Consider the following 144179-nt stretch of genomic DNA (forward strand, 5'->3'; position numbering starts at 1 on the left):
GAAAATGGCAAAACAATTTGCCCTAAGGTTATGTTTTCATAAGCAAAGTAATTTTAGATAATTACACAATTCAAGTAGAGTGGGTTTGAAGTTACATTATACAGGTTGTATAATAGCTTAATGCTGTAGCAGAGCACTACCAAGGAGTCTGGACTTTTATTTCTAGTGTTAGCTCTTATTCTAATTACATGTGTGAACTTGAACTGGCCACATTGTCACTTGTTCTCAATTTCCTCATCTATAAAATGAAGCACTTGTCCTAAATTGTGTCAGTGCTTCTTCTATACTTTATATTTACCTCAGTTCCCAGTTCATAGCCTTCAAATTCCTAACCCTTTTATTATATTTGAAAGTGCTTACAGATTTATAGGACTCTAAGAGGTGTACCAAATCTATATTTTTTGAAATATAGTTTAAAGATATTATCTTTGGAAAAAATGTTCAATTAAAAGTATATATAAAATGTTAGAAAGTAATTTAAATATCCATTAAAATTGATTTACTGAAAGGACAGAATGCAGGCAATATTCCTGTGGTAGAATATAGCTTTGAGGATTAAATGTGAACTGAATTTTAAGTGGTGGAAATGAGAAAGCAATTTTTAAACAGAGGTACTCTATACATTTGGTGTTTCTGTTGTGAGAAGTTAATGCTTATTCTAATGCATTTAAGCAAGTAGTATTAATGATTAATGACATTTTTGATCCTGTAACTAGACGTACAACTTCTTGGATAATTAATAAAGTACTCAATACTGAACAGGATATCCATCTGCTAAGAATTTTTGTGTGTTTACAAGCTATTAATATTGAAAGCCTTACACAAAACCATGAGGAAGAGACTTTGGGATTGAAGCAATAATATCTATTAAAATATACAGGTTTTTAATTTCTCATTTTTAATGTTCTTGTTTAATGGTAAATGTTTAATGTTTAGTATAAAATGCTTATAAAGTGGTCATAAAAGAGGTAATTATTATAGCACAAATGACAATGATATTTGTTTTCTCAATTGATTGTTTCTTCTCCTATGACAATAATGTATAGCTATCAAGGAAGTACTACTAAATTGTAGTTATTGTGCTGGATTTTAAGAATAATATAAAGTAATATATATGGAATCTACTAAAAAAAAGTTCTGAAGAACCTAGGGGCGGGACAGGAATAAAGATTCAGACATAGAGAGTGGACTTGAGGACACGGGGAAGGGGAAGGGGAAGCTGGGATGAAGTGAGAGAGTTGAATGGACATATATACACTACCAAACATAAAATAGATAGCTAGTGGGAAGCAGCCACATAGCACAGGGAGATCAACTCGGTGCTTTGTGACCTCCAGAGGGGTGGAGTAAGGAGGGTGGGAGGGAGATACAAGATGGAGGAGATATGGGGATATATGTATATGTATAGCTGATTCACTTTGCTAAAAAGCAGAAACTAACACACCATTGTAAAGCAATTATACTCCAATAAAGATGTTTAGAAAAAGAATAATATGAAGTAGAACATATGTGAGATCAAAAGGTCATAACTCTTCATATTACTTAAAGTCTTTTAGGTTGAGAGAAAATTATTCAAAGGGCCATTTTTTAAGTCATTACTTGTGCATTCAGTAGAGACAACGTTTTTGAGACATACGTGAGAAAAAAATTTAAAAGTCATTACTATGTCATCCTAAGTGTTTAAAAGATAATCTCATTCTTCATATTTCATATCAATTCTAACCTTCAGGTTGACATCTTAAAAAAAAGAAAGCTATGATAAAATAGCAGAATTATAGAGACTTAGATTTGAATGAGATCTTTAAGAACATTTAGCTCAATTTCTTTATTTTAAAAATAACATAACTGAAGCCCAGACATGTTAAGATACTCAAGAATTCCCTCTGGGTCTGTGACATTCCATTCTGTCTCTCTTAGGTGAAACCATAGGTGTAAAGTTGCTCATGCAATGTGGCCGCTCTGTGGTCTAAGGTAGTTGCCGGGATTGCCTAGAAAAGTACCACTCCCTGTTGCCTTGGAAATGTAATAACATAGTTCTTTACATGGTGGAGAAGTGAAGGGAGGGTAAATATTTAAGTACCATTGAGTTCAGCTATAAATTATTCCCATTTCATTATTAAGTAAAAACTGATAACAATACACAAACTAGTGACAAAAATATTTTGAAAATACCAATATAATTATTTGCAATTTTGACACAATTTTCAATTTAGTCCAGGTAGCTCATATGTACATCAAATTATATTCATAAAGCCTACCTGTTTCATTAAGCTAATGCCATGATACACTATCACACACATACATTCAATATAGATAGATAATCATACAGATGTGTAGTCATATTACTATAAATGTTTCACTCCTCTGGGAATCAGAGACCTTTGAAGTTAAGTTGCAGGGCATTTATAGCAACCTCCTAATTTTTAAATAAAGAAACTTTTGCTAGCTCAAATATTTCAAGTTTATCTATAAAAATAGAACCTTGGGGATCTTATAATCTATTTTCATTTAAAAAAACATATGAGTCAGTCACTATGAATATGATGGTAAACAAAGTAAATATATCATTTGTCTTTTAAACGTGGAGGATAAAATAATTACAATGTAATACATTTTGATATGGAAAAATAGTGTGCCATAGTAGAAAATAAGTCAAGTATAAATTGAATTAATATACAATGGAATTGTGTTTTTAAATCACTTTATTGGGCTATAATTCACATATATTAAAATGTACCCAATTTAATGTATAGTTTGATGAGTTTTGAAAAACATATACATCTATGTAACCATCATCCCAAGCACTGTTTCTATCATCCAAAAGCTTTCCTCATGCCCTTTCTCAGATCATCCTCCCCCAGACCTCCCCAGAGGCAAAAATGGTTCTAATTTAAATCACTATTGATTCATTTTGCCTGTTATAAAACTTCATGTAATAGAATAATGCTTATATCTTTTGGTTGTCATTCCAAATCTTGAAGTTTAAATTGTTAGACTAAAATTTGTAAGAGGAAGAATACAGGTAAAACATCAAGCTAATAAGCAATAATGTTAAATTCAGTATTGGGCCTTGAAACATTGTTCATTACTCTACACCAGTATTTTTTTGCTTTTTTATACTGTATTTTTATATTACATTTTTATACTACATTTATGAACTTTACATACAGAATACTCTTACAGTGTTAAGAACATTAACTTTATTGTATCACTTCCAAAGTTTGTTTAATCAGAAATATCTGTATGTTTCCTAAACAACTGTTCTGCATTTATCTTAAGAATTTTGTAGGTTTTGTAAATAACTAAGTTTCTCCTCTCATGTTCACTGGTTAATGTCAAAATTCTGGCCCACTTCTGGCAAAAACAGAATTTATGGTATCAATTTTTATCATAACCTCATTGTTAATTCCCTTTTCTGTCCTTAACTTTGTTGAATTTCTTTAGTATATATATATATATTTTTTTTTAAGTTATCTTGTTCTCTACTATATATGTCATTATGAGCTCAATCAATTAAAAGTGTTAAGTTAAATATTTAAATTATTTTCAAATTTGTGTAAACTAATCATTTAGTAATTAGTTCAGGGGACTATCCATATTTATTTTCTTTACCTCAAATTTCATCTTCTTTTAAAAAATAAAATGTCCTTTGATATCTTTGGGGAAACAATCTGTTAGAACTCTGACCAGCAGGCTGGGATGTATTACAAATAAAGTGATTTTGATATATGCTGGATACATATAACCCTTTATTGTTAGTACTTATGTGAATCACACTTCCAAGAAGCAAAGTCAGAATCCTACCAGCTGTTACAGCAATTCAGTCTTAGCCCATTACTCTAATTAAACTAAGCTTAATATCAGTGCTTCCATTTTCCTGCAGAGAAAGTCAGAGAAGATGTAGAATCAATGAACTTTCTGAGATTAATTAGGAGGAAAAGAAGCCTCTAAACATTTCTGACATAGTAAAATTCTTTGATCTATGACAATACCATGTACATACCCAAACATACATTTGAAATAAAAACTTAAAGGCATAAAAATTATGCTTATAATAGTGATTATTGCTGAAGCTAGCCAGCTGCCTTTTCATTCAAAATAAATTGCTGTTATATCATACACATATGGCATTTTAGTTATCCAAATATTATTAAAATATAAAAATTGAAATTCCTTTATCTTGTTGAGAATGAAAATATTAATAATTGTTTTCACTATAAGGAGGAAATAAATTCCCGATATCCAAAACATAAATAATTTACACATGTAGTTTAATCACCTAAAGACAGGAAGAATGTGGCTGAGACAATTGAGTCAGGTCCTACTTCAGAGTGAACATTTTGCATTATAACATGAATACAAACCTCTATATTTAAATGAAACATGTAAAAGATCACAAAACTAAGTTGATGTTGTGCATTATTGTTAGTGATAATTATGCTTTTGGACATAAAATTCAAATTTCTAACAAATAAAGTAGGAACTTCTGAAATTCAAATAGGCTTGTATTTAAAGGTAAAAAAAAAAAGACCATTGTATATTTCCTGAAAGTTGTTTCTGACCCTCTAAGTGGAACATCATTTTCTAAGCCTAAATTAAATAAAATAAATCCTCTTTAATGCAGGTAACCCAGACTTATGATTCCTAAACCTCTATACCCCACCAAAGGTAAATTCCAGGGAGTTAAATTAAGGACAGGTTCCTCCTTGCTCTCAAGCACACAGAATCCTTTGTCATGCTCAAATGCTGGAAGCTTGCCAGAAGGAAATTTATGGAGAAACTCAGAGGTTCGGCTAGTTTAGCCAAAGTGGAAGTGGGGTGGTGTGGAAAACATGCAAACCTGAGTCCCACTGTACTAAGCTGCAATCAAGATCTTGCTGGTCCTCTGTTTTCAGGATAGATGTTCAGGGTCTCAGTTGCCAGGGTGATTTTGCAGAGAAAAGAACGATTGATTCTTCTTTAAAATCTTCAGTATTTATCCTTACATCTTTATTCCAATCATCAGTGCCGTTTCATTCCCTTATTTTCTCTTCACAGCATCATTGTAAATGATTCCTAATGGATCACTCACCTAACCCATCTTCAACTCTATCTCATTTATTGCCAGAATGCTCTTTCTAAAACATATATCTGATTATAGCACATACCTACACAAAACACTTCTAAGTTTCCATACAATAAATAAAATAAAATCCATAGACATGTCCATTGATATATAAGAATAAAATCCATAATCATGTCCATTGATATATAAGATCTCCATTATCTGGCCTAAACTATTACTACAAATGATTGCCAACAGATTTCCTATATTTACCTTCTCTCCACCAAACAAACTATGGTTTACCAAATATATAACAGTTTTCTATCTCTCTGCTTTGGCATACATTCTCTCATTTTGAAAAGTCCTTTCACCTGCTTAATGACCTGGGAAATGACCACTTAACTCTGACTCAAGTATATTTTCTGTATAATATTGTCTCTGATTCCCTATTTTTTTGTTGTTGTTGTTTATTTCCTCCTTGTGTTCCCATTATATGTTTTACATTATCTTATCATTAGTACTCTTTATAGTGTTCTGAAATTATTCCTTTGTACGAGACAAGTCGACTATTTCAAGTTTTTTTTTTTTTTTTTTTTTTTTTTACTGTTAAGTACTAAAGAAAAGTCTAAACAGTCACATTTTTAATCACTTGACTTCTGACTCCTTAAGCCAGAGAAAATTCAGATGATGGGTGAGCACCAAGTCCAAGGTTACCTGTTCAATAGACTGAACAGAAAACACAGATGAACTAGGTGTTTATATTTTACTTTTCAGCAGTTTGAACTAGAAAATGCGGAGTGATAAAGTAGTTTTTAGTAGGGAATAAAGTTAGAAAGATTCATTCAAGGAAACTTTGAAGTAGTTTATGACTGGTAAGGAAGAGCCAGGTTCATAAACATTCATGATATGCCAAAGTTATGAGGAAGCAAAAGTTATAAGTAAAAGGATCTACTTTGGAAAATCAAATATCTATGTGCAGTCGAGAGAAGAAAAAGTGAGAGTGTAGTAAAAGGGGAAAATAACAGAAATTTGGAGGGTCAAGAGTGGTATTACAGCAGAGCACCTAATTATTAATGATTCTGTACAATCTTTTACAGCTAATGTTCTGTGTTGCCCTAGATTCCTGAAGAAACTTAGGTTTCTAAATTTTCTCATTCATCTGTAACACTATGATTTTTATTTGCTTATGGCCTAACTATACAATAATTTTCCCTGAGTTGAACAGTTACTCTTAAAATAAGTTCTTCATTATTAGACATAAGTTGAGTGACTCTCTTCCTTTTAACCACAAGAGCCTAACTAGAACAACTTTTTCTACCATAATGTGAATTTCACACAGGCTGGGATACTCTCATCTTCCTCATTATATCTCTGATACACAGTAAGCACTTTCCCTTCCTCCAATGCTGGATACCATTGAAATGCCCCAGACTACCCTCCAGATCCTATTGCTTACCCTGTAAGATGCCAATTCAATACAACCAGAATTACAGTTTATAGTAAACTCTCATAGTAATTACCATGAGGGAATAGGGAGAGGGCAGCAGGACAAACTAAATTCTATCTGAAAAATATTAAAAGAACAAACTTCCTGGCTCACATATGAAAAGCTTTTCAAGGTCCATTATATCTTGCAGTGACCACAGTGGGGAACACTGAAGACAGTAAAAGCAACTGGTAACTGGGTCCAGAGAACAACAGAAGCCCAGAACCCCTAGAATGGCTACTGAGATGAGTACTCTCTCAAGGTCCATTTGCAAAACCTTCTCATTTTCCCGAAATTGCCCACTTCAAGGCTCTCTGTTAACACTGAAATTGTGAATTACAATTTGTTCAGGTGACCACCATTTCTTGTATCCAAAGTTTCAACCCTATACACCCTCATGTTCTCCACACTCTTCCCAGGTCTGGGAAGTTATCATTTTAGGTTCTCACAGGACAAAAAGTCTTATGTGATGGAAGAACCCTTCCATGACCCTAGGATCTTCTTCTCTCAGTACTCTAAGTCATCCTCTACAACACTCTCCACTCAAAAGCAAAGCTACCTTTGGTAACTTGAAGATGACTTATTTATTTATGGGTGATAAAGATGTCTCTTCTTTTAAAGGTGTCTTTAAAGCACCTATTTTTACTAGAGTCCTTGATAGAGCAGGAAAAAAAAAATATGCAAATTTAAATTTTTGGCAGAGTGTGTTAAAACTGTAATGAACAAGTACATCAATGTCTGATGACTACACTAGAAACAAGTGACTGAGACCATGGCCTTATAACTTTTTGAAATAGTACTGTTAACAAGGCTAAAACTGAAGTATTTGGTGATCACAGCAGAAACAATATAGGTACACTAATATTCCTAGGGCTCAGGGTCCATTATCATCAAACTCAGCACTCATGTAATCTGGCTTCACTGCTCCTCCTTCTCTATTAGGAAGAAGACTCTTAGCACCTTTGTTAGGTAGCATTTATATACCTAACATATCAAGAAAATCTTCATGCATTGTCTTACATCCACAAAATTAAACCAATTTTTTTCTGGAACAGTAAGTTCAGACATTTAAAAAGTCTAAATGTAGAATAGTTATAAATAATACATTTTAAATATATAGCATTTTATTATAAAATAGTAGGAATAGATTGATTATCATACAAAAACACTTTTTACAATCCAACATTTCATTAGATTAAAAACTACTAGTTCCTCTTATTCTAAAATAAGTTTTTCCTTATGCTTCCAAGTAAAATAATTTGACATAATAATGTGAATAGAGAAAAAAAATCCCTTGAGAATGATATCAGGGAATGGTAGGAGAATTATTTTTGCAGTTTATCAAGGTATAATTATTAGTGTATAATTATAAAAAAATGAAAACATAAATATATTCATATTATTTTTTATTGTACAAAGATTATTAACTAGTCAGTAAATTACCTAATTGTTTTCACCAATTTGGACAATTATTAGAATTACATCTCATTTGATGGTAAAAACTATGAACCTTAGTTATTCCCAAACTATTCTATTTTAGTGTGGCTGTAACTGCATTAATTGTGCTGTGTTAAAAAGCTTTCTGCATACACATACAGTTATGGTATCATAGAAAGTCTTTGTCTTCAGTTCCTCACCCAGAGCTGCTAAAACCCTTGGAATTTCCTAAGTGATAAGCGTTATAGGAATTTGTTTTTTTTTGTTCTAATGAGGAAACTGTTGGTGGGTTCTTAGATATCTTTAGGATGGGAGCTACTTTCCAGAAATACCAAACATTGAATGGAAGCTTGGAGCTTTCAATGCTGCCATCCCCAAACCTCCAGGGAGGGGAGAGGGACTGTAAGTTGATTTAATTACTAATGGCCAGTGAGTTAATCAACTATGCCTACATAATGAAACTTCATAAAAAAACCCCTAAATGGTGGCATTCAGAGAGCTTCTAAGTGAGTGAATCCATCAAGGTGCTGGGAAGATGATGCACCAGGGCAGGACCTCTAAATTCTGTACTCCTCTTGCCAAATCTTGTCTTATGAATCTCTTCCATTTGGCTGTTCCCTAGTTGTATCCTTTATAATAAACTAGTAATGGTAAGTAAAGTGCTTTCTTCATGTCTGAGAGTCTCTCTGGCGAAATATCAAATTTAAAGGGTAATTATGGGAACCCCTGATTTATTTTTAGGTAGTTGGCCAGAAATACTCATGACCCAGAATTGGTGAATAGCATCTGAAGTGGGAGCAGTCCTGTGGGATTGGGTCCTTTAACCTGTGGGATCTGATGTTAACTCCAGGTAGATAGTGTTAGAATTGAATTGAATTACTGCATACCCAGTTGGTGTCAGAGAGTTGGAGAAGTGATGGTGGAAAAGACACCATGTATTTGGTGCCAGGAAGGAAAAAAATAACCCTTAATTGGTGTCAGAATTGGTGTGAGAAAGAACAGTCAGGGTGAGTGTGTGTAATGCAGTCTTTGAAGAGAATGTGTTTTCTGCTAGTTCTCTAGACACCTCTAGCAATGAATGCGGTTGCTAGGCAAAAAGATCTATGGGAAGAAGAAGGCCACAGAGTACAAACCTAGATTCAACAACTTTAGTAGTTATGGAAAAAAATGTCTTAGTATTACCAGATATTCACAAGAGGATAAAGTATTTCAATAAGATGTAAAATCAGGAAATTTTATAGATAGATCTTTAGAGATCACTGAGAAGAAGACATACCTTGAATTTAAAACAAAAGAAAATTTAGTAATGGCTGTTTTACCTCTTTACCACAAATGTTGCTCCTACTTATTACATTCTTATTGAAATGGATAATATTTTTGGACAGATTTTAGAATTATCTTGAGATGTAGATTTTCAAAAGTGGCTTAATTGAGTGCATTCTCCAACTTTCTTTGTATAGAGTGTATTAGGATATACAGTGATCTACACCCAGTACCCAGCAGGTATCCTAGGATTTAGAGAATGATCTTCTTATTCAGAAAAATTATAAGGTCCTGGATAGTATACTTAGTGTATTTTCTGGGGAGAATATTTTTGTAATTCTTAAAGAATAAAGGATAATACAGTGTTCATTCTAATTCATAAAGGAATTTTGCCTAATTTGGTCACTGCTGTACTCTCAAAACCTAGAAAATTACCTGTAACACATTAAGTATCAAAAAAATACAAAATATTTATTGAGTGAATTAATGAATGAGTGTAAATAAATTTGAAGCTAAGGAGAAAGGAGCCACGACCTAGATGAACTTTCCTATATTGCAGATGATGAAACTGTCCTAGAAAGATGTCCCTCTCAAAACCTTTAATCTTGTGAATAGTAGAATTAAAACAAGAAGTCTTATTGCCAAGGACTGTATTAATTCCATCACACCAGCATTGCTACCATACTTCTAACCAAATTTCCCTAGTAGCTACTATTGGATCGGGCAATGAACTGCCTTTTCTGTTGGTCAAAAATAGTAAAATATCAGCAAATTTATATGATTAAACATATATGCATCTACAAAGGTAGGTATAGAGACAGATATGGATGCTAGATAGATAGATAGATAGACCTATTTAGATATATATATATATATAGAGAGAGAGATATAGATATATGTATAGATATATGTATGGCTGTATCTATGTAAATAGATATATCTCTATGTAACTATACATAATTATTCATACACATACAAATACACATATACACATACATGTACATATTTCAATAGAAACACACTTCCCATCTGAGTTAGGGATTAGAGAACAAATGAAAAGCACATTACTTTCTTTGTAATTCCTGCACCATTTGTTCTAATTGATTTTAAAAAATCGATTTCTTGAGTCAATCTGAGAAAGATCAAATTGTTGACACTGTTTTGTGTCTACCCACAAGAAACTCTCTCTCTTCTAGATGATGCCTTTTTTCTTCTTCCAAAATCCTTCTCCCATCCTAAGAAATTAGTTCCTTCCTTGGAAATTTTCTTCTTTTATTACAATATTCACATTTTCAATTTGTTTTTTAAGAAGACACATTTGAAAATATTAATCTACGTTGTTCATATAGGATAGTTTTTTTAACAATCTTCCAATCCTAGGGAAAAAGTTTGAGTTTAGTAGAAAAATTAAGAAATGATGTTAGTATATTTCTATTACCATTAAAATGGCAAATTAATTATGGTATCTATGTCTCGAGAGTTTTTCCATTGCTGTGAGAAATGGAGAAGGAGGGCCTCAGACAGCCATATAAAAGGACAGTTTGTGTTAACATAATTATTAAAATCAATATGAAAATTCCCCCTTGTTTTTATGCTACTTGAATCTTCTTGGAAACTCTACCTTGCTCTCCTTCTGTCACTTGACAGTTAGGTAAGGGTCACAGAAGCCTTTTAAACTTAAGGAGAATTTTTTGGCAAATAATTGTGATGCATTTCAAAGGCCATAAACAATATGACTTTTTGGAGTACATGGGCTTTGTTAGAAATGGAGCAGAGACACTAGAAGAGGTTAACAAATTGGAAATTGTTGGAGATTTCCTAAGGAATATTTAAAATAAATAACAACATTTGTACATTCTGTAATAAAATTGAGGCCTAGAGTCTGGATAAAAACATGATTTACAGAAATTTTTGTTCAGGATTTTTTTTTTTTTTTTTTTTTTTTTTTTTTTTTTTTTTGCGGTAGGCGGGCCTCTCACTGTTGTGGCCTCTCCCCTTACAGAGCACAGGCTCCGGATGCGCAGGCTCAGCAGCCATGGCTCACGGGCCTAGCCACTCTGCGGCATGTGGGATCTTCCCAGACCGGGGCACGAACCCGTGTCCCCTGCATCGGCAGGCGGACTCTCAACCACTGCGCCACCAGGGAAGCCCTGTTCAGGATTTTTAATCTGTGATTTCAAGAAGAATGGAAAAGTCTAAGCAAATTTATATGCAAGCTTTTCAGAACAGAGAGTATCCAAATGTTATAATATTAAATAAAATGGCACAAATGTCATGAATGTAATAAACATACTTTTTGACTTATTATCTGGTCTTACATATATATCAATCAAGAAGCTCAGAAATTCCACAGATTACTCACTTTTAATTTGGAATATATTCACTTGTAAGTGATAATTCCTTCAGGGTAGCAACCTGCATTATTTGTAACTTAATTTTCTCTAATCACCGTATTACCTTACAGGAGTGTTATGAACTATGACTAATTAATAATTATAGCATTTTGAAATACCAATGTGTTATATTAATGCTAAGTACCAATGATAACAATAATTTCAGATGTGCAGTACATCAATGAACTCTTACAAAAGATCAACAAATTAAATAAACATATATTTGTATCATTGACAAAATCATTATTTGTCCAAAATTGAAATGTTTATATACATATTTTACCAATCTAAAGACAGTGTTAAGTTACTATTTATTCCAGTTTTATCCTAGAGATCATACACTAGGAAACATTTCAAAATTTGGGCTATGAGAAAACTAAACATGAAAATGTAATTTTTGCTTTCAAAGCTTAAAATCCTTCAAGGAGAAAAAAAGTTACATACCTGGCTTCACAATCCACTCATGGAACCATGCATTTGCTTAATTCAGAGTAACTATATTACTGATGATAACAGAATCAAAATTTCTATGTTTTCAGTGTTCTGAGACGACCTTAAAATTTCCTAAAATAATTACATATCTAGTATATAAGATTTGATTTTGAAATCATGTGATCTATTAATCATTGAATTATAGTTAAGTACATGGATCATATTCATATTCTCTGGATAAGAAACAGAACATACACAGGAACTCGTAACTAACAACATATTAGTATAGGAAAAGAAAAATATGTTCCTAAATATGTCAGCATGTAGAACATTTGTTATCTTTGACCACTATATTTTCTTCTTCTGAACACTCACCATGCTTTTGTTTGGGTATTAATAGGCCCAGCATAGAGTCCTTGCATTTCAGAAACAAACAGACCAGCAAATGGAGTTGAGGAGGTAGATGTTGAGAGTTAGAGTGGTTTGGTAGAAAGGTCTGTTAAACCAACCAACAAATTTCATTCCCCTACTCAAAAGGATCAGTTCAATTGTGAGAGAATTGTAGTACTATCCTTTCAATAGCTAAGTAAGAAGTGTTTTTTTCCCCAACAATGGAAAAATGAAGCTGTTATTCCTCATTACCTTTAATCATGAGGATATCAGCCTAAGGACAAAGGAAGAGAACAAAAATGAAGAAATCTTAAAGAAAGAGAGATGAATCTCTTCTCAGACTAGGTCTCAAGCCTTCCTTACATCTACATTACTCAGATAAATGAGCCAGAATATTTCCTCTGTCGTTTGAGATGGATTTCATATTGGATATATTGTATTAATTTCCCTAGTTTGTGAGTAAACTTTATGATTATCTTTTACTATATTAGCTGGACATCTGCTCTACAATGATGTGAATTGATCAATGGTATGAATGGTGCAATCACATTTGTTCTACAATGGTATGGATTCATGATTATACACCAAAGTCCTTAGAATATATACATATTTATACATATTATATCTAATATGCAAGCATGTGTGTGTGTGTGTGTGTGTGCACATACATATAAAATTAAAGTACCAAGTGTGTTTTGGTTGTGAAAAATTCATCACATTTTTCTTTAAAAAATGTTTTCCTTGCTGGTTGATTCTAAATAACCCACAAGTTCCTTTTGTTTGTTTGCCTGCTATTATAATTATATACAGCTCCTAAGAAAGTTTCCCTTATAGTTCTTTTGATATAGATGTCTCCAATCCAGAGAATCTTTTCTGCTCTTGATCTCCTTCATGACTTTTCTTCTTTTTCCTTTTCATGGTGTTTTTCTTTTCAATCAATTCTACTGCTTCTGCAATATTGTTGACTTAACAATGTTTCACGGGATAGTTTGAAAACTCACAGTCTTGTAAAACCTTTCTATTTCTTTTTGGGTCTCTGGAGTTCATCCCTACCACTGAAATGTACACAATTTAGAAAATAATAGTTTTTAGATAAGCAGATAGATAGATATAGATAAAATGCATAAATAAATTGGGTAAATAATTGAGAATACATGTTATATGGCTATAGCAATACGTCTATACTATCATTATAACATTTTACTGTATCCCAAATCAGAATTCCATCCTGGTACCCACTAGTGTTAAAACTGTATATAGAACACTCCTCTCCTTAAGAGTGGAGTGAATAGTGGCTTGTTTCCAAAGGGTACACTTTGGAAAGAGAAAGAAAAGAAAAAGAATAACTTCATAGTAGAGAAACATGGCAAACACTCCCTCAGCCTGGTGATCATGATTAATATCAACAATGATAAGTCATGGTGATTTATAAACCCTTGATATGATGTAATGAGAACAGAACCTATCTCTTCAGTCCTCCAACCAAAACCTCATAACCTCTGTCCAATCAAAAGAAACACATCAGACAAATCCCAGTTGAGGGACATTCTACAAAACATTGATACCTGAGCAGTACTCCTCAAAACCGTCAAGGTCATTAAATACAAGGGAAGTCAGAGATTCTATGGTCAAAAGGAACCTAAAGAGACATGATGACTAATCACAATGTGGCATCCTGCATGGGATTCTGGAATAGATAAAAGGCATTAGGTAAAAACTGAGGAAATCTGGGAGGAAAAGTATGGGTTTTAGTTAATAACAAATTATCAATACCAGTTCATTAATTGTGACAGTACACTAATGTAAGATGTAATTAATATGGGAAAATGAGTATGGAGTATATGGGAACTCTCTGTTCTATAGTCACACTTTTCTGTGAATCAAAATGTATTCTGAAATAAAAAGGTTATTTAAAAAAAATAAGCTATATTTGGGATCCTCGAGCTGACCTACCTTGCATGTTTTCTACTTTTGACCTACTAACATAAGGCCTAAATTAAAAACAGGTGAAGTGACAACCCTGGGCCATTATTCCCATGTCCATACCATTGAGCTCTTTCATTTAGCTAGAGAAAAAGGTCACAAAAAGAAAAGAGAAACAAGGGAAAAGAAGTCCTGCTTCAGGCTTTGGATCAGGTTCTCAACTTCGTGGGCTTATCAAGAGCAGAATAGCGGTGCCGGTGTAAGGGGTCCAGGTGTAAGAAATTCTGAGAACAGAAGTCAAAGCCAAGAGAAGACTCACTCAAGCCCATTTCTTTTATGTTTCCTTAATTTTCTTCCCTACATTTTCCCCTATCCACCAAAGAATCATCAATGTCCTTTATCTGAATCATAACTTCTTTCCTTGTGGGTAGAGCAGAGAAATATTAAAAGACCAATACCACATTTATGTGTGCCACTAAAACAACAAATAAATAAATTTTAAGTAGAATAGATATTAAAATGACAATTTTTAATTATCCCATAGAGTGTGATCATGAAGTTGGTATATGTCAGTTACCTATGGCATAACCTTTAGCAATAGTTCTTATTTTTAACTGTAAGAGAAATTACAGTGCATACCATATGAGACATATTTGTTTTTGTTTATAACTGCATTGCCTTCCTATGTTGATATTTATGCAAGAAAGACCATATTATACTATTTTGTATTTAGAAGGTACATCTTGTGACAATACAGCAAGTGTTTTGTTATATTACTTAATACAAACTAATATATCCTGTTAATGATTTTTGTCTCCTATGTTAATTGACATTCATCTTCATTTTACACTTTCATCTCATCTCATTATTGTTCATTGGCAAGTCTTTCAGTATGAATATATATGTGTATAGTTATTTAGCTGGGTCCTCTGATTAGGGTCTCACAAGGCTGTAATGCTGGTGGTGTTTGACAAGCTGATTCTCATAAGATGGTCTGATTGGGGAAGATCTCACTTCTGGGTTGTTCCATATTTCCATCAGATTGTTGGTAGAATTTATTTTCTTGAGGCTGTAAGGCTGAGAGTCTGGCTTCTTGATGGCTGTTGGTTGGAGGATGTCCTCAATTCTGAGAAGTTGCCTGCAGATTCTTCCCATGTGAGCTTTCCTAATATAGCTACTTTCCTCATCAAACCAGCAAAGAAAGTCTCCAGAGCAGGTCAGCTAACAAGATGTATTCTTACATAGGTAACATAATCACAAGAGGGACAAGCTATTAACATTTCCCTATGCTATTAGTTAGAAGCAAATCACCATTCCCTCCTACACTCCAGGGAAGGGGATTACACATAGGTGTAAATATTAGGAGACTGGGAACATAGTGGGCCACATTAAAGTCTATCTATCACAATGACATTGTTGAAACAACATAGGTCAGAATTATGACTTTGTAGCACTTTTCAGAATATGCCAGAAGAGAGAGATTCATTTGTATGAGTTGTCTATTGAAAACTTTATTTGCAACTATAGTATTAATATAATAATATCAAAATTCAGAGCATGTTTTATATAATAGTGGCATTTATGCAAAGAATTGACTTTAGTTATTTCTTTTTATATGCTTATTAATTCCCAAAGTATTTATTTGGAAGGTTAACCATGGAAATAATATAGTATCAGTAGTTTCTTTTGAGGAAGGCAACTGAGTAAATTTTCATTTTATTTTATTTATATCTTTGAGTCATATTAATGATTACCTGTCCAACAATTTAATTAAGAATTTAAAAATTCCATATATGGCATTACAAATAGTCACAAATCTAAGCAATCTCCCAGAGTGTTAAAGCTGAGAACCATCCTTATTCTTTTTGTAATTATTAGTGATGATGTTTGTAATAGAAACTTCTAGCTGAAGAGCTAGTAAAAGCGGACATTAAGAAGATAACCTCTATTAAACACTCTGACATTTAAAACTATTTTAAACTTTCACATTCTTTAGTGTTTGTCCACAAGAGAGCTGAAGAAAAGGAAAGTGCAAAACACGTACATAGAACCCAGGGGTTGTTGGCAAGAGAAATTTACTGGCAGACTGCAGTGACAAATGTAATGATCTCCATAGCATCAACAAAAATTTTTGACATCATTTTAGGTATGTTAATATCTATTTTTTAAGACAGCCATATTAGCATTTAATGATTTTGGTTGCTAGATACCAAGGTAGGATTTGAGCTCTGTAATGATCACAAAAGCCAATATGTGCACTTCCGTTTTTCAATGTTGAAACTAACATTGTGGAACAGTAAAAGAAAGAAACAAGAAGAGCAGTGTTTATGAGCTTACAATTTTTAAGGTGAGTGCTTTTAAAAGTCTTCGGAATGAAGTCACTGAGCAATATTAAAACCATATTTTGAAAACCTTTTAAATGAACTGTTTGCAGTGATCTCATAAATGCTCTCTTCCTAGCTCAACCATTTCTGTTTTGTTTCTGCCCATGAGTTTGAATGTTGCCCTAGAGGCTAAGGGATATCAGCCATAAGTGCTGATAACTACAGTCAGACTGCAGCCAGAGTAGATACAGATGTACAGATCCATCTCTCTCCATTTGAACAGTCTGCTAAATTCTGCATGCAGCTGTTGGCCCTTAATGGTTCTTAACTCTTCCATAATATATCTTCTGTAAATATTAAGTATATATTACTTTTCACCCTATCTACTGTCCTTTATTTTCCCTATTCTCTCATTTGGATATAAAATTTAGTTATAATGAATCTGATGATTACATCAAATCCTTGTAAGGTGAGTGCCTCCAACAAGATTATGGTCCCAAGACATCTTTGTCTGTTTTTTGATTATACAAATAGTGTATAATGAAGCAGAGAGCATAGACCTGAATAAAGTTCTCTCAAAGCTGCAGCTTGAAAAAAGGTAAGAAACTGGACTGATGGAATGATATGGGTAATATTTTTCCCCCTCTCCTTCATTGCTTGAGTGGTTTAGTCACTTTCCATTGATGTCTCTTCACTCTTCTGTTCACTCTTAACTATTTCAGATGATTGGACTTAGCTGTTGTAGACGATCATATACAGCAGAGTCAGTTTTTAACTGAAAATTAAAATTGGGCAATTTTCCCACTCATATCCACCCACAAGTGTTAAGTAAATACATCAGCAAAGTAATCATGTGTAAACTCCCCCTTGCTGTAAATGAACATCTTCTAGAAATGTGTTGCCAAAGGCAGTTCAGTTCTACTTTTGAAGGAAGCCCATCCTACTTGTGAATGCAGACGTCTATTCTCGCTCATATCAGAATGCAGACCATTACCACTGGATAAGCTTAGAGGCACAGCCACACTCAGAAAATGAAAACAGTGAGAGTTTTTCTACTATGAAACCAGCTACACAATGCAGATTCATTTGTGTTATATGGTTCTGGCATCTGCCATCTGCAACACACAAGCAAATTCCCCTAATTACTGACCTCTCTCTAGGAAGGCCCATGTTTTCTCTGTGTATTTTGTACTTTCCTTTTCATCAGCTCCCTTGTGGACCAAAAACAACAATTCTACCAGGTAGCTTAACAGATGCAATTTTCTGACCCAGCCAGTAAAAGGTCTGTTGCTTTGTTTTTAGCTGGAAAGATTTCTTGTTGGATTGCACAAGGTTTGTGCTTTTCAAATTGAGCCACCAGCTTGCAGTTCATGTGCCAGCTTACAATCCTTATCAAAATTAGAACATTTATCCACAGTATATCTATGGTACATCAATCAAAGGCATGTAATGTGTGCCAAAAATCTAATCCACAAAAGCAGTGATGAGTGAGAAACATGATGGTGTCAGGTAAACAGAAATCAGGGCAAGCAGTTCTCACTCCTAGTGAGCACACAGGAGCCAGGATCTACAGACACATCCAAGGTCAAGGCCATCTGGCATGATGAAGAAAGCAAAGGATGTGAACTCAAAAGATACTAAAACTTTTCTATACAGTATGGTCATTTCTGAAAATTTTCTGTGAAAATTCTAGTCTCTGCACCTATATTTATGTCTCTTTTTTAAAGGTCCTAACATCTGAGGCCACTGTTTTTGTCATCTAGACTGTTTTTCACTATCTACTTCCACAAATCACCCTAACTCTTTGACTTCCAGCTGCCTTTTTACTGGCATCTCCTTCCTGTACTTCAGAATTGATTGATTTCCTTCATTTCTACATTACCATTGTGAGTATGATCTTTATCTTGCAAAGCTAAACTTTACTCAGTCATTCCACAAATATTTATAAAGTCTCCATCATGTCCCAGTTGTCCTTGACTTACATTTGCTTTTTTCTTTCTACTGAGATACAAGAACCCCAAGGATAAGTATTTGGTGATATAAATTTGTTTTTATATCCCCTATATCCTTCAGCATAGTATAGGATACAAAGTGAGAATTTAGTAAGAACTTTTTAAGCAAAAGATAAGATGGAATTATAAGCAGATAAAAGTGAGATAAGTATTACAATTTAAACCAAATAGGCAGTAAGTACATTTATTATGTATATTGGAAATCTATATATAACAGCAGTGATACATTTCTTGGTGGAGTTGCAAGGTAGGTTCTGAACTAACACCATAACATTTGGTATGCTAAGGAAGGAGGCAGAATTAGAGTCAAAGTAGAATTTCAGAATCATAACTGATTGGACAGAAAATATAAATTAGGAGAAGATTTTATAGAATGACTTCTACATTTAGAGATGGATGGCAGAACTAATGCTAGTATCATGAATCAAGATTTTATTTTTGTCATGCCCTATCTTTCAGATGCACAGATGAAACCTTCTTTCAGAATCACTGGCTGAGTTTTATTCCCTGTCAACTTCACTATCCGATGGATAAATTTTTCATTCAGCATTTATTTAGCAACTATTTATTGAATGAGTGATAAGAGAAGAAACCAAACAGGCACAAAGATGTATAAGACCTAGCTGGAAATTTAGTCAGACAGATAGTATTTAAACTAGGGATATTAACACACTGTACATATTCACAAAGTGCTATGGAAACACTTTTAAGGTTTCACAAAAGGAGGAGTGATATTTGAAATGACCTTTGAAGAACAAGTAGCATTGAATTGAGCAGTGGACGTTCTAGCTAAAGGAACCTGTCTCTGCAAGCTTATAGAGTCCAGAAAGAGCACGTTACATTTAGGCAACTTCCCAGGTTCCAGCCTTTCCTAGCTCTTCCGCCTTCTGTAAGCAAATGGACAATGCTCAGCTAACTCTTAAGATGTAGTATGCTTTGTACAGGAAGTAGATCTAAGAAATTCTGAGTTAAAAAAAAAAATCAACTCAAGGTATCAAACTTCCAAAGATAAAAAACATGTCATAATTTGAGCTTGAGTTTTGACTTCATTTCTCCATTTTACAGTGTGTGTAAATACTATTAAAATAATGATATAGAATTTTCACTTTTGTTTTTTGCAGTATGCGGGCCACTGTTCTGGCCTCTCCCGTTGCGGAGCACAGGCTCCGGATGCACAGGCTCAGCAGCCATGGCTCATGGGCCCAGCAACTCCACGGCATGTGGGATCTTCCAGGACCGGGTCATGAACCCGCGTCCCCTGCATTGGCAGGTAGGCTCTCAACCACTGCGCCAACAGGGAAGCCCCAGAACTTTCACTTTTTCAAAGTCCTTTTTCAAAGTCCTCACTTTTTCAAAGTCTTCTACTACCAAACCAGTTCAGAAAAGTTTGACAAAAATTATTTAGAATTTTAAAAAATATAGTTCACTTCCCCCCACGCAGTATTTAAACATATTTTTAAAATATTTGAATAGTTGTGTATCATCACAGGGACATTCTAATGGTGAAATAGCTGTTTTACATGACAGTTTCCCTCAAAACTATGAATTTACATGGACAATGAAGAAATTGATATACACACGAAGCAAGATCTCTATCTTACTGTTATATTGCATTATACTTTTAAGGATTTTGTTTAACATAAAAAATATTTCCTAAGACTAACTTTTAGCTTCTTGCTAGATTTCTATTTAACATTCTTCCCATGTGAAATGAAGGTAGGGAAGGGACTATATTAAATTTGAACTATAGTACCTTGAATTTTTCAAATTGTGAGAAGAGTCTTAAGATAAAAGAGATGGTTAATCACATTGGTTTTCCTGTTTCCACAGAGTGCAGAACTCCTTCTGGGAAAATTGAAAATTCAACAATCAAAGACATTATTCTCTTTCTTCTCGAAAACTCTCCAAAGGGTAGAATGTATAGGAAACTTTCTTAAGTTTTATGATTTTCTTTTCTTTTACTTTTTTCCATGACAACTCTCTACTGTCCTCGCAATAAGACTCTCAAAATAAGCGTGATCAAGCAAATCTCTACGGAGGCGGAAAGAAAGCAGAATAGCTGTGTTCTACTTCACATCCCCCACCAGAGTCCTGGCTTGTTATCCACCTTTGTTTTAATGCCTTAACCGCTGAGCAGGTAGGGGAAAGGTTGTACCTGAGGGTCATTGAACCCACTTAGCACAATGTAAAAATGTCTCTCTAACCTGCTACTGCAAGAATCGGTTATCTAGTAACAATCCCGACTCAGGCACGGCTTGTGCAACTAGAATGAATACTGTTGTCAGACCCAATTGAGAGAAGTTGTTTTCTACGCAGATTCCCTGTGTTCACATGGTTGGTTGTGTCCACTTGTGTTCACCTCTTTCCATTTTAACAATACTTTTGAACACGGTCCTTTCATAAATGAGTTAAGTGAGAGCCACCAAAATGATTACTGGAAAATTAAGCTATGTATTCTTTATGTTGATGATTTCAAAATGCACAGCAATTGTGATTTTTATTTAACAACTATTTCCAGATCAATGGGGTTCTAAATACTTTGAGGTTAGAGGAAATATTTCAGCACTGTCACTGACTGTTCGGGGTCATCCTATTCTCTTTCTTCTCCAGTTATCTTCCTATGAAGTACATAGAAGGACCTTCAAAATCTGGCTGACTGCAGGCCTTTGACACCTTCCACATACGCTTAAATCCAACACATATCCGCTAACAGCTAAGACTTCTTCTTCCCAATGGAGGCAACTAAAGATGGCCACATTTTCTGTGATTTTCTTTTTCCTTTGATTGATTGGGAAATGTCTCTGTCTCTCTCTTTGGGTTTGCATGTTTCACTGTGCTGCGCTATGCACTGATGCTACAGTCTCGTGGTCTCTTTTATTGTTGCATCATCCTTCTAAGCTTGCTCAGCAACCGGGTTACACTCTGTGGTCTGATGTCTTAATTATTCTCTCTGCTGATCACAGAGTCTCAATGATCCGTCTACTTTCTGCCCTGAGCACATCATACATAGATACTTGTCCTGCTGTCATCATTTTGAGTGCAAATTAGAATAATGGTTGTAATTTTTTTAGAGTTTCCTGCATGCCAGATACTGTGATAAGTACCTGACACACATTATCTAATGTAATCATCAAAAATAAGAATGTGTGAAGGAGGTACCAATATTAGCCTCTTTTAGAGGTGAGAAAACAAGATCAGAGAAAATGTGTTTTTTAAAATAAATTTATTTATTTTATATATTTATTTTTGGCTGCATTGGGTCTTTGTTGCTGTGCATGGGCTTTCTCTAGTTGCAGCGAGCGGGGGCTACTCTTCCTTGCGGTGCACAGACTTCTCATTGTGGTGGCTTCTCTTGTTGTGGAGCATGGGCTCTAGGCACGCAGGCTTCAGTAGTTGCAGCACGTGGGCTCAGTAGTCGTGTCTCGATGGCTCTAGAGCACAGGCTCAGTAATTGTGGCACAAGGGCTTAGTTGTTCTGCATCATGTGAGATCTTCCTGGGCCAGGGCTCAAACCCATGTCCCCTTCATTGGCAGGCAGATTCTTAATCACTGCATTGCCAGGGAAGCCCTGAAAATGTTTATATTAAATACAGTTACAGATCTAATAAATAACTCAAGCCTGTCTGATGCCAGAGTCTACACTCTTGTCTGTTAATCTCAACAGTGTGAGAAATAGTTCCCAGGCAAAGTGAGACTAGGAAAATATATCCTTTTCTCTGAACATGCTCTGATCTCTTTCAAAACTTTCCATCCTATTTCATATCTACAGTAATAATATGTGCTTAATAAGCAACAATGTGGTTCTTGGACTAATTATTAATATTGACAGGGAATTAAAAATTATAAAATATTTTACTTCTTCCTTCTCATCCATGGACTCATACTGCATTTGTAGTTAATTTTTTTTCAAACAAACAAGCAAAAAAAACTAATTGTTTTCTTTATGATTGAAATTGTAGAAGACCCATAACCAACCCCCTCCAGAGTTTGGACTGTTTCAAAGAGAAACAAATGAGTTACACAGATGGAGCTTAAAGTACCACCTCTATTACGGACAGTGTTACTGTAGGATTTGGCTGGGTTAATCAGAATTAGGCTGAGTCTTGCATTCAGTCTGGGACAGTAGTCCCTGTGAAGCCCCAAAGCAGTGGTTCTCCACTGAAGGTGATCTCCCTCTCAGACGACATTTCACAATACCTGGAGAAAGTTTTTGGTTGTAACAAGTGGGGGAGTGCTACTGGCATCTAGTGGGTAAAATAAGCCTGGGATGCTGCTAAACATCCTACAATGCACAAGACAATGGATACGACAAAGAATTATCTGTTTAAAATGTCAGTGTTTCTGGGATTGACAAACTCTGAGTGAAGTTTATGAATGGGACTGGCGTAGAATAGAATGCATTTTCTCTGGAAGGAGGCAGATCCGTAAGGGAAGGATGATACTGCCTACATTAACCCAGTTCCTGCTTCAAAATGTATCAATTAGACAATTCACACATCTTGCCCTGGTAAGGAAAAAAAAGGAAGAATCTAAGAGGGCCAAGCTGTGTCACACTAATTACCGTCCCTCCAAGAAGAAACACTAACTCTAACGCCTATTAAGATAATATGATTTGTTCACGTCTTCTAAATCGATTCTAATGTCTTAGAACCAAGATAATACGAAGGCAGTTTCACTTTGTATCATACATTTGTTTAATTCATGCTCAGAAGAATAGTGAACATTTTATTTGTATTTAGGCCTATCACACAGGAAAAGAGTGACGAATTGCAATGTGTACTTTTACCTCGGCAATCTTTTTAAGCTCTGCAGAAGTACATACATAACACTATTCTTAGGTGGAAGAAAAAAAGTGAAACTAACATAGTTTGCAGAACGCATATTTCTTTTATTGATTAAACAATTCAACTTGAATTTGACTAGTTACTACAATGTCCCAGAAGCACTTAATTAGCCCTACTGTTAAATTTAAATAAGGGGAGAGAGGCAGAAAAGGAGGGCAGATAGGCAGAGTCATTTAAATTACCACAAAAATTGAGTTTCAGATTGCTGGAGCAAAATTATACATTTCAACAGAGGCCTCTAAATTTACTTAATTCTTCCATTTTCTGATTCTTATTGCTACTTTTATACTCTGAAACATGTCAGCTTTTCCTTTTCTTATCGTCCTTCTTTGAGTCTGAAGAGAGGGCAATGCCCTGACAGTTTTAGTCTACGGTCAGATGCCAGGCATGTTTCCATTCTCCATTGTTTTGATTCTATACAAATCATCTAACAGATTAGCTAGAATTAGTAAGCATTAAAGTGGGAACCTGTCCTTGACCCCACAGTGTCACATCAGAAGCATATGCTGTTCTTGAAAGAAATAAGAATAATAGCATATTCATCACGTTAAAGCTATAACAAAGAGAAAAGACCAGATCCCAAAGCAGAAGCATGTTCTAAAAAAAAACAATAAGTTTTAACATTTATTAAACAGTTACCATGATCCAGACACCATGTAGATCATATTTTATGCATTATGTCATTTTATCCTCACATGATATCTCTGAATAATGTTTTGAATTGTCTCCATTTTACAGATAAAGAAACTTGTCCAATGTTAAACGGAGTCCCTTGAGATCCAGACTCAAGTTCGTTGGCTGCATATCCTATCATTTTAACAACCTGGTGAAAATAACTTCATTAAAGGATAATCATAACAACAAATATTTCTGGAGCTCATTGATCCCTAAATGTAAGAAAACCACAAATATCGTGGAAGGGTTTAAATACTTCAAAAATCTTCCTTGGGGTGTCATAAGCCTTAACTACACCTAAATAGTTTCCTTCAAAAGATTTCTAACTAAATATAAATTACTTTCCCTGAGTGAGAGGAAAGAGTCTTAGATAACTCCCAGATGATCTGTTTGGGCAACAGAAGAAAAAAACACAAAGGGGTCACTGATTAAGAAATAATGTAGAAAAGGAGAAAATGATTTTTAGAGAAATATGAGTTCAGTTTAGAAATATTGACTCTGAAGTACATTTTGTATAAATATTGTTTTTGAGGGTTTGGGAACACCATTCCTTCCTCTGAAAATAGAACCTGTTTTTCAAAGTGAACCTCATCTTACATAGTCTTAGAAGGGTCATCCTTTCCTCACCCCTTGCAGAAGGGTGGACACATGAATGAGGTCTCATCAAGCAGAGTACGATATCTCTCTGCTGACAGCAATTTGTTTGAGGATAATATGTAATGCAACAGGGCCAGGTGAAGTTCTCCCAGTAATTGGTAATTTCTGTTGGTACTGAGAAGAGTGAATGGTATAACTAAGTACTAAGTAGACCTCCAGCTGCCCAAATTGTCTTTGCTGTTATGTTATGTTTGTTATGTTATGTTTGCCTTCTGGTTATTTCACTTTCACAGAGCAAAGAAAAGGAAGGAAGACTAATTCATCACTTGAACACTGGTACTAAGAAATGCACAAAAGTAGATTTTCAATTATGAAAGCCAAAAACTTCCCTTTAAAAAAATAAATAAAGTTAATTTGAATTGTATACTTGTAACTTGCAATCAAAAGTGCTAACACATAAAGCTGGAATGGCACAAAAGTAGCAATATTACCACTCTCTCACTCTTCTCCACCCAGTTGAAGTTGAAGTTGTATTCATTTTGCCCATATACTGTGGTACAAACTCCGGAGTGTTGAACTGCTACCACCTCACACTGAAACATTAGCTCTCCTGCTTCCAACTGAGTTATCGTGGTTTCTTTGAGGTCATGCCATATCACTTTGCATCTCTCCATCTTCCTTGATGACTTCAACACCTGGCTCACTTGCTTCTTCCCTTAATGCTTAATCATTTATAGTTCCTTTAATAACAATGTCAACGACTTATTGAACTCCTCGATCTAGTCACCATTATCACTCAATTCTGTCCTTTTTAACCAACTTACTTTTAACTTTACGTCACTCCAGTTTCCTGGCAGGATTTTCACATTTGTCTTGGTCATCCCATAGCACAGTTCAAACCTCAAAAACCTAAAAAGGACTTACCCTTTATTATGACCTCTGAAAATTATATGTAATGTAATTTGTTTCTTTCAACTGTTACTATGAACTCCTTCTCATCAACTGTCTTCAAATTATACTTGACTTCATTTCTCAACTTCAGATTTCTATTAAAATATTTCAATATTACTAATATTACTCTTACCATAGCATGTATTCCTTTTTAGTTTTACCATTTCATTCACTTATTCATTCCTTTATTCTTTTTCCAGTCTTACTGGAAAATGGCCCAATATCCAACTCGAAACAGCTTTCTCCCTCCCCTGCAACATCCATCTCTCATTAATCATACTGATTTTACTTTTACTTCCTAATATTTATTTCACTGTCTCCATATGCATTATTCCTACCCTGGTCTGCTATGTCATCTTGTTTGGACTCTTAGTATTTATTATTGCCTCATTATATTCTGTGCCTCACACTTAGGTTGTTTTTTCAATGAAATTTCATGATGTCATTTCCTGTTTAAGACTTATTACATTTTTTCTCACTGCTTCTAGAAAAAAAAATGGAAATCCTTACTGTTGCCACCAGGCCTCCTTGGTATAACCTCTACCTTTATACCTCTTTCCTCTAATCTTATACCACATATTCATTTGCTCTTTAAGATTCAAACATACTGTCATTCTTTTCATTCCTTCTTACTACTGCTTCTTTGTCTAGTCTTATTCTTCCGTTTGGAATGCCCTCCCCTCTGCCCACCTTCACCTAGTTAACTCCAATTCAACATTTCTAATTTTCACCCACTTAAATGCTCAGGACAACCTTACCTGGTGCCCAAGCTTTTAGGTCAGGTTTCTGTCTTACATAACCCCTGTAACTGTATTCTTTACTTTTCCTTGCTTATCTCAGTTTGTACTATTGCAAACACTGTTGATGGTTGTGTAATATTTATCTGCCCTACTCAATAGAAGTTCCTAAACATGTAGTTGCTAAATAAATAGTTAGATGAATGGAAAAATTATTTCTAAAATATTATGTCCCAGGCACTGTACTATATACTGGATATGCAAAAAAACTACATGGAAACTGTGGGCACATAAACACATCAGTGTGATAGTTCAGGTCCAGCCCAGTTAAGCCCAGGTTAATATGTATCCAAAAGAGGATCTCAACACAATCTGAGGACAAATTTAATGGGGAAAATACTGGAAGTGGAGATATCACTTAGGTAATGCAGAGGTATTGCTACACTAATCCCAACAACTTATACATTTTCATTCTTGTCTCCCTGAGATGAATTGTTTTGATGGAAAAAGACAAAAAACACTTCAGTGCTGCTACACAATCAGTAATTATTTAATTCATTTAGCAGATTTTCATTGACTGCCTACTATGTGCTGACAGTATGCTAAACTGGAAATGTAGAAATGAATGAAACTGTCTTTGTCTTCAAATATTTCTCAGTTCAGTTTGGCAGGGAGGCTTTTATGGTACAATATGGTAAAAATATTCAAAGGAAAGTGCCAGATAATATGGAAGTACCATAGAGGACCATTTAAGCAGGCTGATGGATTTTGGAAGGTTTTCCTCATTTTGTGAAACCCTGAGTCTAAAGATATGCATAAGAGTAAACAAGTTAGATAAAGGTATTTCAAGCAGAAGAATGATTAAAAGATGAGTTTGGGGAAATGTAAATCACATTGTTTCACTTTATGGTGTACAATATCTTAAGGAATATTTAGAGATGAGTCTGTAACTGTGAGCAAGGGAAAATCATAAAGTCTTATGAGTCATGAAAGAAGTTTGGATTTTACCAGGGAAGCATTAGGAAGAATTTTAATTTGAAAAATAACATGAGATTCATTTTTAGGGAAAAAAAATTGACCAATGTGAGAAAAATATATTGGAAGACTGAGAGACTCAAGAGGAGGGTGTTAGTCTTGCTAATCATGCAGAAGTCCACTCAGGATGTTTCCCAGACTGAGGGTTCCTTACATTTGCTTCCATGGTATGCTGTGCTCACCTCCATCATGGAATGTACTGCAAAGTAACAAGCTCATTTTTTTACAAGTAGGTGGTATCTAGCACAATACTGGGTGTATGATAGACCCGATGTATACTTCTAGATCAGTGAGAGAATGAGATAAAAAGTCAATCGGTCTGCGAGAGAGCTGTGAGATTCCTATCAGTGATTAATATGGTTTACATATTTACCCTTCATATGTTGCTAAATCACACTGAAATTGATTTTTTTCTATAGAAATACTTAATATTTCCCTGGAAAACCTTTATATCATCCCACTGGAACAAAGCCAGCTATCTGAAGAAGATAAAAATGGTAAGAAATGTTGTTGTCAGTCTTCTTTCTTCCAAATTAACTTTGTGTATATCAGATATCAGAGCAACTATTTGTTCCAGTGAGGTGAGCATATATTAAGTGAATGCAGCTTTTGGTAAAAAAAAAAAAAAAAAAAAAAAAAAAAAAAGATTAATGTATTAAGTTAAATTAGTCATAGAAGTCAAAGGATTTTTCAATGGTTGTGTTGGAGAAAAAGTAATGAATATATCTTTATTTATGTAATGTTATTTTCAAATATATAAAACAAAATGTAGAGATACTGTTTGTTTTTTTTTTTTTTTTTTTTTTTTTTTTTTTTTTTTTTTTTTTTGTGGTAGGCGGGCCTCTCACTGTTGTGGCCTCTCCCCTTGCAGAGCACAGGCTCCGGATGCGCAGGCTCAGCAGCCATGGCTCACGGGCCCAGCCGCTCTGCGGCATGTGGGATCTTCCCAGACCGGGGCACGAACCCGTGTCCCCTGCATCGGCAGGCGGACTCTCAACCACTGCGCCACCAGGGAAGCCCCTGTTTGTTTTTTAAAATCCTTATTTTTGTTATTCTAGCTTAATAAAATTTTTCCTACTAATTTATTCAATCTATCATAGTTAATTTAAATAGCACATGAAATTTTAGACAGATGTTATGTCATAAATATCCAGAAGATAAATATTAAAATTATGCTTACAAGCATAGAATGATCTATTTTTATTTTAAGTAATTAGCACATCTTAGGAGTGTTTTCACAAATACTTCTCAACTATGAGAGAGCAGCAGCGTGGATTATCCAAAACTATGAATAAGCCAGAAGGCATTTGTCTACAATTTGGGGATGTACTTTTTTGGTAACAGAACCACGTTATAAATTTGTGTTACTTAAGCAAAAACTCAAATTAGTTTATATTTCCTGTGTGCATGGGGAAAGGTTTACCAGCTGAGCTGCAAGGTTAGTTGTTGAGAAATATGTTGGGCTTTGGGAGAAAGAAAAAGCAGATCCACGGGTAATAGATATGTCACAATAATTTTATTACCTCATTTTATTAGATGCATTCCTGTTTCCTTGATTTTGACCAGATTTTCTTTTCATAGACATTTAGATAATTCCTCTTATTCTATATTATTTTTATTTGAACTAAGAATATTTAAAGTGATCAAAGGTAGCAATTAGTGGATGTACAATATATTTTCAGCATTAAATAAAAATTTTACATTTCCTGTGGTGAAGCTGAATGTGTGCCTATAAGCAGCAATGTTGAATGATAAATAAATAGCAAATTATGCTCAATACATACTGTCAATAATAATTATCACTGAGTGAAGATAAATTCATTAACTCCTTTTGCTTAATTTTTAAAAATTATTAAATGTGTGTTAACTCATATAAAATATTTCATTGAGATCTGGGTGTATAGTAATTGCTAAAATAGAATATCTATCTCTATGGAGCTTACCTTCTAGAAGTAAGCTTCTTTGTCTAAATGAAATAAAGTACAAAATAAAATAACCTTGTGGAAAGAATTTTGGGTGTTATAAATATTTCATAGCTTGGTTATTTACATATTGATATTTTTATTTCATTTTAGAACAAAATATATACCCACTTATTGCAACAGAAGAAGATGAAATAGTAGATGAAGATGGAGGGGGAGACACAGACACTGAGACACAGATGTAGACAAAGACTATTTCAGGGAGGAAGCTGAGAATTTCATATTAGGGTACAGAGAAGGGGGTATGGCTGTGTCATTCCTAATTAGCTCTGTAAATAGTTGTTTCCAGTGCTTATGCATAATTAGGGGACAGGGATGGTTTTCACGATACCTATTCAGAGTGTGGCACTAGAGAAACCATGAAGAGAATGATAGAAGACTGACAGGAAGCAGTAGTATTAGGCTGTACAAATGTTGGGGATTCCAGTTAATTAAATGAGTAATGTAAGGGAAAGAGCCCTCCAAAGGAAATAGAACTGGCCAAGTTTGGCAGGTAAATAGGGTCTTTGGTACTTGAGCTAAGATTCTAATCCTTGAATGAAACTATCACTAGAAACAGGGAGAAGAGGGAGAACAAAAAAAGGACAACTCTGAATTTTGTTTTACTCTGTAGAGTGATTCAATTTACCTCTGGAAGAACAAATTTCAAGTGTGGTTGACACTGAGATGAAGAAGTGGGCCCCACTGGTCTGCAGTGAGCTGGAGATAGGGTGAGAGTTTACTAGCAGTGCTAGATTACTAATAAGCATATCAGCATTTCTTTAAGACATTAGCCAGCAGGAACCTCAAAATTTTGATGTAAGTAATATTTAATATGTCACTCTTCAATAAAACATGAAAGTAGTCATTATGGGAAAGTCAGAAAAGTTTTGGATTATTAACAATTAGAATTTTCAAATTATACATGAAGAAGAGACTCATTGTCTTACAAGCTTTGTATGCTTCTAAGGATGTTATACTAGCTCTGGCTGTGTCTGAGTGTGTTTTGGGGACACAATCAGAAAGACAGAGTACCTATTGTATGAAATACACTTCCGCTGTTATCTGACCTGAACCTATAAATGCGGTAAGGAGTAGAATACTGGTAGAGTAATTATTTTTGTTGCTTCCAAGTTACATCTCTAATCCAGGCAATTCAAACACGTAAAAGTGACAAGGACATTTACCAGTGTATTATAGGTGATGAATAATCAATAATAAGTTTCATTTTCTCCCCCTTCTCTTCTTTTCAACCTCCTTCCTTTTTACATTTTTTTCCTCCTTCATTCCTTATCATCTGTAGCACTGTAGTTAAATCTTTAAGCCTTCCATCTCGCACTCAAAGTTCAGTTCAGAAAATAGAAACCCTTCTACTTATTTCAATCAGAAATGAATTTAATACAGAGAATTAAGAGTTAATCAAAACGTGAGAAAGCATGAATGTGCCGCAGCCAGGAGGCCATCATTCTATTAATGATTTGAAGTACCACCATCTAGCTCCAATCCAGAATGCAAGAAGATGCTGTTGACACCGCAACCACCAAGACTGGCCAACAGTGTTTTCAATGCCCAAGAAGCTGGATACTAAAGTATGGTGAGTCTGCATGTCCTGTTACCATACTTTTTCATCTCTCATGATCTTGCTTGCAAGAGAAAACAGCTGCAGGAGATAGCTTATGCCTTACTTTCACCTTCCAAGCATTGTTTGTGTGCAACTATTAGGATACCTTACTTGCATCCAGACCCTACCTGTAAGAGAGTGTGGGAAAGGTTGTTTTCATCTATCAATCATCATGAAATTGAGTGAAGCTGGACAGGAGTTTGGGGGAGCCAAATCAAATGTCTGTGACAAGCTGGTATAGTGATGCATGTTGACCTCCCAGCTGTTTCCTATACTTGTTCTTTTATATCATTCATGGTTTTTATTAAATTTGTGTCTTATATTCTGTTTACCTCTCCCCAACCTTGTTAAATCTCATATGTGTCCTTTTCTGTAAGTACGTTAGCCAATTCTGTGTTTCTATAACATTGCTATTACCTGGAATATTTGCTGTATCACTAACCTAACTTATGGAATACTCTTCTGCAATTTTGGGAAGAAATACACTATAAGGTTAAGTCAAAACTTATGTACCTAAACGATTACTTATTTAGTAAGGGCCTAGAGATAACTGTCATATTACTTCATCAGAATATTTATTTTGAGCAAGTGTTATTTCTATAATATAATACATATGCTAATCAAAATGTAAAATTATTGAATGATTAATATTTTCAAAGGTGGATTATAAAGAAAAGTGTCTTCCAAGGGGGGGAAAAGGGGGATAGGATGAATTGGGAGATTGGGATTGACATATATATACTAACATGTATAAAATAGATAACTAATGAGAACCTGCTGTATTACACAGGGAATTCCACTTCACTGTACAGTAGAAACTAACACAGCATTGTAAAGCAACTATACCCCAATAAAAATAAATACACTAATTGAAACATAAAGAAAGGAAGAAAGAAAGAAAGAAAGAAAGAAAGAAAGAAAGAAAGAAAGAAAGAAAGAAAAAGTCTTGAATTTTTAGTTGCTCCTAAGTTGACTTTTTAAATTAAGAGATAAGACCTTTATTACTCAGACAAATTTTTTCTCATATATTTAGCATCATGAATTTTAAGTTTGCCACACAAGCTAGCAAAAATGGTAACAAAAATCAACAGATACCATTTGCATTGTAAAACCAGCATAACTCATTTTTCTATTCTTTTTTACTAGAATTTTATTTCCTTTGCATATGCTTTAACTGTACATAGGCTGATATTGTCCTATCTTACTATAAAGTGTTAAACTTGATTTCAAAATAAGAAATGAAATTATGCCCATTCTAACAATAATTCTAAAACCACTTTCTCTTAATCTTTTAAGGTAAAAGTGAGGTTACTACTCTGTCAACTATTACCATATTTTCCCATTTGCTATCCCTGCCTCTAAAATAAAGTGGGCTTGTAAAACTAGTTTTCAATTAGATAACCTACTAAAATCCCTGTTTTCCTTTTTGGACAAACATTTTTGCTCTGTTCAAAGCATGTCCTGTTATCAGAGACTGTGAAGTTGTGTTGTCCGTTGGTTCAGAATGCTTGACCCAAGAGTCTAATGTTGTATTTACTGCATGAACAACAACTTAATTAAGTGTTGCTTTAGAAGCATCACCAAAGCTTTGTTTCTGGTATTGCACTCAAGCATGTACCACATTGTTCTGACCCAGGCAATGGGAGATTTGCTTTGTAGTTAGTCATGTTTTAGGAGCACTATTAATAAAGACAGGAGAAAAGAATAATTCTATTAGTACAGCAGGGAAAATGCTCTCAGATCCAAAAAATGACTATAAAAGACAAGATCAGGAGAAAAATTTTCTTCTGAGAACACTCTCAGTAAAACCAAATTTCTTCTTTTGACATTTAACTGCTTAAAAGTAAATGTTTTTAATGTTTTTGTAAAGATTAATAAAATCAAATATACAAAGATTTCTTCCTTTCATATGTCCATATTTATCTCCCTAAGGACCATACTTTATATACATAAATAAATGTGATATTTTAATTTTAGATTGTCATTTACCATGATAAAAGATCTTTTAAACAGTATTTTTCTGCTATAAACCAGGAAGGGTTTGGGAAATGATGATAAAGCATAAATGTATTTTCACTCTCTCTTCTGCAAAGAAATAAAGAAACTTTTCCTTCTTAGTGTATTCTGAAAATGCACCTGAATCTAAGAGGAATTAAATGCACCTGCCTCAAAACACAAGAATGTTTAACTCTACTATCTTTGGCTTCATATTTGAGGTTGTAAAATTAATATAGTTGTTTGACAAAGAACTGAAAACTTGAAATAAAGGAAGCTGCCAACTAACAAGAAAGGAGCAAGTTCTTCAAAGGGAGTGTGGCCTGGAATCTCTAGATAAGATGGCCCAAAAGATCAATGAAGGAAAGTACCCCAGAGGGACACAGAGCATTAAAGATCTACAAGATAAAGAAAGGAAAGTAATTATTTTCAAAAGTTTTCCCATGTTCCTTTTATCTCAGTACTAGTCCCTATTCTAGTCCAATGATAGATAAATGGTCCTAACTAATGAAAGTCTAACCAGAGTTTGTTTACCTAGAAGGTAGTTTAATATTGAATTTCAAATCATAAGGTACCCAAATTAAGCAAGTTTTTTAAGCACTTGCTAGAGTAAGATCTATAGGGCTACTATATTTAAAATGTTGTCTATGATTTAGTAATCAATCAAATCCATTCTACACTTCCATATATATTTGAAAAAGTGTTAAGATTTTATTATGCAAAATTTGATTATTTGTGTGAATTTATAAGTATGCTGGCATGTGTGATTAAGCCTCTTTCTGTACGTATTTGTTATTGCATTGTAAAACATCCCTATGTTCTAAATTATCACTTTATTTCATAATTTCAAAGATCAAGATCAATACTCATTATACATATTGTGACAGTGTTTTGCCAAAGCATAGTGAGTGCAACTGAGAGCAGCAACAGAAAGCTTTTCCAGAATGTGTCAGAAAGTAGCCAAAGAATTAACCAAAGACAGAGACATAGACATGCTAGTAACCATGGTGAAAATTAAATAAATTGTCCAAAATTTCCTCCAAAATGGCCATGATCCCAGAGAGTTCATTCAAATTGCTTTGACACTTTCCATGGGCAGAAAATCCTCATATTATAGATGATTTCAGTGCAAAGAAGACATGAAAAGTTTAATTTTTGATTCCACAAACCTGGTGTATCTCTAATACCACACTAATAATATTTAAAATAGAGATCAGAAGCCAGATTCACTCGGATCACTTACTAAGCTATTGCCTCTCAGCTATGAAGCTACCTTTCTATACATTTTCCCTTTGTTGGAGCTGGGCCTCTGAAAAGTGCATTCTTCTTTGACAGCTCACTGCTGTTCATCCATCACTGGTACAGAAGGGCAGCTGGCAGGGAGAACGAGTACGCTTCCCTCTGTTTGCTTCTTGTACCTGCCAGCAGCATCTAAGTGTTCGTTTTTCAGCAGAAACAGATACTCCAAATTCCATGTTTTCTGGGTTGGTGAACACCTGTATATTGGGAGAGTGACACACTGGGAGAGGGCATGAGAGCCCCGAGCCCTTTCCCCACATCTTACCCTATGCATCTTTTCCATCTGGCTGTTCTTGAGTTACATACTCTTACAATAAACCAGTAATCCTGTAAGTAAAATGTTTCTCGAGCAAATTAATTTGAAGTAGTGGGTGATGGGGGACAGTCTTGTAAGACTGAACCCTTAGCCTGTGGAATCTGATGCTACCTCTTGGTAGACAGTGTCAGAATTGCTTGGTTTTATGTGGGAAACCCCCTCCACATTCACATAATTGGATCCAGGAACCCAAAATAACTAGGATGGGTAAATAATAAGATGTTTATTTATATTATAATCACAACAAAAATGAAAAAAAAACTTTATTGGATTCTCATAATAGAAGCCAAAAAGCTTTTGGTAAAATCAGTATGCATTTCCCAATGAAAATTCCTAGTAAAGTAAGAAAAATAATCGTGATTAAACTAATATTTTCTCATTCTGACAGCCAACATCATACAAAACTGAAAACCTATATACCATTCCAATAAACTCAAGAACAAGGCAATGATACACACTTTTGTCACTATTATTTATTATTATTCTGAATATAATCACTGCAAGTAGCCTATGACTTGCATTGGCCAATGAAATGAGAGCAAGCCACATGGCTACTTACATGTTTTTCTATAAGCCTGTTCTTAATAAATAGAGTAATATTTGGACATGGCTCCACATTTTTTTTTTACACAGATTTGATCAGAATCAAGTCAGTTTCAGAAAGAGGTAAAGCAGTTACATTTTTCCTTTCATTTTGGTCAATTTAATTATACAAGTAGATACAGGTGGACAGAAAAGGAAGATAGCTTATGATCATTCAAAGTAGATAAAAATAATTTAACTGACATAAATAATAATTTAATAAATTTTAATATTTTATTTAATATTTAATATTCAGGAATATTAAGAGGTCATATGGAACAGAAAGTTAAGTGGCAAAGTAGGGTATGGAAACTTTTTACATATTGGATTTGTTAAAACTTGAATTTGCAAATTAATGCTTTCATGTTCCTTTAGAAATAGTATATAATCTATTTATAAAACCATAAACATTAAGTAGAAAAAATACTTTACTTGATGACAAATGAGATTAGTTTTAACAAACTGCTCTGAAAGTTTAGTCACAAATGATTACATTACTTATAAAATAATGTGTCATTAAAGATTTTTTACCTGATTAAAAGAACATGAGTGTGTATCTTTTGAATTCTCTCCCTGAAACATGGAAACATTTGGGGAATAACTATTACCTGTTAAAGCTCTCTATCTTCGGGCTTCCCTGGTGGAGCAGTGGTTGAAAGTCCGCCTGCCGATGCAGGGGACACGGGTTCGTGCCCCGGTCCGGGAGGATCCCACATGCCGTTGAGCGGATGGGCCTGTGAACCTTGACCGCTGAGCCTGCACTTCCGGAGCCTGTGCTCCGCAACGGGAGAGGCCACAACAGTGAGAGGTCCGCGTACTGCAAAAATAACCAAAAAAACAAAAGCTGTCTATCTTCAACATCTAGAAAATGTAATAGCTCATTTATGTCTGTGCCAGGGTAGATTAGATTACGTTATGGTAGCAAACAAACTGAAACTCACAGTGGCTGAAAACAACAAAGTTTCCTTTCCTGTTTGTGCAGCCTGCTACTTTCCATTGCAACTGTCAAGTACAGCTGTTTTTCATATGCTGGATTGTACCTAGATGTCAACATGTATCTCCATGTCCATGCAGCAGAAGAAAAAAAACAAATTGAAGAGTAGATCTTTGATAATTAAATATATTCATCTAGAATTAATATATGTAATTTCAGCTCAAATGTCACTGTCACAGAAAATCCTATAACTTCATCTCTCTTCAAGAAGATGAGTGCAATTTACCTATTTGTCCAGAAGATAAAGAAAATCAGATATCATTGAATAGTAGGAGGGTCTAATACAAGAATGCTTTGAAAATATTTTTATTATAAGTAATCCAAATTAGAAAATCATTAATATTACTTCTCATAACACTCAACATACCACACCCAAACACATACACCACATATACTCACTCCATGCCCAAATTACATAAATTACCCAAGAAGATGGCAAGATAGGGCCTCAGTTAACTAAATTACTTCAGTACAAAATAAAAACCAACAGAATGACCAGGTTTTTTTTGGATGGGATTATATAACAATGCACAGAAAATATACCCAATTTAAAGTAAGAATCATCTAATGAAAGGGAGCTCAGAATAAAAGGAAGGTGGATTATATACCTTCAGTGATGGGTCTTTCAGTTGCATCTGAAAGCATATATAGGCTTCTTATTTTAATCTCCAAAATTATTAATGCATCAAATTGAGAAGAAAAATCTTCATGTAAGACACCCATATGTAAATTGGTTTCATCAGTTGCCTTCAATCACAGAACTCCATTATACACTACATCTTTCACTTATCTGCCCCCAAACCCAGAGCTATCTCAGACCTATTCTATCAGCAGCAGGTGTATGGAGAACTTTATTTTGGACATGCTACTCCTCTCTTTCTGTGTTTTTATAATCCCTGCTGCTATGCACAAACTCTAGCAACCTCAAATTTTAATGTGTCTTTTGATTTCTTATTTTCCATCACTTCTGATTTCTGTTTACTTATGAATTCTGCAGACTTACAGCCTCCTCTAACTCACCACCTTCTCTAACTCACCATCTCTACTATCTCAAGGTCTCTGTGTGTCTCCTCGGGTGGTATTGCCATGATCAAATGCTGGTGTTTTTATGTGTTGCACAGTTTAATTTCTCAGAAAAGATCTAATTTAACCATCTAACTTCATTATACTTATTCAGGTAGAACCTTAATTTTAAGCTTCTTCATACAAAACTTATTGACCTAAATATTGGTTTTCTTTGAATCAGTTTCTTATATAGAACCCATCAGATGTTTCTCAGAAGATCAGTCACATAAAAACAAACATGATCCTCTATACTTAAGGAATTCTTTAGGTTCACTACTGAGAGCAGAGATCACAATCAGCGACCACATGTTAGAGGAAAACAGCAGTCATAGCTCTTGGCAATTATAGTCTTATAAGACTTAATATTACCTGACTTCCCTGGTAGTCTAGTGGTTAAGACTCCACATTCCCACTGCAGGGGGCCTGGGTTCTGTCCCTCGTCAGAGAACTAAGATCTCGGGTGGCATGTCAAAAGACAATATTACCAAGGTAATATCTGTGAGGCCTTAGAGTAGAATATATATATTGGAAACAAAGAGATGTAAGGGAATTTTCAAGAGCTAAACATACAATAAAGGTATCATATGACATATAATATTTTTAGAAAAAATAACCCTGAATAGTTAATGCCCTAGAATTCTGTATGATCTTGTTATATCTACATTTCTTTCTAACCTATCTTAAATTTATCATTTATTTGTCTAATCCACTACCTCACCTTGAATATGTACTCATACTTTTCAATTGACAACCACTTTTCTCTTGCTCTTATAACCTAAAGAGATCCTTGGAGGCCATAAATTATGTTGGATCCAGGAATAAAATCCCACTGGGTGACTCATGTTTATAAGTTCTAAAGTATACTTTATTAGAATATAAAATGAAAATAACAACTTTGATCAGGCTGTTTAATAAAAAACCCCTCCTAGTACAAGTGAAAAACTATTTCCTTAATCCAGTTTGCTTAAAAAACAACAACAAAAACCACGTATGTGATTACTGCAAAAAGTGACAGGGGACAGGAAATCAAAGTGATGGCTGAACCAATAAACCTTTATGAAAAATCTTATGTTAATTCTGGCTGGATGCACGTGTAGACAGAAACCTTTCCAATAATGTTCTTAATATCAAGGTCTCTTGGGCAATAAAGACTTCCCTGTGATGAAGTCCATTAGGCAGCAGCCTTATTAAACACGGCACACACAATTAGCTCTGGGTGACTACCTCCAGGCTTCTCTCCTATGACAATATAATGAATCTTCATTTTTTTCAATAAAAGGTGATATGGCTTTGACCAAACCTAACTTCAATTTCCCTGAGTTGAAAATATTCCTAGAAAGCCTTTTTTTGAGGCCCAACATCACATCAAATTTCTTTTATTTTTCTTCTTATATGTGACATTTTCAGTCTATATGCAAACACCATAATTAAAGACAAATATTATGTCAAATTTCAGAAGAAAGTATTCAATGAATTCATATTGCTATTTATATTTTTATTCATTCATTTTGAGAGTATACATTAACTTAAACAATAAATCTCAATTTAATTGAAAAGGACATCTTGCTGTTATTGGCAACTGGATGACCAAGAAGAGAATACACACGTTACTGCATGTGAAAAGATAGGGAAGCAAAGGGCATTGTATTCTACAGCAGCAACATAAAAATCTACCAGACAAATGAAGTAATACTATATAAAAATCTAAAGAAGTTTTGTGACTAAAAAAAATGTACTGTTTGAGAGAAAAATATGTACAATCATTTAAACACTAAAAAATAAAAAAAACAAAAAGTGTGCCAAGTAGTAATAATGGGAGATAACAGTTTTCCATGAACAGATAGTAATAATACTGTCAGTATAGCAGTATAGAAAATGACAGTTTCTTTTACAAATTTTATTTAGAAATCCAAATGAAAGGAAAACATTATACCAGAGGTTCTTAAAAATGCTGTACTGCTCTCCTATTGTGGTTTTAACAAATTAGAACAAATTTTGTGGCTTAAAACAACATAAATTTATTATCTTACAGTTCTGGTAGTCAGAAGTCCTCCAGAAATATGTCACACTGGCTAAAACTAAGACTTTAGCAGGGCTGTATGCACTTGTAGAGACTCTGGGGTAGAATCCATTTCCTTACCTTTTCCAGTTTGTAAAATCTGACTGAATTCTGTGGCTTGTGGCCCCTTTCCAATGCACTACAACACCTACCTGAAAAATGTTCAGACTCTTTGCCATAGCCAATGATGTGGAATTTATTTTTTGTTGTTGTTTTTTGTGTTTTTTTTTAAGGATTGTTTTTTGTTGTTGGTTTTTTGCCACGTTGCACAGCATGGCAGATCTTAGTTCCCTGACCAGGGATCCAATCCGAGCCCTGGCAGTGAAAGCACCAAGTCCTAACCATTGGACCACCAGGGAATTCCCTGGAATGGTTTCTATATCAACCTTACTTTTATTCAATTCATAGATCATATTCCAGTATTTCTTCTTAAGGAGGTTCTTGTTAGAAGGACAAAAATTACCACCTATTTTCTTGTAAAGAATAGAACATATTTTCTTACATATTCAGTTAATGATATTGGTTAAGATCTTCACTGTTCACAGTAAAAATTTTCTCCTAATTACTATTTGACTTGTTTCCTTATGTCTCCTCTTTTATAATAGTACAAGGCACCTTTACTTTAAGTCCATGATAGAGAGCATACTTTTTTTTTTTTTTGCCGTACGTGGACCTCTCACTGTTGTGGCCTCTCCCGTTGCGGAGCACAGGCTCCGGACACGCAGGCTCAGTGGCCATGGCTCACGGGCCCAGCCGCTGTGCGGCATGTGGGATTCTCCCGGACTGGGGCACAAACCTGTGTCCCCTGAATCGGCAGGCAGACTCCCAATGACTGTGCCACCAGGGAAGCCCCCAAAAGCATAACTTTTAATTAACTATATTGTAGGTTCTATCAAAAACCCAGTGGAGAAAAACAATATTTAAGATATACTTTAAAATAATGTTCACAAAGTTGGGTTTTAATCTTAGCCTTTGAACTTTGACTAAGAGTCACTAAATTAAAAAACGTGACTTCTTTATTTGTCCTGAAATCATTGTTGGGGGTACCATTTATTTCAAGGAATAGCAAATTTTAAGCCTTAAGCCTGCAAATGTGTTTGGTATATATAAAAACATATTACTCTAACATTTGAATTCTTTTAGGTGGGACACTGTCCCTGTCTAAACAGAGCCATGACACACAGCTATCTCAAAACAAGCCACTTTAAGCATCTGTGTTACCTGGCTGACTCTTGAAGGAATTTGTGTTTTCTTGCCCTTGTCTATCATATTGCTAAATGTTACTTCTCACATTGTATTGCTCCCAGCACTTGAGACTGCTATAACTTAGTCTTTGCTAAAGACTGGTATTTTTTTGTTTTCTTACATCAGTGTGTTCCAAATGTTTATAGTATCATTAAATTTTTTTGACCAATCATGCCTAGACTATATTTATTTATGCTTTATTAACACTTTATTTCTTATTTTTATTAACAGTGTATTAATATGTTATGCATATCATAGAGCATGCACAAAATGGACATTAAAATATGGATGAGTTAAAAAATATAAGTAGAAATTTTAATATTTTATAGTATCGCACTGTGAAGATCATTATTCTAGATATTATCTTTTCATTTCTTATATCTAGTGGCTGATGAGAAGCCTGGAGAGGGTCGTGATGCCCAATGAAAGAAATTTTATTGACTTGATGTTGGCAATGTTGGTCTTTTGCTTGAATACTCATTTTCTCAAGTCTTGTTTTTAATTTGTTAAAATGTTCCTTTTTGTATGTATTTTTATATTCTTTTTGAAAAGGAATGAAGTATTATAAAATAATTATTCAGTACACTGGACAGAGTATTCACATATCTCAGAATATTGGAGCTCATAGAACAATTAGATAAACACTGTAATTGTACTGGGATGTAAAATAAGACATAAATTTAAAATTGTGTTCTCAATGTCACATTCCTCTCTATTTATGTCACATCAAATTTAGTATAATATCTTTGATTTTCTTTAGATTTCCAATTGGATCTTTATTCTTCAAATTGGCTGATACCTTAGGAATAATTTTTAAATGCACTAAAATTTGAAAAGACTGCATCTTTTTCAAAATCTAATGGAAGTTTTGAAAGCATTCCATTGAGGAAATACAGATCTGCCTTTCTCATCATCTTCTAGGCCAAAATGTAATTTATTATAGCCAAAAATTTAGTGGTTCTTCATTAGGCTTACATATCAGACCATCATCGCAGGAGATTTTTTCAAACTCAAAATGCCAAGTCTTCTTCTAAGATGAGAATCAGTTTTAGGCTCTTGACGTGTGAAAAGAAAAAGAATGGGAAGGTACAGAAATGAAACTTTCTCAGAGCTATACGTAGACATTTCTACTTAAGAACAAATTGAATACAGAAACCTGAGGTAATGACTAAAAGGAAAAAATTTAAATTAGTGAAATTTAAAACCTCACCCTTAATTAAAGCAACTATAAAAATTGACAGGATTAGGTGTGCCATTCGATGTCACCAGAAGGTCAGAATGTGTGGTCTTTTATACATAAAGAGCCCTCTATTTTCATTCAGTAATTTCTGAGCACTTAAATGGCTTTGATTTGATTTTACCATATAAAATCCTTATTTGAATAATAAATTAGAAGTCAAATATATCTACAATAATCATTTTAAATGGGCCAAGATCTTATGAAATCTAAAATGCTACAGTAATACTGGTGTAAGACATAGTAAAACATTAAATATGTGTAACCATAATTGGTCATTACTGCATTTATAAACCTAGGTGATATGTTTGTTTTTCTAGAGACTTGGAACTTGGGCTAGACAACTAGGCCAATAAGTCCTTAATGCCTAAAAAACATAATTGGTGATTCACAAAATGAGATATGGAAATGAAAATGAATAACAATAATATTTTGAATTTTGTACTGTTCTTTTCATTTTCTAATCACTGTCAAAACAATGAAATATGATTGCACTGCTCTTACATGGATAAATAAATAGGAAATAGATAACAATGAATTTGGATTATTATGCCATTGCAAAAATACTAAAATGATAAAAATTCATTTTCTTTATTTGGACAAATCTGGTAGTTATGTTAAATATTCACTAGGGAATATTTTCAAAGTTTATGGTGTCTTTTATGCTGCTACACATTCTGGTTTTGAGAGAAAGAATTGCCCTGGAGGAGAAAGCCTTCAGAAAGACCAAGAGAGGGAACACAAGGACTCAGGAAAAAAAAAAAAATTACCACTGCCGAGAATGATTAGCACAAGGGAAAGGAGGAGGAGACATCTGTTGGTGAAAAAAATTTTGAGAGATAATTAAGTGCATTCACCCAAAAATAACACATATTATACATCGTTTGCAAGCACACATGGCTTCACTAAAAACACAACAGACTTTGAAAGGCCCGCAAAAATAATCAGCGGTTTTGATCTGATGTCACCAGAATGTCAGTCTTCCCCGTGCGCCCCACCTCAGCCTTACTAAACCCCTCTCATGCTCCATAATAGTTTTCATTGCAGGTTATGTTTACTATTTACACAGGTAAGCTTTTTTGGGGAGTATTGTCAGAAAAGTGTAGCTTGATCCTTGTGTTTCTTAAGTAGCTTAGATTAATATCCCATTTCAATCTCCTGAAATTTAATTGGATTTCTGGGCATCTCAAAGGTCCATATATAAAAAATATTAATGTTCCAAATAAATGGATGCAGATTTCTTTTAAGCACAGAATAAAGCAATTGACCTGACAGTAATGATTATTTTAAAGACAATAAAAATTAACCTCAGAAATAAAGTTTAGATGTTGCTTGACTTTTTTGCTTATTTAATCCTCTTACATAGTAAAATGTATGCTTCAGATCTCTGTATGTGAATCCTTCTTGTGCAGTTTTAGATATGTTCTATAAAGGGCTAAATGATAGGTGTTGAAATGTAGTTAAAGAAATATGAAAGAACAAGGTAAAATACATTTTTATTAGAGTTTACATATATCATTCACCATAAAAGAACACAAAAGATCATGCTTGGCTTTTAAATCTAAAAGAATTTGAAAGTTTTAGATCAAAAAGTATATATGTAAATAAAAATGGAAGATAGTGATTTATTCTCATTAACTGAGATTAACCATAACAGTAAAGTGAAGAGTATTTCCACATAAGTCATTTGGAATTAGAAGGTTTTCTAATGTAAGGCTCAGATGGAATTTTTGCTTCCCTATCTCAGCTTTGCTGCCATTCTATATCTCCTGTCACTTGAGCATTTTTGAAAATTTCAGCGTTTCTTTAAGAACTAGCCATAATGCCATCTATTTTGAATTTCATCTTAGTTAGATTGCTTTCAAGTCCACATCATTCCTCCTCCACAAAATAGAATGTTTGTAAATAACAAAAATATAATATTGCACGTAATGGAAAATCCCAAGGTAGGATGCTTCCATGATTGATAAATTTATCAGCCCAAATCAAGAATCCAATTTATCTGGATTCATCTTTTCAGTCTGTTATCATTACAGTGTTAGTGAACCTCATGATTCTAAGGTTTGTTTGTTCCAGGTATAGAAGGAAGATGACACCTTTGAAAAACCAGAAAGATGAGAGGAGGCATGCCACTTCCTTACATTTATTTTTATGAGTGAGGACATTTTTCCCAGATGTGTCTATCATGGTCATATCTTGTAGGCTAGGATCATGTCACATGGCCATTCACAAGCCTGTCTCTGGAAAGACAGAACAGAATTACCATGATTGCTTGGCCTTAGACAAATCAAAATCAACTAGCATATGGCTTTCTGCTACCTAAGTAATATGGGAGTTCGAATGGCAAAGACAAAGGGGATTTAGGTGATGCCACTGGATTAGCATCACAGTGTCTGATACATACTTTATTTATCCCACATCTATTGAAATAATCACTCTTCTCTTTGAACTACACTTATTTTTTAAGTCTTATATTCATTTTTAGAATATAAGTAACTTTAAAGAAGAGACCACATCAGAAAGTTTTTTTTTTATTCCACATTTTGCTTGATGCAGTGGTTTAATTATAATAGGTAATCAATAAAACTCTTTTGAGTGAATGAATACATTTATAAAGTTTTGTTTGTCTGGTTTGTGGTTTTCATTTGCACAAGTTTATTCTTAGCTATGACTAAACAGATTTTTTTCTTGACTTGATAAAATGTTTCCGAAATATATTTTAGAATGCTTTTTCCTGGGAAGAAAACCTTTTATTTGTAGGAAAGGAAGTAGAAATACAATTTCCTTCTTATAAAAATCAAAGACATATTTTTAAACTATTACTTTTATAAAATGAAGTACAGCAATATAAGCAAAGATGGAACTTGATTCATTTTAATAATGTGTTCTCTAAATAAAGTAAATCTGAAATAATTTTAAATTAACTGCTTGATGCAATTTGGTGCAAAACTTTTCATAGATAATATAATCACCAAATGTTGGGGGATGACTTTTGAGTTCTGTCATTTATCATTAAACATAAAGGAAAATATGCTTGGAATAAATGAATCTTATACTTTATATGTATTCTATTATAAGGAAATTCAAACACAGATGAAAAAAAATCTGGTACCTCCTTTTCATTCTCATTTCTACCGTTCAGGCCCAGCTGTCATTTCTTTAACCTGGGACTTTTACTCCAGCTGTCTGGCCTCTATACCAGTCTAACAAAGAAAATTCCACTTCTTTGAAGTTTAATGCACAGATCCAGTCACAACAACTTCTGACTTGACATGTGCTGACTGACTATATGTTGTCTAGAAAATTGACTACAAACTCATCGCCCCGATAAACAAGCCTCTTCTTAAAATAGACTCAATTCAGTTTTTTATTCTTTTACTTTTTGACATTCATATACAACTCATTCTCTAGTCTAATTGTATATTCACAGTTTCCCAAACACAATCTCTACTTCCTCCAACTGTCAATGTTCTCTCTTTTTTCAAGATTTATCTAAACTGTTTTACTTATTTGGGAAGTCTTTCATTATATCTCTACTGTCATGTAATCTTTCCACCTGATTAATAAACTTTTGTTAATATTTCTTATAAGCTACAGTTATTATTGAATTGTGCCCCCCCCAAAAAACCGATATGTTGAAATCCTTACTCCCAGTGTCTCAGAATGTGACCTTATTTGGAAATAGTGTCTTTATATATACAATTAAATTAAGATGAGATCATACTGGAGTAAGGTAGACCCCTAATTCAGTATGGCTGACATCCTTAGAAGGGAAGACACAGAAACACACATGAAGACCAATGCAGAGACAGGAGCTATGTAACTGCAAGCAAAGGAACACAAAAGACTGCCATCAGAAGGGCAAGGAAGGATTCCCTTACAGGTTTCAGAGGAAATGTGGCCATGCTAGTGCCTTGATTTTAGACATCTCACCTCTAGAAATTTGAGAAAACAAAAGTCTGTTGTTTTAAGCCACCAGGTGTGTGGTATTTCATTAAGGAAGCCTCAGGAAGATTATACAGCCACTATATGAATTCCCTGTTTTGATATAGGTATTATACTGTAAAAATTATATGGATATCCCTTTCCTCCTTCTCTTACCTCTATCTATCCTCTTATTTCAACACACTACTCTAAACTTTACCCTTCTTTCATCATAAATCATATAAAGGCAAGCATTTTCTTTTATCTTAAAATGTGTTCATTATTTTTGAAACACTTTCAGTGACTTAATAATTGTTGCCTAATAAAAAATAAATTAAAACATTCTAAGACAATTTTATGATTTAACTCTCCTCTTTAGTGAATGGAAATGCTCAGGCAAACACTAAAAATATTTACAAAGTAATCCTTTGTACATTTCCTTCTTAAACTATCTGGCACACAAAAGCATGTGCTCACAAATAATGTTTCAAATACTGCCTAATTTAAAACATACAGATACATTGAAAAATACTCAGTCAGTTGTATAGATATAAGTAAACAGCAACCTTAAAGCATGTTCTATCTTAACATTTAGAATGTACGAGTGATTAGAGCAAGTAGAAAACTGAGAATCAGTTAACTGCATGTGTGTGTGTGTATGTACATATATGTATATATATGGAGGAAAAAAAATATTAAACTTTCATATGTCTATCACTCAAATTCAGGAATTGTCATTTCACGACCAACTTTTTCAGTATATGTCCCCACAATTTCCCCTCACAACCTAGTGGATTATAAAAATATATGTTTTTTATTTCCTATCATCTATCTCTCATCCTGTATCTAGCATTTTCTCTTACCTTCTAGATACCAAAATAACACTTCTGATGTTATCTTAGAATATATGTATGAGAATATTTTCCTTTTTTATCAGTATGAGAATATTTCAGATCTAATCTTCTAGAACATCTGTATGAGAATATTCAGAAGTAAGACTTGAAAGGCAGGAATTAGGAAAAATTTGAATTTCAGCTGGATTTAGTATGTTCTAGTTTGGGGAGGGCACAGTGAGGAAAGAGTTGTGTTTTTATTTAGTTACAAATATACAAAAACACTAAAAATGTGTAAAATTAAAAAAAAATTATAAATCTTTCAAATATTCCTCTGTCATCAGTGGCAGAGAAAAAGTTTAGGAAATCAGGCATGGCACAGGTTTGAACAGGTGAGTGGTGCAGGATTTAATAGGCAAGAATAAATGTTGAAAGATAGTATTTTGGGCATCTGCCTTCTCATAGTCAATAAAGTGCCATTAAATAAGGAAAACTAATGCAGAACAGAAAAAGGGTCTCAAGGTTTAGGCAATTCAGGCATTGTGAAAGTGGTGACTAATATTTTGGGAATGGGGTACTATGGAACATTTTTCCTTTCCAATTCATTCATTTAAAAATATATTATTTTCTTAACATATAGGTACTGTTCTAAACTCAGTTTACAGCAATTATTTTGAAGTTAAATAAAATGCTAGTTAAAAAATTAAAATTAATTTGATTTTTTTTTTTTAAGTTTGACTCATGGGGCTTCCCTGGTGGTGCAGCGGTTGAGAGTCCGCCTGCCGATGCAGAGGGTGCAAGTTCGTGCCCTGGTCTGGGAAGATCCCACATGTCACGGAGCGGCTGGGCCCATGAGCCATGGCCGCTGAGCCTGTGCGTCCGAAGCCTGTGCTCCGCAACGGGAGAGGCCACAACAGTGAGAGGCCCACGTACCAAAAAAAGAAAAAACAAAAGTCTGACTCATGGTTCATATTCTCATGAGGGAAACATTTTAAACAAGTAATCAAGGAAACATAATTTTAGGTAATGCAAAGAATAATAAAGCCAAATGAGCAAAATAAAGAGTTAATAGTGACTTCAGGGAAGATTATTTTACTTAAGGTGGTCAAAAGCCTATCTGATGAAATACATTTGAAGAGAGTTACAAATGGAAAGAGGAAGTGAGTCAAACCAATATCTGAAAACCAGCTTTTCACACAGAGGGAATAGTGTGTACAGTTCTCTTAATCAAAGTTTGACTGTAGAGGGAACAGCAGGAGGGAAGCAAAGAGTGCAGGGCAGTAAGATTGGAGACCCCTACACAGTAGATTAGGTAAAGTCAAGTAGACCAGTAGACCTTGATAAGGAGTTTGGTTTTAATCTAAACATTCTTGGAGACCATTTTCAGAGTTTAGGACAGTGGAGTGACATGAACTAATTTTTTTTTTTTTTCGGTACGCGGGCCTCTCACTGTTGTGGCCTCTCCCATTGTGGAGCACAGGCTCTGGACGCGCAGGCTCAGCAGCCATGGCTCACGGGCCTAGCCGCTCCGTGGCATATGGGATCTTCCTGGATTGGGGCACAAACCTGTGTCCCCTGCATCGGCAGGCGGACTCTCAACCGCTGCGCCACCAGGGAAGCTCGACATGAAATAATTTTAAGGTTTATAAGATCACACTGGCAACTGCCTGAAGGATTTATTTGATTTGATTTGATTTTAATTAATTAATTTATTTATTTATTTATTTTTGGCTATGTTGGGTCTTCATTCCTACACGTGGGCTTTCTCTAGTCCAGAGATTGGGGGTTACTCTTCATTGTGGTGCACGGGCTTCTCATTGTGGTGGCTTCTCTTGTGGTGGAGCATGGGCTTTAGGCATGTGGGCTTCAGTAGTTGTGGCTCACGGGCTCAGTAGTTGTGGCACATGGGCTTAGTTGTAACCTGGACTGTGAGATCTTCCAAGACCAGAGATCGAACCTGTGTCTCCTGCATTGGCAGGTGGATTCTTAACCACTGCACCACCAGGGAAGTCCAGGATTGATTTTAAGGTAGGTGGAAGAGTAGAGGCAGGAAGAAAAATTTGGGAATTATTGCAGCAATTTAGAGAGATATGAATGTGTTTTAGACTAGGATGGCTAGTTAATGGATGGATTTCTGGTATATTTTGAAGGAGAAGTAAATGAAAATTCCTGATGAGTTGGATATGGGTTTGAGGCAAATACAGAAGTCAACGTTGACAACATTTTTGGTTAGCTTTTTGACCTAACCACTTGAGTGAAGGTGGTACCATTTCCTCTGATGGGGAAGACTGGGCTAAAAGTGTTCTTTGAGAAAAATAATCTTTGGCCACAATAACATTGAGAACACCACCCAAAGAGAATTCTCACTTAAACTGGGGAATATGAAGATAGAGCTCAGGGGAGAAATTGAGTTTGAGGATAAAAGCTTGGATTCATGAGAACATTGAGTGTATTTTTAAATACATAATCCCCAGGGTTAGATGCTGGGATTATAATCCTTATCCCACTATAGATTTAATAATGTCAATAAGGTAATTATTAATTTTCTGCTTAGGCAAAAATAGTACCATGATACATTTTTTTCTTTAAAAAAAATTATTATCTTAAAATAAACCTAGAACATTCTGTAGGTGGTCTTGAATCCCTTTTTGTACCTCTTTTTTCTTTCTTTCTTTTTTTTTTTTTTTTTTCGGTATGCAGGCCTCTCACTATTGTGGCCTCTCCCACTGCAGAGCACAGGCTCCGGACGCACAGGCTCAGCAGACATGGCTCATGGGACTAGCCGCTCCGCAGCATGTGGGATATTCTCAGACTGGGGCACAAACCTGTGTCCCCTGCATCAGCAGGCGGACTCTCAACCACTGCACCACAAGGGAAGCCCTGTACCTCATCTGTCTCATTTTTTTTTTTTTGCGTTTTATTATTTTTTAAAATTAGTTTCTGCTTTATAACAAAGTGAATCAGTCATACATATACATCTGATCCCAAATTCCTTCGCTCTTGTGTCTCCCTCCCTCCCAACCCTCCCTATCCCACCCCTCCAGGCGGTCACAAAGCACCGAGTTGATCTCCCTGTGCTATGCGGCTGCTTCCCACTATCTATCTACCTTATGTTTGGTAGTGTATATATGTCCATGCCTCTCTTTCGCTTTCTCACAGCTTACCCATCCCCCTCCTAACATCCCCAAGTCCACTCTCAGTAGGTCGGTGTCTTTATTCCCGTTTCACCCCTAGGTTCTTCATAACATTTTTTTTCTTAAATTCCACATATATGTGTTAGCATACGGTATTTGTGTTTCTCATTCTGACTTACTTCACTCTGTATGACAGACTCTAGGTCCATCCACCTCATTACAAATAGCTCAGTTTCTTTTCTTTTTATGGCTGTGTAATATTCCATTGTATATATGTGCCACATCTTCTTTATCCATTCACCCGATGATGGACACTTAGGTTGTTTCCAGCTCTGGGCTATTGTGAATAGAGCTGCAATGAACATTTGGGTACATGTCTCTTCTTGAATTATGGTTTTCTAAGGGTATATGCCTAGTAGTGGGATTGTTGGGTCATATGGTAGTTCTAATTTTAGTTTTTTAAGGAACCTCCATACTGTTCTCCATAGCGGCTGTACCAATTCACATTCCCACCAGCAGTGCAAGAGTGTTCCCTTTTCACCACACCCTCTCCAGCATTTATTGTTTCTAGATTTCTGGTTGATGGCCATTCTGACTGGTGTGAGATGATATCTCATTGTAGTTTTGATTTGCATTTCTCTAATGATTAATGATGTTGAGCACTCTTCCATGTGTTTGTTGGCAGTCTGTATATCTTCTTTGGAGAAATGCCTATTTAAGTCTTCTGCCCATTTTTGGATTGGGTTGTTTGTTTTTTTTGCTATTGAGCTGCATGAGCTGCTTATAAATTTTGGAGATTAATCCTTTGTCAGTTGCTTCATTTGCAAATATTTTCTCCCATTCTGAGGGTTGTCTTTTGGTCTTGTTTATGGTTTCCTTTTCTGTGGAAAAGCTTTTAAGTTTCATTAGGTCCCATTTGTTTATCTTTGTTTTTATTTCCATTTCTCTAGAAGGTGGGTCCAAAAGGGTCTTGCTGTGATTTATGTCATAGAGTGTTCTGCCTATGTTTTCCTCTAAGAGTTTGATAGTTTCTGGCCTTACATTTAGGTTTTTGATCCATTTTGAGCTTATTTTAGTGTATGGTGTTAGGGAGTGATATAATCTCATACTTTTACATGTCCCTGTCCAGTTTTCCCAGTACCACTTATTGAAGAGGTTGTCCTTTCTCCACTGTACATTCCTGCCTCCTTTATCAAAGATAAGTTGACCATATGTGCTTGGGTTTATCTCTGGGCTTTCTATCCTGTTCCATTGATCTTTCTTTCTGTTTTTCTGCCATTCCCACACTGTCTTGATTACTGAGCTTTGTAGTATAGTCTGAAGTCAGGGAGACTGCTTCCTCCAGCTCCGTTTTTCGTTCTCAAGATTGCATTGGATATTCGGGGCCTTTTGTTTTTCAAAACAAAATTTGAAATTTTTTGTTCTAGTTCTGTGAAAAATGCCAGTGGTAGTTTGATAGGGATTGCATTGAATCTGTAGATTGCTTTGGGTAGTAGAGTCATTTTCACAATATTGATTCTTCCAATCCAGGAGCATGGTATATCTCTCCATCTATTTGTTTCATCTTTAATTTCTTTCATCAGTAGCTTATAATTTTCTGCATACAGGTCTTTTATCTCCTTAGGTAGGTTTATTCCTAGATATATTATTCTTTTTGTTGCAATGGTAAATGGGAGTGTTTTCTTGATTTCACTTTCAGATTTTTCATCATTAGTGTACAGGAATGCCAGAGATTTCTGTGCATGAATTTTGTATCCTCCTACTTTATCAAATTCATTGATTAGCTCTAGTAGTTTTCTTGTAGCATCTTTAGGATTCTCTATGTATAGTATCATGTCATCTGCAAACAGTGACAGATTTACTTCTTCTTTTCCAATTTGGAATCCTTTTATTTCCTTTTCTTCTCTGATTGCTGTGGCTAACACTTCCAGAACTAAGTTGAATAAGAGTGGTGAGAGTGGGCAGCCTTGTACTGTTCCTGATCTTAGTGGAAATGGTTTCAGTTTTTCACCATTGAGGACGATGTTGGCGTGGGTTTGTCATATATGGCCTTTATTAGGTTGAGGAAAGTTCCCTCTATGCCTACTTTCTGCAGGGTTTTTATCATAAATGGGTGTTGAATTTTGTCGAAAGCTTTCTCTGCATCTATTGAGATGATCATATGGTTTTTCTTCTTCAATTTGTTAATATGGTGTACCACATTGATTGATTTGCGTATATTGAAGAATCCTTGCATTCCTGGAATAAACCCCACTTGATCATGTTGTATGATCCTTTTAATGTGCTGTTGGATTCTGTTTGCTAGTATTTTGTTGAGGATTTTTGCATCTATGTTCATCAGTGATATTGGCCTGTAGTTTTCTTTCTTTGTGACATCCTTGCCTTGTTTTGGTATCAAGGTGATGGTGGCCTCATAGAATGAGTTTGGGAGTGCTCCTCCCTCTGCTATACTTTGGAAGAGGTTGAGAAGGATAGGCGTTAGCTCTTCTCTAAATGTTTGATAGAATTCGCCTGTGAAGCCATCTGGTACTGGGCTTTTGTTTGTTGGAAGATTCTTAGTCACAGTTTCAATTTCATTGCTTGTGATTGGTCTATTCATATTTTCTATTTCTTCCTGATTCAGTCTTGGCAGGTTGTGCATTTCTAAGAATTTGTCCATTTCTTCCAGGGTGTCCATTTTATCGGCATAGAGCTGCTTGTCATAATCTCTCATGATCTTTTGTATTTCTGCCGTGTCAGTTGTTACTTCTCCTTTTTCATTTCTAATTCTATTGATCTGAGTCTTCTCCCTTTTTTTCTTGATGAGTCTGGCTTATGGTTTATCAATTTGTTTATCTTCTCAAAGAACCAGCTTTTAGTTTTATTGATCTTTGCTATCGTTTCCTTCATTTCTTTTACATTTATTTCTGATCTGATCTTTATGATTTCTTTCCTTCTGCTAACTTTGGGGTTTTTTTGTTCTTCTTTCTCTAATTGCTTTAGGTGCAGGTTCAGGATGTTTACTCAAGATGTTTCCTGTTTCTTAAGGTGGGAATGTATTGCTGTAAACTTCCCCCTTAGAACTGCTTTTGCTACGTCCCATACGTTTTGGGTCATCGTGTCTCCATTGTCATTGTTTCTAGGTAGTTTTTTAATTTCCTCTTTGATTTCTTCAGTGATCACATCGTTATTGAGTAGTATATTGTTTAGCCTCCATGTGTATTTATATTTTACAGATCTTTTCCTTTAATTGATGTCTAGTCTCATAGCATTGTGGTCAGAAATGATACTTGATACAATTTCAATTTTTTTAAATTTACCAGGGCTTGATTTGTGACCCAAGATATAATCTATTCAGGAGAATGTTCCTTAAGCACTTGAGAAAAATATGTATTGTCTTGTTTTTGGATGGAATGTCCTATAAATATCAATTAACTTGTTTAATGTATCATTTAAAGCTTGTGTTTCCTTATTTTTTTTTCATTTTGGATGATCTGTCCATTGGTGAAAGTGGGGGTGTTAAAGTTCCCTACTATGAGTGTGTTACTGTCGATTTCCCCTTTTATGGCTGTTAGTATTTGCCTTATGTATTGAGGTGCTCCTATGTTGGGTGCATAAATATTTACAATTGTTATATCTTCTTCTTGGATCGATCCCTTTATCATTATGTAGTGTCCTTCTTTGTCTCTTCTAATAGTCTTTATTTTAAAGTCTATTTTGTCTGATAAAAGAATTGCTACTCCAGCTTTCTTTTGATTTCAATTTGCATGGAATATCTTTTTCCATCCCCTTACTTTCAATCTGTATGTGTCTCTAGGTCTGAAGTGGGTCTGTTGTAGACAGCATATATATGGGTCTTGTTTTTGTATCCATTCAGCCAATCTGTGTCTTTTGGTGGGAGCATTTAGTCCATTTACATTTAAGGTAATTATTGATATGTATGTTCCTATTCCCATTTCCTTAATTGTTTTGGGTTCGTTATTGTAGGTATTTTCCTTCTGTTGTGCTTCTTGCCTAGAGAAGTTCCTTTAGCATTTGTTGTAAAGCTGGTTTGGTGGTGCTGAACTCTCTCAGCTTTTGCTTGTCTGTAAAGGTTTTAATTTCTCCATCAAATCTGAATGAGATCCTTGCTGGGTAGAGTAGTCTTGGTTGCAGGTTTTTCTCCTTCATCACTTTAAATATTTCCTGCCACTCCCTTCTGGCTTGTAGAGTTTCTGCTGAGAGATCAGCTGTTAACCTGATGGGGATTCCCTTGTGTGTTATTTGTTGTTTTTCCCTTGCTGCTTTTAATATATTTTCTTTGTGTTTAATTTTTGACAGTTTGATTAATATGTGTCTTGGCGTATTTCTCCTTGGATTTATTCTGTATGGGACTCTCTGTGCCTCCTGGACTTGATTAACTCTTTCCTTTCCCCTATTGGGGAAGTTTTCATCTATAATCTCTTCAAATATTTTCTCAGTCCCTTTCTTTTTCTCTTCTTCTTCTGGAACCCCTATAATTTGAATGTTGGTTCATTTAATGTTGTCCCAGAGGTCTCTGAGACTGTCCTCTCTTCTTTTCATTCTTTTTTCTTTATTTTGCTCTGCATCAGTTATTTCCACTATTTTATCTTCCCCCTCACTTATCCATTCTTCTGCCTCAGTTATTGTGCTATTGATCCTATCTAGAGTATTTTTCATTTCATTTATTGTGTTTTTATCGATGCTTGATTCATCTTTAGTTCTTCTAGGTCCTTGTTTACTGTTTCTTGCATTTTGTCTTTTCTATATCCAAGATTTTGGATCTTGGAAATAGAATCTTGGTTCATCTTTACTATCATTATTCTGAATTCTTTTTCAGGTAGACTGCCTATTACCTCTTCATTTGTTGGGGCTGGTAGGTTTTTATCTCGCTCCTTCACCTGCTGTGTGTTTTTCTGTCTTCTCATTTTGCTTGTCTTACTGTGTTTGTGGTCTCCTTTTTGCAGGCTGCAGATTCGTATTACCATTGTTTTTGGTGTCTGTCTCCAGTGGCTAAGGTTGTTTCAGTAGGTTGTGTAGGCTTCCTGGTTGGGGGGACTAGTGCCTGTGATCTGTTGTTTGAGGCTGGATCTTGTCTTTCTGGTGGATAAGTCCACGTCTTGTGGTGTGTTTTGGGGTGCCTGTAGCCTTATTTTGTTTTTAGGCAGCCTCTCTGCTAATGGGTGGTGTTGTGTTCCTGTCTTGCTCGTTGCTTGTCATAGGGTGACCTGCACTGTAGCTTGCTGGTCGTTGACTGAAGCTGGGTGCTGGTGTTGTGATGGAGATCTCTGGGAGATTTTTGCCGCTTGATATTATGTGCAGCTGGGAGGTCTCTTGTGAACCTGTGTACTGAAGTTGGTTCTCCCACTTCAGAGGCAGAGCACTGACTCCTGGCGGCAGCACCAAGAGTCTTTCATCTACCCGGCTCAGAATAAAAGGGAGAAAAAGTAGAAAGAAACAATTAGTAGAACAAAGAAAGAGAGAGAGAAAGAACAGAAGAAGGAAAGAAAGGAAGGAAGGTAGGATGGATGGAAGGAAGGAAGGAAGGAAGGAAGAAAGAAAGAAAGGAGGGAGGGAGGGAGGAAGGAAGGAAAGAAAGAAAGAAAGAAAGAAAGGAGGTAGCGAGGGAGGAAGGAAAGAAAAAAAAGAGTGAAAGGAAGAAGGAAGGGAGTGAGGGAGGAGGGAAAGAAAAAAAGACAGTCAGGAGGGAGGGAGGGAGGGAGGAAGGGAAGAAAGAAAGAAAGAGGCAGAGGGAGGGAGGGAGGAAGGGAAGGTAGGAAAAAAGAAAGAGAGGAGATAAAGTAAAATAGAAAAAAGTATAAAATATAATAGCTTTATTAAAATTAAATTATTAAAAAAAAATAAAAAACGGACATATAGAACCCCGGGATATATGATGGAAGCAAAGCTATACAGAGAAAATCTCACACAGAAGCATACACATACACATTCACAAAAAGAGAATAGGGGAAAAAATCAAAAATCTTGCTCTCAAAGTCCACCTCCTCAATTTGGGATAATTTGTTGTAAAAAGAGGAAAAGGGGAAAATGTCTTAAATCTTGCTCTCAAAGTCCACCTCCTTAATTTGGGACAATTCGTTGTAAAAAGAGGAAAAGGGGAAAAACATCTTAAATCTTGTCCTCAAAGTCCACCTCCTCAATTTGGGATGATTCGCTGTCCATTCATGCACTACACGGACACAGGGCACATCAAGCGGACCATGGAGCTTTCATCTGCTGCCTCCGAGGCTGCACAGAGTGATTTCCCTGTCTCTTCTCTGCTCTCACAGTTCCTGGGTCTCAGCCTTGGACCTGGCCCCGCCTCTGCACATAGGTCACCGGAGGGCATCCGTTCTTCGCTCAGACAGGACGGGTTTAAAGGAGCCGCTGATTCGGGGGCTCTGGCTCACTCAGGCCGAGGGGAGGGAGGGGCACGCGGTGTGGGGCGGGCCTGCGGGGGCAGAGGCTGGTGTGACGTTGCACCAGCCCGAGGCACTCCGTGCGCTTTCCCGGGGAAGCTGTCCCTGTGTCCCGGGGCCCCAGCAGTGGCGGGCTGCACAGGCTCCCCGGAAGGGAATGTGGACAGTGACCTGCGCTTGCACACAGGCCTTGTGGTGGCGGCAGCAGCAGCCCCAGCGTCCCACGCCGATCTCTGGAGTCGGCGCCTTCAGCCGCGGCTCGCGCCCGTCCCTGGAGCCTCTTTAAGCAGCGCTCTTAATGCCCTCTCCTCGCGCACCAGGAAACAAAAGGGAAGAAAAAGTCTCTTGCCTCTTCGGCAGCTCCAGACTTTTTCCCCCGGACTCCCTCCGGGCTATCCATGGTGCACTAACCCCTTCAGGCTCTCTTCCTGCTGGCAGCCCCAGTCCTCTCCCTGCGCTCCGACTGAAACCCAATACCCGAGCCTCAGCTCCTAGCCCCGCCCACCCCGGCGGCCGAGCAGACAAGCCTCTCGGGCTGGTGTGTGCCTGAGGGCACCGATCCTCTGTGCAGGAATCTCTCTGCTTTGCCCTCCGCACCTCTGTTGCTATGCTCTCCTCGGCTACTCCGAAGCTTTCCCCCTCCGCCACCTGCAGTCTCCGCCCACGAAGGGGCTTCTAGTGTGTGGAAACCCTTCCTCCTTCACGGCTCCCTCCCACTGGTGCAGGTCCCATCCCTATCCTTTTGTCTCTGTTTATTCTTTTTTCTTTTGCCCTACCCAGGTATGTGGGGAGTTTCTTGCCTTTTGGGGGGTCTGAGGTCTTCTGTCAGCGTTCAGTAGGTGTTCTGTAGGAGTTGTTCCACATGTAGATGAATTTCTGATGTATCTGTGGGGAGGAAGGTGATCTCCACGTCTTACTCTTCTGCTATCTTCCTCCTGTCTCACCTCTTTGAAAAAAGAAAATAGTTTCAAAGTCAAACATTGAGAGAAAAATTCAAAACGTGTCTTACAAATATAGCTTCTCATTTTTCACATAACAGTTACTTAGTAAATATTTTTTTGCAGTAGACTAAATTTATGAGCAAAGACTAAGCATTATTTGAAAAATTATTAGCAAAATTAGTCAATTAACTAAATGAATCAATCTACAACATACTCAAAACCACGACCTAAATATTTAACTAGTTTAAGTGAATAATTTTTTAAAGTAGTGAACATCAGAATTTCTCGGGGAGCTGTTTCAAAAGCTGATGCCCAAGTGTCACTTCCCCAAACTGTGAAATCTGATTCAGTGGATAGATGTAGGGAACTGGCATGTATATTGGGAAAAGAGTAATGTATCCTAGTTTACAACCACTGACTTAGCAAAAAGGGCTATTATTGGCACTGTTGACCTTAATCTTTCTGACTCACTTTTCTTCTCTTTCTTCTAACCAAACATTCATTTCAAGTTTAAACCTTGTACAGATAAATTAACTCATCCATTAAGCTACTGTAAAAGTTTGCCTTATATTGAGTCGGTCTTTTTGAGGTGATTTTGGATAACTTTGATTGCATCCATTATGCATGGATTTTGTAGGTTAATTTATAGGTAATAAATTTTCCTTTTATTTTAAGTAAGCAGACAGTCTCTCTCTTTTTTTTTTTTTTTTTTTTTTTTTTGCTTCTTGTTCACTTTTGTCCATCTCTTAACAAAGCTAACATCTTTTTTTAAAGTTTTTTCTAAACAATATAAATATTTTTACTGGTCCCCAATCCATCATTCAGGAAACCATACTATTGCTAAATTAGTTTCCATATACTTTTTAAAATTTGCATTGAGAATCTTCACCTATATGTATGATATAAATCAATTAATTATTTCCTAAAATTCCACCCCTCTTCAGAAGGGCCTGTCTTCAATGAAGTATTAACTTCATTTAAAAAGTTTAGGGCTTCCCCGGTGGCGCAGTGGTTGGGAGTCCGCCTGCCAATGCAGGGGACACAGGTTCGTGCCCCGGGCCGGGAGGATCCCGCGTGCCGCGGGGCGGCTGGGCCCGTGGGCCATGGCCGCTGGGCCTGCGCGTCCAGAGCCTGTGTTCCGCGGCGCGAGAGGCCACAACCGTGAGAGGCCCGCGTACCGCAAAAAAAAAAAAAGTTTAGTGTTGGGCTTCCCTGGTGGCGCAGTGGTTGAGAGTCCGTCTGCCAATGCAGGGGATGCAGGCTCCTGCCCACGTCTGGGAAGATGCCATGGCCACTGAGCCTGCGCGTCCGGAGCCTGTGCTCCACAACGGGATAGGCCACAACAATGAGATGCCCGCATACCACAAAAACAAAACAAAAAAAAAAAAATTTTAGTGTCCCTGGAAAAGCATAGCTTTATTTCAGAATACACACCACATATTCAAATATGATCAAAATATTTTTATACTTTTTGAATTTAAAGTCTTGTCTTTTGTAAACAATAGTAAAATTATTTTTATGTTTTTATACTTAGGACTTTGTTTTTATTTTGAAATCTGTTCTGTATTATACAAAGAGTTTTTATATTCTGCAGTTTCCTGGGCAAAATTCCCATTGAATTCCCTGCACTGATCATCTAAGAGCTGTTTGTTTGTGAAACAAATTCAGACTATGCAATGGAGTATACAGTGGAGATAGTGAGGTTAATTTTACTCAGGATTTATGGTGTCCTTTTCTTGGCAATTGCAAAATTTCTCAATGCCATATCTATAAACACGCTAATTTGTCTAAGTTTTGGAATGTAAATACATTGTTACTGAACATCTATATTTATTAAAATTCTTTTCCATACCTAAATGTTTATTTCTATTATTTTGGAAATGGTGAGACAAACTTTTGAGAAGCACACTGAAGAAACCATTTGGAATGTAAATGGTCACCCAGTAAATATGTTCATGTGGAAAATCAAAATGGATTCTGTTAGAGAAGATGGGAGTGAGGGAGAGCCAACTGGAGTTCTGTGCTGCAGGAAATAAAAATTGATATTTTAAAAATTACATGTGTCAGATTGACCTGAGATATTACTACATCAAAATTTTAAAAAGATAAATTGGGAGAATTAATTTTCAATGTTCTAAGTAGAACTATATCATGTATTCAAAACCATTAATTTTTTTAAAACATCTTTATTGGAGTATAATTGCTTTACAATGGTATGTTAGTTTCTGCTTTATAACAAAGTGAATCAGCTATATATATACATATATCCCCATATCTCCTCCCTCTTGAATCTCTCTCTCACCCTCCTTATCTCATCCCTCTAGGTGGTCACAAAGCACCGAGCTGATCTCCCTGTGCTATATGACTGCTTCCCACTAGTTATCTATTTTATATTTGGTAGTGTATATATGGCCATGCCACTCTCTCACTTCATCCCAGCTTACTGTTCCCCTTCACCATGTCCTCAAGTCCACTCTCTACTTCAGTGTCTTTATTCCTGTCCTGCCCTTAGGTTCTTCAGAACCATTTTTTTTTTTTTTAGATTCCATATATACATGTTAGTATACTGTATTTCTTTTTCTCTTTCTGACTTACTTAATTCTGTATGACGGTCTCTAGGTCCATCAACCTCATTACAAATAACTCAATTTCCTTTCTTTTATGACTGAGTACTATTCCATTGTATATATGTGCTACAACTTTATCCATTCATCTGTTGATGGACACTTAGGTTGTTTCCATGTCCTGGCTATCATAAATAGAGCTACAATGAACATTGTGGTACATGACTCTTTTGGAATTATGGTTTTCTCAGGGTATATGCCCCAACCCATTAACTTTTAAATAAATACTAGTAGTTATGAAGAAAAAAAAACCTTACAATTTGATTCTGATCATCCCTGTCTTTAAAATTAACCTATTCTTAAAATCCTTCAATATTCCCTGTCATCAGGAATTTTTCACTTGCCATCATTTGTACTATATACCTCTCTGCTTTCCTCCATGTTGCTTGGCCTCTTCCTCCCTGTTCTCTGTTGCTCTCCACCATTGCCATCCTCCTCACCATCCACCTGTACTGTCTAACACTCTGCTATCAAACAAATAACGTCCTAAAAAGATCAGCTTATCTATCTCTTCTTCTGGCTCCTGCCACTTACAAGGTATGTCAGATGGCTGAAACTTGAAAACTAAACTCTCCATGTAGGGTTTTCTGTACATTAAGAAAACTTCTGTGTCCAGATTTTACTTAAAAAAAAAAAAAAAAGCAGTGATAGTAAAAATTATTTGGTCAAGAGTCAATATTTTAAAAGTATGCCAGATCAATGACAAATTTAAATCATTGATCTAGAAGAAGTTTCTCAACTAACTATTAAAGAATGTCTCAGGTAATTTACCTTGATTTGGTGCTGTACTAGTCAGTGTTTTGGTTGCAAACAATAAAAACAAACTTTAGTTAATGTAAGAGGAAAGGGGATTAATTAAACTCATATCAAAAAGGTCATACACTCAGTGAGTGGCTGAAAAACTATGCTACGGCATAAACTTACTTCAGAAAGAGTTTCTGAGGGTCTATGGATACTATTTCTATGCCCCTGTAAGCTTATCTCCACAACAATTGTTGTGAATTAACAACTATTCTACTTCAGTAGTCACAGAGCCTTGAAAACTGCAGCTACCACATACATTGTTTAACTAAAGTTACATATTGTAAATTTGTGATGAAATAACCATCAGATTGCTTCTCAGATATTAAGGGTGTTTAAATCTGGTTAGAGCATAATTACAAATGCATTAGGATCCAGTCAATAGAAAGAAAGCACACCAATTATCCGAAAAAGAAAGATTTAACATAAAAAATGATTACTAGTAAAAAATGATTCTAAAAGTAGTTAAAGAGAACTTTAAATGATACACATTATAAATGGCACTATATTTATGTAGTAAATGTATGGAGTTCCAGCTTTCAGTTCATATGTAGAAGCTTGGAATTCACCACTCTTTCCTAACAACAAGTGAAAAGCTAAACAAACTGGAAAATCAACAACTCTTCATGAATCTAGAAGAGATCCTGTGACACAGGGCAAACTGCTGCCCCAAGTCTTGGGAGAGAGACAGGCAAATACAGGGAGTTGGGGCTACCAGAGCCCATACTCAGATATCATGAATGGAAACCTCCTCTGGAATCAGTGCTGCAGGCAAAATTTGAAAGTTAAAAACTCCAGAGGGACCAAATCTGGGGTCCCCACGCTATCGTGAGATTTACTTTCAGGGACTCAATCATGTCACAACAGTAAATATCAGAGAAAACTTTCCTCCTGCTTCTGGCAGGTGGAGGGGACAAGGAACCATTTTAAAATACTACAGACCATTCTGTTCTTCCTAAATAAGGCCTGCCCTCAGGAGAGGCTAGTTAACCAGAGCTTAACCTGCTGGGGTATTAATTAGAGCCCTATTTAAAATGAGGGGAGTGAAGAACCCAATTCCAGGTTGCTCTAGTCATTCTGTCTCACCTAAACTGGAAAAAAAAAAAAAAAAAACTGAGAAACTTTTATGAAGATCATAGTCCAGAAGCAGAAGCTTCCTTAAAGGATGAAACCTAATCATAAAGCTTCCCTTCCCCTGACACCTCACCACTAAAAGCCTATTTACAGGAGTTCCTTTTAGCTGGGAGTAAGAAATGGCTGCTGGACTGTTAATGATATTCACTGGAAGGTGTGTGCCTGACAAAACTCCCTGGAGGGTAAAAACCACGAGATCCCAGCACACTGCTCCCATGGAAGCCACCTGCTGGTGTGCCAGCAAAACACACTAGGTATCCTCTCAGTAAAATGCCAGTGAGACTTGCTGGCTGGTGATTACCATTGTGTTTTCCACAAAGTAATAGCAAGGAAACTGCTCCTTCAGATGCTGGGAATATGCAGGAAGGCGATAGCCACCAGGCCTTCTTCATACCACTGGAAGAATTCTGGTATTTGACTCTACTTGTGTGTCTAATGGCATCAACAGGTGGTCTTAGAAGAAAAAGCATCCTCTTATGGCATCTGCAAAAAGTGAGGTTATCACAGTGTTTTCAAACAATGGGTGACTATTCACTTCTGACACAAGTGGAAAAGCTTCTTCCATTTACAAAGGAAGCTCAGATTTACTTGTGAATTTGATGTATGCATTGCATCTAGGTCCAAACAAATGTTTTCGATTCCAAGATTGGTTCCTATTGTGAACTCAAGTGATGTTGTTATTTACCAACTTGCACAATTATTATATTCGATTCTTAAGCAATATCAGCTCTATGGCTAAAGAAATGAGATTTTTAATGAGGGCTTTCATGAAAGCCCTCTGACTTTCATATCATGATTTGAACCAAGGGTTAAGTGACTTGAGCTGTCATTTATTTTTGTAAGTGCTCCAGTGCACTCAGCAGCTTCCTCTCATTACACAATGCTTATACGTACCATGATTGCTTAATAGTCCAGTGAAACAGCTACTTAGGCTCCCAAAGCATGGGTTTCAGTTGGCACTTAGAATTAACCACAGGTGGTAGTTTGGTTAATTGTGATACCATTGTCTGCCTTGAATTATTAGCATCCCTCATCCCAGGGGTCAGGATGTCAGCACTGTGCACAAGCCCATGGGTAGGACCAAACCAATTCCTGAATCTCATCTTTAAAGATTTATCTCCTAGGGCCACTTCCAGTACTAATTCTGCATCAGTCAGGATACTGTTAGGATATAGAATCCATTACAGTAATTGACACAGGGAAAATGCACTATAAAGAGTTATAACTAATTAAGGGTGATTACTAAACAAAAGACAACTTAAAAAAATACAGAAATATCAAAAGTAAGGAGCAGGTACTACAACTAAGGCCAAGGGAGGGTATGCAAGGAGTAAAGAAAGAACTTGGAAGAATTACTCTCCACTCCAACCCAGGCTGAAATTCAGACTTTGTTGGCAAAAGTGTGTTTGTGGCCCACTGGATAACAAAATTCGCAGAGTTATAGCAGACCAGAGCTGCTGAGCAGAGGGCTGCCAACAAGGATGCCAGCTGTCCCGGGCTGGCAAGCAGAAAACTCCCACTGAACATAGGGTTGCTAGATAAAATAGAGAATGCTGGGCAAAATCTGAATAATAGATAAATAATGAATAAAAGGTTAATATAAGTATATCCCAAATATTGCAGAAATAGTGTTAATCTGAAATTCCAAATTAACTAGGTGTCTTATGTCTTTATTTGCTAAATAAGGCAAACCTACTCTGCAGTGATGTGAAACTAGCTGGAAGGCATGCACCACTGGGTCTCCTACACACCATTAGCAAGAAAGCTGCCCATTGGGATACTGGTGAATCTTGCTGAAGGCACAGTCCCAACAGGCATTCCTCAAGCCACTGACCATCAGAGGAAGGAAGAAAAAAAAAACACCAGAACCAAGAAGAAAAACTCCTTCTACTTTTCCTTCCAGATTCCTTTTAATGCCATCTGATGATAAACATTGTACCAGACATCAAAGAAAGAATGCCTTGAGGTGGAGCCACACCAATTACACAAGACAAGGCAAGAAAGGGTGGATTTAGAGCTGAAAGAAAACAAATTGGTAACTCTCATGATAAGTATCCACTGTAGATATCTTTAAAAATATGATTTTATACCTAATTTGAACAAAATTATACAAGCAATTATATTTAAAGCTGCTTAAATCACCAATTCTATATTTGTATCTTTAATTTTGAATCAAGTTAGCATTTGTTTTCTATTCAAGGATTTTTAACACATTATAATGTTACACATTTATAATATTTGTCTAAAAATTTATTTCAAAATGACACTTTTAAATGGTTCCTACAATCATTAGTGGTGGGGAACAAATCAAAGCCCTATGTAATTAATCATTTATTCATAACTTCATAATTCATTGCTGTAGTTATACTTAAAAACCACCAAATTTAGAGTTTGATAGACTGGAGAAATGAGCTAAACATAGTGTTTCTCTGAATATATGAGTTTTTTTTTTTTCTTATACTAGTGACATTTTGCAATGATGGAGTTTCAGTAAACTGCTATTAGATACATTTTTCTGGAGTAGAAAAATAGCAACTGTTAATTTTGGTTGGATAGAAAGGCCTACAATTATATTCTCTTCTACCAGCAAAGCTATTGAAGATCTCCACGTTGTACAGCAATTTAGAGTAGCTCGGTTTTGGGGGATCTATATGTCCAACCCATTGTGTAATTCTACTATACAGGGACATATGATTAAGATATTTTTCCCCCACATCAGGTAAAATGTGAAGCATCTGAGGATTTTATCCCAGAAAAAACAGAGACTGAAGCTGTTTGAAGAGGTGATGGGTTGGGTTTGGGTGGTTCAGTCTCAGTGACAAAAATTGGGGGTCTTATCAGCCATACAATAGGTAAGGCTTGATCATTATATTGTGGGTAACTGAAAATCAAAGCATTTAAAGGATCACATCATCACTTAATTGGACATTCAAAGGACTTCACTATCATTGAAAAGTTAGTTTTGAAAAAATTCAATAATTGAGAGCTAGAAAATGAAGAAACTTATCTGTCTTTGCTTGGGATTAATATGTAAATAAAAATAGTTTTCCTTGAGAATTAATAAATGGGTATAACCTTATGTGAGTTTAAATAATTCACCTCTTTCATGAACCAGAAACACCCGAGGCAACAACTTAATATAGAAAGTGATCTCAAGTGAAATCAAAAGTGAAAGAAACATGGCAAAAGTATTCTAGAGAGACATTTAATTCAGATTAGAGAGGATTCCCACAGATAAAGTATAACTGAATGTGAACTCATAACTCAAAATGACACAATACTTGTGCAAACAGTCTTTCAAGAGCAAGAATTTGCAGACAAACAAGATTTTGTGGGGTTTTTTAGAGGTAGATTTTTAATTAATTAATTAATTAATTTTTGGCTGCGTTGGGTCTTTGTTGCTGCATGCAGGCTTTCTCTAGTTGCGGTGAGAGGGGGCTACTCTTCGTTGTGGTGTGTGGGCTTCTCATTGCAGTGGCTTCTCTTTGTTGTGGAGCACGGGCTCTAGGCACGTAGGCTCAGTAGCTGCGGCTCGAGGTCTCTAGAGTGCAGGCTCAGTAGTTGTGGCACACAGGCTTAATTGCTCCACAGCATGTGGGGTCCTCCCGGACCAGGGATCAAACCCGTGTCCCCTGCATCGGCAGGTGGATTCTTAACCACTGCGTCACCAGGGAAGTCCCCCAAACAAGATTTTTATGTAATAAAATAATTATATACAAACTCTTGTGGTGAATATTAAATATAAAAACCTGAAAATGAATGAGCAGGACCAAAAATCAACAAAATAGAACGCCTGTCAATAAAATATATACTAAAGCCCAGTTCCTGTACATTGGACTGATGGGACTTAGGCGCCTGCAAGCTGGTTTTATTTTTTTATTTTTTTTTTGCTCTTTAAAAAAAAACTTTTTCCCTCTGAAGATTTTTCCCCCCCTTTAATTACTAAATAAGTAGTATGGGTATGTAATGCATTCACATAGTTCAACATTTAAAAAGAATTATAACCTATAGTTAAAAAGAATCTAAGAGAGGAGGAAGATGGCGGAAGAGTAAGACGTGGAGATCACCTTCCTCCCCACAGATACATCAGAAATTCATCTACACGTGGAACAACTCCTACAGAACACCTACTGAACACTGACAGAAGACCTCAGACCCCCCAAAAGGCAAGAAACTCTCCACATACCTGGGTAGGGCAAAAGAAAAAAGAATAAACAGAGACAAAAGGATAGGGACGGGACCTGCACCAGTGGGAGGGAACCGTGAAGGAGGAAAGGTTTCCACAATAGAAGCCCCTTCACGGGTGGAGACTGCAGGTGGCGGAGGGGGAAATCTTCCGAGTAGCTGAGGAGAGCACAGCAACAGGAGTGTGGAGGGCAAAGCAGAGAGATTCTGGCACAGAGGATCGGTGCCCTCAGGCACACACCAGCCTGAGAGGCTTGTCTGCTCGGCCGCCGGGGTGGGCGGGGCTGGGAGCTGAGGCTCCGGTATCCGGTTTCAGGCAGAGCACAGGGAGAGGACTGGGGCTGGCAGCAGGAAGAGAGCCTGAAGGGGTTAGTGCACCATGGATTGCCCGGAGGGAGTCTGGGGAAAAAGTCTGGAGCTGCCGAAGAGGCAAGAGACTTTTTCTTCCCATTTGTTTCCTGGTGCGCGAGGAGAGGGCATTAAGAGGGCTGCTTGAAGAAGCTCCAGAGACGGGCGCGAGCCATGGCTAAAGGAGCGGACCCCAGAGACAGGCGTGGGACGCTGGGGCTGCTGCCGCCGCCGCCACAAGGCCTGTGTGCGAGCGCAGGTCACTGTCCAACCCTCTTCCGGGGAGCCTGTGCAGCCCGCCACTGCCGGGGTCCCGGGACACAGGGACAGCTTCCCCGGGAAAGCGCACAGAGCGCCTAGGGCTGGTGCAACGTCACGCCGGCCTCTGCCGCCGTAGGCCAGCCCCGCACTGCATGCCACTCCCTCCCCTCGGACTGAGTGAGCCAGAGCCCCCAAATCAGCGGCTCATTTAAACCCGTCCTGTCTGAGCGAAGAATGGATGCCCTCCAGCGACCTACGTGCAGAGGTGGGGCCAGGTCCAAGGCTGAGACCCGGGAGCTGTGAGAGCAGAGAAGAGACAGGGAAATCTCTCTGTGCAGCATTGGAGGCAGTGGATTAAAGCTCCAGGGTCCGCTTGATGTGCCCTACGTCTGTGGAGTGCATGAATGGACAGCGAATCATCCCAAATTGAGGAGGTGGACTTTGAGGACAAGATCTAAGATTTTTTCCACTCTTCCTCTTTTTACAACGAATTATCCCAAATTACGGAGGTGGAATTTGAGAGCAAGATTTCAGACTTTTTCCCCTTTTCCTCTTTTTACAACGAATTATCCCAAATTGAGGAGGTGGACTTTGAGAGCAAGAGTTTTGATTTTTTCCCCCTCTTCTCTTTTTGTGAATGTGTATCAGTATGCTTCTGTGTGAGATTTTCTCTGTATAGCTTTGCTTCCACCATATATCCCAGGGTTCTATCTGTCCGTTTTTTTTCCAATAATTACTTTTTAATTTTAATAACGCTACTATATTTTATACTTTATTCGATTTTACTTTATCTTCTCTCTTTCTTTTGTCCTACCTTCCCTTCCTCCCTCCCTCCCTCCACCCCTCCTGTCTTTCTTTCTCTCTTTCTTTCCTTCCTCACTCCCTCCCTCCTTTCTTTCTTTCTTCCTTCCTTCCTTTCTTCCTTCCTATCTTTCCTTCTTCTGTTCTTTCTCTCTCTCTTTCTTTCTTCTACTAATTCTTTCTTTCTACATTTTCTCCCTTTTATTCTGAGCCGGGTAGAAAAGGCTCTTGGTGCTGCCGCCAGGAAGCAGTGCTGTGCTTCTGAAGTGAGAGAGCCAACTTCAGGACACGGGTCCACAAGAGACCTCCCAGCTCCACATAATATCAAGCGGCGAAAACCTCCCAGAGATCTCCATCTCAACACCAGCACCCAGCTTCAGTCAACGGCCAGCAAGATACAGTGCTGGTCACCATATGCCAAGCAACTAATAAGACAGGAACACAACCATACCCATTAACAGAGAGGCTGCCTAAAAACATAGTAAGGCCACAGGAACCCCAAAACACAGCACCAGACGTGGACCTGTCCACCAGAAAGACAAGATCCAGCCTCAACCAACAGATCACAGGCACTAGTCCCCTTCACCAGGAAGACTACACAACCTACTGAAACAACCTTAGCCACTGGAGACAGACACCAAAAACAACGGGAACTACGAATCTTCAGCCTGCAAAAAGGAGAACCCAAACACAGTAAGATAAGCAAAATGAGAAGACAGAAAAACACACAACAGGTGAAGGAGCAAGATAAAAACCTACCAGACCTAACAAATGAAGAGGTAAGAGGCAGTCTACCTGAAAAAGAATTGAGAATGATAGGGAAGATGATCCAAGATTCTATTTCCAAGATCCAAAATCTTAGAAATAGAATAAACAAAATGCAAGAAACAGTTAACAAGGACCTAGAAGAACTAAAGATGAATCAAGCATCGATTAAAAACACAATAAATGAAATGAAAAATACTCTAGATGAGATCAATAGCACAATAACTGAGGCAGAAGAATGCATAAGTGAGGTGGAAGATAAAATAGTGGAAATAACTGATGCAGAGCAAAATAAAGAAAAAAGAATGAAAAGAAGAGAGGACAGTCTCAGAGACCTCTGGGACAACTTTAAATGCACCAACATTCAAATTATATGGGGTTCCAGAAGAAGAAGAGGAAAAGAAAGGGACTGAGAAAATACTTGAAGAGATTATAGATGAAAACTTCCCTAATATGGGAAAGGAAAGAGTTAATCAACTCCAGGAGGCACAGAGAGTTCCATGCAGAATAAATCCAAGGAGAAATACGCCAAGACACATAATAATCAAACTGTCAAAAATTAAACACAAAGAAATCATATTAAAAGCAGCAAGGGAAAAACAACAAATAACACACAAGGGAATCCCCATCAGGTTAACAGCTGATCTCTCAGCAGAAACTCTACAAGCCAGAAGGGAGTGACAGGACATAATTAAAGTGATGAAGGAGAAAAACCTGCAACCAAGACTACTCTACCCAGCAAGGATCTCATTCAGATTTGATGGAGAAATTAAAACATTTACAGACAAGCAAAAGCTGAGAGAGTTCAGCACCACCAAACCAGCTTTACAACAAATGCTAAAGGAACTTCTCTAGGCGAGAAACACAACAGAAGGAAAAGACCTACAATAACGAACCCAAAACAATTAAGGAAATGGGAATAGGAACATACATATCAATAATTACCTTAAATGTAAATGGACTAAATGCTCCCACCAAAAGACACAGATTGGCTGAATGGATACAAAAATAAGACCCATATATATGCTGTCTAAAAGATACCCACTTCAGACCTAGAGACACATACAGATTGAAAGTAAGGGGATGGAAAAAGATATTCCATGCAAATGTAAATCAAAAGAAAGCTGGAGTAGCAATTCTTATATCAGACAAAATAGACTTTAAAATAAAGACTATTAGAAGGGACAAAGAAGGACACTACATAATGATAAAGGGATCGATCCAAGAAGAAGATATAACAATTGTAAATATTTATGCACCCAACATAGGAGCACCTCACTACATAAGGCAAATACTAATAGCCATAAAAGGGGAAATCGACAATAACACAATCATAGTAGGGGACTTTAACACCCCACTTTCACCAATAGACAGATCATCCAAAATGAAAATAAATAAGGAAACACAAGCTTTAAATGATACATTAAACAAGATGCACTTAGTTGATATTTATAGGACGTTCCATCCGAAATCAACAGAATACACATTTTCCTCAAGTGCTCATGGAACATTCTCCAGGATAGCTCATATCTTGGGTCACAAATCAAGCCTTGGTAAATTTAAGAAAATTGAAATTGTATCAAGTATCTTTTCTGACCACAATGCTATGAGACTAGACATCAATTACAGGAAAAGATCTGTATAAAATACAAACACATGGAGGCTAAACAGTACACTACTCAATAACGAAGTGATCACTGAAGAAACCAAAGAAAAAATTAAAAAATACCTAGAAACAAATGACAATGGAGACACGACGACCCAAAACCTATGGGATGCAGCAAAAGCAGTTCTAACGGGGAAATTTATAGCAATACAATCCCACCTTAAGAAACAAGAAACATTTCGAGTAAACAACCTGACACTGCACCTAAAGCAATTAGAGAAAGAAGAACAAGAATACCCCAAAGTTAGCAGAAGGAAAGAAATCATAAAGATCAGATCAAAAATAAATGAAGAAGAAATGAAGGAAACAATAGCAAAGATCAACCAAACTAAAAGTTGGTTCTTTGAGAAGATAAACAAAATTGACAAACCATTCGCCAGACTCATCAAGAAAAGAAGGGAGAAGACTCAAATCAATAGAATTAGAAATGAAAAAGGAGAAGTAACAACTGACACTGCAGAAATACAAAAGATCATGAGAGATTACTACAAGCAACTCTATGTCAATAAAATGGACAACCTGGAAGAAATGGACAAATTCTTAGAAATGCACAACCTGCCAAGACTGAATCAGGAAGAAATAGAAAATATGAATAGACCAATCACAAGAACTGAAATTGAAACTGTGATTAAAAATCTTCCAACAAACAAAAGCCCAGGACCACATGGCTTGACAGGCGAATTCTATCAAACATTTAGAGAAGAGCTAACACCTATCCTTCTCAAACTCTTCCAAAATATAGCAGAGGGAGGAGCACTCCCAAACTCATTCTATGAGGCCACCATCACCTTGATACCAAAACCAGGCAAGGATGTCACAAAGAAAGAAAACTACAGGCCAATATCACTGATGAACATAGATGCAAAAATCCTCAACAAAATACTAGCAAACAGAATCCAACAGCACATTAAAAGGATCATACACCATGATCAAGTGGGGTTTATTCCAGGAATGCAAGTATTCTTCAATATACGCAAATCAATCAATGTGATACACCATATTAACAAATTGATGAAGAAAAACCATATGATCATCTCAATACATGCAGAGAAAGCTTTCGACAAAATTCAACACCACTTTATGATAAAAACCCTGCAGAAAGTAGGCATAGAGGGAACTTTCCTCAACCTAATAAAGGCCATATATGACAAACCCACAGCCAACACTGTCCTCAATGGTGAAAAACTGAAACCATTTCCACTAAGATCAGGAACAAGACAAGGCTGCCCACTCTCACCACTCTTATTCAACTTAGTTTTGGAAGTTTTAGCCACAGCAATCAGAGAAGAAAAGGAAATAAAAGGAATCCAAATTGGAAAAGAAGAAGTAAAGCTGTCACTGTTTGCAGATGACATGATACTATACATAGTGAATACTAAAGATGCTACCAGAAAACTACTAGAACTAATCAATTAATTGGGTAAAGTAGCAGGATACAAAATTAATGCAGAGAAATCTCTGGCATTCCTATACACTAATAATGAAAAATATGAAAGTGAAATCAAGAAAACACTCCCATTTACCATTGCAACAAAAAGAATAATATATCTAGGAATAAACCTACCTAAGGAGATAAAAGACCTGTATGCAGAAAATTATAAGCTACTGATGAAAGAAATTAAAGATGAAACAAATAGACGGAGAGATATACCATGCTCCTGGATTGGAAGAATCAATATTGTGAAAATGACTCTACTACCCAAAGCAATCTACAGATTCAATGCAATCCCTATCAAACTACCACTGGCATTTTTCACAGAACTAGAACAAAAAATTTCAAAATTTGTTTTGAAAAACAAAAGACCCCAAATATCCAAAGCAGTCTTGAGAATGAAAAACGGAGCTGGAGGAAGCAGTCTCCCTGACTTCAGACTATACTACAAAGCTACAGTAATCAAGACAGTGTGGGAATGGCAGAAAAACAGAAAGAAAGATCAATGGAACAGGATAGAAAGCCCAGAGATAAACCCAAGCACATATGGTCAACTTATCTTTGATAAAGGAGGCAGGAATGTACAGTGGAGAAAGGACAGCCTCTTCAATAAGTGGTGCTGGGAAAACTGGACAGGGACATGTAAAAGTATGAGATTAGATCATTCCCTAACACCATACACAAAAATAAGCTCAAAATGGATTAAAGACCTAAATGTAAGGCCAGAAACTATCAAACTCTTAGAGGATAGCATAGGCAAAACACTCTATGAAATAAATCACAGCAAGATCCTTTTGGACCCACCTCCTAGAGAAATGGAAATAAAAACAAAGATAAACAAATGGGACCTAATGAACCTTCAAAGCTTTTGCATAGCAAAGGAAACCATAAACAAGACCAAAAGACAACCCTCAGAATGGGAGAAAATATTTGCAAATGGAGCAACTGACAAAGGATTAATCTCCAAAATTTATAAGCAGCTCATGCAGCTCAATAGCAAAAAAACCCAAACAACCCAATCCAAAAATCGGCAGAAGACTTAAATAGGCATTTCTCCAAAGAAGATATACAGACTGCCAACAAACACATGAAAGAATGCTCAACATCATTAATCATTAGAGAAATGCAAATCAAAACTACAATGAGATATCATCTTACACCAGTCAGAACGGCCATCATTAAGAAATCTAGAAACAATAAATGCTGGAGAGGGTGTGGAGAAAAAGGAACACTCTTGCACTGCTGGTGGGAATGTGAATTGGTACAGCCACTATGGAGAACAGTATGGAGGTTCCTTAAAAAACTAAAATTAGAACTACCATATGATCCAGCAATCCCACTACTGGGCATATACCCTTAGAAAACCATAATTCAAAAAGAGACATGTACCAAAATGTTCATTGCAGCTCTATTCACAATAGTCCGGAGCTGGAAACAACCTAAGTGTCCATCATCGGATGAATGGATAAAGAAGATGTGGCCCATATATACAATGGAATATTACACAGCCATAAAAAGAAAAGAAACTGAGCTATTTGTAATGAGGTGGATGGACCTCGAGTCTGTCATACAGAGTGAAGTAAGTCAGAAAGAGAAAGACAAATACCGTATGCTAACACATATATATGGAATTTAAGAAAAAAAAATGTCATGAAGAACCTAGGGCTAAAACAGGAATAAAGACACAGACCTACTTGAGAATGGACTTGAGGATATGGGGAGGGGGAAGGGTAAGCTGTGACAAAGTGAGAGAGTGGCATGGGCATATATACACTACCAAACGTAAGGTAGATAGATAGTGGGAAGCAGCCGCATAGCACAGGGAGATCAGCTCGGTGTTTTGTGACCGCCTGGAGGGGTGGGATAGGGAGGGTGGGAGGGAGGGAGACGCAAGAGTTAAGGGATGTGGGAACAGATGTATATGTATGACTGATTCACTTTGTTATAAAGCAGAAACTAATAAAAAAATATATATATAGTAAAAACACCCCACAAACCCTCAATGGATTGATCAAATAGCAAATAGAATATTAAATATTGCTGATTAGAGAATTAGTGATGTATTAGAAGATACAGCAGGGATATTATAGAAAATAAAAACAGGTATCCAAAGATGTAGTAAATATGAAAACTTCAATATATATCTAGTATAAATTCAAAAAGGGGAGACCATTTAAAAATAGGAGGGTAAAATCCTGAATCCACAAATTTGGTAATAAACATATGTTTAAGCCTACATGGAACATTTATAAATATGAAAAACTGACAATATACTAAATGTCACAAAAATGACTCTCAACAAATGACAAAGAATTAGTATAATTCAGAGCATGTTCCCTAATCACAATATTAATATTATAATTCCATATTGAAAGCTAACTTTAAAAAGCCCGATATATATGGAAGTTTTAAAATTAATATATAAATAGTTTATATGTCAAAGATTAAGTTCCAAAAGATAAAACTTTAGAACCAATTTTTAACCAAAATTACATATGAAAATTTGTTGGATCCAGCTAGGGTAATATTTAGAGGAGACATTTTTTTTTCCGTAAGCTTACGTTAGGGGAAAATGACTGAGAATTAAAGAGGTTAGAGTACAACCTGAGAAACTGGAAAATGAACTGAAGACCTATCTTAAGAAAATAATTAATGAACATAAAACCACAATAGAAAACAAACATATAAAATTTTGTATCAATAAAACCAAAAGCTTATTTTTAAAAAGACTTCAAAGATACCTAGACAAATAAAATAAAAGGATAATAATCACAAATATCAATGTGAGGATTTGAGATCTCAAAATGTACATGTTTTTATATTTTAAGATCCTTGAAATCAGGATGTATTACAATCAAGAATATTTCACAGTTTAATTGGTAAAGTTTCTTTTTTTTATTTAAAATCATATAAATTTGTGGAGCATCTTATAAATGACTAAATAAAATGTCATTATAAGAAAGCACCATGAGCAATTTTATGTCAACCAATTTGAAAATTAAGACAAAATTGATTTACAAAAATATAACAGCACAATTAACACAAAAAATAGACAAATTTGATAGATATATTATAAAAATGCCTTAGCCTGGGTATCCTTAGAAACCTTAGAAATAAGGTCTTTTATGTGGTACTTGTGTGAGAATGTGGTGCCATAGAGCAGGAGAACAGGACAGGTGGAATGAAACTGAAAAACACGTACGTCCAACTTAAGGGTTAATCAAATTGTGCTCAACTCTAGGTAAATAATGCTGTATCTGAGGATATGTCTCAGAATTCTTCACCCAGGGGAAGGGAGGGGGAGCACTTATCCATTTGCTCTCATTCCTCACTGATCAAGTGTAGCCCAAGAGTCGTTAATTTCTCTGCCCTTCCAGTTTGTGCATGAGATGAGTGAAGAGTGGTTCTGAAGATGGCAGAAAATGAGAGGTACCTGGAGTGGTTTCAGTTGATTGGTTGCCCAATTGTCCCTGCATAAAGCAAATCAACATCACAACAGCATAGAATGCTCACTGTGCACTGATAAAGTTGAAGTGGTGTATAAGAGATAACCAAAGTAGAGAGTTGTAAATTTACCAAGCAAAACAAGCCCAGGTATAAAGTCCAAAACATCTTGATAACAAAAATTATTAAGGAGAATATGAGAAAAAAACAATTACACGCCAACCTCACAAATATAGATGCAAATTCTTAATTACAATGTTAAGTTGAATCCATCAGTTTATATTTATAAAACAAAGCACTATCATAGTAATTTTGATTTAATCCAGAAATACATGGATAGTTTAACATTAAAAACAAGAACCTTATGATTCTTCACTTTTTCAATGAGACGTGGGGAAAAATCTCTCCCTTTTCTGTCTCTGAACTTCATTGTATGAGGCTATGACATTTGGAACCTCCACAAGCATCTCTGACCATGGACACAAAGCCAAGAAGAGGATTCCAGAAAGGCTGGGTGCCACATGACTGTTCAGCTACTTCAGTCACCACCCTCCCTCTAAAATGCTTCTTGTGATTAGAGACAGTAAATGTGCTTATTGACTAGGCTAAAACAAATAAACCTCCAAATCTTATGTTCATTATATTAACAAGTTAAAAGATGTTTTTAAAGTATGATCATTGCAACAGAAGCAGTTTTCAAATGATGACATTTCTGTATCTGAAATAAAAAGAAAAACTGACGTCATTGCTTACTGTAGTAAGGAATACCTAAGCTAGTCAGTCACAGTCTCCCAGGACAGAGCAGAATGCTAAACTTACATAGAGTGTTTAAGAATCAGGGGAGGGCTTCCCTGGTGGCGCAGTGGTTGAGAGTCTGCCTGCCGATGCAGGGGACATGGGTTCGAGCCCTGGTCTGGGAAGATCCCACATGCAGTGGAGTGGTTAGGCCCGTGAGCCATGGCCGCTGAGTCTGCATGTCCGGAGCCTGTGCTCTGCAACGGGAGAGGCCACAACAGTGAGAGGCCCACGTAGCACAAAAAAAAAAAAAAAAAAAAAAAAAAAAAGAATCAGGGGAATTCAGGAGTTGATCAACTTTAGATCTGAACATGGTGGGTGTCATCATTTGATTACTCAGAGGCGAGAATGTTGTTGATTGATTGATTCTTACAAGTGAGTTTATTTGAGTAAGTCTTCCCCTGATTGGCTGACTTGCAGAAGAAAATGGTTGAGAGAGATTGGTAGGCCTGGAAACGTGTGCTCATTTAGGCACATTGTGGTAGAATAAATAGCTAAATCCAATTCTGGTGTCTGTAGAACAACGTGTATTTTCCTGAAATTGTGAGAATATTAAACCATGTAATGATGTTTATGGCAAAAGGATTGCCAAATCCTAATAGCATGGAATTTCCTTAACTGGCTAAGTGGTAGCTATAAAAAAAAAACACCTACCAAAAAAATTGTATATAGTGATGAAATGATAAGCACATTCTCTTAATAGGGACAAAGCAAAGATGTCCATTATCATCACTAATTTTCAGCATTTTACTGATGGTGCTAGCCTGCACAAAATGGCAAGAAAATGGAATTATGATAATTGGGCAGGATGAAAATGACATTGTTCTTAAACCACCATATATACACATTTTTAAAATCCAAAATGTTCTACAAAGATTGTAAGAGTAACTTTATTGTAGAGGATCAATTGAGTTTTAGACATAGACAAAAACAGTAGAATATATAATTTAAAAAATGTTTTGTAAGAGCAATAAAAAGATATCTAGAATATATTTTAGAGTTCCATTTAGGAGTCTCTAGAGGACTGTGTGGTCTCATGCCATTTCTCCAACTTTGGGAGTAAGGAAGAAGCCCCAGACATCCCACATTCCATTCTCCCCCACGCTCACTTCAGCCATTATCATTGGAGGGTAAGAGGAAGTCCTGAAATTTGAGGTATAAGATTGCTCTGAACTTGGTTCTGCAGGAGTCAAGCCAGAGCCCCCAACCACAAGAACTTACCTGCTCCTAGAAAAATCTCCACATGCATAGACACTGTAGCTTTCTACTTTGAGATCATCAAGATTCATCAATCACAGAATATTTGATATTCTGGAGTTTTGTCACTTCCTATAAGAATCTCATGATTCCCAGATCATCACCACAAATTAACTACTCGAATTCCTTTCCTGAGCCCATCTCCTACCTCTCTCAAATTGCTGCATCCTTTTGTGTCTTGGAATTTTATTATAAAATTTGAAGATTCTCTTATATTCTCAATCTCTTCTCTAGTCCTTACTTTCAACTTCTCAATCGAACAGAAACCTAGAATCTCTTTTTCTCCCCAGGATTCTTATATGTACCCTTTTCAAATGGCAAGTTTAAAACATCTCCACCATTGTGCTATTTACTACTTTGGAAATATTTTTGAAGTTATTCTTGGAGATCTACAATAGATATAGCTTTCCAATTATGGATTAGTGTTTGCTCTGTCTGTTGCCAGGTGACTAGAACAGAATTACTTTAAACACAATTTACTGTGGGATAGTTCCCTAGACCACGTTAGTGATGGACATTTTGGGTTGCACGCTGCTGACAGGGCCGGCCAAGATTTTCCTCTTCTTCTTCTCTCTCTCTCTCTCTCTCTCTCTCTCTCTCTCTCTCTCTCTCTCTGAGCAACAATCCTTTGTAGTCTCCTGGGTGAAATAAGGGGGTAAGGAGGTAGGAGGTGGCTTACTTCTCATTCACTCTTACTCTGGTCTCATTTTAATGAGCAGAAAGGTCTGCCAGAAACTTTAGGTTTTGACTTTTATTTTTGCAGGGCTTCAAAACTAAGGTATAATTTGTAACTCGACTGAATCTTTGTGGCCAAGGGCCCTCAGATCTTCATATTTTCTGTCTGCCTCTCCAGTTGTCATTGCTTGCCTTGTAATTATGTACTATTTTTCATCTATTTTATGATTTTCAAGCATTCTATTTGATTTAGTATAATGAATTGAAAGTTTTTCCCAATAATATCCCCCCTTTACAAAATCAGTTTTTAGAATACTATTTTCTGTATTTCATGCATGTAAACTGAAGTAAAAGAAGAGAACTAGGAATTAAGTTTCCATATAGGACCCCAAAACCCATGATTAAACAATCTTATAATTATATAGGGACATTTTGCATTCACATATTAGAGGAATATTAAAAATAACAATCTGAGTTAGATTGGAATACCACAATACAAAGAAAGAAAAATTGAGGATTTTTCATATGTTTATAACTACACTAGTTCCTTGATAAGTTTGACCCAGCCATCTCTTTCTCAGAGAATAAAAAGAGGTCTAAAATTATGACATCCCATGGGCCCTGCTGTTTGACATCTTCTAGGGATTACATTTTTGAGACCAATAATAAGTTATCCAGTAGAGTTTTAAGCCTGATTCTTCACTGATAGCCTGCAGAGAAGTTCAAACTTTTCTCCTACCCCTATCCTATTTGCTGTAGTTGACTCTACCACTGAGTGACAGCTACTACTTAGAGGAAATGTATGAGCTAACACTACTTATGGAGAGAGATTCAAAGTCACAAATTTCTAACCTAAAGCTGTTTCCAAAAGTTGGGTCCAGCTGCTTGCCTCTCAAAAGCCAGTACTCGAGAGGCAAGGTTGGTAGAAAGGAAAGTTTGCTCTATTCAGGAGGCCAGAAACTGGCAGAGGACAGACTCATGTCCAAAGGATGATGCCTCACTGCTGGTCAGTGGGCAAAAGCTTGTAAAGAGGAGTTTCAGGGGTGTGTATGTGGAGTGAGGGGGGTATATGCAGAACAGAGCAGTCAACTCTGGCAGTCATCTTGAAATTGCTCATGCAGTGGTCTAATCAACATCATCTTGATTGTTCTGTGTACAGTTAATCTTTAGTTCCATGGTCTGTTTTTTCCCATTTTTTTGAGACTGGTTCTCAGAAATGTGGCAGCTGATGTCATGGCTACAGTCTGGTTATCATATAGTTAACTTCTTCCACCCGGTTGGGGCGGGGTTTTCAGAATCTATAAAACAGCTCAAAGGATATGGTTCTCTAACCCTTGAGGGGGAACTAAAGATCTTGACTTATTGAATGACTAAACTATTATTATTTGGACTTGTTTGACAGTTTTCCTTTGCTTCTGCATTTTCTTACTTCTCTGATTAAATTTATTCTTTGACTAAAGTTTTTCTACAGACAAAAGGCAGCCAGAGGACATGGTGGGGGTGGGTCTGTCCTGGGAAGGCCCCATAGTGTCCTACTCCATTTCAAAGCTAGAAATTAGAATTCTCTCTGTTGTCGATGGCATTGTTGAAGGAGAGCTGAAAAAATGAGTTCTCCAAATTCTCTCACTCCCTCTCTCACTCTCTCTCTCTCTTCCCCTCCATTTAAATAACTATATTTATATGTATGCAGATAAATTTATATATCTATATAAATGTTGTAAACATATTTTGTGTATAATGTGTGAATGAGTATGCATGTATTATATAATTGATTACATATAAACCCATACATGAATCAGTTCTTTACTGCTGTAAAACACACCACACCAAAATCCAGTGTCTTAAAATTATAAGAATTTACTGTTGCAGCAAGGTTTATAAATCAGCCAGGCAACTTTGCTGCTGTAATCCAGGCTTGGCTGATTTTGTCTGATTTTGCTTCTGCTTCTGCCATCAGCTGGCAGTTCACTGGGAGGCTCACTGATCTGGTGATTAGCTGACAGCCCCCAGGTGTGCCTGGCATGTTTCATGTGTCTGTAATCATCCACGAGGTTAGACTGGATCTGACCACATGATACTGTCAGGGTTGCAAAAGAAAAAGGAAATCTGCAAAGCCACTCAAGGCCTAGGCTCAGACCTAGCACAAGTTCACTCTCTACATATATATATATATATATATATATATATATTTTTTTTTTTTTTTGCCTAAAGCAAATATGAAAGCTGTCCCAAATGGGGATGTAGATTCCCTTTTGTTCAGAGGAGCAGCAAAATCACATTGCAAAGTGTATGGACACAGGAAGGATTGACAAATTGATGTCATTTTGTAATCAATCTACCTCTGAATATATTATATATTCAGTTTTCATAATTACATGTATTTATGAATTTTCAAAGAGATTCTTCTTTTAATTATATCTCAATTTTTAAATTTAGGTATAATTAATATAAAATATTATATTAGTTTTTGGTGTACAATATAATAATTCAATATTTGTATACATTGTGAAATGATCATCACAATGTCTAGTTAACATTCATTGCCTTCCTTAGTTACAAAAATATTTTTTTCTTGTGATAAGAACTTTTAAGATCTACTCTCTTAGCAACTTCAAATATGCAATGCAGTGTTATGAACTATAGTCACCATGCTGTACATTATATCTCCATCACTTATTTTATAACTGGAAGTTTGGATCTTTTGAATTTCACTGATCTCACCCACCCCATTATATCCTGATGACATTATATCTCCATATATATTATATCTTCATGACTTATTTTATAACTGGAAGTTTGTACCTTTTGAAATTCACTGATCTCACCCACCCCATACCCCACCTCTGGCAGCCACCAATCTGTTCTCGGTATCTATGAGCTTGAATTTTTGTGTTTTTGTTTTTGCTTCTAGAGTCCATGAATAAGTGAGATCATATGGTATTTGCCTCTTGGTGTCTGACTTATTTCACTGAGCATAATGCCCTCGAGGTCCATCCACGTTGTCACAAATGGCAAGATTTCCTTCTTTTTTTATGGCTGAATAGTATAGCGTTGTATATGTGTACACCACATTTTCTTTCTTCATTCATCCATTGATAGACTGAAGAGATTCTTAAGTTAAATTGCTTGTAACTCTTTGCACAAGGCCCCACAATAACTACCTACTCTGTGAATGACGATGGTGTAAATAATGCAGGAGAAGTATCATGAACAAAACACAGTTCTCCAGATACCCTTAGTTATGCCAAATATTATTCTAGACAGAATTATTCTCTACAGAATTTGGAATCTACCCCTTTTCTATATTTCTATTGTAGTGACGACCACTATCTCATACTTTAGTGATTTATTCATTCATTCATCTATTCATTCATTTAGCGAGGGTTTCCTTGTTGCTTACTCTGTTCCAGGAACAACATTATATGCAAGCAACAAAGAAAAATAAGTGTGATGGTTTAAAAAAATATGAAGTAGAGACTTCAAAGAAAAAGGTCAACAACCATCAATAAAAATGGACTTGTATTTTTGATATACATTTAGCAATGTGTCTGGTTTTAAAAACAAATTTACTTATATTCCCAACATTTTATCATAGTCTCTCTATAGCTATGTATATATTCATGTATATATGCATATAGATATATTTATAGATGTAATAAATAAAAAAATCTTACTACTACAGTTATCAAAGCATATTTCATGTTAGTAAAAATAACTAATATCTATTGACAATATAGTGAGCTAGGTGCTTTATGTGGATAGCCTTACTTAATTCTCAGTCCTGTGGAGTAGGTACTATTATAATATCCATTTTAACCATTGAAGAAGACACTGGAGATTGGGAACTTGTCAAAAATCACCAGCCTTTAAAAATGACAGAGTTGAAATTCAAACTCAGTTTTTGTGTTTCTTGAAATCTCTGGTCTTACACCATCAAGCTTTCCCCACTCTTCCTGCTGAATTGATTGCTGTAAATTCACAGGACCTGCTGCTTTCTATATTTGCCCAAATACATAGGGAGGCAGTTATTATCACCAAGAAAGAAGGCTTCATCCTAACTACTGATTTTTATCCAGACCTCTGGATCTGCTTCCCTCTCTGGCAATTAAACATAGATTTTTCAGGGAAATAAAATTTGGGTTGGCCAAAAAGCTGAAAGAACTTTTTGGCCAACCCAATATATGCATTAATAAGGTTAAGCATCTAAGGAATAGGATTAGAGTTGTAAATTATGCTTAGCCAAAATCATGGAAATATCCAGAGAGTAGAATTAGAAATGCATCTCTATTTCATATTTTAATATATCATTTCTTTCATAACTCTTATTTTTAACTTATTACATTTATTTGGTTTTCAGTCTGTTTCACCCACTAAATTCTAATTTCCTGGGTATAAGAGCTTTTCTGTCTTCCTTCCTATTGTCACTGGGCCATAATAGGTGTTTAGTAGCAATTTCTTGCTCTAGAATATGAGTCCATGCAACTCTGGGCAGTGGCTCAGGTATCCAGAATCAAAGTCTAGAAAGTGAATACAAAATTAGAGAACAGCTGCTTCTATGAGACTGAAGAGCAGGGCAGAGGAAGAGAGACCTGCTCCAACAGATCCCAAAGACCATTTACTGGCTTTCATGTCGACACAGTCCAAATATATGTGTCAGGTCTGGCCAGACTTTCTGTTCTTAAAGAGGTCCCTCTTGATACTGATATGACAATTTCTTTGTCTATGTCCTCAGGACAAAGAAGAGATCTGAAAAGCAGTGTGCTGTCTGAAGCTGGAAAGAAGCAAGGTGATTGATAGAAGGACTGCCAAGTATACTCCGGGATTAGGTCCAGCTCACACTTACCTGCTATCTCTCTCTCTTTCTCTCTTCCTTTATCCTGCTCTTTCTTCTCTCTTTTTGGTATGTTGAATATACCCAGGAACTCCATTCTCATACATCTTCGATGTTGAAATACATATATGAAATATAATGATTTTACTATAAAAATGTTCTGCACATATTTTCACTACTTATTTCTTTTTGGACAAAATATATTTTAAGAGTGTGTACATATTTGCATAACTTTTGGATACTTTGCTTCCCCAACTGGATTCCAATACCTGTTATGAATTTACTAAGACATAGAACAGAAAAATAAGTGAGACACTACAATAGCAAATATCTCTAAGAAAGTTTCAAAGACATTTAACATTTTTAATGTAAATTATGTACTGTGTTTATATATATTCTATAAAGTTAAACATCCCCAACATGTGGAACAACTCATGTAAACCTCTGTTTTGTTTTTTTTCATAAAGAAATACTTATTTACAAAATAAAATGACTATGTTTTTGTAAATTTGTATTTTGCTGCTGTTGGGAGTTGTAAAGGGAAAGGGAGCAAAGCATTTATCAAGAACCTATTATGTGCCACACATTTTGCTTGCCACTTTAGAAGTGCTATTGCAGTTAATATTAACAGTAATCCTATTATATTAAACCCAGAAATTGTCCCTAAGGGAGAGTGTGAAACATGTTCCTGGTCACAAAGTTAATAAGAAGCAAAGCCAAGAATTAAACCCAGGCTTTTTTCTAACTCCAACATCTGGATGCTTTTCATTTCACCATGATTCTTCCAAAACTTTTTTACTGAAGCATTTAATCTAGAGTGGTGTATTGCCATCATCACACTCTAATGAGAGATTTATAAGCTATTTCTGAAACAAGTAGTTCTTTTCTTGAGAAGCCACAAGATATCTGTGCTGAACGAGAGGGATAAGGGTCAGACTTCAAACTATTCATCTCTTTCTATGTCAAGGAATAATTCTATCACAACAACTCTGTCAACTTAATTCTCACAGATGTTAAATAAGTCAAACTGAATAAATCTCCTTCACTGTTGATTCTCTCATAAAATGGATAAAAGTACTAAATGTGAAACAATTATGAGAAGTTTGGGTATCATATTAAAGTCAAAAGGTTTGCAACTCTAAAACCATTTTTACCCAAATAAGGATTATATATAACTCAGACATTATTCTATCCTCTAAAAAAGTAAGAAAAGCTCTGTAACAAGATGGGAAAGTATGAATGTCAAAAAGGATACTAATTTAAAAAACAACAAAGAGAGAACACAATACATAGGTTTGACACAAAAAAGAAAGAAAATGGAAAAATTCAAGTTGCCTAGGTATTCCTTGAATATCAATGTCTTACTCTCTCTCAAGGTAAACTCGTTAGGTATTCCAGACCTTTACTGGACTCTTCCATTCGTCCATCTTCCCCTTTCCTTTTCATTTCCAGCAGTTGATCCTTCCTTTGCCCAAAACTTCATGGAATAAGTAGAGACAATGTAGTAGAGAACTCATGCAATTTTCTATGTCACTACTTGCTTGCTTGTGTACACACACATACACATACACATGCACACTAATATCCTCACATCCTATATCAGAAGAAGAAATATCCTTTCATGTGGATCACTAAGAAGGCTAATACACGCCCATTCTTAAGACACTTAATCCAAAGCCAATCCCCCTGCTTCTGTTGTGACTCTTTTTACTTATAATAAAAAACATGCTCTAGGATAGCCTCTCAAGAAAACTTTTAAGCTCCCCAAAACCCACAATCACAAAAAGAAAACTAAATAAGTTAAAAATATTTCCCTTGATTTGAGTGACTGCCTTCCTTTCATCTCAGTACTGGGATTAAACTAAGAAGAAATCTGTGCACATTTCTCTTTTTTTGTGTGTCCACCTTTCCCTCCCCTCTTCCTTCCTTCATCTGTCATTCTATAAATCTGCAGTAAGTATGTATTATCAACTCTATTAGAGGCTGAGGAGGCAAAGACAACTGGTTTCATGGTGGCAAGAGGCTGGTTCACCCATAATAATGAAAGAGAGCAATAAATGTAAATAAGTGGGTGCAATAGGGGAAAGATGAGAATGCACTATTCCATGTCAGTGGATCAAAAAGAATACAAAAATAGAAAATGGGCCTTGAAAAAGTCAGCAGATATTTACTTTTTGAAGGGGATCAACACAAGGAGCAGAAGAGAAATTCAGGCAAGATAAGAGGTAAAAACAAATTTAATGATTTACGAGAGAGCTTGGGATGTTTGGAGATCTGCAAACAGCTATAAATAGCATTATGATGGGATGCAAGGATTAGAGATGGGGAGAAGTATAAGAGAAAAAGTTAAAGAGGCAAACATAGATTAAAGCTTAGAGGGTTTTTGTATATCATGTGAGTTTAGAATATATCAAAAGGAAATGAGGAACGACTTAAGAGTGAAAATCCTGTTTCAGTAAATTTGTTATGTAACAAACCACCCCAACACTTAGTGACCTTAAAATAATAAATGCACATCATTTCTCAGATTTTCTATGTCAGTTGGACTGCTCTGATCTGTTCTAATTCAACTGATCCAGTTAAGCTGGGGTTGGATGGCCTATGATGGCCTGACTCATATGTCTGATGATAGTAGGCTTGACATCAGATGTGGTAATAGAATGACTTGGCCATTAACATCCAACAGGCTAGCCCAAGTCTTTTTCCATGATAGAAATCTCAGAGTAACAAGAGAACGTAAGCCCCAATGCAAAAACACTTTTAAGTGTCTGCTTACATTACACGAACACTGTCTCACAAGCCAAACAAATTCACATAGCTAAGACCAGAATATATGTGAGAAGGAATTACCCAAGAGTGTGGATAAGGAAATAGTGACATAATTATGGCCATTTATTAAAAACAAACTACCAGAACAAGGAACCAGACTTTTACAGCATAGAGTGCCATGTGTTGTTCAGAAATAATTTATTACTAACTGATAGATCAGAATCAAAATATATACTATCCCTTGTCCTCTGCAGGTATAAAATCTGCCCTCAACAGTTGTGGAGTAGAGGTTAGAATGCAAATGGTGGTTTATATAACATATATCTAAATACTTAAAAGTTATAAATCAAGCTAACAAGTTTTAAATAAAATATAGACTAGTTCCTACTTTGAAAAATGTACTTTCATAATGACCTAGAAGACCAAGTTCAAAGTTCTGGGACTTCTTGAAGATCCTTCCTACAATATGGAGGCCAAGAAGAGCTGGTCCGCAGTGTACCCTTTTGTGCTTCCCGCCCCATCCCTAGCACTGTAAAAACCTTCACACCCATGCATTTGTTTATCAGACTCCATATTTCTAAGTTCTTTATTTGTCTCCAGACAGCAAAAAGTCACTTGTTCGGTATCCAACTGTGGTATGGTCCCTCCTCTGCAGGATCAACATGGAGAAGAGAAATTTATAAGACCTGTAAGTGGACTTAGAGCCTTTTAGACGGGGAATTTGGAGTGCAGGACACACTCTAGACATTGGGGCATGGCCCCTGACACACACGGACTTCCTGTCCCTTGAATAATGGTGTAGATGGAAACAAGAGGCTAGGACAGAGAATCTCTTGTTTAGTATAATGGTGGTTATTTCAGGTGATAAAAGTTATTCCTATAACTTTAAATTATATTTTTACCACCATATAAACTGAACTGAAAGCTGGACAACTGTGACTGGAGGCTCACTGATGAATTTCTCTGTGAGAAGCTGTTTGGGGACCATGATCCCATAGACAGGACATGAACATTCACCACTGCCTCCTTTTCTTTACACCTGTTAAGCCATCACAGTCTTGCTTTTGTAATAGTCCAGCTACTAAAATAGCTCTGGCATCAATGAACTTTTGATTGTCTAAACCAATGGATATTTCTCAGAACTTACCTCACTGGCAATAACAATGTTTCTGGTGGTCTATTAATCACTTAGTTCTTCCTGCTTTTTGTAAGACTGGACAGACATATGATGCAGGCTGACCAGTTGACATATTTTATCCTTTTGGAGTAGTAATGTGACCGAAGCAGAGCCAATGAGAGTCCTTTTCCAGAATTTATATGGATACCGGGAGAGAAAAAGTCATGTCCCCTTTCCCCTACACTGGAATAAAAGATGAGCCTGGGGCTTCCCTGGTGGCACAGTGGTTGAGAGTCCGCCTGCCAATGCAGGGGACACGGGTTCGTGCCCCAGTCCGGAAAGATCCCACATGCCGTGGAGTGGCTGAGCCCGTGAGCCATGGCCGCTGAGCCTGCACATCCAGAGCCTGTGCTCCACAATGGTAGAGGCCACAACAGTGAGAGGTCCGCGCACTGTAAGAAAAAAAAAAAAAAGATGAGCCTGGAACTGCCTGGAAAAAAAAAAAAAAAGAATTGATAGAGGGGGGAAGGAGAGAATGAAACAGAGAGAGAAAAAGAGAGAAAGAGAAAGAGAGAAAGTAACTCCTAATAGCATGTCTTGAAACCCTGGAGACAGCCATAACTGATACGGTCAGCCGTCACCCTGGACTCTCCATGACTAGGAAAAGGTAAATTCATTCATGCTGATATTAGCTTCTTTAAATGGTTTGAATTAGGTTTGTGTCATTCATAACTAAAAGTATTCTAACTGTCCTGTGGTATATGGCACTCTTGAATATTCCCTCTGTTTTTTTGAACTCTCCCTTTCCTAAATTTCCAAGAAATGTCTCTTTAGTTTTCACTCCTGCATTTTTTAATACTAAATTTATTGATTTATTTCTCTACCTGCCCTTGAATGTGGATATACCTCAGTCCTTGTTAATTTCATTCAATAGACTCAGTAAAACACTGACATCTATTGTCTACTCCCTTTTTGTATTGCTAATGCCCAAACCACATCTTTAAATATAGAAAACTTATAAAAATTCACATTACTGTGCTCTAGTTTAGGAATTTCTTTCACCACCCACTTCATCAAATTCCCATCCTTTAACCATATACTGCTGTACATGACTTAACTGCTTGATCCTAGCTTCACACCCTGACTCTTTGCTTTTTACTTTCTCTTCTTTGCTCTCATTCACCACTACAATTCTTGTTAAACCCAAAAGAGATAATCTGATTTTTGAAAACATTCCCCAGCTCATTTCCTAGTGTCATCAGCTGATAGATAAAACCTTACTCCTAGGAGAGCAAGAAGATCTTCCACCTAGGTCAGTGGTTCTCAACATTTAGCAGACATCTCAATCTCTTGGAGAACTTGTTAACACACAGAATGCTGGGCCCCACTCCCAGAGCTTCTGACTCAGTAGGTCTTGGTGGGACCTGAGAATATGAATTTCTGACAAGTTCACAAGAAATGTTGATGCTGCTGGTGTGGACCATAGGAATAATTCTGATCTAGACCATATTGTGAGTTATTTTCATTATTGCAAACCTTTGTATTATGTGTATCTCTTGAGTGTGGGAGGAACTCAGTAAGTTCCTCTTGACTTATTTCTAACCAATAGAATACTCCCATGACTATATTATGATATACAAGACTCTATAATTTATTTGACAGGAAACAGACAAATTCTCCTGTGGCCTTGAAGAAACAAGCAGCTATTTTGTGATTGTGAACTCCTTGAACAGAAGCTCATGGCAGAGATATAAGGGTGGCCTCTAGCTGACAGCCAGTGGGAAGCTTGGACCCTCAGTCATAGAGCCACAAGGAGACAAATTCTGTAAACTACCTACATGAGCTTGGAAGTGGAAAAATCCCAGTTGAGTATCCAGATGAAAACAAAGTCCAGCTGGTACCTTCCTTGTAGCCTTGTGAAGCTCTAAGCAGGGGATCAAAATAACCCATGTCTGGACTCCTCACCTAAGGAAACTGAGATTATAATTGTGTGCTGCTATGTTTGTGGTAATTTGAGTACGATATCCTCTAAAAATATTATTCCCGCATCAACCTCTTCAAAGCTCCCTTTGCTTACAAGATACAATTTAAACATCTTAGCAGGGCATTATAAGGCTTTTAATGAAAGGTGACCTGACCTGCTTCCTTCTGTCATCTCAATACTCAAAGTTTTGTCCCTCCTGGTTAGTACCGAGAGATTCCAATCCCCTCTGGAACATGCAGTAATAGATATACATCAGAACTTTGAACAATTTTTCACTTTTTCTCATTTTACACCCTCTCCTATCCCTTTCAAAATTCACTTCTGATGTTGTCATCTTCTGTGAACCTTCTGTTACACCACCCAACTCCTGAGCCTAATTATTTATAGTCTTTGCCTTTAAGCACCATGTGTTTACCTTTAATTTTTCAGTTATCACATTGCCTTGCAAAGTTAGCTTGCTTTTGTGTCTCCCCAATTAGATCTCAGCAACTTGAAGACAAGAGGTCTCCCTTTAGTTTGACTGTATCCCAGAGACCTAGTGTGCTGTACCCATTCAATGGTTCAACCAAGAGCAATAATTTGTAAGAGAATCACATGTATTTTTAAGAAGATAATTATTTATTAAGATGCCATCACCTTAATAAATTAATTAATGCAAAAAGCTAGAATACTTGGTGGAGGAAAAAATGCATAACATGGACTAAATAATATCTGAAATCATGATGTGGCAATCCCTTAACAGGGATGGGAAATAAAGAGCAAGAGGAGGTCTTTGTCTAGTCATGGCAGGTGGGCCAATCACTGAGCTACCTTTATATTTTCCAGGCTTTCCAAGATGCCACTTTATAATATGCTGTTTCACACTGAGCTATTGTCAAAAATCTAAATTCTATATAGTTCTACATGAATATACTCTTTGAATGAATCAACTGTTGTCCTCACTTTTGATGGAAGATATTTAATTCAATTACTAAGTAAATAGATAATTATATACTTTATAATAACTTAATTTTAAATGTTCTACAAAGTGAACAAAACCACTGTATTATAGTTTCTATTTCATTTAAAAGAAATTTTATTCCTTTATAGTTTTTCCTCACTTTTCTGGGAAGTTAGTTTTTAAAGATTTCATAGCTTTCAGATTTATATTTGAACCCTCCCATGAGGAAAGTTTTTCATTCTAGTTCTACTGCTATTCTCCTCAAGATGTATATTTTCCTTACAGTTGTGAGTCAATGTAAGAATCACATTGAATTCTTTCTCTTTTCCCTTCTATTATGCTAGACCATAGTGAAAGGTTAATTTCCTGTGACAGTCTTAATAAATACAATTTGTAATACATAAACAATTGCACAGGAATTACAATAAATAGGTACAATTTCACAAAGTTAGGTAGTATGTCAAAAAATTATTATTTAAACAAGATCTATTATTCTCAACAAGTCAAACCTATATGTTCTTTGGATAAGAAAACAACAATAAATCTTTCAGTATAGATATCTACACACCTCCCAAACTCAATAACTCAGAAAATGAGTATATTTGAGATAGGGCTTTAATTAAGTTAGAATGAGGTCATTAGGGATGGTCTTAATCCAATCTGACTGGTGTCCTTATAAGAAGAGGAGATTAGGACAGACAGAGAGGCACAAGCAATGCACATACACACAGTACAGGACTTGTGGGGACACTGCCAGAAGGTGACCTTCTATAAGCCAAGGAGAGAGGTCTCAGGAGAAACCAAAACTTTTAGCATGCTGATCTTGACCTTTCAGCCTCCAGAACTGTGAAAATATTAGTTTCTGTTGTTCAAGCCACTCAGTCTGTGGTATTTTGTTATAGCCGCCCTAGCTGACTAATACACTCCCAAATAATACATACCAAGGGCATGAAAACAACAATCTTAAAACAGAAAAAAAAAGGGGGGGAGGCTTCCCTGGTGGTGCAGTGGTTGAGAGTCCGCCTGCTGATGCAGGGGACATGAGTTCATGCCCCAGTCCAGGAAGATCCCACGCCACGGAGCAGCTGGGCCCATGGGTCATGGCCACTGAGCCTGCACGTCCAGATCCTGTGCTCTGCAATGGGAGAGGCCACAATGGTGAGAGGCCTGTGTACCACAAATTAAAAAAGAAAGAAAATAAAAAAATAAAGTATTTCTCACCCTTTGAAAAATGAAAGAAAAAAATAACTGCTGACGCTATACATATTTTTCAGAAGCAGTTTTATAAATGATGCATAAGTTAGATCTATCCTTTATATTGTTAGTGCTGATTTTTTTTCTCTCTCTCTCTCCTCCACCCTCCCTCTCTCTTTTTACCTTGACACAAATCTACTCTGTCCTCTGTCTCACAGAAACACTAAACTGAGTGATTACACTAAAATTAATGAAAAAAATTATAACTGTATTTAACACATCTCTAAAGTATTTAGCAATAAAACATGACAATGGGGGAAGGAGAGACTTTCATTTTAAAACTTATGCTAGAATATTGAAACAATAATAGACTGTATAAGGTGAAAAGTTTAAAAAATTGCTTTGTTAAATATCATTGTAAAGACAACTTGATATTTGGTCTTTACAATTAAATGATGAGCTTCAGGTTAAGAAACATTGAAGTACCTTATGTCTAAACAAGTATGAACTTTAACAGCTGAAAGATTTCTTTGTTTTCCAACCTGTATTATGACTGGCTTTACTTAATTAATGAAAATGAAAAATACATGATTCCAGGTATTGCTACTGAATGCATTTTCCAAGGTTGATGATTGAATTCATAAATGTGTAATTATTATTCAGATAAACAAAATGAATATATTGTTATCTTTTAATACACTGCAAGCCTAAAGCCTTTTGTTAAATTCTTTATTCCATTACAAATGAAAAAATCAGAATGAATTTTTCTTATTATATTTTTGATATAAAGAAACAGTATTTTATGATCACTATTATATAACAAGACACCTGTTCTATACAAAATTTAATTCCACTAGTCACAGATCATTTTTAAGGTACTTAGGTTACTATGGTATCAGATATTATATCTTGAAGTCATTGAACAACATACCAGCTGACAAGCTAACAGAAAGCTGAAAGACTATTTTCAATGTTATGCTCCAACTACATGTCCATTTAGAAACTAAATATAACTCCTGGATTTTGTTTGCATTTTAAAAATTACATTCCAAAGTTTAATAGAATGAAATTTTCTGTAAGTTTTGCATTCTCATGTTGAAGGTTAGGTAAAATTTGTTCCAAAAGAATAGGCCCTGTTTCTTAAAATGCAAAAAACATTTCTAAATCTATACACAGATATTACAAGTTTTAGGTAAGAAAAAAGGTTGAAACACTGAACTTCCCAGTCATTAGGGTAACTAGGAACAGATGGGATAACAAAACTACAGCTCCTACTGCTAGGAAAGAATGACCTGTAGTTACTATACAGAACCTTAAGTGATTCATTTAACATTTATGGAAATTTAACTATGTGTCACATGTTGTGCTGCCTGCTAGAGAATGCCAAGACACAGGCACTAAAATCGCAGAGTTCATAAACAATTGGTGAGGCAGCAGAGAAAACAATGACACCTCAGTGAAGTAAGAGATAGGCAAGGGGTGCTACAGAAGGTCATAGGAAAAGAATTACTCCCAAGAAAGTATGTAGTTGAGAGGGGTAAGTGTTGGTTTCTTGCAAGCGGTGACATATAATAAGCTTTAGAAAATTAGTAGAAAGTTGAATAGACAAAGAATCATGTACAAAGGCACAAAAGCTTACATATCATGTTCTATAAGCTGATAATTAGAATGGCAAACAGGGATACACAAATAGTCAATGGGAGAAATTATAAAGGGACATATTTTAGAAATCTACAGGAACCCAGCAAATGGTAGGATGCTTTATGTTTGGGTATTATTTCTCAGGGTTGCAATCATGAATCCTATAATAAGGAAATTCTGCATTCTAATACTAATTGAGAAAGTTACTTCTTTTTGTTTTGTTATACTTATAAAAATGGTAATAGTAAAATCTACTATACAGCTTACTTGTAATGAAAAATTAAATCAGTTTACATGTATATAGTGGACAGAATTTTGTATTCCCATAAAATTCATTTTTGGAGCCCTAACATCTGGGGTAGCTGAATATAGAGATGAGGCTTTTAAGTAACTAATTAAGTTTAAATGATATATTAAGAGTAGGGCCCTCATCTGATAAGACTTGTGTCCTTATGAGAAAAAAAATATAGAGCTCTCTTTCCTTTATCCAAGTGCACACCAAGAAAATGCCACATGAGGACACAGAGAAAAGGCAGCTGTCTACAAGCCAGGAAAAGAGCCTTCACCAGAAATTGACTTGGCTAAAACCTTGATATTGGACCAAGAAATCTGAGAAAATATATATTTGTTGTTTAAGTCACCCAGTTGATGGTATTTTGTTATAGCAGCCCAAGGAGACTAATAGCAAGGACATGGAAGCAACCTAAGTGTCCATCAAAAGATGAATGGATAAAGAAGATGTTGCACATATATACAATGGAATATTACTCAGCCATAAAAAGAAATGAAATTGAGTTATTTGTAGTGAGGTGGATGGACCTAGAGTCTGTCATACAGAGTGAAGTAAGTCAGAAAGAGAAAAACAAATACAGTATGCTAACACATATATATGGAATCTAAGAAAAAAAAAAAGGTCATGAAGAACCTAAGGGTAAGAGGGGAATAAAGACACAGACCTACTAGAGAATGGACTTGAGGATATGGGGAGGGGGAAGGGTAAGCGGTGACAAAGTGAGAGAGTGACATGGACATATATACACTACCAAAGGTAAAATATATAGCTAGTGGAAAGCAACTACATAGCACAGGGAGATCAGCTCAGTGCTTTGTGACCACCTAGAGGGGTGGGATAGGGAGGGTGGGAGGGAGGGAGACACAAGAGGGAAGAGATATGGAACATATGTATATGTATAACTGATACACTTTGTTATAAAGCAGAAACTAACACACCATTGTAAAGCAATTATACTCTAATAAATATGTAAAAAATAAATAAATAAATAAATAAAAGGCAAGTCACTGAGGCTGACATGTGGTAAGAACTCAGTAAATTGAATAAATACCTAAGATAGCATAATCCAATTTTCTCTATATAAAGATAACACTAAAATGAAGATGGAGAATGATTCAGAAAGGGTCAAAACAAGAGGTGATAAGAACACCAAGTGGCTGCCATTGTTGGCCAGGTGAGAATTAGAGCTGTGTATGGGGGGGCAGCGGTGATGAGATGGAGAGAGATGTAAGAACTATTAAGAAACAGAGGTTTTCAAATCTGATGACTAGTTAGTTACATGTAAGAAATGAGAATGTAAAGTGAGAGATGGCTTCCAGGTGTGTACAGGTGCTATTAATATTGGGAATATTGGAGGAAGTAATCACGGAAGAAAACTTTGAACTCAGTTTCTGAACTTTTAAATTTCAAGATGTTGCTGTGGAGCAACATCTAGACTGGGATGAAAGTTTGGACTTATAACCAAATTCTTCCAGACTTCTTGAATTAACATTTATTTCAATATCGAGAGAAAATGGCTAGAGGTCCTATCTCATATAACAAACTATAAAAGTCAAAAACCTTCTCCAGGGCTTCCCTGGTGGTGCTGTGGTTGAGAGTCTGCTTGCCGATGCAGGGGAAACGGGCTCGTGCCCCGGTCCAGGAAGATCCCACATGCCGCGGAGTGGCTGGGCCCGTGAGCCATGGCCGCTGAACCTGCACATATGGAGCCTGTGCTCTGCAACGGGAGGGGCCACAACAGTGAGAGGTCCGTGTACAGCAAAAAAAAAAAAAAAAAAAAAAAAAAAAAAAACCTTCTCTAGGGCTTCCCTGGTCATGGAAGATCCCACATGCCGCAGAGCACAATAAAGAGTAGCCCCCACTCACTGCAACTGGAGAAAGCCCACACACAGCAACCAAGACCCAACATAGCAAAAAAAAATTAATTAATAAAAAACCAAAAACAAACAAACAAAAAAACACTTCCCCAATTTGCTGTGGCTTCCAAAGGGGTTAACTTTTGTGTTTATGCTTTCCTCCAAATTTTATCTCTAAATGTGTGTGTGTGTGTGTGTGTGTGTGTGTTAAAAACATTTAATATGAACTATGCCCTCTTGACAAATTTTAAGTGCACAGTATGCTATTGTTAACTATAGGTACAACGTTGTAAAGGAGACCTCTAGAACTCATGCCCCTTGCAAAATACTAGTTATCTCTCTAATATACCAACCTCAGAGTAATCAGGCCATATATATATATGTGTGTGTGTGTGTGTGTGTGTGTGTGTGTGTGTGTGTATACACACACACACACACACACACATATATCAGCTTAGGGTTCCAAAATCCATCTCCCAAGAGAGAAAGATGGAAGAGGGAAAGCCAGGTAGAAGCTGTGTAGCTGTATTGACTCATCTGACCTGGCCTGGAAAGTCATGTATTGTTGCTTCCTTTGCCTTCTATTTTCTAGACAACTTACCAATGCCATTCCACAGTCAAAGAATGTGGAATTAGACTTCTTTTTGAGGAGAGTGGTAAGCTACATATCTCTCTTCCCTTACAAAAATGTTCATTTCCTAATCTAAGAAACATGGCAAACGAGAATTTGTAGATATGATTAAGGATCCTACAGAGAAAAGATTGTCCAGGATTATCTGGGTGGCATCAGTGTAATCACAAAAGTCCTTATAAGAGGGAGGAGAAGAGTAAGTCAGAGAAGGAGATATGATGACAAAAAACAGAGGTCAAAGTTAGACAGTATGGCAAGCCAAGGCAAGACATCCTCTTAAAGCTAGAAAAGGCAAGGACATTTTCTCAGCTAGAGTCTCCAGAAAACTGGAGCTCTGCCTTGAAGGTCAACCCATTTTGGACTCATGACCTCTAGAACTGTAAGACAATAAATTTGTGTTGTTTTGAGGCATTAACTTTGTGGTAATTAGTCATGTGGCAATAATAGGAAACTAATATAAAGAGTATCAGAGGAAGAGAGGGGGAAGATGGCAGAAGAGTAAGACGCGGATACCACCTTCCCCCCCCCCCACAGATATATCAGAAATACATCTACACGTGGAACAACTCCTACAAAACACCCACTGCACACTGGCAGAAGAACTCAGACCTCCCAAAAGGGAAGAAACTCCCCACCTACCTGGGTAGGGCAAAAGAAAACAGAATAAACAGAGACAAAAGAATAGGGCCGGGACCTGCACCAGTGGGAGGGAGCTGTGAAGGAGGACAGGTTTCCACACACTAGAAGCCCCTTCGCGGGCGGAGACTGTGGGTGGTGGAGGGGGGAAGCTTCAGGGCCGCGGAGGAGAGCACAGCAACAGGGGTGCGGAGGGCAAAGCGGAGAGATTCCCGCACAGAGGATCAGTGCCAACCGGCACTCACCAGCCCGAGAGGCTTGTCTGCTCACCTGCCGGAGCGGGCGGGGGCTAGGAGCTGAGGCTCGGGCTTCGGTCGGAACGCAGGGAGAGGACTGGGGTTGGCGGCGGGAAGAGAGCCTGAAGGGGTTAGTGCACCACGGCTAGCCGGGAGGGAGTCCAGGGAAATGTCTGGACCTGCTGAAGAGGGAAGAGACTTTTTCTTCCCCCTTTGTTTCCTGGTGTGAAGGAGAGGGGATTAAGAGTGCTGCTTAAAGGAGCTGCAGAGATGGGCGCAAGCCGCGGCTAAAAACGTGGACCCCAGAGACAGGTGTGGGACGCTGGGGCTGCTGCTGCCACCGCCAAGAAGCCTGTGTGTAAGCACAGGTCACTATCCACACCTCTGCTCCGGGGAGCCTGTGCAACCCGCCACAGCCAGGGTCCCATGATCCACGGACAACTTGCCCGGGAGAATGCACGGCTCAACTCAGGCTGCTGCAAGGTCCCTCTGGCCTCAGCTGCTGCAGGCTTACCCAGCACCCCGTGCCTCTCCCTCCCCCCAGCCTGAGTGGGAGAGAGTCCCCGAATCAGCGGCTCCTCTAACCCCGTCATGTCTGAGCAAAGAACAGACGCCCTCAGGGGACCTACATGCAGAGGCGGGTCCAAATCCAAAGCTGAACCCTAGGAGCTGGGCAAAGAAAGAAGAGAAAGGGAAATCTCTCCCATCAGCCTCAGGAGCAGCGGATTAAATCTCCACAATCTACTTGATGTACTCTGCATCGGTGAAATACCTGAATAGACAATGAATCATCCCAAATTGAGAAGGTGGACTTTGAGAGCAAGATTTGTTATTTCTTTCCTCTTTTCCTCTTTTTGTGAGTGTGTATTTGTATGCTTCTGAGAGAGATTTTGTTTGTATAGATTTGTTTTTACCATTTGTCCTAGGGTTCTGTCCATCTGGGTTACCATTACGAGGAAACCTACACAACACATTGAATGAACCTTAGCCACTGGGGGCAGACACCAGAAACAAGAGGAGCTAAGAACCTGCAACCTGCAAAAAGGAGACCCCAAACACAATAAGATGAGCAAAATGAGAAGACAGAAAAACACACAGCAGATGAAGGAGCAAGATAAAACCCCAACAGACCTAAGAAATGAAGAGGAAATAGGCAGTCTACCAGAAAAATAATTCAGAAAAATGATAGTAAAGATGATCCAAAATCTTGGAAATAGAATAGAGAAAATGCAAGAAACATTTAATAAGGACCTAGAAGAACTAAAGATGAAACAAGTAATGATGAACAACAAAATAAAAGAAATTAAAAATACTCTAGAAGGGATCAATAGCAGAAAACTGAGGAAGAAGAAAGAGTAAGTGACCTGGAAGATAAAATAGTGGAAATAACGACTACAAAGCAGAATAAAGAAAAAAGAATGAAAAGAACTGAGGACAGCCTCAGAGACCTCTGGGACAATATTAAATGCAGCAACATTTGAATTACAGGGGTCCCAGAAGAAGAAGAGAAAAAGAAAGGGACTGAGAAAATATTTGAAGAGATTATAGTTGAAAATTTCCCTAATATGGGAAAGGAAATAGTTAATCAAGACCAGGAAGAACAGAGAGTCCCATACAGGATAAATCCAAGGAGAAACAAACCAAGACAACTATTAACCAAACTATCAAAAATTAAATACAAAGAAAACATATTAAAAGCAGCAAGGGAAAAACAACAAATAACACACAAGAGGATCCCCATAAGGTTAACAGCTGATCTTTCAGCAGAAACTCTGCAAGCCATAAAGAGTGGCAGGACATACTTAAAGTGATGAAGAAGAAAAACATACAACTAAGTTTACTCTGCCCAGCAAGGATCTCTTTCAGATTTGATGGAGAAATTAAAACATTTACAGATAAGGAAAAGCTGAGAGAGTTCAGCACCACCAAACCAGTTTTACAACTAATGCTAAAGGAACTTTTCTAGGAAAGAAACACAAGAGAAAGAAAAGACCTACAATAACAAACCCAAAACAATTAAGAAAATGGGAATAGGAACATACATATCAAAAATTACCTTAAAAGTAAATGGACTAAATGCTCCCAAAAAAAGACACAGATTGGCTGAATGGAAACAAAAACAAGGCCCATATATATGCTGTCTACAAGACACCCACTTCAGACCTAGAGACACATACAGATTGAAAGTAAGGGGATGGAAAAAGATATTCCATGCAAGTGGAAATCAAAAGAACGTTGGGGTAGCAATTCTCATATCAGAAAAAAATAGACTTTAAAATAAAGACTATTAGAAGAGACAAACAAGGACATTAAATAATGATCAAGGGATCGATCCAAGAAGAAGATATAACAATTGTAAATATTTATGCACCCAACATAGGAGCACCTCAATACATAAGGCAAATACTAACAGCCATAAAAGGGGAAAATGACAGTAACACATTCACAGTAGGAGACATTAACACCCCACTTTCACCAATGGACAGATTATCCAAAATGAAAATAAATAAGGAAACACAAGCATTAACTGATACATTAGACAAGATGGTCTTAATTGATATTTATAGGACAACCCATCCAAAAAAAACAGAATACACATTTTTCTCAAGTGCTTATGGAACATTCTCCAGGATAGATCATATCTTGGGTCACAAATCAAGCCTTGGTAAATTTAAGAAAATTGAAATTGTATCAAGTATCTTTTCTGACCACAACGCTATGAACTAGATATCAATTACAGTAAAAGATCTGTAAAGAATGCAAACACATGGAGGCTAAACAATACACTACTTAATAACGAAGTGATCACTGAAGAAATCAAAGAGGAACTAAAAAATTCCTAGAAAAAAATGACAATGGAGACACGATGACCCAAAACCTATAGGATGCAGCAAAAGGAGTTCTAAGAGGGAAGTTTATAACAATACAATCCTACCTTAAGAAACAGGAAACATCTTGAATAAACAACCTAACCTTGCACTTAAAGCAATTAGAGAAAGAAGAAAAAAAAATTAGCAGAAGGAAAGAAATCATAAATAGATAGATAGATCAGAAATAGAGAAAAAGTAATGAAAGAAATGATAGCAAAAATCAATAAAATTAAAAGCGGGTTCTTTGAGAAGATAAACAAAATTGATAAATCATTAGCCAGACTCATCAAGAAAAAAAAAAGGAGAAGACTCAAATCAATAGAATTAGAAATGAAAAAGGTGAAGTAACAACTGACACTTCAGAAATACGAAAGATCATGAGAGATTACTACAAGCAACTCCATTCCAAGAAAATGAACAACCTGGAAGAAATGGACAAACTCTTAGAAATGCACAATGTGCCAAGACTGAATCAGGAAGAAATAGAAAATATGAACAGACTAATCACAAGCATTGAAATTGAAACTGTGATTAAAAATCTTCCAAGAAACAAAAGCCCAGGAACAGATGGCTTCACAGGCGAATTCTATCAAACATTTAAAGAAGAGCTAACACCTATCCTTCTCAAACTCTTCCAAAATATAGCAGAGGAGGAACACTCCCAAACTCATTCTAAAAGGCCACCATCACCCTGACACCAAAACCAGACAAAGATGTTCACAAAGAAAGAAAACTACAGGCCAATAACACTGATGAACACAGATGCAAAAATCCTCAACAAAATACTAGCAAACAGAATCCAACAGCACATTAAAAGGATCATACACCATGATCAAGTGGTGTTTATTCCACGAATGCAAGGATTCCCCAATATAAGAAAATCAATCAATGTGATACGCCATATTAACAAATTGAAGGAGAAAAAAACATATGATCATCTCAATAGATGCAGAGAAAGCTTTCGACAAAATTCAACACCGATTTATGATAAAAACCCCGCAGGAAGTAGTCATAGAGGGAACTTTCCTCAACATGATAAAGGCCATATATGACAAACCCACAGCCAACATCGTCCTCAATGGAGAAAAAGTGAAAGCATTTCCACTAAGATCAGGAACAAGACAAGGATGCCCACTCTCACCACTCTTATTCAACATAGTTTTGGAAGTTTTAGCCAAAGAAATCAGAGAAGAAAAGGAAATAAAAGGAATCCAAATTGGAAAAGAAGAAGTAAAGCTGTAACTGTTTGCAGATGACATGGTACTATACATAGAGAATCCTAAAGATGCTACCAGAAAACTACTAGAACTAATCAATGAATTTGGTAAAGTAGCTGGATACAAAATTAATGCACATAAATCTGGCATTCCTATACACTAATGATGAAAAATCTGAAAGTGAAATTAAGAAAACACCCCCATTTACCATTGCAACAAAAAGAATAAAATATCTAGGAATAAACCTACCTAAGGAGACAAAAACCTGTATGCAGAAAATTATAAGACACTGATGAAAGAAATTAAAGACGATACAAACAGATGGAGAGATATACCATGTTCTTGGATTGGAAGAATCAACATTGTGAAAATAACTCTACTACCCAAAGCAATCTAAAGGTTCCATGCAATCCCTATCAAACTACCACTGGCATTTTTCACGGAACTAGAACAAAAATTTTCACAAGTTGTATGGAAACACAAAAGACCCTGAATACCCAAAACAATCTTGAGAATGAAAAATGGAGCTGGAGGAATCAGGCTCCCTGACTTCAGACTATACTACAAAGCTACAGTGATCAAGTCAGTACGGTACTGGTGCAAAAACAGAAATATAGATCGATGGAACAGGATAGAATGCCCAGAGATTAATCCACATACATATGGCCACCTTAACTTCGATAAAGGAGGCAGGAATGTACAGTGGAGAAAGGACAGACTCTTCAGTAAGTGGTGCTGGGAAAACTGGACAGGTACATGTAAAAATATGAGGTTAGAACCCTCCCTAACACCATACACAAAAATAAGTTTCAAATGGATTAAAGACCTAAATGTAAGGCCAGGGCTTCCCTGGTGGTGCAGTGGTTGAGAGCCCGCCTACCAATGCAGGGGACACGGGTTCGTGCCCTGGTCCGGGAAGATCCCACATGCCGCGGAGCGGCTGGGCCCGTGAGCCATGACCGCTGAGCCTGCGTGTCCGGAGCCTGTGCTCCACAACGGGAGAGGTCACAACAGTGAGAGGCTCGCGTACCACAAAAAAAAAAAAAAAAAAAAAAAAAATGTAAGGCCAGAAACTATCAAATTCTTAGAGGACAACTTAGGCAGAACACTCTATGACATAAATCACAGCAAGATCCTTTTTGACCCACCTCCTAAAGAAATGGAAATAAAAACAAAAATAAACAAATGGGACCTAATGAAACTTAAAAGCTTTTCCACAGAAAAGGAAACCATAAACAAGACCAAAAGACAACCCTCAGAATGGGAGAAAATATTTGCAAATGAAGCAACTGACAAAAGATTAATCTACAATATTAACAAGCAGCTCATGCAGCTCAGTAACAAAAAAAAACAAACAACCCAATCCAAAAATGGGCAGAAGACCTAAATAGACATTTCTCCAAAGAAGATATACAGATTTCCAACAAACACATGAAAGAATGCTCAACATCATTAATCATTTGAGAAATGTGAATCAAAACTACAATGAGATATCATCTCACACCTGTCAGAATGGCCATCATCCAAAAATCTAGAAACAATAAATGCTGGAGAGAGTGTGGAGAAAAGGGAACACTCTTGCACTGCTGGTGGCAATGTGAATTGGTACAGCCACTCTGGAGAACAGTATGGAGGTTCCTTAAAAAACTAAAAATAGGACTACCATACAACCCAGCAATCCCACTACTGACCATATACCCTGAGAAAACCATAATTCAAAAACAGTCATGTACCAAAATGTTCATTGCAGCTCTATTTACAATAGCCAGGAGATGTGAGCAACCTAAATGTCCATCATCAGATGAATGGATAAAATAGATGTGGCACATATATACAACGGAATATTCCTCAGCCATAAAAAGAAATGAAATTGAGTTATTTGTAGTGAGGTGGATGGACCTAGAGTCTGTCTTACTTAGTGAAATAAGTCAGAAAGAGAAAGACAAATACCATCTGCTAACACATATATATGGAGTCTAAGAATATTAAAAAAAAAAAAGAAATGTCATGAAGAACCTAGGAGTAAGATGGGAATAAAGTCACAGACCTACTAGAGAATGGACTTGAGGAGCGGGAAGGGTAAGCTGTGACAAAGTGAGAGAGTGGCATGGGCATATATACACTACCAAACATAAAATAGATAGGTAGTTGGAAGCAGCCACATAGCACAGGGAGATCAGCTCAGTGGTTTGTGACCACCTAGAGGGGTGGGATAGGGAGGGTGGGAGGGAGGGAGATGCAAGAGGGAAGAGATATGGGAACATATGTATATGTATAACTGATTCACTTTGTTATAAAGCAGAAACTAACACACCATTGTAAAGCAATTGTACTCCAATAAAGATGTAAAAAAAAATTAAAGAAAAAAGTGTATGAAAGAATTTGAAAATATGTCTTAAAACTATCATATTCATCATCTTCTTTGGCTTGTTGAAAGACTCAAAAGAATTCATTAAAAACCCTGTATTATGTAACTTCCATGTGCTAGCACTGGGTTAAATGCTAAGGATATAAAGATGAATAAAACATGATTCGTTTCCCCAGTATGCTCACAGATAGCATTCATGAAAGGACTTTATAGAACTCTAAAGGGCAATATAAATGTAACATATTATGAGTCACTTGTGAAGTTTAACATGCAACCCAACCATTACTGAATTTACTAAATCATAAATCAGAATCAATACTTCAACAGATGGGAACGATGCATACTTCCTGAGTAAATTACAAACAAATACAGAAGATAATTTAAAAATTAAATGTCAGTTGGATTTGTAATAGATGTTTACCATGCCTCAAAGTAAGAGAACCTGTTAGAACAAGTATGCTGTGGTCAATCTCAGTGCAAAAGCTCTAATGAGCCTCTAATATGCTAAGGCATATCCCCTAGGGATGAAAGGTTGGGTTAGTTCATTCTCTCACTGAAATTTTAACTCAGGCCACTAACAAGATAGGGATAGCCAACTGTGATTTAGACACATATTCAGTAGAATCTAGATAGAGATTGCTAATTTAATTTGTACAGGTCACTGAACTGATTCCATTAGGTGACAACTTATGGTCACTACAGATGGAATCACAAATACGAACCTAACACCAAGAATGAAAAAAAAGAAATTCTTGAATTATCTTACTCGCCAAGAAAAGTACTGAGAAATAAGAGAAATACAAAATCACTTCAACTGAAGTACCTATTTTTGTTATGATATTAGGTCTTGAGAATTACAAACAAAAATCTAAAGTGTCACTAGAATACATAAATGAGTTCATGAAAATAAAGTTGAAATGAACTATTTCTTTAGAGAACCACAACTACTTTAATTCTTGAAGAAAGCTGCCTGTTCAAAGGATACCTAGCTTAATGATTAGATGCTTAAAAAATACAAGTTATCAAGAAAACTTAGAGTGATATTCAGTGCCCTGCCTTTGAGTGTCTGTGGGGAGCCTCTTTCCACAGTCACGGCTGCTGGCAGCTGGCCAGCGTCACAGGCAGGCAGCTGGCAGGGGAGGAGTGGGCTCTGGCAGCTGGCACTAAAAAATTAAAATAAAAACTAAGGAAAAAAAACAACCTGAGGCGCACATGAATAACAATCAAGCCTTCTTCCTGGTGTCTGCCCTCTTCTTCAGTTCTCAGGGAAGACCCGCAGTGAGGCAGCTCCTCCCTCCCCACCCCAGAGACCTCACGCTGATCTTCTCCGGTTTGGGTTCCTCTTTTTGGAGGGTTCCTGTGTTCATTCATCCAAGACACATTTCTTGAATCTTAGTGTGTGCCAAGCAATGTGCTAAGGGCTGAGGATGAAGATAAAAATATAAGTTACATTCCTGACTTCCAGAAAAATGCAAATTAATAAGGGTTATGGGCTGATTTTAAAATACTTATAAATCACTGCAGAAAATGGGAGCATCATAGGGCTTAAGGAAAATAGAAGACAGCCCAGATGAGATGGAAGACAATTATGACACAGGAATGGAAGACTCATTAAGACTTTCTCAGCTGAAAACCCTGACTAACCTCTTCAAGAGGAAAGAACCTGAGGGAATGAATGGAGATAAAATGGAAGTGAAATTTTAACATGTGAGTATACTGTGGTATATTCTGAGCTGCTATCACAAAGAGATCAAAAACTATAGAAGTTTAAAATATCTTGTCTCTATCTTTTATAGTGTTTCAGAAGGATATGGCTAGTACAGCAGCACTGCCATTCTCAACACACATCTTCAATTTCTGGATCTGAGGAAGAAGCTCCAGTTCTTATTAGCATGTCTATATCTCAGGAAGAGGGAAGAAACGGCAAAATCCCTTTTCAAGGGGACAACATAGAAGTGGTTCACATAACCCTCACTTACAGCGAGCTCCAAATGGGACTGAGAAGTGTAATAATTGCTGGGTAATTTTGTGCCCACCTAAAACTCAGGAGTTCTATTAAAATTGATAAGAAAGAATTGACATTGGTAAAAAACTAGGCCCAGTCAGAATAAATAGTGAATCTATATGAGCATAGTTCTAATTGTTCGTGCATAATTAGTTTTGTTACTTTGTCTTTACATTATTTCATCCAAGGTTTACATTCACTGGGCTATTACCAGGACTAGAATATGAATCATTTAATAAACAAATGTATATTAGAGATAAGTTAGGAATAAGACATTGTGGGAAGTACTGTGGTGATAAAATACACTTAGGTGTATGATGATAAAAGTGGAATTTTAAAATAGTATCATGAGAAATGGAAAGAGATGAATGCACATTATTAAAGCCAACAGTGGAGTAGGTTGGGTCATCAGCCTTCTTGATGGATGCATGATACTCACTATTAAATAGCCCAATAGGTTAATAGATTTTATAGTCATAAAACCTTTCTTCTGTCAAGTCAAGAAATCTCCACTGAAAATAAGCTTGCTCAACCTACATTTTATCCCATCTCTCAATCTAGCCATCAGATCCTGATCTATGTGTGCCTCAAGGTAATACATTACTGCTCTGAGAGTTACCATATATTCCATGCAGTCACATTTCATGCATAATGAAGATGGCAGTGAACTACAGAGGTTTTATCAATTCAAACAGGAATACAAATGATGTCTCAGGGCAATTTATGGTGTGTATTTTAAAAGAGTAAGAAAAGGAGAAGTTTTTAGGTCAATCTATATGTCTTTAGGGAAAATTATGTCACTTAAAGCCATTTTGAAAAGAGAAAAATTTCATTCTAATCGTTTTTAAGATTCTTTCTTATTTCATACATTTATTTTTCAAACACACATATAGCAAATGGTAGTACTGATAATTCAAATAAAACCTCCTAGAAATTTTTTAGGTACAGATATTTTCCTTTAAAGTATTTATTGATTGCCTATAGTGTACAAAGCACTTTGCTAGACACTGGGATACAAACTTGAGTAAGTCCTTTATTTTAATGAGGATAATTTTGCTGTAAGGATAAAAGATTCATCACAAGCAGATCAAACTAAGAAAGTGTGTTGATAGAGGTAATAAGGAACAGTCCACACAAACTGAAGGGATCAATGTTGACAAAGCTGGGTCTTACTCAAGCCAAGTTGAGGAAGGCTCCTAGACTCAAGGAAGTTCCAGGGGCCTTAGCAATGTGTGTGGACTTTTAGTGCCCTGCCTTTAAGTGTGACTCAGCTACATAATAGACACCTGGACTTGGTTTTGTTTATTTTTTAATCTTTTTTTTCTGTTTCTTTACCATTTGTCAAATTCCTTCTTAATATTCTTAGTTCAAATAGCCACGAAGAGAAATCTGCTTTATACAAATCATTTCCCAGGCCATTCACAAGCCTCAGGTCCCTGTCCTTATTATGTATCTACCCTTCTGTAATCAAGAGAGACCAAGGTGGATGGAGCCACAAAGTAGAGAATCTCTCCATTTAGGCAGAAGGGCATTGGTGAATCAAAGATGAAAAGGGCAGGGGTTTTGACTACATGAAATATTTTTGTAAACTGTAATAAATTGTAAATGGATAATATACTTAGCAAACATAGCTATTATCATTTATATAATATTTTATAAAATACTTTAACATAAACAGCATATTTGCAAAACTCCTACAGTGTGAGCAGAGGTGATATTCAGAATTATTAACAACTGGTACAATGTGGACACTGTCCAATCACAATGAATGCCCCAAATATCAGAACAGATGCTGTCACAAGCAACCAGTATATTGAACCAGCACACACTGGCTGGATAGTAGCCCTGGATCCAGATCAAACCTTTATTTTATACCCACTTTACAAATGAAACAAAAAATGAAGTTCAAGGGAAGTTAAGTGACTTCTTTGTCTGGGAGCTGGGTCTTAAGATTCCCAAGCTAGTGCAGTTGGCACACTTTGCCTCCATCTGTTCCTTGTTACCTAATGTAACATACAGCATGCTCAGAGGCCACATCTGTGACCTCCCTTACCAGCAGCCATTTTTCTTTGTGCAGTATATAAAGTGCTGTATAAGATTTTATATCTATTGCATCGTCTGTGACATTGATTATCAATGGTCTTCTCTCCTTTTTCTACAGAGTATATTCTCTGAAGGCTAGGCTGTTAATGTTCCTTCCTTGTACTCTATATACATCCTATGTTAGGCGATCAGTAAATATGTCGTGAATTTTTTTGAAGGGAGGAGAAATTATCAAGCGTATGTAAACTACTCCCTAGATCAAACAGTTGTAGAATGTAAATGAATTCATGCATGTCAAGGGTTTAGCACAGTGTGGGACACATTATCAGTGCCCCAAACACTCTTGACTGTTGAACAGTCTGTTATACAGACTCCTCTTTCTGTTATACAGAGGAATCGTGTATTACCTAGAACGGTTAGAGTCAAAAGTCAATGCTTACAGCCAAACTTGCAAAATTTTCCCTTAACTCATCAATAAAGTATAGTAAACTGATTTTTGTCCATACAACTCTAAGTAGATCTAAGTATTATAAATGCATAGTGTATTTACTAATATATTTTATATAAAATTCCTTGAAGGGTCATATTTGGAAACTAATCTATTCAAAATTTTCCATGCTAGAATTCTTCAGTAAAATCACCAAGCCTCCACCCTTTTTCTGTTTATTGTTTTGCCTCTGTCTCCCAGCTACATCTAACTTTTGGTTGGGCAACGTTTTCTTTGGCCTTTAATTAGCTCTTCAATAACTTCCTACAGGAGGTCTAGGAAACCCATAAATACCTGCTTCCAGACAGTCACTCTGAATGTCTTCAGCCTCTTTCTTCCTCTCAAATGTACTTGAATTGTGATAATTTGAAAACAAATGTGCTGTGATTATACTGTATAATTCACTTATAAAGTGGTTCTAAAGCATAAGGCATGTTTGGATTAGTCGTATATGGAGGGGGGTCATTACTATGTATTTATAAAGTACAGAAAACTAAATCTTAAGGAGTTTAACTTTCTCTGGTTTGCATAAAAATAAGTGGTATGGAAACAGGCTATAGACTCTAGTCTTCAAGTCTTAGATACTTAAACTTTAAATCAATGGATCTCCAGAAAGTCATACTATGTGCAGAAGGAATTCTGAAAAATGGTGTGGAAGATTTTAGTTACATGAGAAGTCGGAGAAGTTACTGACATTCAGTGGGCAGGACCTGGGATGCGGATCTACTACCACGTGCAGAAGAGTCCAGTTAAATAGACAAAGACTTTTCAAGTCATCAGGTAGAGAACTTGAACTTAACTCATCTGAAATAAAAACTAGGAGTGTTTTTAAGCACTGGGGTGAACTAGTGGACAAGTGCTGGATCACATTGAGGGCCAGTTAGTCAATGTGATGAGGCCATCTGTGTTTGCTAATTCTTGCTTATCCAAGTTAGTCTCCTACCCTCCCACAGAGAATGGAAGACAGGGGCTCTATCTTCCTTGATGATTACACTAGGAAGAGGTGGCCCCCAGGTCCTTAAGAAACTAGATTTTAAAACTGGCAAGAGGCTCTAAGAAGATTTACATCTCAAAGGGTCAGAGAAATAATTTAAAATTGTAAATTTTTAAAGTAAATGCTCTCAGGAAGGGGAGGTTAGGGTCCTAGAGTCAGGAAGAAGCTTGTCTAAAGCTTAGTCAAGTGGAGGGGATAAGCAAGGCTATCTTGTTCAGGTCCCACATGAGAAAATATTGTACCCATCTCTTGCTTTTATGAAGTAAAACAACTGGTTATACTTATGTAAGCCTGGCAACCCTCTACATTTTGGACACAAATATTTTCACATGGTTTCAGTAGAAATACATCACCCAGCAATGCAGCTAACTTTTAAATTTAGGGAAGCTTTCTTGTTGTGTGTGTGTTTATTTGGGAACATTACTAAGATTTGTTCATCATTACAGAAAATCATGTCACTAATGGCCATGCTGATCACAGATTTTAAACCACCAAAGAAACACCTGTTTAAGTCTGCTTTTTGTAGCAATCTCATTCTGGGTGGCTCTATACATATGCAAGAATCTCATGTACTTTGTTTTGACTTCTACTAAATACATATCTCAGTACTTACATTTTTAAAATATATATTATTTTTATTATAAATTATTATTATTATTATTATTTTTCAGTACGCAGGCCTCTCACTGTTATAGCCTCTCCCGTTGCGGAGCACAGGCTCCAGACATGTAGGCCCAGTGGCCATGGCTCACGGGCCCAGCTGCTCTGCGGCATGTGCGATCTTCCCAGACTGGGGCACGAACCCGCGTCCCCTGCACTGGCAGGCAGACTCTCAACCACTGCGCCATCAGAGAAGCCCTATTATAAATTATTTTTATTCCATTTCTCCTTTATATTAAAGTTATAGCATTGTTCAAAGGTTGTTGGTAATATTTAAAACCGTTTAAAACTTGGATGTCCCTGTTGCTTACTTACCTATGTCGAGGCCAGACACAGACCCTCCAATTCCCATTCTTTACCTCATAAATCAACAGCTGGCTCACTGTCCCTGCTAATCAATCAGAACAAAATGCTCATTACCCAAACTTCTGTTAAATTAAGCCCCTCTCCTTCCCCAGGAGGAACTTTGAGTCACCTTCAGGCAGAACCAGCAAACAGCTTTCCCTGAGTATATGCAGGCCTTATTGTAAAATATTTTCTGATCTACTATCCTGCAATGCCACCCTTTTGTCCCATTCCCCACACCCAGTCCTTTGTAGCCTTGGTTACCTCTCCCTAAAAAAGAAAAACCCTTTCTTGTCTAATCCTTCAGTCACTGACAGATCTATGGTCAGAGACCACACCCTATTGCAATGCCCTCCACCTCTTAGAAAGTCCTTTCTAATGAAGTCTCTCCTTACTATGCCCATAATTGTTTTTTACTTGACATATTATTATCATGGCAAAGTAAATAAATAAACAAACAAGAATTTATTCAAGATCAGAAAGATACCAGGGAATCCAAATACCTATATTTACAGAATTTGTAGAATAGATTAATATATGTTTAAATGTTTGCTGGAGTTCTTTTCAGAAACTGCAGTGAATTCCTTAGCATTCTTAGACTGCTCTGTTAGCCAAAAGATTTTCTTTCTTTCTTTCCTTTGTTTTTCTTAAGTGAATCACTCTTCAGTGTGTGCAATGCTGGCTAATCCCTGAACAAACAGACAGGAGCTGGAGCTCTCCCTGGCCACACTGCAACGGGTCTGCTCTGCCTTGGTGAGGTCAGACCAAGCCCCAACGAAGGTGGAAGAAAAGTATGAATGTCAGTGGTAGTGACTGTTAAACAGACTGTGGAAAATGGGGGAAAGATTAAGCCAAGTTTAAATGACCTTTGTGTGCATTTAAGTCATAATGGCCCTTGGCTGCTTGCAACCACGTTCTTCTTCACAGAGCACTTAGCCAGGCAGCAACTTAACACGGCGGCTGACTTTACCTCCTCAGTATGGCAGCAGTTTAGGGATGGATGTGGTAAAAAGATAAAATGTCAACTAATAGTTACAACCTATGAAGTTTTGCATTTTTAAATGGCTTGAAAACTACTCTTTTTACTGGGCCACAAAAGAGAAAAGTAAAAAATCACCATTGTGATTGATACTGAATATTTTTAAAAAGAAAAAAACAAAATCTGATTAGTGCTCTAATAACAAAAAATAAAAAATTATCCTACGTTTAATAAATCAAAATGACCTATAATTTCACATCTGATGCATTAGTCAGTCAAGACTCAGAATTGGAGTTATGCATGTCTCTTCTTCTAAATATGCAAGACATAGGTGTTGTACTACATTATTCCAATTCCGGGAACATCTGCTGAGGGACAATGGTTGTTTTGCCAGGAGGGGAAGAGAAGGGATCCCGCCGCAGTGCTGCTGCAGCTGGCGGAAGTCAGCAACCATGATCTCTGTCCAGGAAGAAAGATAAATGAAAGACAAACTTCATCTCTCAGTTAATAAAATGGTAATGCATTTGAAAGTAGAAGGTGACATTTTCTGATTTTAATTTTCAAAAATAAACATTAGTGTTTTATGTCAGCATAATCATTAATTGAGTCTTCTGGATTTATGTGAGAAACACGTTTCTTCATGAATGCAAAGCCACATGTACTAAAACTGGATGTTTAATTCAACTACTTAAGTAGCTGAATTATTTCCTTATTTATAACCCTATGAAATCTTCTTTCCAGAAATCATAGAATGAAACTGCTTAAATTGTAAATGATTTAAGCATAAAGTCATTGTTTAATTTATGGTTTAAAAATAAAGGCAAAAGCTAGTATGATACTTTTAATGTAATTTAATTTCTATTGATACACAATACTGTTCCATTTAAATATTATACATATATCTTATCCCAGTTTTTCAAAATAATGAAAATAATATTTCAAAGAAGCACAATATTTTATATTTTCCAATGTGTATATTTTATCATTCAAGCATGCTTCACATGTTGTCTTTTTCACTATATCTCCTTTTATCAAGTCATAGAATGCCTTCCAACTATAAAATCGATATTGTGTTTCCTTTTTTTACCTGTAACCAGAAAACAGTACCTCTGTAGAACTTTTTTGTTTGCTTCTGAATGAGAAAAAGAGAGAAAAGAGAAATGAAAAATGAAAAAGGAAGCGAGAAAGAACATACATGTTCTTTGTGAATGGCCTACAACTAGAAGATTATTGAGGTCACAGATCCCCCACCCCCATGCCCACCCAGACCCTGTGAATATGGCATCTATCACTCAGTGTGGGTTTAAAGCAGGGAGAAAAGATAACCACAATGATCTTCATTTTTTTCCTGATATAGAAGGTGGTTAAGGTCAGGGATGCAGGCCTCAGTCAGGCAGAAGCGTCATTAACTAGTGTACAATGGTGATTTGAGTGTGTTTATAGCACCTTTGCTCCAGGTAATTCCAGAGAGATGAAATAACATGCCTTTTAAACAAAGTAGAATCAAGCTCCTCATTAGAAGAAGAGGCCAGTATGTCTCTTGGGGGTATCACTGATTTCAGATACTGTGTACTTCAAATGGTTCATTGTAAGACAATATAATGAACAATCATCTTACTTTTTCACTCCTCAATTTTTCTTCTATTGTTAAGTTGCTATAGCTTCCCAATCTTCAATTGTCACTTATTTGTTAGGGGCTACCAAAAACATTGGCTATTTTGTTACCCCTAAAATTTGCCATTCATTTCATACTTTTATCTGTTCTATCCTTTACAATGGTGTGTGTGTGTGTGTGTACACTTGCAGGTTTCCTAACCAGGTGCTTTTAACACTGAGCACCAGAAGAGTACCTGGTCTATTAGTGGCCCATCCTCAGATCTCTGAGCTATGCTAATGTAACAGTAATAAATTTTCCATAACATCTGTAGTATAAGAAGTATCACATTTAAAAAGCTTTTTGAGCCAAATCCTCTGTTCATCAATATGAAGTCCAATATTAATAATTTTTCATTGTGCTTTCTCCTTCCCAGAAAGTGATAGCTGCCATAGGAAAAATGAATTCCACTATCTCTTATCTAATAGCTGTCACTGTTGCCAATGCTCCTTGACCAGGACCACAGGAACTTTTACACCTCCCAAGATTAGAGTTCTTAGGGTTCAAATTATCACACATATTCCCCTTTTACTCTCATCCAAGCTCCTCAGTATTTAATATACTGATGGTGAGTCTGCTGCCGCTGTGTCACTTTGAGAAACTGGAATTCTCTCTTCCTGCATCTTGAGGAATCTTAACCTGTCTTACACACAAACTACTAACCTTCAGCATTTCCTGTTCTAGAGGAAACGTCCAACTCATCTCCTCAATGGGCTTAGGGAAAAAGTTGCAAAATGATGGCCTATGTCAATCTGCAGACATGTTTTGGTATGACTTAGCCATGTTTTGAAAATTGGATAATTTCTTATCAAAATCTAGATTTCAGGTTGGTCTTGAAACACAGAGTTGTTCATCATTCCTAGGAGCAAGTGAATCCATAATTTAGAAATACTATATTTGACTGCAAAAAAAAAATCTAAGTATAGTAATAGGATAATTTTCACATTGAAGAGTTTACATATTACTTTATAAATATGTTTTTCCTTATATGTAGGGGACATTTGATGATTTTGGCTGCATGGTCTATGTTTTCATAAGGTAAAGCATCTAAATTTCTTGGGAATATCCCTATACCATTCTCTGTCCAGGTGGTTCTGATGGAATTAAAATATATCCCCTGACTGCAGAGATGGACAAGTGACTTAGACATGGTCAGACAGAGCTAAGGATACCAAATATGAAAGGATTTTGTGGGGGGAGGAAGAAGTAATAATATTATATATATATATATTTTATGGTGTCAGTGAGACTGTGAGAATGTATCCCTGGTCCTGTGGAGGTAGCAATGAGTAGAGAGCCTGCTAAGAATGAAGCCAAAAAAGAGGAAAGCAAACCCAGGGCATGGAAGAATGAGCCCTAGGCTACCTTTTGAGGCCCTGTGTTTAGCCGCATTTGAATCTGGTCTATCTCTGGACGTTTTAGATTCATAAGCCAACACATTTGCCTTCCTGTTTTAACCTCTTGGAGTTAGATTTCTGTCACCTGGAATCAAGGTTCCTAACACGGGAGCCTCTTAAATGCACATGCTCCCATCTGTGAATTCTCTTGTTCTTAACTCCTTTCTTTCTTCTAAAATTTCTCCATAATCTTTCAAATATACCCCTTCAAAATTTTAACCTTTTCCAGCTGATCAGAGTTGTCAATGTCTCGAAAGATAAACATTGTATGTGGCAGACTGGTATCCTGACATGGAACCAACATGAGACTCCCACCCCGTTACATAAGAAAAAAATAACTTTCTTGCTCTTAAAACCGCTGAAATTTAGGGAACAATTTAGCCTACCATCAGTTACTTATCAATATATGTTTTATAATTCAACTTTAGCTGGTGGTCATGTTATGATTCACACAGGTCAGAATTCACATCACACACTAATAATTTGGATGCTAAGTATCTACAATTATTTAAAACAGATACTACACTTAAAGTCTCTATTAAATACTTGCTGTAGAAGACTATTTTCTTTTTAACAGTCTAAACATATAAAAATGGGATGGCCAGAGAGAAGATAAAATATATGGTAAATTAATTTTTATTTCAATTTTACTTCAATCTATTACAAAGTCTTTCATTTAAAATGGCAGGAGAGTGTTAATTTGTGATATTAGCTGCTTTTATGGATTAATAAGAGATTTCACAACAAACAAATTGAAAGAAAATTTAGAGGACAATGAGGTCACATATTAAAGCAAATCATCCTTCTCTTTCCAATTTCAAATTTCCTCTCTTGTGGAATTTGACCAGTTTTCATAAAATCCACCCCAGGACTAAAATTATTAGTGAATGGCTGGAAACTGAGGTGAGCAGGCATTTAGCAATTGTTCAGTGGTCTGTAAAATGAATTTCTGATCTCGGTCCAGTCATAAAATCTATCATCACAGCTGATGCAAGTCAATGTCTTTTCTATCAGTCTCATCAGGGAAGCCTGGGACCGCCTGAACACAGACACAGAAATATCTCCTACAGAGCCAAAATCTGTAAGCCAAAATTAAGGATCACTGGTAAGGGAGTTACTGCGTCTGCTTGAATCACTCTGTAGCTAAGTGCAAGGCTTTAAATGATGATTCTAGCTCCCTTAGGAAGATTTACATTCTGTCTGAAGATAAAGTGGAATAGATACCATGAATATCCTGCATCCAGTAGCTAAGTAATTGAAGATAAGGAACTGCTTTGTCCCACGAGGCAGGAAGGTAACAGATGAACTATGGTCCACATTAATAAAACAGACATTCTGACTTAGAGGTGGAGGGAGGTCCAAAAAGGGTCTTTTATATCCAAACGGATCAATGTAATTCAGAGTGTTTTAGAGGGGCAAAACTGCACAATATTTAAATGAAATGTATTTATACCTGTCTGAAATGACTTGACCATATTTTATTTGCAAAATTCTAGATGTCCCCTAGATCTTCAAAAGCCTTAAAATAACCTTTCTTTATCAATCAGTGTCAATTTAAAAAAAAACAATTCTAAAATTCCAGCCTCTTTTATAAAGTTGTTTTTTTTTATTTTTTATATTTTTATTTTTTGGCTAGGTTTGGTTTAAGTGGGGTTTGCGGGACCAATCAAAAAGATTTTAAAATGAGCTCAACCACACATCCATCGGCAAATTCTACAGTCCAGCCAGAAATGGTCCTTGCTCCCCTTCTGGATTCCCTGAGAAAATCTTGTGGTCCTCTTATATCCTGAATGCTCATTCCTCTGTAATTGCAGAAGTAGATAGAGATATTAGGGTGTATACAGTCTTTTTAATGGTCTGATCCTAGATAATGCTAAGGTGACATTTTGGAGTCAAAATTCACCTGCCTAATTTTCCAGGCTAGAAACAGGAGCTATATGTAGCAAAATCTGAACAACCTGAAAGATTTTATCAGGTCACCAAATGAGAACAAAGATTAAATCATCCTGAGAGGAGACACCTCCAAACTGAAGGTGAAGTTCTCAAGTTTGAAATATTTTTACTCTCTTTTCTCTTCATAAAACCCCTCTGAGTTTTAGGGACTACAGTTTCAAAGTAAAGAGGAATTATACTGATTCACTTTGCTGTACAGCAGAAACTAACACAATAATGTAAAGCAACTATACTAAAATAAAACTTTTTTTAAAAAAAACCAATTAAAAAAAAGAGGAGTGATAATACTGGAGGGAATATAATTCTTAATGAAGTTGTAATTTGCAACAAACATTAATGAAGATTTATGCCTGTACTTTAGGTGTGGTGTAATATACTGATTGCATTCACAAAGCCAGCAGATATCCTAAACATGTAAATGTGTCCTTTAGCTGTAACATGTAAATTTGACTGTCCTCTTCCTTCTCTAATTTTCATTTGTGACATTCTGTATAGAATGAGGGTGGGAAGAAGGCCCTGAAATATTAACTGTTTCAGGCAGAAAATATCAAGCTTCCTAAACTGTATATGACACATGGTCCTGGACTGTGTGATGTTGACTGGGCTCAAGCTGGGAAATGCTTTCCCAGAATCCCACACCCTATAAGATTCTGAATCAGAACTGGCGAAAAGAGAAACTGTGAGAGATTTGGGAGATGAAGAAAAGAGAAAGTCATACTCTCAGAAAGTCATCACAATCAGACACGGTGATAGACCAATAACGAGGTGCCAGAGAGTCCCAGCTGGTCCTGCTCTCTCCTGCTTCTCTTGCCAAGTACCAGTCCTGCTGATCAAAGTAGCCCCAAGTTGACTACCAGGAACTCAGCTGTGGGCCCACTTGGGAGTAAGCTACACAGAGGAAACAGCTCCTCTAGAGCCTGCAGTTCCGATAAATCTCTCTAGCAGTGCTCCCTCTATGGTCTAACTTTAGTCGTCAGATAAGTTTGGCTTTTCAGAGTTCCCTGCAAGTACTACTGTCCATGCACATCAGATTTTACTGATTCTCACTTCTTGGGCATATTTTCTCGCTGAAGAATTATAGAATAGGTAAAGAGAGTTAGTCTCTTAATTACTAAACTCATTCTATATGAAATATTCCATTAACCATTTTAATATTTCATTAACTAGTTTTACTGGTTACATATAGCTAATTGTCATATAGTCCCCTAGTGAGGCCTAGACATTTCCTCAAATTCAGGCTGCCTCGTTCAGAATAGAGTTTATCTTTCAACTTAGGGAAACAGAAACTTTCAATGAGTAGGGAAGGGATAGAAGAATAAATTGTGTTGATTACACTGTCTCAGCATATACTGAACTTGGTGTGAGGAGTGTTATGCTCTCAGACCAGCCTGCTGAGAGATAGCCCTAATTATGAGCCTATTTTGGCTGCATCAGCACCTTCAATCAAGGCCTATTGGGTTTCCTACTTGTTCTCATTTCTGGATACTCTTAATTGGGCCAAGGCACATACAAACATTGAGAATCTGACATTCTATTTCCAACTACAAACTTTTTTTTTCCCTTGAATTTGTAGACGATTCAATCACTCACTTTGTTTATAGTTGTTGTTTCATACTTGCAATTGTTTTGGGCAGGAAAGCAAACTTGACAGTCTATGCCCATGAGTAGAACTGGAATTTGTTCTAGTTATCCTTTGCATTACAAACCACGCCAAACTTGGTAGCTTAAAACAAAACAACAATCACTGTACTGTATTCATGACATTTAGGCCAGGAATTCAGGCCAACTTAGCTGGATGATTTTTCTGTTCTAAATAGCACCAAATGTGGTTGCTGTGCAGTGTTCCATTGGCAGCTGAGCTGGCCTGGAGGATCCAAGAAGGCTTCACTCACATTTCTGGTGCCTTGGCAGAAACAGTGGCCCTACAATTTCCATACTCCCTCACTGTGAGTTCTCAGGGCCTCTCATGTGGTCTAACCAGCAGGATAGTCTAACTTCTAACATGGCAGCTTAGATCTTCAAGTCTGAGCACTCTAAGAGGTAGGACAAGGCATAACATAACTTCTGCCATATTCTTACTGTCAGAGTAGTCACAGAGCCTGCACAGATTCCAGACTCAGGAACATAAACCAAACATTTCAATGGCTGGAGAATCAAGATTTTCTGGTTGTATTATTATCCACAACCCCACAAAAAGCAGTCTAGCACATAGCAGTTTCTGAGTAGGTTATGGCAATAAAACAAGTCTGTGAATACAGTTCATGATTTGGAAGCTGATTGAAGTTTCACTTGGTTTATTTACAGGCTCCAGGATAACCACAGTTATCTAATCTCACTGTTAATCAGCTTCCTCATCTGCAATCATAAGAAAACTACCTTATAAGTTTATTGTAAGGATAAAATGAGACAATATATGAAGTGTCAGGCACAAATCAGTGGTCAGCAACTCTCAGGTATTGTTTTTAAGTTTGAAGTAGGAAGATAATGCAGTTATTTTCCGAAGACATATATTGTCTTATTCTTATCTTGGTCAGGTTATCAGCTGAGAGTGAGGTGGTGGGAAAAGTTAGGAATATTGAGCAAAGAAGAGAAGCTGTAAAATTGTTTTCTCAGAAAGTGATATTCAAACAATATTCACTTGTTTAGATGTAGTTGCTGGGAAGGCACAAATTTGGGTCAAGCAGAATTGGGACCTTACAAGACATGTATGATAGAGGGAGTGGATTAAGATACTTGAAAGTTTTTGTGAGGAAATGATAATATTAGTGGGCTTTAGAAATTGAGCAAAAGTTTGTATGACTTTTCTAACATAATAGACTCATTTTTTAAAAAAGATCATACCAATTGCATAGGTGTAATAATTTTGGATAATGCCAAGGTCCAGTCGTGTCAAGGAAAGAGAGATTAAAAAGTGTGGACATGAAAGTTATTAAGATTGAGGTTAAACAATGTTGCTGTTGAATCATGTTGATGACACAGTTCTAAACATCAGTGAAGACAGAGGTTTGGTTTCAAAGCCTTAGAAGAGGAAGAGTGACAGAGAATATAGAAGAGAAGGGTAATAATTAGGAGAAGGGCTGACTGACTAGCCTGATGTCATAAATTTCAAAAGACTAGGGTCAGAGTGAAAGAAGAGTTTCCTAAAAACTGTATCTCAGAGCAATAAGTAGTTGAGTAGATTCTCAAGATTCTGAGATATACCAGGTAGGGTAGAATTGGCAACAACATTTGGAGAAGGCTGTAGAGAGGTTGTATCTTTGTTGCAGAATTAGGAGTGTCACTGTCACTTAAGTCACGGATGCTAGAGGAAGCATTCTGTCATCATTATCATCATCATCACTGCCATCATCATTATATAATAGTTGTTGCTAACCCTAACCTGACCAGAGCCCAGTTGAAAAGACTGAAAGTGAGGGAACAGGGCTGGGTGGTTCAGAAGATAAGGACAAAATAGTGGAGTGATAAAAATGAAAAGATATGTTGTTTCCTGTGGGTGCTTCCCTACGGTTTGGTGACTGAGAATAATAGGACTGAGAAATACGATGATCTCATTGATTCCAAGGAATTAGTTCTACCAGTGCTCATTTGAGTGGATTGTATTCTAGAGCAGCGTTTCTCATAGTTTGACATGTGTACACATCATCTGAAAATCTTATTTAAATACAGATTCTGATTCAGTAGTTCTGGATGATGCCGGAGTATCTGCTTTTCTAACAAGCTCCTAGGTGCTGCCCTCTTTTCAGTCACATTAACCCAATCAACACTTCCCCATACTACAGGCAACGAAAACCAGTGAAAAGTCTAAATGAAGAACAATCATTCTTCCTCTACTAGGGCACAGAGAAAAAATAGTCAGAAGGATGAGATTTAAGTGGCTTGGAACAGTTTATTTACAATTTGCTGGCTTAATATTTTTTACATCTATTTACTTTTCATAACCCCTTACCCCGAATACTTTATAGAAAGTGTGTCAGCAAGAATTCAGTTAAATTATACTAATCAAATGTCTTAGCTATTTCAAGAAGCACTGAAGTTTGGAGTGGGGAAATAGAAAGTGATGCATAGGAAGTTTGACTACCAGAAAAGCAATATTCCATAAAGTTAATTAAGTAGTAACTCAAGAAAGATTGAACTGACATAGGCATTACACACTGAAGAAGTGGTTTCCTTGTAAGTTGCAGTGATGTGACTGAACCAGAGAAGAGCAATAATCCCTGCTCCTCATTAAAAAAGGCCAATCTGAGCATCTTAGTATATTTCTGGACACTTTTTAAAATCAATGAATGGAAGCAATCATATTTAGAAATATGGTACAAGATTTTCTTCAGTTGCAGGGTAAAATATCTGTGAAACTTGAAGAAAAATTTTCATAGAGAAGTCAATATCTAGTGAATTATTAACAATAAATTAGGCAAAATAATTCTAAATGTTCTGATTCAAGAGGGCTGAAGCAGCACATAAGGATTTGCAAGAATTCATGAAGAGTGGCAGACACAGATACAGTATGTATCCTGACTTGGAATGACTTTAAAAATATCCAAGAGAAGAGAGAAGAAGAAATATGATTTATCTAATTGCTTGACTTTTCTTGGAACTTTCTCATGTAATCATTTATATCACAAGTCTCTCTCTCTTTGTCCCCACTTAAGGCTGTTCTAAAATGAATCTGCATGATCTCCCAATTTAGGTAGATACACTTAATTGTTATGATTGTACAGTGCTCTCTTAGGTTTTAAGCATCCCAGGGCATTATAGGACCTCAGCTCAATGGGGTGAACAAAGAGTTTGGTGTGAAGATTCAAAGCTCTGTGGCACTGAAGCAGGCATGCTATCCTAAATGAATGGCAGACACAGGAATCTAATGCCTGGATGGTCGGGATTTAGGTCCTGAGTCTCACACTTTCACTGACTGCATGGACAGTCAAGTCAAGTCTCTGTCCCAGCACAGCTCCTGGCCTACTGAGTACCTCCCAGATTAGTTGTCAGTGACATTTTTCTGGTAACAGGCTATCAATGGAAGCTTACTCAGGGATGAGATGTAGGCATCTAAACCTCAGAAACATTGATCCAAATATGTTCAGGAACACATTCTAGAGTCTAGTAATAAAAATGTAAATAGAATAGTCAGTGACCTCAGGGGCTTAAATTCACTGTGCTCATAGAAAACTAGAGGACAAAAATCAGTTGTGTTTCTATATGCTAATAACAAACTATCAAACAGAGAAATTAAGAAAACAATCCATTTTACAAATACCTCAAAAAGAATAAAAAATACCTAAGAATAAATTTAACGAAGGAGATGAAATGTCTGTACAGTAAAAACTTAAGACATTGCTGAAAGCAATTGAAGAAGACACAAATAAATGGAAAGACATTTTTGCTCATGGATTGGAAGAATTAATATTGTGAAAGTATCCATACTACCCAATGCAATCTACAGATTCAGTGCAATCTCGTTCAAAATTCCAATGGCATTTTTTCATGGGAAGAGAACAAACAACCCCAACAAATGCATGGAATCACAAGTGACCACAAACAGCCAAAGAAGTCTTGAGAAAGAGGAACAAAGCTGGAGGCATGACACTTCCTGATTTCAAACTGTATTACAAAGCTACAGTAATCAAAACATTATGGTATTGGCATAAAAATAGACACACAGATCAGTGGAAAAGAATAGGGAATCCAGGAATAAGCCCATATATATATGGTCAATTAATTTACAGCAAAGAAGCCAAGAATATACAATGGGGACAGAGTAGTCTTTTCAGTAAATAGTGTTGGGAAAACTGGACAGTCATATGCCAAAGAATGAAACTGGACTACGATCTTATACTGTACCCAAAAATTAACTCAAAATGGATTAAAGACTTGAACATAAGACCTAAAATCATAAACCTCCTAAAAGAAAACATGGAGAAAAATCTCCTTCACACTGCTCTTGGTAATGAATTTTTTTGGATCTGACACGAAAAACACAAGCAACTAAAGCAAAAAATGGACAAATAGAACTACATCAAACTAAAATGTTTCTGCATAGCAAAGAAAACGATAAAAAAATGAAAAGGCAACCTATGGAATGAAAGAAAATATTTACAAACTATATATCTGATAAAGGGTTAATATTCAAAATCTATAAGTAACTCATATAATTCAACAGAAAAAAAACTAATCTAATTAAAAAATGAGGAAAGCGGGCTTCCCTGGTGGCACAGTGGTTAAGAATATGACTGCCAAAGCAGGGGACACGGGTTCAAGTGCTGGTCCAGGAAGATCCCACATGCTGCGAAGCAACGAAGCCTGTGTGATACACCTACTGAGCCTGCATTCTAGAGCCCACAAGCCACAACTACTGAAGCTGGCATGCCTAGAGCCCATGCTCCACAGCAAGAGAAGCCACCACAATGAGAAGCCTGTGCACTGCAGCAAAGAGTAACCCTCCCTCACTGTAACTAGAGAAAGCCCACGCACAGCAATGAAGACCCAACACAGCCAAAAATAAATTTAAAAAATAAAAAAAAAACATTTAAAAAAATGAGGAAAGGATCTCAATAGACATTTTTCCAAAGAAAACACACAAATGTCCAACAGGTATAAATAAAAGGTGCTCAACATCATTAGTCATCAGAAAAAAGTAAATCAGAAACACATCACCTGGAGGATATTCAAGATGAAGGAAGAGTAAGATGTGGAGATCACCTTCCTCCCCACATATACATCAGAAATACATCTACATGTAGCACAACTCCTACAGAACACCTACTGAACCCTGGCAGAATACCTCAGACCTCCCAAAAGGCAAGAAACACCCCCACGTACCTGGGTAGGGCAAAAGAAAAAAGAAAAAAAACAGAAACAAAAGAATAGGGACAGGACCTGCACCAGTGGGAGGGAGCTGTGAAGAAGGAAAAGTTTCCACACACTAGAAGCCCCTTTGCAGGCTGAGACTGTGGGTGGTGGAGGGGGGAAGCTTCGGAGCGATGGAGGAGAGCACAGCAACAGGGGTGTGGAGGGCAAAGCGGAGAGATTCCCACACAGAGGAATGGTGCCAACCACCACTGACCAGCCCGAGAGGCTTGTCTGCTAACCCGCCAGGATGGGTGGGGGCTGTGAGCTGAGGTTTGGGCTTCAGAGGTCAGATCCCAGGGAGAGGACTGGGGCTGGCTATGTGAACACAGCCTGAAGGGACTAGTGTGCCACAGTTAGCTGAGAGGGAGTTTGGGAAAGAGTCTTGAGCTGCCAAAGAGACAAGAGATTTTTTCTTGCCTCTTTGTTTCCTGGTGCACGAGGAGAGGGTATTAAAAGGGCAGCTTAAAGGAGCTGCAGAGACAGGCACAAGCTGTGGCTATCAGCATGGACCCCAGAGACTGGCATGAGATGCTAAGGCTGCTGCTGCCACCACCAAGAAGCCTGTGTGCAAGCACATGTCACTATCCACACTTCCCCTCCTGGAAGACTCTGCAGGACAACTTCCCCAGGAAAACACATAGCGAGCCTCAGGCTGCTGCAACATCATGCTAGCCTCTGCCGCCGCAGGCTTGCCCCACATCCTGTACCCCTCCCCACCCCCGGCCTGAGTGAGCCAGAGCTCCCGAATCAGCTGCTCCTTTAACCTGGTCCTGTCTAAGAGAAGAACAGATGCCCTCAGGCGACCTACATACAGAGGCAGAGCCAAATCCAAAGCTGAACCTCAGGAGCTGTAAGAACAGAGAAAGAGAAATTTCCCCCAGCAGCCTCAGGAGCAGTGGATTAAATGTCCACAGTCAACTTGATGTACTCTGCATCTGTGGAATACCTGAATAGACAATGAGTCACCCCAAATTGAGGAGGTGGACTTTCGGAGAAACAATATATATATATTTTATTCCTTTTTTCACTTTTTGTGAGTGTGTATGTGTATGCTTCTGTCTGTGATTTTGTCTGTATAACTCTGCTTTTGGTTGTTCTTCTTTCTTTCCTTTTTCTTTACTTAAATTTTATTTTTATAATTATATTTTATTTTAATAACTTTTTATTTTATTTTATATTCCTCTTTCTTTCTTTCTTTCTTTCTTTCTTTCATTTTCTCCTTTTATTCTGAGCCATGTGGATGACAGGCTCTTGGTTCTCCAGCCAGGTGTCAGGGCTGTGCCCCTGAAGTGGAATAGCCAAGTTCAGGACACTGGTTCACAAGAGACCTCCCAGCTCCACATAATATCAAATGGTGAAAATCTCCCACAGATTTCCATCTAAACACCAAGACCCAGCTTGACTCAGTGCCCAGCAAGTTACAGTGCTGGACACCCTATGACAAACAACTAGCAAAACAGGAACACAGCCCCAACCATTAGCACAGAGGCTGCCTAAAATCATAATAAGGCCACAGAAACCCGAAAACACACCACCAGATGTGGACCAAGTACCCAGAAAGACAAGATCCAGCCTCATCGACCAGAACACAGGCACCTCCACCAGGAAGCCTACACAACCCACTGAACCAACCATAGACATTGGGGACAGACACCAAAATCAACGGGATCTACAAAATTGCAGCCTGTGAAAAGGAGATCCCAAACACAGTGAGTTAAACAAAATGAGAAGACAGAGAAACACAGCAGAAGAAGGAGCAAGGCAAAAAACAACCAGACTTAAGAAATGCAGAGGAAATAGGCAGTCTACCGTAAAAAGAATACAGAATAATGATAGCAAAGATGACCCAAAATCTTGGAAATAGAGTGGAGAAAATACAAGGACCTAGAAGAACTAAAGAGCAAACAAACAGTGAGGAACAACACAATAAATGAAATGAAAAATTCTCTAGAAGGGATCAATAGCAGAATAACTGAGGCAGAAGAACAGTTAAGTGACCTGGAAGATAAAATAATGGAAATAACTACTGCAGAGAAGAATAAAGAAAAAAAAGGAAAATAATTGAGGACAGTCTCAGAGATCTCTGGGACAACATGAAACACACCAGCATTTGAATTATAGGGATCCCAGAAGAAGAGAAAAACAAAGGGATTGAGAAAATATTTGAAGAGATTATAGTTGAAAACTTCCCTAATAAGGGAAAGGAAATAATTAATCAAGTCCAGGAAGCACAGAGATTCCCATACAGGATAAATCTAAGGATAAATATGCCAATAAACATATTAATCAAACTATCAAAAATTACATATATAGAAAAATTATTAAAAACAGTGAGGGAAAAACAACAAATAACATAAAAGGGAATCCCTATAAGGTTAACAGCTGATCTTTCAGCAGAAACTCTGCAAGCCAGAAGGGAGTGATAGGACATATTTAAATTGATGAAGGGGAAAAAACTACAATTAAGATTACTCTACACAGCAGGATCTCATTCAGGTTTGATGGATAAACTAAAACCATAATAGACAAGCAAAAACTAAGATAATTCAGCACCACCAAACCAGCTTTACAACAAATGCTAAAGGAACATCTCTAGGCAGGAAATACAAGAGAAGGAAAAGACCTACAATAACAAACACAAAACAATTAAGAAAATGGTAATAGGAACATACATATCAATGATTACCTTAAATGTAAATGGATTAAATATTCCACAGACAGGCTGAATGCATACAAAAACATGACCCTTATATATGCTGTCTACAAGAGATGCACTTCAGACCTAGGGAAACATACAGACTGAAAGTGAGAGGATGGAAAAAGATATTCCATGAAAATGGCAATCAAAAGAAAGCTGGGGTAGCAATTATCATATCAGACAAAATAGACTTTAAAATAAAGACTATTACAAGAGACAAGGTCAATACATAGTTATCAAGGGATCAATCTAAGAAAAAGATATAAACATTGTAAATATTTAGGCACCTGACATAGGAGCACTTCAATATATAAGGAAAATGCTAACAGCTATAAAAGGGGAAATTGACAGTAACACATTCATAGTAGGGGACTTTAACACCCCATGTTCACCAATGGACAGATCATCAAGAAATGAAAATAAATAAGGAAATATATGCCTTAAATGATACATTAAACAAGATGGACTTAATTGATATTTATAGGACATTCCATCCAAAAACAGCAGAACACAATTCCTTCTCAACTGCTCATGGAAAATTCTCCAGGATAGATCATATCTTGGATCATAAATCAAGCCTTGGTAAAGTTAAGAAAATTGAAATTGTATCAAGTATCTTTTCCAACCACCATGCTATAAGACTAGATATCAATTACAGGAAAAGATCTGTAAAAAATACAAACACAAGGAGGCTAAACAATACACTACTTAATAACGAAGTGATCACTGAGCAAATCAAAGAGGAAATCAAAAAATACCTAGAAACAAATGACAATGTAGACACAATGACCCAAAACCTATGGGATGCAGCAAAAGAAGTTCTAGGAGGGAAGTTTATAACAATACAATCCTACCTTAAGAAAGAGGAAACACCTTGAATAAACAACATAAACTTGCACCTAAAGCAATTAGAGAGAGAAGAAGAAAAAAAACCCAAATTTAGCAGAAGGAAAGAAATCATAAAGATGAGATAAGAAATAAATGAAAAAGAAAAGAGGGAAATGATAGCAAAGATCAATAAAACTAAAGCCTGGTTCTTTGAGAAGATAACGAAAATTGATAAACCATTAGCCAGACTCATAAAGAAAAAAAGGGAGAAGACTAAAATCAATAGATTTAGAAATGAAAAAGAAGTAACAACTGACACTGCAGAAATACAAAAGATCATGAGAGATTACTACAAGCAACTCTATGCCAATAAAATGGACAACCTGGAAGAAATGGACAAACTCTTAGAAATGTACAACCTGATAAGACTGAAACAGGAAGAAATAGAAAATATGAACAGACCAATCACAAGCACTGAAATTGAAACTGTGATTAAAAATCTTCCAACAAACAAAAGCACAGGACCAGACGGCTTCACCGGAGAATTCTATCAAACATTTAGAGAAGAGCTAACAGCTATCCTTCTCAAACTCTTCCAAAATATAGCAGAGGAAGGAACACTCCCAAATGCATTCTACGAGGCCACCATCACCCTGACACCAAAACCAGGCAAGGATGTCACAAAGAAAGAAAACTACAGGCCAGTATCACTGATAAATATAGATGCAAAATCCTCAACAAAATACTAAGAAACAGAATCCAACAGCACATTAAAAGGATCATACACCATGATCAAGTGGGGTTTATTCCAGGAATGCAAGGATTCCTCAATAAACGAAAATCAATCAATGTGATAAACCATATTAAAAAATTGAAGGAGAAAAACCATATGATCATCTCAATAGATGCAGAGAAAGCTTTCAACAAAATTCAACACCAATTTATGATAAAAACCCTGCAGAAAGTAGGCATAGAGGGAACTTTCCTCAACATAATAAAGGCCATATATGACAAACCCACAGCCAACATCGTCCTCAATGGTGAAAAACTGAAAGCATTTCCACTAAGATCAAGAAAAAGACAAGGTTGCCCACTCGCAACACTATTATTCAACATAGTTTTGGAAGTTTTAGCCACAGCAATCAGAGAAGAAATGAAAATAAAAGGAATCCAAATCGGAAAAGAAGTAAAGCTATCACTGTCTGCAGATGACATGATACTATACATAGAGAATCTTAAGGATGCTACCAGAGAACTACGAGAGCTAATCATTGAATTTAGTGAAGTAGGAGGATACAAAATTAATGCACAGAAATCTCTGGCAGTCCTATACATTAATGATGAAAAATCTGAAAGTGAAATCAAGGAACACTCCCATTTACCATTGTAACAAAGAGAATAAAATATCTAGGAATAAACCTACCTAAGGAGACAAAAGACCTGTATGCAGAAAATTATAAAACACTGATGAAAGAAATTAAAGATGATATAAATAGATGTAGAGATATACCATGCTTCTGGATTGGAAGAATCAATATTGTGAAAATGACTCTACTACCCAAAGCAATCTACAGATTCAATGCAATCCCTATCAAACTACCACTGGCATTTTTCACAGAACTAGAACAAAAAATTTCAAAATTTGTTTGGAAAAACAAAAGACCCCGAATAGCCAAAGCAATCTTGTGAATGAAAAATGGAGCTGGAGGAATCAGGCTCCCTGACTTCAGACTATACTACAAAGCGACAGTAATCAAGACAGTATGGTGCTGGCACAAAAACAGAAATATGGCTCAATGGAACAGGATAGAAAGCGCAGAGATTAACCCACGCACATATGGTCACCTTATCTTTGATAAAGGAGGCAGGAATGTACTGTGGAGAAAGGAAAGCCTCTTCAATGAGTGGTGCCAGGAAAACTGGACAGGTACATGTAAAAGTATGATATTAGAACACTCCCTAACACCATACACAAAAATAAGCTCAAAATGGATTAAAGACCTAAATGTAAGGCCAGAAACTATCAAACACTTAGAGGAAAATGTAGGCAGAACACTGTATGGCATAAATCACAGCAAGATCCTTTTTGACCCACCACCTAGAGAAATGGAAATAAAACCAAAATAAACAAATGGGACCTAATGAAACTTCAAATCTTTTGTACAACAAATGAAACTGTACACAAGACCAAAAGACCACCCTCAGAATGGGAGAAAATATTTGCAAAAGAAGCAACTGACAAAGGATTAATCTCCAAAATTTATAAGCAGCTCATGCACCACAATAACAAAAAAAAGAAACAACCCAATCCAAAAATGGGCAGAAGACCTAAATAGACATTTCTCCACAGAAAATATACAGATTGCCAACAAACACATGAAAGAATGCTCAACATCATTAATCATTAGAGAAATGCAAATCAAAACTACAAGGAGATATCATCTCACACCAGTCACAATGGCCATCATAAAAAAAGTCTAGAAAGAATAAATTCTGCAGAGGGTATGGAGAAAAGGGAACACTCTTGCACTGCTAGTGAGAATGTGAATTGGTACAGCCACTATGGAGTACAGTATGGAGGTTCCTTAAAAAATACAAATAGAACTACTGTATGACCCCACAATCCCACCACTGTGCATATATCCTGAGAAAACCATAGTTCAAAAACAATCATGTACTAAAATGTTCATTGCAGCTCTATTTACAATAGCCAGGAGATGGAAACAACCTAAGTGTCCATCATTGGATGAATGGATAAAGAAGATGTGGCAAATATATACAATGAGATATTCCTCAGCCATAAAAAGAAATGAAATTGAGATATTTGTAATGAGGTGGATGGACCTAGAGTCTGTCATACAGAGCGAAGTAAGTCAGAAAGAGAAAGACAAATACCATATGCTAACATATATATATGGAATTTAAGAAAGAAAGAAAAAAAAATGTCATGAAGAACCTAGGGGTAAGACAGGAATAAAGACACAGACCTACTTGAGAATGGACTTCAGGATATGGGGAGGGGTAAGGGTAAGCTGTGACAATGCGAGAGAGAGGCATGGACATATATACAGTACCAAACGTAAGGTAGATAGCTAGTGGGAAGCAGCCGCATAGCACGGGGAGATCAGCTTGGTGCTTTGTGACCACTTAGATGGGTGTGATAGTGAGGGTGTCAGGGAGGGAGATGCAAGAGGGAAGAGATATGGGAACATATGTATATGTATAACTGATTCACTTTGTTATAAAGCAGAAACTAACACACCATTTTAAAGCAATTATGCTCCAATAAAGATGTAAAAAATAAAAGAGAAAAAGAAAACCTAGAAATGAATGACAATGAAAACATGACAACCCAAAACATGGCGTGCAGCAAAAGGAGTATTAAGAGGGATTTTATTGCAATATAATCCTACCTTAAGAAACAAGAAACACTCCAAATAAACAACCTAACCTCACACATAAAGGAAGTAGAGAAGGAAGAAAAAAAAAAGTTAGCAGAAGGAAATAAATCATAAAATTCAGATCAGAATAAATGAAAAAGAAATGAAGGAAACAATAGCAAAGATCAATAAAGCTAAAAGCTGGTTCTTTGAGAAGATAAAAAAAATTGAAAAACCATTAGCCAGACTCATCAAGAAAAAAAGGGAGAAGACACAAATAATAGAATAGAAATGAAAAAGAAGTAACAACTAAAACTGCAGAAATACAAAAGATCATGAAAGATTACTACAAGCAACTCTATGCCAATAAAATTGACAACCTGGAAGAAATGGCCACATTCTTAGAAATGCACAACATGCCAAGACTGAACCAGGAAGAAATAGAAAAAATGAACAGACCAATCACAAGCACTGAAATTGAAACTGTGATTAAAATTATTCTAACAAACCAAAGCACAGGACCAGATGGCTTCACAGGTGAATTCTATCAAACATTTAGAGAAGAACTAACACGTATCTTTCTCAAACTCTGCCAAAATAAATCAGAGGCAGGAAAACTCCCAAATTCATTCTACGAGGCCACTATCACCCTGATACCAAAACCAGACAAAGATGTCACAAAGAAAGAAAACTACAGGCCAATATCACTGATAAATATAGATGCAAAAATCCTCAACAAAATATTAGCAAACAGGGCTTCCCTGGTGGCGCAGTGGTTGCAAGTCCACCTACCGATATAGGGGACATGGGTTCGTGCCCCGGTCCGGGAAGATCCCACATGCCACGGAGCAGCTCGGCCCGTGAGCCATGGCCGCTGGGCCTGCGCGTCCGGAGTGTGTGCTCCACAACGGGAGAGGCCACAACAGAGAGAGGCCCACGTACCGCAAAAAAAAAAAAAAAAAATTGGCAAACAGAATTCAACAGCACATTAAAAGGATCATACACCATGATTAAGTCAGGTTTATCCCAGGAATACAAGGATCCTTCAGTATATGCAAATAAATCAATGTGATACACCTTATCAACATATTGAAGGAGAAAAACCATATGATCATCTAAATAAATGCATTGAAAGCTTTCAACAAATTCAATACCCATTTATGATAAAAACCCTCCAAGAAGTAGGCATAGAGGGAACTTACCTAAACATAATAAAGGCCATATATGACAAACCCACAGCCAACATCATCCTCAATGGTGAAAAAGTGAAACCGTTTCCACTAAGATCAGGAACAAGACAAGTTTGCCCACTGTCACCACTGTTATTCAACATAGTTTTGGAAGTTTTAGCCACAGCAATCAGAGAAGAAAAAGAAATAAAAGGAATCCAAATTGGAAAAGAAGTTATGCTGTCACTGTTTGCAGATGACATGATACTATACATAGAGAATCCTAAAGATGCTATCAGAAAACTACTAGAGCTAATCAATGAATTTGGTAAAGTAGCAGGATACAAAATTAATCCACGGAAATCTCTGGCATTCCTACACATTAATGATGAAAAATTTGAAAGTGAAATAAAGAAAACACTCCCATTTGCCGTTGTAACATAAAGAATAAAATATCTTGGAATAAGCCTACCTAAGGAGACAAAAGACCTGTATGCAGAAAATTATAAGACACTGATGAAAGAAATTAAAGACGATACAAACAGATGGAGAGATACACCATGTTCTTGGATTGGAAGAATCAACATTGTGAAAATAAATATATTACCCAAAGCAATCTAAATATTCAATGCAATTCCTATCAAACTACCACTGGCATTTTTCACAGAACTAGGACAAAATATTTCACAATTTGTACGGAAACACAAAAGACCCCAAGTAGCCAAAGCAATCTTGAGAATGAAAAATGGAGCTGGAGGAATCAGACTCCCTGACTTCAGACTGTACTACAAAGCTGCGGTAATCAAGACAGTATCATACTGGCCCATAACAGAAATATTGATCAATGGAACAGGATAGAAAGCCCAGAGATAAACCGACACACATATGGTCACCTTATCTTTGATAAAGGATGAAGGAATATACAGTGGAGAAAATACTGCCTCTTCAATAAGTGGTGCTGGGAAAACTGGACAGCTACATGTAAAAGAAAGATATTAGAACACTCCCTAACACCATACACAAAAATAAGCTCAAAATGGATCAAAGACCTAAATATAAGTCCAGACACTATCAAACTTTTAGAGGAAAACATAGGCAGAACATTCTATGACATAAATCACAGCAAGATACTTTTTGACCCACCTCCTAGAGAAATGGAAATAAAAACAAAACAAAACAAATGGGACCTAATGAAACTTCAAAGCTTTTGCACAGCAAAGGAAACCATAAACAAGACCAAAGACAACCCTCAGAATGGGAGAAAATATTTGCAAATGAAGCAACTGACAAAGGATTAATCTGCAAACTTTAAAAGCAGCTCATGCAGCTCAATAACAAAACAAACAAACAACCCAATCCAAAAATGTTCAGAAGACGTAAATAGACATTTCTCCAAAGAAGATATATGGATTGGCAACAAACACATGCAAGAATTCTCAATATCATTAATCATTAGAGAAATGAAAATCAAAGCTACAATGAGATATCATCTCACACCGGTCAGAATGGCCATCATGAAGAAATCTAGAAACAATAAATGCTGGAGAGGGTGTGGAGAAAAGGGAACCCTCTTGCACTGTCGTTGGGAATGTAAGTTGATACAGCCAGTCTGGAAAACAGTATGGAGGTTCCTTAAAAAAGTAAAAACTGGACTACCATACAACCCAGCAATCCCACTACTGGACATATACCCTGAGAAATCTATAATTGAAAACGAGTCATGTACCACAATGTTCACTGCAGCTCTATTTACAATAGCCAGGACATAGAAGCAACCTAAGTGTCCATCGACAGATGAATGGATAGAGATGTGGCACATATATAAAATGGAATATTACTCAGGCATAAAAAGAAATGAAATTGAGATTTTTTTTTTTTTGCGGTACGCGGGCCTCTCACTGCTGTGGCCTCTCCCGCTGCAGAGCACAGGCTCTGGACGCGCAGGCTCAGCGGCCATGGCTCATGGGCCCAGCCCCTCCATGGCATGTGGGATCCTCCCGGACCGGGGCACGAACCCGTGTACCCTGCATCGGCAGGCAGACTCTCAACCACTGCGCCACCAGGGAAGCCCAAATTGAGTTATTTTTAGTGAGGTGGATGGACATAGCGTCTGTCATACAGAGTGAAATATGTCAGAAAGAGAAAAACACATACCATATGCTAACACATATATTTGGAATCTAAAAAACAAACAAACAAAAATGGTCATGAAGAACCTAGGGGCAAGACGGGAATAATGATGCAGACCTATTAGAGAATGGACTTGAGGATATGGGGAGGGGGAAGGGTAAGCTGGGACAAAGTGACACAGTGGCATGGACATATATACACTACCAAATGTAAAATAGATAGCTAGTGGGAAGAAAACACATAGCACAGGGAAATCAGCTTGGTGCTTTGTGATCACCTAGAGAGGTGGGATAGGGACCGTGGGAGGGAGGGAGACACAAGAGGGAAGAGATATGGTAATATATGTATATGTATAACTGATTCACTTTGTTATAAAGCAGATACTAACACTCCATTGTAAAGCAGTTTTACTCCAATAAAGATGTTAAAAACAAACAAACGAAAAAGAGCAAATTAAACACAAAGGAATTAGAAGGAAGAAATGAAATTAAAACAAAAAGCAGTAGAAAAAATTTATGAAACTGAAATCTAGTTCTTTGAGAATTTCAATATCACTGAATAAACTTCTGGCCAGAGAGAGAAAGAGAGAGAGAGAGAGAGAGAGAAGTCACAAATTAAGTATACCAAGAATGAAGAGGACAGCACTAGAAATTGTACAGATATTAAAAGGATAATAAGAGAATATTATGAGCTACTTTATGGCAATAAATTCTACATTTTTGAAACACACACACACACACACACACATCACCTCACACCTGCTAGGATAGCTATTATCAAAAAAGTCAAAAGAGGGCTTCCCTGGTGGCGCAGTGGTTGAGAGTCCGCCTGCCGATGCAGGGGACACCGGTTCTTGCCCCAGTCCGGGAAGATCCCACATGCCGTGGAGCGGCTGGGCCCGTGAGCCATGGCTGCTGAGCCTGCACGTCCAGAGCCTGTGCTCCACAATGGAAGAGGCCACAACCGTGAGAGGCCCGCATACCACACACACAAAAAAATAAATAAATAAAAAATAAAGTCAAAAGATAACAAGTATTGGTGAGGAACTGGAGAAAAGTGAACCCTGGTACACTGTTGATGGGAATGTAAATTTGTACAGCCTTTATGGAAAACAGCATGGAGGGTCATCAAAATCATAGAAATAGGAGTACAACATGATCACTTCTGGGTATATATCTAAAGGAAATAAAATCACTATCTCAAATAGTTATCTGCACTCCCATGTTCACTGCAGCATTATTCACAATAGCCAAGATATGGAAACAAGCTAAGTGTCAACAGTTGAAAGGATAAAGAAAATGTGGTTCACACACATGTAAAATATGATATTATTCCACCTTAAAAAAGAAGAAAATCCTGCCATTTGTGACAACATGGATGAACTTGAAGGATGTTATGCTAAGTGAAATAAGCCAGAGAAAGACAAATACTGTATGATCTCACTCTGTGTGAAATTTAAAAAAGTTAAACTTACAGAAACGAAGAATCGAATGGAGGTTAACAGGGGCTGTGGTAGGGAGAAATTGGAAGATGTTGGTCAGAGGGTTCAGAGTAAGTCAAAAATAAACTTTCTTGTGCTCATAATCTTAGTGTGGTAGTGAAAAAGGAAAAAAAATAAATTCTATCATTCCCCTCATTGCATTGTTTCTATTGTTCTGTAACAAATTCTATAACTTTTGTGGTTTAAAGCAGCAAACACTTTTTTTTTTTCACTTTACACTTCTGTAGAAGTCCGACATGGATCTTACTGGGTTAAAATCCCAGTGTTGGCAGGGCTGTGTCCTTATTTGGAGGCTCCAGGGAAGAGTTATTTCGTCTCCTTGCTTTTCTAGCTTCTAGGGGCTGAGCATGCTTCTTGGCTCGGCCCCCTTCCTTTGTCTTTGAAGCCAACAATGTTGCTTCTTTCTGATCATTTTTCCCTAGTCATGTCTTCCTCTGACTACAGCAGGGAAAATGTCTCCACTTTTCAAGGGCCCATTTAATTGGGCCACCTGTATAATTCAGGCTAACTCCTCTTCTCAAGGTCCTTAGCTTAATCACATCTACAGGTCTCAGGAATTAGAATGTGGCCATCTTTGTGAGGCTGCTATTTTGCCTTCCACGCCCATTTTATGCTTTTCATCTCCTTTTTAAAACTTGTTAAGAGCCACTCAGAGATTTCCTTGAAATCTCTTCTTAATCAACTCTCAGTCCCTCATTTCTAATTAATAGTTGCAAGCCTCAGCTAAACTGTCAGTTCAATTATTACGGCAAGGTTTCATTTCAGCCATGTTATAAATATCTCAGACAGCATTTATCTATCTATCTATAAAGACCTGTATTAAATAGCAGGCTTATTTTATCATTTCTCTTTAGTGTGCATCTCAGTTTTATCAGACTCCTAACAGGTTTCTTCAAACATTCTGTGGATGCCCAACTCCTATATAAGACATAAAAAGGAAAAATAAATTGCCCAAATCTAAAGGAGAACCTGTGCCTATAAAATAAATGTTCTATCACTGTATATTCCCTTTCTTTATTCTTCCATGTCTGAAGAAACAATAGTTGATTCAGTAGGAGGTGCCTGGCAAGTGACTAAGACATTTGTGAAGGATGATGGAAGTGAAGCCAGTAGCCCCAGAAAGCTCAAGTCAATTGGGTAATTAAATTAAAAAGGAGAGCATGGTATGGACAATGAAAAACTACATAAGTAAATTGATAAACTATATATATATGTACAATAAACAATATAGATAGATAGATAGATAGGTAGATAGAGATATAATCTGATTGTGGTATTAAAAATAAACAAAGGGAACACACAATTTAGGTAAAGTGGGGAGGAATGGCATTTCTATAGATGTTATTTGATCTAAGACCTGAATGAGGAGAAAAACCAAGCAGCATAAACATCTGGAACAAGGCACTGCATGCAGAGGAGGTAGCAGCTAAAAGATCAGGAACTACACTGGGGTATAAGGAAAGTTTGTGCAGCTACAAAAGAGTGAACAAAGGCTGGAGTGGGAGGGGTGGTGAAGGGTATGAGGTAAGGACAGAAAGGTAGGCATGATCCAAGGCGTTTAGAGTGTTGTAGTTAGAGAGGCTATATAATCTATTGTTTTAACTACATAATTTATTGTTTAATTGTTTTTATTGCATGGAAAATAGAAGGTTAGAGCAATTTAGGACAATCCATATAAATGAAGACTCTCCCAGGCACTTCGAGGCACATGGTTTCCTTACATACAGACCACGTAGGGCTTTTAATTTTTTCTATTGCAATGTGATCTGATTCATCTAAGAAGATGATCTGGCTGTCATGTGGAGAGTAGATTATGGAAGGGCAAGAGAGGGTGCAGGGAAACCAGTGGGGAGGTCACTGTAACAAGCAGTGCAACATTATGGGTATAACAGTGGAGATGCTAAAATCCATTAGATGTAAATTACAATTTGAAGACAGTGATGTCCAGCCTTGAGAGTGGATGTGAAGAAAGAAAAGTGTCATCTTACCTAAACAGGTGGGTAGACAGCAGTGACATTATCTGAAATACAAATGACTGTATGCTTCAGTGCATGCAGGTAAGAAGTCTAAGATGAGGATTTATATTTTAGAAGGATTTTTCATGGAGGAATCTTTTAATGTCTTGAGATTGAATTACCTTGCTTGAGCATAGTATAGAGGATGAGCAAGAATCATGAGGTCTAAATCCCAGTTGAAGTCTGAAGGAAAGAGAATTGGAGATGTCTAAGTGGAGATGATGATGATGATGGTAAACACACAAAAAATTAAAACAGAATATTCTTTTAAAAGAGAGAAAAATGGTAATTTTATGACCCTGGTTTTCCTTCTCTTTCTAAGGCTTTTCCTTCGACTTCTAATAGCCTTTTCTTCTACTAACGCCCACATTTCACACTAGGATCAGATAACAGCCTTACTCTATGACCTCAGATAAGTTGTTTAACCTCTCTGTCCTTAAAGTCTCTATTTTTAAAATGAAGACAATAAAAGTATAAGATTGGTGAGAAGACTAAAATAGATAATACATGTAAAATGCTTAAGACAGCACCTACACATTGTTGGGCTTTTTAAAAATTATTTTATGATTATCATTATAATAGCTGTTATTAATACTCAGAGTATCACAAAAAACACTGGTTTATCTCATTAAGAGAGGTCCCATCCTAGGAACACAGTGACAAACCTCCCCTAACCCTTCATTGAAGGGAAAAAAAGCTGTTTATAAACAAACCCCAACTAACATAATTGGAATTTTTATACTTTGGTATATAAAATTTCATGCATACCTGTAATTTTTTTAAAGGAAGCTAAATGCTGAAATATTTGTTTAAATTTACTTTTAAAACCATGGATGAGCAAGGTCTTAGAAGAGTTTCTACCAGGTAATTTAATAACAAGAATAACTCCCATCTATTGAGGGCCCACTCTACGTTGAGAGCTGTGTCAAGCAGTTTACACACATTATCTTGTTTAATACACACAATACTTTTTCTATAGAAGTGTGAGTTTAATACCCACAATAATTTTTCTCCATTTTTACAGATGAGGGACCTAAGATTTAGAGTAGTTTATTAATTTTTCTGAGGCCACAGGTTTAAATGCACTGTACGGCCCTCCTCTTTCCATTGCACAGAAATGGCTCAACCGTGTAAAACACATCTTTAAACATCTATTGAGCTCCTATTCTGTATGATGGCCTTCAATTACAGCTGCCTGGGACATGGATCATAATCCCCATTACACAAACAGGGAGGCAGAGGCTCTGAGAGACCATAGTTATATGTCCAAGGCCACATCTTTTAAAGGGTTTGGAATAAGGTTTGAACTCAGGTTTTCTGACTGCAGGGCTGGTCTTCTTTCTGCTTTCCCATCAAGCCTTCCAGGAGAGGGTGTGGCCATAATTCTGCTGGGTTACAACCCCAAAATTTGAAAGAATAAAATTTACATTACAACTTTAAATTTTGGGGAGCTAATTATATATGATGTCAGTTCATAATAACATAAACTTCCAATTCATCTATTTCCTATTTAACTTCTAACTATTTAAAATATGATCCCTGTATTCCAGTTACCTCTTTTTGGGAAAATAAGTAATCAATGTTAAATTCTCTTTTCCCTTAACTTTTGTACTGCATAGATTATATCTTTTTATATCTCATAATTGTGGTGTCCAGGAATCAGTCACTGGACCACCCCAGAGATTCATTTCAACAATTTTTTTTTCTGAGAGTTTAAAAATAAATCAAAATTTCCTATTTATTGAAACAGTTTCAATAAATGCCCTTGCGTTCAGGAATAAACAATACAATCTTGGATTCAGTTAACATCTATGAAAAGGGCATAATCTTGTTCTGTCTTTATTCAATTTTGGAATCAAGGTTAATCCTGCCGCCTAAAATGAGTTAGGTGGCTTTGAAAATCTTGGATACGATAGTTTTTCTGTTTCTTGAAAATTTAGTTAAAATGGATCTGTCAGATTAATTTTTCCTAGAGAGTATTTGGGGGTGGAAGGGGTGCCCTTTGATTACCATTTCATTTTCTCTGATGGCCACTGATACTTTCAAGTTTCCTGGAGGCCATCCAGAGCACACCAGCTCCTCCAGCCTCTGATCCCATTCAACAAACAATATTTTTGAATGAATGTAAGTCTTTCAGGGGTCATTTTGTCCTACTATTTTCACGGTATTATTCCAGAGTTTTCACTAATCTCATTTTTATATCATCTTTAACCTTGTCCATTCATATCTTCTTATCCTACAAACCAGACTCAGATTTTATTCTACATTCAAGGTATCTTATACTAAAAGTGTTCCAAAATAACAAAGATTGGATCATTGATATTCACAGCAGCTTCTTATCTTTCTGAACTCTCACAGAAAAGCACATTTCTTATAGAGTCTTTAAAAACAAACTGGTACAGATTTTTGTAAAGGGCCCCAAAATTTGCCACTCTTTTACTACTTCATAAACATAATGTATATTTGTTACTTACTTATCCTCTGCAAAGCAAATGTTTTGTAATAATCTCTATACTGCCTTACAGTGATATCTCTGTATCAACCTCCTTGTCGCCAGCATTATTCTAGAGTAAGTACAATAAATAACTTTTCCCTTTTCATGCCCTGGCAGACATTGGTAATTGAAGCCAGTTTCATTCCAGAATGTATAACAAAAATAACTAATATCATTGAATAGTTATTACATCCCAGGCACTTTTCTAAGTTTTTTTTAACCTATTACATTATTTAATTATTATAACAGCACAATTCAATGCCTAGCATATTAGCCCCATTTTATAGATGGAGAAACAAAGGCACCTAAAGCTAAGCAACTTTCCAAAAGTCCCTAAGTAGGTAAATTGCTAAGTAAGAGCTAATCCAGTGGCCAAGTAGTTAATTACTACTTTATGTTTCCTTAAATGTGCTGTGGTCAGATCACAAAGAGCCTTGAGATTTTGAAGTTTCTGGTGAAATCTATTGGGAGCCATTGGGTGGGGTCCTGTTATTACTTCTCTCACAGGGGTGTTGCTATCGACTGAGTGTTTCTGTCCTGCTTAAATTCATATGTTGAAACCTAACCCCTAAAGTTATGGTATTTGGAAGCGGGGTCTTTGGGAGCTGATTAGGTCACGAGGGCAGAACCTCTTGAATGGGACTAGTGCCCTTATAAAATATACCCCAGAGATACCCCTTGCCTCTCCCATCGTATGAGGACACAGTGAGGAGATGGTTGTCTGTGAAAAAGGAAGCAGATTCTCATCAGACACCGTTCCTTGATCTTGAACTTCCCAGCCTCCAGAACTGTGAGAAATAAATATTAGCTGTTTAAGCAACCTAATCTATGGTACTTTTGTTGTAGCAGCTAAAACAGACTAAGATAGGTGTTCTGAGACTCAAATAAAATGACTTATTTGAAAGCATATATTAACTAACATATAGCACATATTTTGTTGTAATTAGTAGAATTTTAAATAATAAATTATTTCATACAAGTCATCCTTATTTTTTGAAATTTTATTATCAAGTTCAGTATTTTTATTCTACCCAGTTTTCATATAAGTTGATCTAGAATATTTTGAATAACAAATCACGTGAAGGCATGTATTGTACTTTAAAACAGAATTAGCTATTTCCTTTCTATTTCCCTGTGAATATCTCTCAATTTCTAAAATGTCAAATATTAAAATAAAAGGTTATTAAAATAGAAATAAAAAAAATCAAAGCAATGGAAAAAATAAATAAAAAAGTATCTGTGAAAGGAATATAGCTACCATTATTATAACACCAACTTTTGTTCTGAGCTTTTTGACACTCCAGAGTTATACAATTTTATTTTATGTGATGGAGAAAAGTACACCAACTATTAAGGGATAAAAACAATTTCAAGGCACTAAATTCCAAAATAAATTTGTCATATGATATCTATTTTATGAATGTGTCACAAACTAAGCATCTTTCATTTTCACTTTAAAAGGTGTTGTGTGTAGAGACTCAGTGTTCATTAACCAGCTATTACCTCTGTGGACCATTATGAAGAAAATACCAGGTCAAAGGGCAAAAGCAAACTTCCTGTGATCTGATTTGACACAAGGCTAAAGTTATACTATGTGGTGACATTGGGGGTAACATATCCATTACTTACATAACTCACATTTTACTTCTCTAGTGCAACAAACTTAAAAAAAGTATGATTATGTCAATTTTATAGAAATATGAGATTTACAGATTACAGATGTTAAGCAGCATGTCCAATCTAAATACAGAATTGTATCCAGGAAAGTCTGTCTCTAAAGTTATGTTCTTTCTTATAAAATCTTATTTCCTTCTGAAAAGTCAAAAGAGTTGGTGATATTTGAACCAAGTTCTAGAGCATTCATACAACTACCTCCACTGGATGGGAAGAGAGGAAAAGGGCAATCCAGACAGTGAACAGCGTTTGCAAAGCTTTCAGACATGACAGCTTATCACTTCCTCAGGGATCTGCAAGTTGTTCGGAGTGGATGAAGTATGATTAGACTGGCATTCTGGAACCAGATCATACAGGAAGTCAACAATTTTCAGAAGTCTGGATTTCATAATGAAAGTCATGGGAAAACACTGGCAGATTCTATACATTATGTAGGGAGTGGGAGATAAAAGGAGTTAAACCAAAATTTAAAAAAAAACAAACAAACAAACAATAAAAACGCTAGTAGGATTAATGACCCGGCCAAAGTTATCATATTCTTTAAATATTTAAAGATGTCAAAACCCTCTCCCTATTTTTTTTCACTAGCAGAGTTCAAAAGTTCAGTTGCAAGAGTGGAGACATTAACTTGTGGAATTGGATAGGATATTCACAGGATTGAACAAGGAATTCAAGGAATTTTAAGATAACAGCAATAGAATAGGTAGAGATGTGAGTCAAGTGCAGGAGAGTAAGGAAAGAGTACATAGTGGTGGATGACACATTGAAATGTAATTTAATAAGAATGGTAAGTCTCAATGTGGTTAGAAGAACTGGTGTGAGTGATGCTGAGGAACACTGAGTTTAGGAAACACCAAATCCAAAAGGCAGTTCCTAGAAACCTGGCTCGACCTCTGTCTCAGGGAAATCATTGTCTTATTACCCTGCAGTGTATACCTTGGATAGAGAAAGAAGACTTTACTACAATAGAATGTTTTGGGGGAGGAGATGTTCTCTATTTATGTTGTAGTTGTATTTGTCAGGAAACAAACATACAGAGATAAGCTTTCTCTAGTTGCCAAGGCCATTTGCTATTCAATGGTCTTTGACAAGATAAGCCAAGATGGTGTGTAGAAATGCCATGGAGTATTGCTTCCCAATAATCTCACAAGTGGATTTTTTCCAGGTGACAGCAATTTCAGCATTGCATCCATGGAAATGGGTTGCTAATCAATATTAAAGTTACCAATAATTACAGCAGAAGTTGACATAAAGGAGTAGACCATGAAAAAGTCACCAAGTCCTTTCATGAGTTACAAAGAGCAATCTGACTTTGAAGATAAGTGATGAAAGCCCAGAACAGAAAAGTAAAGCAAAATTTTCCTAGGGCAAAAAAAAAAAAAAAAGAGAAAGCAATATCCATATAACAATATTTTTATTGCATAAGATAAAAGAGAAGAATTGTTACTTTTACAATCCTTACTTCCAAAAATATAACATTAACTCTAGTTTTAGTGGTATGCACACTGAAGTACTTAGGGAAAAGTATACTTTGAATTGCACCAAAAATAAGATGGTGATGAGTAGATGGATAAAGATGTAGTTAAGCAAATATAGGAAAATAGTAGTAGCATCAAGGTAGTGGTGATATAGATGTTTACTAAAAAATATTTCATTTTTTCTGTATGCTTGAAAACTTTCTTATAAAATGTTGGGGGAAAAGATGGAGTGGTGGTCAGGATATATGTTTCCTTGTTGGCTCCACTGCACACCTAGGATATTGCTTACAATAGTACATTAGGTTCTAAAACTCCAAAGTACTGGAAGTAGTTCTAGTTGTTTTGTCAAAAATTCTGAACTTTTCTTTGGTTCAGTTCTTAGCTTCTTTGACCTTGAGCATTATTAACCTCAGTGTAAGATGCATCAGGCATCACAGCTACGGTGGCACCTTGGGGAGAAGCTGTGGCCTTGACAATGGCAATGACTGCAGATTTAACCACAGCAAACCAGAGTCTGAGAGAAGTTCTCACAAGAGCCAAGAGGTTAGTGTAACAAGCACTTTTGTTATGTGTCCCTGAAGACTCTCAGACCTCTTTGGAGGAAACTGACTATATCCAGAATTCCAGAAGAGTTGAGGAAGGAGTCACAAAAATACTGATTGATGATTATAATAATATGTCTGTTTACATGGCAAGACATAAATAAATCACTGCTTATAACTAATTATTTAAAGTAGCCATGGAGTTGGAAAAATGCTCACAGTTCTGTTCCTCAAGAGTTTACAGTGTGCAACAAAATAATGTTACCCACCAGCAGAGATGAGACTGGATTAAGCTAGGTTCTAACTAAGGCTAAAGTTGGAGTGAATAATATGTGGTGGGATGGGAAAAGTAGGAAAATTTGAATACAGTGAGCTGGGTATCAGAAGCCACAGTGCATAGAACTGGAAAAGAGATCAGATGGGGGAGGCTGAATAAACAGTCAAATCACGGCAGCAGAATAAGAGCAGAAATGTTGATTGGATATGAGGTTTGTTTAAAGTCACTATCTCCCTCTAGACTCTGAACTTCATGGATTTGATCTTGATGTGTCTTCTTCATCTCTGTGTTCACAACACTAGCACAGTGTTTGAATCTAGAGGCAGATTCCCCATGAAGGCAACAAAGTCCTTAGGCTTCAGGGTCCGTTCATACCTTAGGTACTTTCCAAGGCCCTATGAGTGTAATAGGGACAAACAAATCTGACCCCATATTAGATCTGTTCCTTTTCCTGTGCTTAGTCATGCTGGCTCTGCACCTTTTGTAAAAGAACGTTGCCTACAGCCTGAAACATACAGAATAGCCTGTTCTCAGGCTCTGACCTTTAAGAGTCCATTTACATCGAGATAAAAAGTTGCAGTACAAAGAATAACATTTGTCTTGTTGGAGGCTTACAGGAACATTGTGACCTCACCTATGTGGACAGCTGCAAGAATGAAAGATTCTGACACCAAGAAGTTTGCAGTAATTAACAACACCCCTCCCTCATCTTGCCTTTAAAAATACCTTGCCGAAACCTTTTGAGGATTTCAGGGTTTTGGGGGCACAAGCCACCTGTCTCCTTGCATGGCCCAGCAATAAACCTTTCTCTGCTCCAAACTCTTACATTTCCATTTGTTTGGCTTCACTGTGTGTCTGGCACATGAACTTGCATTCCGTGACATAAGGGCCCCAAGCAATGTTTTTACAAGTTCCTATGTTTTTGGTAAACTTTTGTCATTTTGTAAAGTATTTCATTCTATAGTTTTTTATTGAAGACAGCTTCCAAAATTATGTAAGCTTAGGCTTTTATAAATCTGAATCCATCATCACCTAAGAAATAAGTTAATTAATATTTATGGCATTAATGAATGCATTAAAAATTATTTAATAGTCAGATTTATAAGAAGGGGCCTTTATAACTATCCCTAAAACTTGAGGACTGTAACTTATAAGGGTTCAGAACCTTGCATACATTGCAAAGATGCATACAATCTGTTCCTAAAGAAAAAAAAAAAAAAAACACAAATGAAACTATGTGAAAAGAGAGAAGAATACACAAAAGAGAAAAATGGATGTTTTACTCACACCCCAATGTTCATAGCAGCATTATTTACAATAGTCGAGATATGGAAGCAACCTAAGTGTCCACCAACAGATGAATGGATAAAGAAGACACATACACACACACACACACACACACACACAATGGAATGCTACTCAGTCATTAAAAAAGAATGAAATTTTGCCATTTGCAATGAGTGGACCTGGAGGGTTTTATGCTAAGTGAAAGAAGTCAGACAGACAAAGACAAATACTGCATGATATCAATTATATGTGGAATCTAAAATATAAAACAAGCAAATGAATATAACAAAACAGAAATTAGTGGTCAGGGTGGGAAGAGGGAAGGTGGGAGAGCAATAAAGGGGTAGGGTATTAAGAGGTACAAACTACTATGTGTAAAATAAATAAGCTACAAGGATGTAATGTATAGTACAGGGAATATAGCCAACATTTTATAATAACTTTAAATGGAGCATAATCTATAAAAGTTTTGAATTACTATGTTGTACACCTGAAACTAACATAATATAATATACCTCAATAAAAACATAAATTAAAATAATATTTTAAATACCTCACTCCAAAAAATACATATAAAAGCCTATATTTTAAATAAATCAAATAAATGAGACTGAAAATATTGATTTTTTTTCAGCAAAAGATGTGATGGGGCATATGTATTTTATTTTCTCTAAATATCTATCAAGAACAGCCTAAAGCAATGTGTTCTAATTCCAAAACAGATTATAGAGGAAAGCGGGTAGCCACTGAAGAAATAAACTACTAATACAAGGACTTTAAAAATACTTCTACAAACAAGAGGATATGATAACTGAATAAACTAATAAAACAGGACACCTTTGGAAAAGTTTTTGGACACACTAGTAGGTATTCTGTAAATGTCTACATAAAACCAAATAAAGAAATTGAGAGATACCATGTTTGATAACCTTCACTAAACAGTCATTTTAATTTTTTAAAGACAGAAAATAAAGTTGTATTTTTAATCCTATTTGTAATGTTCATGTTGAAAGAGTCGGCATTAAGCATATTAATGTGTTTGCCTTTCCTCTAATTTATGATTCCTTTCTTTCTTTAATGAGATCTGCTCTGCAGCCCATAAAATAATTGTTATGGTAAACTGACTTTTTAAAATTAGCTACACACCAGTTGGTCCAGAAACCTATTCCTCTAGATCATTCATGCACAAAATACCTTTGTGTGAAACCCTTTCCAAATGTGTAATGGCTGGATTTCGTCCAGAAGTTTGCTTGCAGAGTCTCTCTGTGGAAGCAGCCTTACAATTTCCTTTCCTCACAAGCGTTTCCATGAGATTCTCTGTCACGTGGGCATGCTCAGGCCACTCGCGGACGACACGGAGTATATATTCAACGGGAGCTCTATTTCCAAAGAACATGTTTTCTCTAACCTGCAGAGAGGCTACCTG

Source organism: Mesoplodon bidens (assembly GCF_964165515.1).
Source record: "Mesoplodon bidens genome assembly, chromosome: 17".
NCBI lineage: Eukaryota > Metazoa > Chordata > Mammalia > Artiodactyla > Ziphiidae > Mesoplodon > Mesoplodon bidens.